Source organism: Mustela nivalis, assembly GCF_964662115.1.
Source record: "Mustela nivalis genome assembly, chromosome: 4".
Classification (NCBI taxonomy): Eukaryota; Metazoa; Chordata; class Mammalia; order Carnivora; family Mustelidae; genus Mustela; species Mustela nivalis.
In genome coordinates, this window is record NC_139023.1 from 94399161 (window position 1) to 94543339 (window position 144179).

General features: G+C 37.1%; 1 protein-coding gene and 1 long non-coding RNA gene across 7 annotated transcripts; both read left to right on the forward strand.

The window, feature by feature from the left end:
- Positions 1 to 16967: 16967 nt before the first annotated feature.
- ARSJ (arylsulfatase family member J) lies at positions 16968 to 104939 on the forward strand (the record flags this gene model as incomplete). 6 transcript variants are annotated; one of them, XM_082727753.1, is made up of 3 exons in its annotated part: positions 19079 to 19162; positions 99389 to 99469; positions 102536 to 104939. In XM_082727753.1, 2 exons carry the CDS (start codon positions 99444 to 99446, stop codon positions 103938 to 103940), a joined length of 1431 nt encoding a protein of 476 aa, XP_082583879.1. In that variant the 3' UTR covers positions 103941 to 104939. The 6 variants fall into 6 exon arrangements, with proteins under 6 accessions (XP_082583883.1, XP_082583878.1, XP_082583879.1 ...); XM_082727755.1 differs by lacking the exon at positions 19079 to 19162 and adding an exon at positions 23414 to 23431; XM_082727754.1 differs by lacking the exon at positions 19079 to 19162 and adding an exon at positions 26275 to 26386.
- Positions 104940 to 110471: 5532 nt separating this feature from the next.
- LOC309863232 lies at positions 110472 to 116653 on the forward strand. Its single transcript, XR_014310939.1, has 2 exons — positions 110472 to 112611; positions 115151 to 116653. It is a non-coding gene; the product is annotated as an uncharacterized lncRNA (long non-coding RNA).
- Positions 116654 to 144179: the final 27526 nt, after the last annotated feature.

Here is a 144179-nt window from a genome sequence, read left to right on the forward strand (position 1 = left end):
ATTGACTTAAAATCAAATGCTTCCTAAGAGTTGGGGGTGGGGAGGCTAAGCAGGGGAAAGGAGAGGTTCCCCTCAAGAACTCATCATAGGAATATATTCTTTGCCATCAAAATCCTTGAGGAGAACACAGGCAGCAACCTCTTTGACCTCAGCCGCAGCAATATCTTCCTAGGAACATCGCCAAAGGCAAGGGAAGCAAGGGCAAAAATGAACTATTGGGATTTTATCAAGATCAAAAGCTTTTGCACAGCAAAGGAAAGTTAACAAAACCAAAAGGCAACTGACAGAATGGGAGAAGATATTTGCAAACAACATATCAGATAAAGGGCTAGTGTCCAAAATCTATAAAGAACTTAGCAAACTCAATACCCAAAGAACAAATAATCCAATCAAGAAATGTGCAGAGGACGTGAACAGACATTTCTGCAAAGAAGACATCCAGATGGCCAACAGACACATGAAAAAGTGCTCCACATCACTCGGCATCAGGGAAATACAAATCAAAACCACAATGAGATACCACCTCACACCAGTCAGAATGGCTAAAATCAACAAGTCAGGAAATGACAGATGCTGGCGAGGATGTGGAGAAAGGGGAACCCTCCTACACTGTTGGTGGGAATGCAAGCTGGTGCAACCACTCTGGAAAACAGCATGGAGGTTCCTCAAAATGTTGAAAATAGAACTGCCCTATGACCCAGCAATTGCACTACTGGGTATTTACCCTAAAGATACAAACGTAGTGATCTGAAGGGGCACGTGCACCCCAATGTTTATAGCAGCAATGTCCACAATAGCCAAACTATGGAAAGAACCTAGATGTCCATCAACAGATGAATGGATAAAGAAGATGTGGTATATATACACAATGCAATACTATGCAGCCATCAAAAGAAATGAAATCTTGCCATTTCCGATGACATGGATGGAACTGGAGGGTATTATGCTTAGCGAAATAAGTCAAGCAGAGAAAGACAACTATCATATGATCTCCCTGATATGAGGAAGTGGAGATACAACATGGGGGGTTAAGAAGGTAGGAGAAGAATAAATGAAACAAGATGGGATTGGGAGGGAAACAAACCGTAAGTGACTCTTAATCTCACAAAACAAACTGAGGGTTGCTGGGGGGAGAGGGATTGGAAGAAGGGGGGTGGGGTTACGAACATTGGGGAGGGTATGTGCTATGGTGGGTGCTGTGAAGTGTGTAAACCTGGCGATTCACATACCTGTACCCCGGGGGGTTAAAAATATATTATATGTTTATAAAAAATCAAAAATTTTTTTTAAAAAGGGTTAATGAATAAATAAATGTGGTAAATGTAAAAAAAAAAGAATATATTCTTTGCCAAATCTACTTATTTTTTGAAAATTAAATTCTTTCTGAATAATTGTGCATAAGAACTGATCTTACTAATGATATACTTATGGAGTGTTGTATTTTAATTATTTTTTAATTAATATCTTCTGGCCTTTAATTATAAACAAGAAAGAAGACACCTACTTTAAAAAAGAATAATCAAGAACATGTAGTGAAAAAGGATAGCAGGAAAGAAGAGGCAAGAGGCCTGGACTTTCATTGACTCTTTAGTCACTGATTTGCTATGTGACCTTGAAAAGTTAAGGAATGACTTGAAGCCAGACTGTCTTTACTCATTTGTGAAGTGAATACATGGTAATGGTTACCAGCTGTTTCCAGGATTGATGAGTTTGGGTGTGATCCTCCCATGTTACAGAAATACACCCCAGCTAGGCCTGGCTAAGCCTATTACCAAAGGGACGGAGTATATCAGGAAGCATCAGGCCTGATATCCACCACACAGGATGCCACCCAGCTGGAGGCAGTCCAAGATGGTGACTAGGAGGATCCTGAGCCTGCCTCCTGCAGACATACCAAATCTACAGCTACACATGGAACAATCCCTCAGAAAAACACCTGAAAACTTACTAAACATTTCCTTTTCAGTGGCCAGTGAGAAAAGGGGAGGAGAGGCTGGGACGCAGTCTTGTCATAAACCCCAGCCCCAGCACAGCAACCCACAATCAGAAGAGAACTTACAAATCCAGAGCTTCTTTCTGAGGCAGGGAAAGGTTGGCATCTCACATCAGGACCTCAACTTTCACAATTTGCACCTGAGAGATAAGACCCCAAAATATCTCACTTTGAAGACCAATAGGGCTTTTGTCTACAAGACCCAAAGGGCTATAGCAAACTGAGAAACTGCCCTTAAAGGGATCATGTGCTGACCTACTCACCCCAGGACCCCAAGAGAAAGTTTGCAAGACACCCAGCCTATATGTGAAGGAGATCCATTTGCTAATCTTAGAGTGTCCACCAAATGGACAGTGGTCTCTTAGGATACTCTCTGGGGAACGAGGTGCATACAGGTGTAATTTTTGAGCTCTCTCTCTTCCTTGTTAAAGCCAGTAAGTGTCAGGCAACTTTTTTTTTTTTTTTTAAATCCTTGGGGGTGTTTTCTTCATGTTCTCCCTCTGCAATGCTCCACAATGCCAGTTTCTCTGGGGTGGGCGGGCAAAGGGGGCATTTATACACACAGCTGATGCCCTGGCTTTTATGTCTGATGTTTTTTGCAGCTGCAGCCCAGGGAGCACCCTTTGATTCCTGGCTCTCATGGTCAGGGGTACTTGCATTCCTGGATCCCATGAAACTCTAACAGTCAGACAGTTCTTCACAGACTCAGAGCACTGCACATGTAGCAACTAAAACACACCCCCCTGTTTTTCTGAGAGAGAGGCCTGTTTAGGTTGTCTGGGAGCTTTGGGCTGAAGGGCATGCTTCTGGTTGAGCTCACTTCATAGGAGCTTACAGAGGTGCTCTCAGGGAAGGAGTCAGCAGACTTGGGCTCTGTGCTTTCCCTCTGCCTTGCTCTTTCTCACTGGTATCTTCCAGGAAGGATCTTATAACTTTGTCTGATGCCCTGATTTTTGTAGCTGCTGCTAGAGGACACCTCTACACCACCTGGTTCTGGTGCCCAGCAGGGCTTATGCTCACAGGTCCTACAGGACTGTGTATATTTGCATACTTTAAAAGTTGTTGCCCGAGGCTTTGGCTTCCAATCAGTCTGATTCTAGGTGCAGAGATCTCCCCCTCTGGGACACTGACAGGTCTTGGGACACCCTCACAACTGGAAGCCATGAAAAATAAAATAGGCTAATTAGATAATTACAAAGATTCAAAAGACTACCAAGAACTAGGGCAAGGTTCAAATGATAATATTCATCTCTTCTACAGGAAGCTATTATTTCAAGACTGGAAGAGGTGGCTGTTACACCTAATACAGAGAAACATGGAGATTCAAGCAAAATGAGGAAATAGGGGAATAGGTTCTAAACAAAAGTACAAGACAAAACCTCCAGAAAGAAATGAAACAGAGATAAAGAAACAGAGAAGAGTTCAGAGTAATGGTCATAAAACTGCTCACCAAACTTGGAAGAAGAATGAATGAACACAGTAAGAAGTTTAAGAAAATGACAGAAAATAAAGAAAGTACTGAACAAAAGTCACAGAGCTGAAGAATATAATAACTGAACTGAAAATTACTGCTCAACAGCAGACTGGATGAAGACTGAATGAAGCAGAAGAAAGGCAGGTCGGGTGAGTGTGCAGAGGACGTTGGGCACACTGAAAGAAAAGCCCTCTCCTAGTCACTGCGGAACCAGGAACAGAGAGGACAATAGGAAAAGCAGGAAGAAAAAGAGAAAAAAGAGACAAAAATCTAGCACATTTTGATCACCACTATAAAATGCAGATAGACATAGTACTTCAGGGTAAAATTATGAGAAGTAAAGAACTTGACTCTTTTTGGAAAAACCTTAGCAAAATTCCTGAAATATGAAAGTGCTAAGAAAAAGGGGTTTTATGGAGGTGGCTTGGGATCCAGACTGACTTGGTTCAGATTCCTATTCCAGTATATGATTTATATAACTAATTAATTAATTTCCTTTTGTCTCAGTTTCCTTAGTTATAAAATGAAAGCAATGATACTACCCATTCACAGGGCTGATGCAAGGATAAATATGTTAATAACCACATAGAACAAAGAACGGTGCCTGGCACCACTAAGCCATTCAATAAATGTTACAGTTACAGTGAGCTTATCACTTCCCACCAGATTCTGTGCATGATGCTTTCACAAGATTATCTCATTTTCCATGTCTAATTAATGTTTTCTGGGGCAAAAAAAGCCTATATGGTAATTTATATTCTCTTTTAAAAAGATATCATGAGGATAATATTACATTTATGACTCAAAGAAATCTAATATAAAATAATTTTGAGGTAGATAGCACTGTACAGTATGCTATTTAAATACCATAATGAAAAAAATCCATGGATGTTTTATTTATTCCACAAATATTTACTGTTTTTTCACTATGTACCAGACATATGTCGAAACCCTCTATGCAGAATATTAACAGATTTCTTTTGAAAAGCTCTTCTTATTATCTTATTATCTGACAAAGGTTAAGGTCAGAATAAACTTTCTACCAAGTACATTATATTCATTAATTTTATTCCCATTATATTCGTAATTTTCCCCTCTAGTTTTGTACTTCCTTTCTAAGAAGACATTCAGCTTCCTGTTTTCTTCTCACTTTGGTCTCTGCAATCAGTCCTTGTTGGTCTTTCCATTCCCATCTCGAGATGCTTCTCCTTTAGGAAGGCTCCATCACTTCTAATTCTTTGTATCATGGCCTGAGCTCAGATAGCGCCAAATTAACTATCGCAGGAGGATTGTTGCCGTATAGCAAACCATATCCAAACTGAGTGGTCTGAAATAACAGTCACTTCGTTTGCTCCTGGTTCTGTGAATAAACTGGGCAATTACGGTCTGGGCCTGCTCAATGGATCTCTGGTAACGCAGCTGGGGCTCATGGTCCAGAATGGCCTTATTTAGCTAGGTGGTTCTAGTATGCCTCATCTCTGGAAGCAGGGATTACTTGTCTTTGCTTCATGTAATTTCCCATCCTCCAGTAGGCTATTACTGGTTTCTACCCACAAGTTCTGAAAAACAGAAAGAGAAAAGGCAAGTCCCCAGATACAAGCACTTTTTAAACCTCTGCTAATATCAAGTTCACTTGTGTCCTACTGACCAAAAGAAGTCATACAGTCAAACTCACATTCAAGGAGAGGAAAAAATGAATTCCTCCTCTTAACTGGAGGAGTTTTAAAGAAGACAGCATACAGTGATATGAAGAATTTATGGCTAGTGTGCACAAGAGGCTAAGCCTCAAAAAAAAAAAAAAAGCAAAGTATCATAAATATTGGATAAAAATAAAATTTTTGGTATTTGAAAATTCAAAAAAGCATTAAAGTGATTATAATGAAAAAAATCAGTACTACATTGGATTGCCTTACACTTATAATGATAGAAGATCTTGATGTTTTAAATTACATATGGAGCAAACATAGGCACCAATTTCTTTTCATGACTTAGTTTCTTAGTCTCTTTGGGCTGATAAAACAAAATAACACAGGCTGGATGGTTGGGGTCTGATCCCACACTGGGTTCGGACCTCTGTTTTAGACTCTCAGAGATGTACATCATCTTCACAGCACTCATTGCAATTGTAACTAATCACTGTTATCAGTTCACCCAGTAAACTGCAATTTTCATAAAGGGGTGGACCATGCCTATTTTATACCCTGTTGTATGTATCACCAATGACTGACTAATAGTGGACCCTTATGGTTGTTAATTGAATGAATGGCAAATCAGGAAAGAGAAAAGAACAAAGGGATAAGTATACAAACATATCGTTGAAATTGATTAAGAGTATGTGAGCTAGGTAATATAGCAGAGAGGCCTGCCTGCCAAAGTTAACAAAGGAAATGGTAATCCCCTCAGAGAATGATAACAAATAAAGATGTATTTTGTAGGAATTAAAGTAGAAGAAGGGTGTGAGCAAAGATTTACCATTTTGAGGATTAGAAGGCCCAAAGTGAAACTGAACCCAAGGGTGGACACAAGTGAACTTGATATTAGCAGAGGTTTAGTGGAGTTAAGTAGGACATTGGGCAATGAAAGTAGTTGATTAATCAAAAAACCAGAAATAGTACAGTAGGCCTTGGCAAGAGGGGCACCTGCCGTGGGTTCCCACCCTGTGAGAGACTATTGTCTGGCCATCCTCCAGTCATGCTCCTTCCCAAAAGGCAGGGATCCCACCCAGAATCCATATACCTCCTTCAAGATCATGTTTGGAATGTCTGGGACCTGGACATTCCATGCAAAGATCACTCTTCATGTCTGTCCTCCTGAGGGTGGGTCACACAGCTACAGTAGGCTCTCTGGATGAAGGGGAGAGCAAGACAGGACTGTTAAAGGGCAGTCTGGCCACATGGTCTGGAGAGGCTACATACTTTTAGAAGGGTCTTGTGGTATAGGAGCAGGAGCAGGGGAAGAAAGAAAGAAGAGTAAACAAGGACTGGGGACCAGAGGATCATGGAACTCTGACAAATCCAGGAATTCTAATCTTGAATCAGGTTTCCAGCTCTCAAATTGGTATCTTTGTTTCCAATATATATTCCTATGCTCTTCCTATAAAAAAAAGAGAATGCAAGCTTTCTAGGGCAAAAATAAGTTGGACAGAAGCTAAACTGATGAAGTCAGAGATTTCAAACTGAGTCTTGACTTATTAGCTTGACTTATAACTTTTAAATATTTAAATATATGGCATATAGACCTCCATTTTTAATCTTGACACCAGCCCTGCAATGTCAGGGGTGGGCCTACCCAGGATGTATACCTTATACTAGAAATCTATGATTCTAAAATGATCTTTCACTGTGGGTTGATCTTGGCTGGTTATGGACTTTTCAGTATCCATAACTCTTGTTTTTATGTGGAAAGTTAACTAGACTATTCCACAACCATTGGCTTAGGTTTAGAGTTCCACCTACTCTTTTCAGATGGACGCTGAGTCATGTATTTGCTCAGGAATCCCTAGAGGCTAGAGGTTTTCTGAACTCAGAGAAATGAATAAAATTAGGGAGAGAAGAAGAACGTACAGGCATATGGTATTGGATGACTTCAAAACACTTTCGTGTATATTGTCCTAATATGGTTCTTAGAACTACTCTGTAAAAATAGATAGGGAAGTTTTCTCAGTTGAGAAAACTGAAACTCCAAGAGCTTGTGCCATGGTGAATTTGAAACTAATCTTCAAATATCCTTTTCTTTTTCAAGTAAGGAAAGAGGTGATATATTACAAAATTTGAGGGTTTTTTTCCTTAACAAAATAAGATATGTAAACCTACAGTGAATACATATATGTATTCTCATCATGAGAAGATGGTGTAAGCACTTTTTGAAAAGATACAAATTCCTCTAAGCTGGTTTCTGTTTGAAATCTCTCTGACTTCATCAGTTTGGCAGGTGTCCAACTGGCTTATGCCCTAGAAATCCTGCACTTTCTTTTATTAATGAGAAAGAAAGGGAACCAAAAAAAAAAAAAAAAAGCGAATTTAAAGGATATAATTTTAGGGATATTTTTTATCCAATTCTTTATTTTTACTTGAGGTCACTGCAACTTAGAAAAGCTAAGTCAGTTGCCCTAAATCTCAGGGAGATAGAAGGAAGAGCTAGCATGAAACTACATCAGATCCAGATCTCGGAGTTTTCCTCCTCCTCTGTGTCCTATGTAATAGTCTTTACTTCCTCCAGTTATTTTTATTCTTTCTTTCTTGTTACTTTCTATTCTTTTTGACATGGTCTCTGCTACTAGTTTGAAATTATGTATAAGATATGCATACATATATCTTATATGTTAACATATATTTTTGTATATATATATTTCTGGTGTACAAAATATTTCACATTATTATTTTCACTATGCATTACTTTAGGTGCATATTTTATGTCCTTTATTATATTCATAATTATCATTTCTAATTGTCATTGCATTGCATCAGGTTGATGACTCATGATATATTTAATCCATTTTCTATCACTTAACACTAAGATTTATATTTGTAGATAGTGCTCCCATGACCAGTTTTATTAACTATTTCTTTATTCTACTACATTATTTTCTTAGGATAAAATGTCAAAGAATGATACTACTGCACTAATATGTAAAGATATTTGTGGTTTGTATGTTATACTGTTATATATACTGCCATGTTATTTTTTGAAAAATATTTATCAAACAAACACTCTCAGCAGAGTATCAGTTTCCATCCACTCTTACTGATACTACAATTCATATATCATTCTTTTTACTAGTTTAATAGGTATAGAAATTATAATTGTTTGCTTTACTTTATATTCCTTTCATTACAAATAAGACCAACATATTTACTCTTTTGATCCATTTCTATTTGCATTGGTTGTCCAAATTCTTTACGTATTTATTATTGGAGGTCAAGATATTTTTCTTAAAAATTTGAATGAACTCTTTTAGTGGAATACATTTGAACTCTTTTCTTGTTATGTTACTAGAGATACCTCCCCAGTTTATTTTCCTTTTTCACCTTAATTTTGTAACAAATTTTCATACAATCAACATTTCCTATCTGTTAAATTGAACAAGAAAAGCCAGTGGATACCTCAATTTGTTTTTATTTCTCAATGTCTCTAAATTCTGTGGGCCTACTTCCTCTTGCTCTTCAAACTTCTGGAGTCAATCCTAAAAGCAAATAGTCTTGTGATTTCTCTGCTTCACAAAATCTGACATTCAGATTTAGGATACATATATTGTTATGAAAACTATAAAGTTCATTTAAAGCATATCTTTTGTCCCTTCCTCAGATCAGCACTACTTCAGCCTGGAAACCTAGAGTACTTCTCTCGTTTACTCTTCCCTGCCTAGTACTCCACCCTTCCTTCCCTATCATGTTAACTTCAACTTCTCCTCCTCCAGGATGAATGTGCAAGGACAGAGAAAGGTGAGAGAGTCAAGTAAGTCCTTAAATGACCAGTATGATGCACTCAGGGCCTGGCAGTTGTTCAAGGGTAACTTTTTGTTGTATGTGCTCCCAACCAGCTTTTGACCATCTCCTATCTGCAGTATCTCTAGGCATAAAATGGAGAGTTAGCCCTCCAGACTGGTCACTTACCTTTTGACTTTTTTTTTTTTTTTTTTTTTTTTTTAAAGTCTGATTGAGTCTGTGGGAGACCTTTCTGAACAGGACCAAAGACAACTCAAGGCCCCCTTTATTCATACATGGCCCACAACTGGTTCCCAGGAAGGCTTCAAACATCCTTTGTCCTGACAAGCTGTGGGAGAGCTGGCTAGTCCCTGGGAGCCTCTCTCTTTCTCTGGCTCATTGGCAGTCAGTCCTGAAGAGGCTTCTTCAAGCAGCAGCCAGACATGAGACCACTTGAATCTCAGAAGGTTAGCACCTCCCTCCTCAGGCCCCTGTAGACAGGGTGAGGAGTTCTCAGGGCACACCAACAAGTTATTAAAATATCTCTTCACTCATACTCTCCAATCACCACATGCTCTGACCCTCTTACTACCTTTGCATGGGTAAGAATGTTAAGAGTTGTCAAACTGGTTTTTAATAACTCCTTTGAAAACTGGCATCTTGTTCTGGCACACCTCTTAGGAAAATCACAGCTTTGAATTTTGGTATCTTAGTTAAAATATCTGATTTAATACTCTGTTGTAAGTATTTTATAATTATCTGTCATTAAAATTTCTATATCACTTAAAAACCAAAAATAGAAGAGTTTCCCTACCTATATTTCATATAATCAATTAAATTTTCTGTTGGGCTTCCTTCAACTTTTTTTTTTTTTAACATATAGCTCTCTAATTTCAACTAGATGTTTTTCTCTTGGTATGTGCTATAAGATATGGGTTAATTAATCTTTTTTGATGTGGTTATATAATTATCTAATTATTATGTTCATCATTCTAAATGCTTAGTTTCTTTTATTTTGAGAAATTTATTTTCACATATTGTTTTCCTATAGTACCAGGTTTTGTTCTCTCCTTTCTTTCATCAATTAGTATTAAATTATTGTTGTAGAGTAATAAGTCCTAACTATGGTCAGGTAGGATCTTTATGTCATTTGGTAAGAGTTTATCATGCATTTAAGAATAGTTCACAAAGTGGGAGTTTTCAAATCAGCAGTGGAATGAGGCTCAGAGGTATATACTTATCAGATAGTTCATATAATGACAATACAGGGCCGTTTGTTCTATATGATGATTGGTTATGGCACTGGACTTTCCTTAGTGATAGGTTAAAAGTGATTACCTCGTGCCAATTTAGGGGAACAGCTTGTTTTAACTCTTATTCTTCTTACAAATATTATCATTTGTTGAGTTCTGAATTATCATCAGTCTGAGGTTTTATTGGAATGACATTACACTATAAATTAATTTAAGAATAATTATAATAGGAATAAAAATTAAAACAAGCCTTAATACTACTTGCAATGGCAAAGGCTATTCTATGTGCTTTCATGAATTAACTCATTTAAGTCTCAAAACAACTGTGGTCGACTTAATTTTTTGCTCCATTTCATCACCTCTTCTGGCATCAACAACTTTTTTATAGCCTCATCCAGGGAAGGACATATTTCCCACTCCTTGACTCTGAGCTTAGTTATAAGATTTGCACTGGTCAGTGAAATGTAAACAGGTAAACGGAGCCTTGATATGTGTTTGTTTGGTTCAGCTTGATCTCTTGTGCTTCACCTAGGCCCCAACAAGAATTTGTGTCCATCCCACTGATCCCAGGAGGAGATGGGAAACAGTTGGAGCAGATCTGGCCCAGCAAATCCTCAAATCCATAAGAACATATTATTGTTGCTTTAAGCCTTTGAATTTTAGGAGTAGTTTGTTACGCAGCATTGTTTGGTGATAGATAAGTAACATGACACACTATGAAATAGGTATTGTTATTATCCATATTTTGCAGATAAGAAAAATGAGGCAAAGAGAGGCTCAGTAACTTATCAGCTAGCAAGGGGGAAGTATGATTCTTTGGTGCATCTTTCTGATCAATTTTATAACACTGAGTCCTTAGTTTAGAAAACAGTTTATTCAAAACTGTGTATTCAAATATTTTCAACTACCAATATAAATATATACTTTTCCTTATAAAGGCTTTGCACGTCTTATCTGGCTCCTCTAACATTTATATGATTTGATGATTATCAATTTCTTTTAATAGATTTTGAGTTAAAATAAAACCCTGTTTTCTTTTCAAACCTACTTTGTTCATCAACACTTCAATACTATAGAGCTCTGTCATTGTCTGATAAGAAAAGAGCTTTAGTAAGTTCTTTGTAGAGAGCTTGTTCCAATGAATTAACACCTACTATGTTCCTCATCTCACTGTTCTCTTCACTCTTGACTTTATTGACCTTTCTCACTTCCTTGTGTGTTAGTTCTCTTCTTCTTAGCTATTTGATACTCTGTTCTCCTATGATGTCATTCTCTTGTTTTCTCTTGGTACAACCACCTGATGTAACTTAACCTAGGTTTTTTCACATGTAAAATGATAATAATAGCATCTATCTGCAGAGACTGTGAAGAGTACTGGGATAGTTCATGAGAAACCACTTAGCATAGTGCTGGCACCATGCCATTATTGAGTAATGTTCAATAAAACTTGCCATCTTTGCAGTTACATTTCTCTTGCTACTTCTTGGTTTCCCTGTGGACTCTATTTCATCTTCCCTATCCTAAATAGCTCTGTCCTAGGCTCCTTTCTCACTACGTATTCTCCAAATTCCCTTGGGAAATTTTACCTACCCTGTCTAGATGTGGATACAATTTTCTCTCCTCCCTTGTTCTCTGAGGTCCAGACCCATATATCCACCTATCAACTGCACTCCTCCATTGAGATGCTTCACATATCTCAAGTTCAACAACACCAGAGCAAGTTCTTCCATTTAGTCTTCAAACTGCTAGTCCTTTCAAGACTTCTACCATTATAAATGGTACTACCATTCAGGCAATTTCCCTAAACCTGAAACTAGGTATAATCACTTATTCCTCCCTCATTTTTATTCTCCAATCACCAACTTCTATTAGTTTCACCACTATATCTTATACATTCATATGATTTTTATTCTTAAGATTTACATGATTCATATAGTCTTTAAAACATATGATTTTTATAAATTCATGCAGTCCAAAATTGGGAACACGCTACTTTCTGGATGCCAGATTGGGCACTTAGTCTTACTGAGTAGCCTTGACTCTAGATTTCACTAGCCTCATTGAGACCAGAAACTAGCAACCTTGGGAGGTCAGTACCTTTGAACAGGACAGACCTTTGGCTCATGCCACAGGAAGAATACTACAGATCCTGCCAGAAGACATCACTATAGATGAGCTGGGTTTAGAATTCAGCCTTTCCTTCCAGTCTTTCCTTTCAGTGTATCTGAATCCAGCAGTGCCTGCACGGTCTATTGCCCCTGTCACTCACCCACTTAAGCTTTAATGCCTTTCCCTTCTTTTCTTGATCCTGGTGGCTTGGCTATATCCCAACTTTAATTCTTCCTACCATCTAACAGAAACTCATTGTTCAGCCCTCAGATGTTCTGACTCTAGATTTATCCACCCCTTTTTCAGCTGTGTTTCCCATATTGTATTGATAGATGGCACCAACATCATCCATTAAATAATCCTATCAAAACTTCAATGATTTGGCTTCTAAATCAGTGGTTTTTCAAAATTCTATACATACCACAATCACCTGGAGAGGTTTTCTTAACATAGATATCCCCAAGCTCTGGATATTTTTATTTCAGTCTTGGGTGGAATTTCCTATTTAAAATAAATAAATAAATAAATAAATAGCCCTAAAAGAATCTGATGGGCAGCCAGGTCTAGAAATTGAAATGCTACATTGCTATGCAAATAATAAAGAATTTTACTTAAAATTCCACTGTACAAACTCTGTTTAAAAGTCTGCTTTTGCACATTTGTTGAATGAAAGATCTTGTCTTTGACAGTTCAGATTTTCTGAGTTCCTAATGTCAAAAACCTTGTTACTTTTGGGTAGCTATGTTTATACCCTGTTGAAATTTTAGTGTCCCTCACATTATTCAAATTGTTACAGCTTATTTCAACAGAGACTTCCCAAGAAAGAGAAGTGATCTTTACTTAACAATTACTGAATCAGTTACTTAACCACCCTAATCAGAGAGCTCTTGTTTCTTGAGACAATGGCTCAAAGCAGCCTTCATTCTGGAGTCTAATGAAGAGTTAATAAAGATGAATAGGGAGTTGATTATATAGAAAGCATATCGAAATGGCCATATTAGGACAAATGTTTCTTTTAGACTGTGCATGAATTTAAACTTGGTGACTACTCCTTCATTTTTAAGTACTTACTGTGCTTATAAACCTAAACAAGCAGCAACCGACTTTTAAATCTTTTTAATAGTCTACAAATCTCTGGAGTGACTATTTTCACAACTTTTTAAGCCTACATTTAAACATCAGCTGTATCTTTTAAGCATCTAATTACATGTTTAGTTGAAAATAAGTGTGTATAGAAGAAAGGGAAATAGGGTAGCAGGCATGCTCTCTTACTAAGCAAAATAACAACAATGACTTATCTAGGTGTAACTAGAACAACTACTTATCAATAGTAAGCTAGGGCATTTCCGCTCATGCATACTGGGGGCTATGGGAAATGCCTTTATGGCAAGGATTAACATGAATGTTTCAAAGAAATTTGTGCAACTATCCATTTTAGTGTTTTTCTATGATTTTCTTAACTTCTCTCTTTACTGATAGGCTTTTCATATGCACTCCTGAATTCCACCCTGGCATCCACCACCCATGTGGTCCCCTAAAGAGCCCCAGGCCACTCTGTGTTGTCTTACTCTGATCTCCCCTCTGATGGTGACCTTTTTGACAATACCTTCTATTATTTTCCTTTTCCATCTTCCAGTCAAAGAAGGTCCTTTACTGGGTCCCTGATTCCTTTGCCACTTGTTTTTCTCTTAAGTGATTAATTACTTCTTTCTAAACTTTTCACAAATGCCCCTCTCCCAGAAAATGTGTAGTCATAGCATAGTTATTTAATTTAAAGAGTATATTGCTGTAGAAATTTCACACTGTGGCGGATGTGTGATTCTAGTCTTTGTTCCTTCAAATCATTCCCTAAAAATGTCCTGGGATATCTCTTCCTATATTTTTATCATGTCTTGCCCTAATCAAAAAAAACTTGGATAGACTTAGTGCTCTTAGGGTAAAATTCAATTCTTCAAATTTTTTAAACTGAAGCCCTTATTTGTTGCTTCTATGTCTATGTCTTCTGTGTCTATAAATCTATACCAGGAAGGACCTTAATACGACTTACTTAAGTACTTTCTCATGTTACGTCCTTCTCACAGGACCTCATCACCCTAATGCCCTCAAATCAAGTTCCAGTGTTTTATACCTTTTCAAATCTTCTCAATATCTGGTGTGATCTGAACTTCCTAACATCATATACCATACGACCCCAGTCAAAAAGTGTTTCGAGCAGTTGGTCTTCCCTTTCCTTTTACCTGAAATGTCCTTCCTTTAACTTCCTCTCTTCTTTCCCAAATTTTGATTGTCATTTAAGGCAGAGCTACAGTCCCATCTCCTGATTAAACCTCACCTGAATAATCAGTCTGCACTAATTTCATCTCGAGGCAATTCTATTTCCTCTCTCTCTCTTTACTGAATCAAATAGTACCTTTAACTTTTGTAATGTCATCCCATGACTGTGTAATATGACTATATCTAGGCTAAAATAAACCTATGGTGTTGTTCTGTAAGTGAAGCTAATTCCTGAACACCCAAAATGCTGGCTTTAAAGTCAGGAAAAAACAGTTAAATTATAGAGGGTCTTTAATCTGGGATTAAAGACTCTACTGCTTAGAGTGCATGAAACCCAATCTTGTTATGAGAAATGTGAAGTTTATGTGCTTATAATACCAGCGTATGTACAGTAAAGGATAGGGCACTCAACAGCCTCTGATTTCATTCTCAAGGTATTTCTTGTGGATGTGGGAATAACCATTATCCATTTCCCACTTTGGCTAGGGCACCCAACCAATGGATTTTCCCTTTGACTCACATCTCATTTGGCCTGCTGTAGCATGACTATTCTTGTTTCTTGGCTCTTACTGCTAATTGTAAATAGTTCTTAGTTTCCCTTAATACTTGTACTATTTACTCCAGAAATGGCATTTTTAGGGCCAAAGTTCTGCCCTTCTATCCTCAATGTGGAGAGGATGCATGCCTTGTGTGAAGATTAAAATTCTCTAACTCTGGCAGCTGTGTTCTCTCTGTGCTATGTGGCTAGAAAATAACTTAATACCCACTTGCGGGAAGATTATTTTTTTAAAAACATGGGTTTTGAAGACGAATTTGCAAGTCTAAGTTTCCTGTAAAAGGAGATAACAGCTTTTCCTCAGCGCCACTAAGGTGCTCTGTTCTGCAGAAGCTAAGGCCAGGGAGGGGTGAGGCCCTCATTTCATCCTGTGATTAGCACCTTGCCTGGTAGCATCCATTCAGCATTCACCTGCACCATGGCCTCCTTCTGGGAGCTTGTCTGCTTCTATTCAACCCTCATCCTGCACAACGATGAGGTCTGGGTCACAGAGGATAGAGCAGCTGGTGTAAATGTTGAGCCTTCCGTGGGTGTAAATGTTGAACCTTCCTAGCTGGACTTGTGTGCAAAGGCTCTGGCCAATGTGAGCATCAGAAGCCTTATCTGCAAAGTAGGGCCTGATGGACATGTCCCAGGAGCTGGTGCAGCACCAGCAGAAGGTCCTGCTCCTTCCACCACTGCTGCCCCAGCTGAGAAGAAAGTAGAAGCAAAGAAAGAAGAATCAGAAGAGTCTGAGCTTTGGACTTTTTGACAAAACTTCTGTAATCTGTTCAATAAAAAGCTAAACTGTTAAAAAAGAACGAGGGGTGGATACCAAACAAAACATTTCTCTCAGTTTAAAGGTTACTTCCCTGCACCACCTCACCCACTAACCACACCCAGTCTAAGTCAGATTTCTTTGTTTTAAAATTTCTCTTAAATTTGTTCCTTTGCTTCAGAATACTACAGAATAGTAGGTAATATTTGGAGTCTGGGGATGATTCATTGATCAGCTTATCTCTTCCCATCAATGTAAGTTCCACAAGAGCAGATGCTGTGCCTGATTTAGTTAAACATTACTTTCCCTTGCTACTTGCATTGGCCCAGCTCTTCAGATATTTGTTGAATGGAAAAGTATGTCATAAAATTGGTAGAGAAAGAAAAGTAATAAAGTATGTAAAGCACTGTATAAACACTGTAAGTCATATGTATGTATATATGTATATATGGTATATAATCGGTATATAGAACACTATGGTTATCACATGGTAAGTCATAAATGTTAACATTATTATTATTATCTACTCTTACTTGAAATCTGAACTGAAAAGTACACTCTTTCTTGCAGAGCAACACGGACACTTCTTGTGCTACGTCATTGACTAACCCCAACTAAAAGCAGTCAATCCATCTGAATACCTGTTGACACTCAAGAACCTTGTTGGGCCTACAAGGCTGGGAACCTTACCTCAGTGCAATATTCAGTTCAGTCATTAGATATTTGGTGATTTATTTTACAGAATTGTTAAGATCATATTTCCAAATAGGACTTCTAACACGGCTCATCTCTCCACAGACTAATCAGAATGGCCTCATGGAAGAAAATAAACTAGTAGAAGCCCACACACATTAGCAAAATTACCTATATGGAGCCCACGGCAAGTTTCACAGGTGCTAAGTTTCCATTTTACGAAGGTTTTGCCTAGAAACTAAACAGGAACTTTAGCAACAAAAAGGAATTAAAAACAAATGGCTAAGTGAAACGTAGATTTATGCTTAGGCAATTGGGAGAATCTGGCTTTTTATGTGCCAGCCCATAGTAGGTGTTCAATAAATAACTTGAACAAATTTTGGAAAAGAAAAACATGTCTCAATGGCTCTTGGCATTGATTGCCTCCTCTATAGGTACCACAAATCCCTTTCCTGATGGAGCAGGGCTTTAAAAACCTGTGATTCTAGTAAAAGCAAGGCATATCTTCCTAGTCAGGACAAGCTTTTAAAATACTTTCACTCCACATAGTTAAAAAAAAAAAAATGATGAAGTTCCTGGAACTATTATATGGGAAATGGTTTCCTTACTGCAGGAGTGCAGACTGGGCTCTCAGTTCCCGAGGGTGAAATGTGTAACTCCTCCTCGCCCCACATTCTTGGCTGGAGATGCCCTGTGGGTAAGTTTGGGGAGCCGTTAGAATAAGGGGACAATTTCAATATCTTCACGTAGGGAGAACCTCTTGAGGAAGTCAGGCTGTCAAGGCCAGCAAAAGGGAAAGGAAATTCAATTAAAAAACTTGTAGTCGCGACTGTTAAAAAAAAAAAAAAACAAAAAAAAACGGGGGGGGGGGGAGGCGGGGATAAAGGAGTAGGAAAAATGGGGGGGGGGGTGGAGGAAAGAGACTAGTCAAGGAAAACTAGAAGAGGAAGAAAGTATGCCACGCAGTTTGTTGTTTCTCCTGCTCTTCTCTCGCACTCCCTCCGAAGCTAGAAAAAGTTTGCAAGCGCAACGTTCGGGATGGGCGAGAGAGCTCTTCATTTATGGACCCACGAAAAGAAGCGCCCGCTTCACCCCAACCGATCCGCGCCGCCGCGGTCTGCCCCTTGTCCGGATGATGGAGGGCAGCCGGGGAAACCCAGAGAGGAGTTAGCCCTGGCGGACCCCCCTGGATCCCGCAGGGGCCGTGCAGAGGCGCGCGGCTTTCCCTCCGTCCCGCAAAGCCTCCCCTCCCTCCTCCTCCTCCCGGAAAGGAAAAAGGAGAGACCTAACCTCTACACCAACCTTACCCCTCCCCCTCTTCCTGGAGGCGCTAAAGCAGAAAGTACCGTTCCGTGATTCACTGGACAGAAAAGAGGGAGGAGGCGGCAAAGAACGCCTGGTGCCCAAACTAAGTAAGTTGGCTGACAAAACGCACCCATCTTTCCGCGCCTCGGCCGGGTGCACCAACTCCGCGGAGACTGGTGGGCTCGGCGTGGAACGGCCACCGGGGCGGGGACCCCGCTTCGCGCCCCCACGCGCTCCAGCGGCCCGGAGACTCGGTGCCCGACGTTCCTGGAGGAAAAGGGGGGTTAGGCGCGGAAAGAAATCAGGAAACTGGGCTTTATCCCCCCCTCGTTTCGCCGCCTAGTGTCGGGGAGATTGGCAAACGCTCTGGAGAGGACCGGGAGAAAGAGCCCTGGAAAAGTGGAGAGAGTGGTCAGGAAGTCAGTCCCCTTCAGGCTGTTTATCTGCTAGAGCCGGGGCGAGGCGTGGCGGCCCGACTTCCAGGGCTTTCCAGGTGCGGGGACGCCGGACGGCGGGTCCCAGCGACCCGCGCGCGCCCGCGAGAGCCTCGCCCCGCAGCGTCCAGGGCGCTCTGGCAGGGGAAGCCCCCACAGAAGGGGGCTCTCAATGCCTTACTAGACTTTTTCTCCCGACAGCTTTTGGGTGGAAGCATTAACTTTGTGCGGAAGCCGCTCGCTCGGGGGAGCGGGGAGGAGGAGAAAGTGAAAACTGGAGGAGAAGAGCGACTCCTTGTTTTTCCGACGTCTCACCACTTCTACAAGGTTGACGTTGTTGGATGTGCTGACAGCTGAGAGGGGCGCAGGACTTCTTTCCAAGTGGAGACGGTCCACCGCCTGCTCGGTCGACCCCTCCCGCGTGCATGTGGGCGGCGGCGGCGGCGCGCGGTGCGTGGTTCTGCGAGTGGACTCTCAGCCGGGACCCGAGTGAATGGCCCCCAGGAGCTGTGCGGGGCCTCCGCCTCCCCCGCCTCCTCGAGCCTGGGTCTGGCCGGGAAAGATGCTAGCCATGGGGGCGCTGGCAGGCTTCTGGGTGCTCAGCCTCCTGACCTACGGTTACCTATCCTGGGGCCAGGGCTTGGAGGAGAAGGAGGAAGCGACCTTTCGAGCTCAGTCTGGAGAGAGACCGGAGCCCAGTACGGCTGCCACCTCCCAACCCCATCTCATTTTCATCCTAGCGGATGATCAGGGATTCAGAGATGTGGGCTACCACGGCTCGGAGATCAAGACTCCCACTCTTGACAGGCTCGCTGCCGAAGGCGTTAAACTGGAGAACTACTATGTCCAGCCTATTTGCACACCGTCCAGGAGTCAGTTTATTACTGGAAAGTAAGTGTTACCACTTCGTATATTTATTCCTTGGAGAAATTTTATGCATTTAATTAAGACCGAGCTCCTAATTTTAAGGAGTGACAGGGAAAAAAAAAAAAAAACCACATAGCAAACGAGTGAATGAATGAAATGTGGTATTGAGTTACGGTGAGTATTAAATTGGATACCTTGTTAATGATCTTGAACGTCTCCTCTCTAGTTAGGCTCATTTTCTTACTCTCAGAGCCTGCTGGGAAGTGCCCTCCAAGTTTTTAAATGAGGTTAGTACTTGTGAAGTCTCACCTACCAACCACATGTCTCCAGAAGGGGTCTCCTTCTCCAAATCTATTTTGTTTTTTGAGCATGCTCAGATTTGTTTCAGGCTTCGCAACAGAATTCACCATCGCCATTACTGATAAGAAAGACAGATGAAAAATGTTCTGCAACTCAGTTTGTTCTTAAATCTAGAATTGAATACTCAAAGCTGTAAGTTCTCATGGACATAAAAGAGGTCAAGGAAACAGATGGAAAACAATGTAAAATCAGTGTACAAATGACTGTTTGGGTCTTTGGTAGGTAACTTTCTCTAACTGGGTCAATAACAAGGGCCATGTGTGATTACCAAGGTGATTCTCAAAATGCAAGGAAATTCAATGATGAATGTTCAACAGGAGTCAAATTTCATCTGAAGTTTTCTACTGCTCCTCACATGTCTTGGAATTTTCTGGTTAACTCTAAGAAAAATCAGATTATTTGGATGCTTAAGTAAAGCATTTTTAATTTGTTGCTTTCCTAAATCGCTAAACCTTCTGTTTAAGACAGTCATTCATTTTCAAAGTTTATTCTATCCTATTAGAAGGTAGGTTACTGTTACTGATTTGTATGTCTGAAGTCAGCCTGTGCCACAGAGATAGACTAGGAGGTCTGGAGGTCAAGCCATCACTGGACAGTGGTAGAAGAGAAGCCTAGTGGTTCAGTATATGTGTCCTGCACTTTCAGTGTCAGGGAACCCTGCTTCATGGAAGTTGTTCTTGGAATTGGATCCTCTCAAAGTAGCCAGTATCCATTGGGGGAAAAAAAAAAAAGATTATTTTGTAAGAATCTCTGTCTTGCAGAGACTTTTGCTTATAACATGATTTCCACTGCTTAGCAAACTGTCAGAATGTAGCATCACTGCCAGAAGAAAAAAAAGAAAAAAATTCCCATCCTTTCCTTTCCTGAGAATGAGAGATTTTAAAAAGTCTCACTGTTCTTCAGAGTCATTTTAAAGGTTATCTGTAGCATCAGAAAGTCAAGGGTGTTTGATATTTATAAAGGATCAGATTTTTGGCTGGAAAATAAGTCCATCTGGTGGCCTGGTCAAGTTCTTCATGTCTAATCCCAAACACTCTTACATTTGGCTTATGATATAAATGTGTCATAAAAGCTCGCTAAATCTCTTCAACGAATTTAGAGAATTTAGATTTACTGAGATAGCTGATAGTAGTTGAAAATATGTACATGAATCATGTGAATTTTATCTTTCACAATAGAGCATATGCTATAAGGCTTTTCACCAAGTAAGAACATTTAGCTCCTAAACATTTTCTTGCACGGATAAAATATCTGGCTTTATCTTTCAATCTTTATGTTTACTTAATGACATGAAACAGAAATGAAGCTAGAATAATTCCTAACTTTTTTCTCTTTTTTAAATTGAAGATAATATACAATGTTTCATTTATTTTGGCATACAACATATTGATTCAACAACTCTATATATTATGCTATGCTCACCAGACAGAGGATAGCTAATTTTCCTTTTGTCAAAGGTTGACTCTCTTGTTCTTTCAATGCAATCAAATAACTAATGAAAAGATTCATTCTCCTATTAAAATTTTCTATTCAGTGCAACCAATTGTGTAACTATAGACGAGAAGTTTAAATAGATACTGTACTTGATTTAAATTTTTGTTTGATTCAAACAGTTGAAGACATTTTCATTTGCAGTTCTCCTTTTAGACTGGAAGCTTCCTTGTAATGAACACAAATATAAGAAAGTAAGTAGTGACAGAAGCCTAGTTGTGGGCCTAATGTTAATAGTGCAGAACTCAGGGATTATGGTCATTTGTCCTTTCCATGAGCACATGTGTATACTCTCTGGATCTTCTAAAGTAAATCAAAATAAGAACGAAGAGCAATAAAAACCTGACTGTCCTGAATTAAAGTGAAAAATGTGTTATGCAAAATATGAGAGGATTCAAATCTTTCATAAAGAAAGTTAAGATGATTAAAACTGAGGCTACTTTTAATACTATTAACAAATCGAGCCTCCTTTTAGGTTTTGCTGAAGTTCAAAATGTAAAAATCTATTCCCCTATACTGCATAAATGTGCTGCAAATTCCAGATTGCTTTAATAATTTATATCATACCCATCTGGTAATATTAAATATCAGTTAGACTGTCAGCAAGCATTTACTGTGCACAGACAGATCCCTGTATTGGAGCTCTGAGGAATAAGTAAGAAATAAGCCTTAATCTCTGGATAGTGGTCTTCAAATTTAAATCTATGAAAAGAATCACTCAAAAATCTAGTTAAAATGCAGATTTCCAGGCCTAGCTAGCAATTTGGCTTCAGTAGGTCTGGGGTTGAGCCCAGAAATCTGTAGTTATTTAGCAAACACTTCAGGTTATTCTGATGTTAACAATATCAATACAAATTAAGAGTGTAATTATTAAGTACTAACATCCATTGTTCCAGGGTAATGCATTTTTGTCTCACTTAATCTCTATAACACCCTATGAGATAATTGCTGTTGTTATGTTCATTTTATTATAGTTATGGCAAAAAAAATTTCAAGAGACGTAGTAATGCAGGGGCTCTGTACATGGGACTTCCTGAAACAGCACTGTATGTGTTCACAGTTGGCCTGGTGATAAAAAAGTTGGATTGAGAAAGTGGCTGTCTATGTTTGATTTATTTCGAAGTAATTTTCTCACCTTTTGTTTTGTTTTTCACAGTTTTACAAATAAAGACATGGCTAAATGACATCATTTTTTCTTTTTTAAAAGATTTTATTTATTCATGTAAGAGAGAGAAAGCTCAAGAATGGAGGAGGGGTAGAGGGAGAGGGAGAAGCAGGTTTCTTGCAGAGCAGGCAGGCTGATGAGGGGCTCATTCCCAGGGCACTGAGATCATGACCTGAACCAAAGGCAGATGCTTAACCCACTGAGCCACCCAGGCACCCCGTGACATCATTTCTTCTTAAAAGAATATAATGAAGGCTTCATAAAGAGAATTAAAAGTTTTGCAAAATTTAGAGGTACCCGTGTGGCTCAGTCCATTAAGTGTCTGACTCTTGATTTTTGGCTCTGTGCAGAGTCTGCCTGAGGATTTTGTCTCTCCCTCTGCCTCTCCCCACCTCTGCTGTGTGCTGTCTCAATCTCTCTCTCTCTCTCTCTCTCTCAAATAAATGACTAAATCTTAAAAAAAGAAAAGTTCTGCAAAATTTAGACATGCATTTTATGCAGACTTTAGGAAAAATTGACAACCTGAACTAAATTTATATCTTTGGCAATAATTTTGTTTTTTTACTATTTTGTTGTTAATTTTTCTATTTGACGTGCCATGATGATGATTTTTATAAATTGCAAAGGTAACTCAAATGTGTATTTGTAATAGGATATTTGATAAATTCATTTTGTGCTAAAAAAAAGCTCCTTCTTCTTGCCAAGGGTAGTCATTCTCCTGACTTCTAACACCTCAGGTTAATTTTTGCCTTGTGTTTGAACTGTATCTTAATGGAATTATAGAAAATGTACTTTTCATGTCTGCCTTCTTTCTTTTAACATTACATTAGTAAAACTTTTCCATGTTGTTGCCCGTAGATGTAATTAATTCATTCATCCTCATTACTGAACAGTGTTCTTTTGTATAAATATATGACAATTTATTCATCCATTCTACTGCTGACAGACATTAAGGTGGTTTCCAGTGTTGGGGCATTATAAATAGTGCTGCCATAAATGTATTTGTATGTGTTTGTTGATGAACATATGTATATGATCTTTTTGGACATCTATCAAGAACTTAGATTACTGGGTTATGCGTGTATTCATTTTCTGTGGATAGTTTCGCAAAGTGTTTCCAGCAGTTTACACTCTTACCAGTTCACACTCCTAGCAATGTATGGAGAGTTCTAGTTATTTCGTATCTTTGTCAACATTTGATTTTTTTTTTTTTTCAATTTAGTCATTCTGGTTGTTACACACGGTATACCATTATGGCTTAAATTTGCATTTCTCAGGTGAGTAATGAATTTGGACATCCTTTTATATTTTTATGGACTATTTAAATACTCCCTTTTAAGAAGTATCTTTTAAAGTCTTTGTCTATTTTCTCATTAGGTGATTGTTCTTTCTTATTGATTTGTGATAGTTATTTATATATTCTGTTTCTTTGTCAGATATTTGTACTGCAGATGTCTTCCTCCACTCCATGGCTTACTTTTTCACTCTTAATAGTGTTTTTGATGAACAGAAGGTTTTAATTTTAATGTAGCCTAGTTAAGACTCTTTTTCTTTTTATATCCTATTTAAGGTATCTTTGGCTAAATCAAGATCTTTTTTTCTAAAAGTTTTATTGTTTTTTTTAATATTTAGATCTATAATTCATCTGAAATTAATTTTCTGTTATGGTATAAGTCAGGGTTCAAGACTATTTTTTCCCATGTGTATCTCCATTGGACCCACACTATTTATTAAAAAAGCCGTACTTTCTCCACTACACTGCAGTGGATTCTATTCTGTTCCAGTAGTTTCTTTGTCTATCCTTGTGCCAATACTACATTCTTAACTCTTATAGCTTTATAATACTGATATCTGGAATGTAAGTTATCTGACTTGCCTTAGCTCTTCTTTAACGGTTCATTCATTTTAATATGGGAGAAGGGAAAATATGAATGTACAAATGCAAATAGGTTGGGAGATTTGGTTTTGGAATAGGGAGTAGTTCTTTTCTCAATTATTCTACTCTCTAAGTGAAATAACAAATGAGGTCATTAGCTGAGAATAAAGATCTGGAGGTTTAAAGACAGAAATAGAAAAATATTCTTTTAAAAGAATGAGAAAGTGAATTAAGTAGAGAAATGCTATACAAATACAGGGCATTCAACTGAGCCCACTTGAGATTTGCGGTCATAAATTTAAACAGAGATCGGTCATCGTTTGTTTGTTTTTCCTGTGCCATGGCCCGGTGCTGATGTGCAGAAGAAGTGCCATTGAAAAGGTAGACTTAAGGGGCACCTGGGTGGCTTAGTGGGTTAAGCCTCTGCCTTTGGCTCCCGTCATGATCTCAGGGTCCTGGGATGGAGCCATGAATCTGGCTCTCTGATCAGCAGGGAGCCTGCTTCCCCCCAACTCCTGCCTATCTACTTGTGATCTCTCTCTCTCTGTCAAATAAATAAATAAAATTTAAAAAGATAGATTTAACTAGATTTGGGGCTTTGGCAGATAATGTGATCACGGACTCTAAATTGGCAAGGAAAAGAGGAAGACAATAAGGAGCTAATATTCTCTAAGAAATCACCAGGGTCGATGAATTGACTGTCTTGCTGCAATTGAAGTGAAGATACTGTAATAAACTTGGAAAGCTAGATAAATATTGTTAAATGGAGAAATTTGAGCTTGGGATCAAAATTGTGTGAGTAGTACAGTTTTGGGAAATGTCAGGGGCATGGATGCTAAGGTGAGGTGGAAGAAAACATCTTCAGACATGAGGAAGGCACAGTTTTAGAAGGGCAAGCTATTGGATAGATCACTTCAGCAGATATTGAAATCATTAACAACAGTGAGAGAAGCAACATTCAAGAGGATGGGGAACCAGGTGCTGGAATCATTTATGAGTGCAGGGCCTGGAACTGGGTAGGTGAAGGAGTCAAATAGGAAAGGTAGTCTATGACCTGTTGCCTTGCTTTTCAAATAAGTTGAGCTTTTAAATGAAGGAAGAGCCAAAATTGTCTGAAAGTGCCAGTGAGGAACTAGGAGGACATTTTGCTAATGTCAGACTTTCAGTAACAGAAGGCTTCTTGGCAAAAATTAGGGAGATAGCAGTGGAGAGGGATTGGTCGAATCAGAGTAGAGATGTATAGAGATATATAGAGATTAGAATCCGTGTGAAAGACAATACATTGGGAAAACTGGAGTTAGAGTGAAAACACAAATGGTGCCGAAAGGCATGGTAGGATTTTTTCTACACGATCTCCTAGGAAATGATAAGTGTTCAGTTTTAATTTTAGTCTCATTCTGGAGATTGAATGAGCTCCTGACCCTTCATCAACAACTACTGCAGCCATACTGTATATAGTCAGACACACAAGTCAGGAACTCTGGGCGCCTCATCTGGTCCAGGAAGATAGGATGCATGTAGGCCTCTTCTGTAGACTGCAATGGACTGTACTGGCAGGGAAACATGTCTCTTGGGAGTTTACAGAGTATTGTTTCTAGGTACGAGATTATCAGTCAACAATTATGCTAGTGTTGAAAACCCTGAAAAAGTAATTGAATTCTTTCAGCCACTCTCACAGGAGGAAGAGTCACAGAAGCTAAGGAGAGTAGGGTTTAGTGAATCCATTTTGTAGGTATGTGGGTCCACATACATTTCCCCTCTGCTTCTATTGTAAACATAACATCAAGAGTCATACATGCTTTCTCTTCCATCCACTTCTTTTATCCAAAGCCTAGTTTTAAGTAGTGTTCCACATACTGAGAATACACAATAAATATCAGTTGCTAAGAGTTTGCTTATTACATTTGTAAATATTTAGTTAATGCATAAACATCTAGAAAAATGTTTATGGTTAGAAGTTTAGAAGAAACAGAATTTTTCTTCCAAGCCTCACTTTGGCTTTGGAAAATGACTGTAACAACAAAGAAGAGGGTAGCTTTAAAGCCTCACATATCCATTTCAAAAAGAACAGCTCAACAGAGAAGGCCATTCAACAAATAGCTGCCTCTTCCTGTTTGACCTCATAGGTTTTTCTGACAGTAGAATCATGGTCAAGTAAGCTATTGGTACACTCTTGTGATCAAAGTCCCTAATTTTAAATGAGTCTCTTAAAAAAGGTTCCCTCTGAAATGAATTTCTATTCAGGTAATCCTGGGTGAGTTTCCTGAGTGGCTGTTCTGAAAGGTGGACATTTATCCAGGTGTGGAGAGTTGAGAACATTTCGTTTCATCCAGATGACTTCTCCCAGAGATCAAAGGTGAGAGAAGCGAAAGACTTAGAGCCCCTGATTCTAATATGAGCTCAGTATGAAAGCCTCTTTTATTTCAAAGTTTGGTTTCATTCAGATTTTTTTCCCACAGCAATATTCCAGAATTAATTTCACTACAATCTTTTTCTGTATTTTACTTTGATTTAATTAGAGTGTGTTGCAATGTTCTTTTATCATTCTAGATAGTAAATATTCCCAGTAGTGTTACCTCATTGAGACATTCATTCCCTCTGTGCTCTGTTGCAGAAAAGACTTTTTCCTCTAATCATTTACTCCCTCTCTCTTCTGATTCACTCAGCATATTTGCTTTATTCCACCATGACTCTCATTACATCACCAGCCTCAGCAAACTCCCTCCCTGGGTTGCCCTGACTACCACAGCATTGGACCAGAAATTAATTTTTACTGACCACCGTATTGTACCAGTCACTTTTCAAATATCCTGTCATTTGATCTTCACACCTACCCTGAAAGTAAACTATTTTTATTATTTTGAAAAAATAGTTCTGAAATATTTAACAGATGTCTTCCTTTCATGGATGATATATGAAAGTTATAGAGAAATTATGTAAGTTGATCACAGTCACACAGCTTCTAAACAACAGAGCCTGTATTTGAACCTAAACTTGGGTATCTTCAACAAGACCCTTGCTGTTTTCATAACCTCATTCTGCCTGATATGAAAATTGTTAGCATATTAGTCTAGTCTTTATAATAGTTTTTAGCCTTATTTTCCTCTCTCAAGCTTCACACTCCCCTCAAGCAAAAAGGATGATTCACTGTTTCTTGAGCACATTCCATACTTCACTTTCTTCCTTCTTTTGCACATACTGTTTCCACCCCTTGGAATTCATGCCCTATCTCTCTTTGCCTAAATGCCAGCCACTCAGACTCACCTAAAATACTACCTTTCCTGTATAGCTTTCCATGATTCCTTAGCCAGAAATAATTTATTCCAGTGATGACCTTTCATAATCCTTTCTATTACTGTCTTATTACACATGATTTCTACCTCATTCATAGCTGTCACTGGACCTCATACCTCTGGTTTATAAGCTCCATAAATCTCACAGTGCTTTGTACTAATAGGCACTAAGTGTATGTGTAAAGAATGAGTGAATGAACAAATGAATGAATAGATGAATAAATGATTATTTCCTTCTAGCAGGTAAATTGAGCAGAAATAGCATAGAATTTATAGTGAGGAAATCTGAATTACAGTGCTGATTTAATGAACAAATTCCTGACTGACCTTGAACAAGTAGTTTAATCTCTCTAGGATTCCGTGATTTCACCTGTGAAAAAAAAAAGGAATAATGTTATTATATATATTGCCAACCTTAAACTGATCAATTGAGTTAATATATGAAAACAGTGTGAGAACTTTTAAGTATGATATAGCTTTTAAGTAAAAATTATTTTAAATTTAGAGCTACAGCTCTATAATTTTTAAGCATATGCAAACTTTAAAGGAATAGTTTGTTTTTTTTTTAAGTTTTCTGTGATACAGTCATATCTCTTCCAATTTCAGTCTATCAGTGCAAAGAGTTAAAATGAAATCTCATATGCTTTAATTTCTATACAGGAGTTTTTTTGCATGATATTATTAGTTCTGAGATGTTCAGGAAGATGATTAGGGACATATACTTTTTCAATTTCTGCACTTGGAGATGGTGTGTGTTGTTGTCATCATGCTTGGCAGAATCTGATGGAACCCTGCTAAGCTTGTGACAACTGAAAGCAGATGCATATTTAAACAATGACATTAAGAGTACAACACTAAATGAGAAGAAATGGAAATAGGGTAATGGAAAGGCTGATGATTAGTTATTTCAAATTCCTTGGATCAAAAACAACTTTAAAATTTTACTGAATATCATTAACATATCTCATTCAGCTTTGAATACCAGTTCACCCAGGGTCTACAGCTCAGTAGGTCCTCAATAAGCTGTTTTGAATTAAGACATTGCTCTTGGCTTCATGGGAATTGAAATTTTTTATGCTCTGTGACCACTATTTCAGTCACCTTCTAAATGACTATATTCCCTGCAGCATCTGCCTCTAATATTAGGACCCGGGTAAAATTCAACACGATCAAAATCACACCACTCCCCTGGTTAAAATCTTCTAGAAACTTCCATTACCTATAGGCTAAAGCCTTATTCCTAAGATTTCTATATAAGGACCTTCAAAATATAGCTTCTGATAAAATTCTTGTACAATCTCCCAACACATTCCCATTTATACCTTCTCTGGATTATCATGGCCAAGGTACTTATACTTTCCCACAAGGGCTATGTCTCCCAGCCCCCCTGTTTCCATCTAAACAGGTTTCCCTTTGATAGACTATCCTTAATTCTTCAATTTGTTGCATCCCTCCAGATCCTCTACTACTTTCCTATCTTTTCCAATCCTTCTCTGATCATTTTCTTACCCTAGTCCAGGCAGAATCAAATGCATTCTTCTCTTTCCCTACAGCCTATCCTCTTTATAACTTTATAATATTTGTAATTATTTATGCACCTATTTCCTTCCAATTCCAAAATGCACAATACATTAAACTGTAAACTTCTGTCTCTTTAAAGATTTTATTTATTTATTTATTTATTTAAGCAGGGAGGGGCAAAGGGAGAGAAAAAGGCAGAGACTCTCAATCAGACTCTGCACTGAGCATGGAGCCCAGTGTGGGGCTTGATCTCACCACCCTGAGATCACAACCTGTGAAGTGAAACCGAGAGTCAGATGCTTAACCAACTGAGCCATCAAGGTGCCCCTGAACTCTAAACTTCTTACAACATAGTCTATTAAAACACACACACACACACACAAATTCCTACTGATTAAAAGGAAGGATTCTGTAAGATACCAGCCATGTAACTTAAGCTATATATGCCTCATTTTCTCATGGGAAAATGACCATGATAATTACAGTACCTACGTCAAAGGGTTTATTGTGAGGATTAAGTGGCATTCTGTACATAGAACATAGAGAATAGAAACCTATCACATACAAATAAATATATTTATTTATTTATATAAATCTTAATCATCTTGGTTATTATCTTCATGCTGGATAACTTTAAGCTATCCCACAGATAATGACTATTGATAAACAGACTCTCAATCAATATTTCTTCAATAATTTTACTGAATCACCATTGCTGATCAACTGAGATTTGATACTATATTTCATAGAGTTAGGTAGACACAAATATTCAGATTGGTAAGAACTTTAAGCAATTGCTCAACTATAATTTTAACTTTATCATGTTCAGAGAAAGCAACCATGTTAAGTAGAAGTTATTTGAGGAGCAGTGTGCTATCTGGGAAGGACAGTAGGCATAGGATTGAAGACCTGGGTCTAAACACCAGTTCCCTCCTACAGTGAAACCTTAGATAGGTTACCTCATGCCTGCTGAGTCTCATCAAATGAGAGGGATAGGAGCTAACAGACTATTACTTTCTGGTTTGGTTATCCTATTAAACAAGATCATGTTGGTGAAAATGTATAGAGGACATATAATACATAATATATACATTCTGGTTTTAGGTATAACTGAATTCTACAGGGCATTTATTTTGAACAGAAAAGCAAAAATCTTTCCAAAGTTTCAAGTACTTTTTTAAATTTTTTTTTTTTTCCAAATTGGGGATGTGTAGAGCCTTACCAAAAACTCTGACAATATTCATGAACCTTTTAGGTTTACCTTTTGTAGGCTTTATGCACCTTTTCTTGGGTATGATTATGACAGCCAACACAGTGCTAGAACTCTTAGAATTCAAAGGGATATCACATGTAATTTTTTCCAATCCCTTAATTTTATGACAATGGATAGGAATTCTTTCCACTGATCAAATAGAATCAATAATAATACATCGCTATCATAACACCAACACCAATCTACTAACCATCTGAGCCTCGTAGGGAAGACAAGCCAGAAATAATCACGAGGTCATTGTCCCCTTGCTGAGGATATAAATTGTGCTTTTCTCAATACTTGGTTGTTCTCTGACGTCATTGGAGAGGGTAAGGGAACCAGACCTAGATGAGAAAGATGCTGAGGAAACTAACTGGACCATATGGGATTACTGGATTCTTCTATGTACGGTATCCACACAGGCTTTGTGAGCATGGTTTGGCAGCATTCATTTTCTAATAAGGTCCAGCCAATAGATACATTGCATCAGGAAGATGAGTGGCAATCAATATTGGATTAAATTCATGACCACAAATCCAAAATAGGCACTCAAAAATGCCCAGTGATTTTTTTTAACTTCCTTTAGTATATGTTGCATTCTTTAGAACTACTATTTCAAAATTTCTCATCTCCTCAAACTGCCAATCATGGGCTCATTACCTTACTTCAAAATTCCATTGACAGAAATAATAATGAATAATCTATAGCACAATGTTAATGTATACTATAAATTATTGATAATTTTAACATTTTTAATAAATCTGTGATTTATTAGAAATTTATAAAAAGATTTGTCATAATCTTGGATCTGAAGACTTCTAGAATTTTTTAATTGTTTTATCAGACTTTAAAAAATTATCTTCAGGGTTGAATAGAATAAGATTAAAGACTGTATTATATACTTTGAACACACCATGTTTTTGGACAGAATAAGGCTGTAATAAAGGTATGTGAACTGAGTGTATTGAACTTATCAAATTTAAAATGTTTTAGTTTAGGGCACTTGGCTGGCTCAGCCGATTAAGTGTAAGACCTTTGATTTCAGTTCATGTCATAATCTCAGGGTCGTGAGATTGAGCCCCACTTCGCACTGCACACTGGGCATTGAGCATGCTTAAGATTCTGTCTTGCTCTGCCCCTCCCCTCACTATAGGGAAAAAAATAAAGAAAGTTTTGTTAGTTTAGATAATTTTTAACATATTTGAAAATATAATCCCAAATACTTGAAATCAGGTTGGGTTTCTTTTTTCTTTTTTTGCTTTGGTTCTAGTTTGGTTGTCTTTCAATGCTCTGAAGTATAATTTAATCATAAATTTTTCTAACTAAAAGGTTTAGTTGAAGATAAAATCTTGGGAATAGAGATGTAACATTTATTTGGCACTTAACAAGTGTTAAGAAATTATATATATGTGTGTGTGTGTATATATATACACACACATATATATCATTCTATAATATATATTCTCTAATATGTCTATGTATATATCTCTCTTTCTTCCAATATGTATATAGACCTCATAACTCAAGGGTAATTATTATTACCCACATTTTATATATGAAGAAATCAAGCTCACAGAAGTAAAATATCTTGGCCAAAATCCCATAGTAAGTAATGAGGCTAGAATTCCAACCCTAACACTGTGATTGTTCCATTACATTACTCAGATCGTTGACAAGATGGGTTTAGTATAGCTGCATAGCTACTCTTTTGAATGGAAATTAATAAACATTTTATTCAAGTAAAGCCACAATGGGCTAAAATAAATATAGCTATTCTAAAAAGCAGAAACTCATTTTCAAACTGGTTTTCTCATACAATTTGGAGAAATTGGAATAAGTTCTTATTATTCACTTGTTTCATATCTAAATTAAGGATGACGCTATTAGTTTGCCTTTCAAAATTAGTAATGCTTAAATTGTTAATCAAACTATACTTTCTCATAATGAGATGAAACAAAGAATTTAAATGGTCCAAAGGGATTTAAAATAATCCCAGCTCTGTTTTTGTTACTATGTTTTGAAGTAATAGAGACCTACCTCCTATAAAATGTTGTTTAAATTTGACTTTGGGAAGATGTAAGGATTTATTTCATGTGTATTATCGACCCTAACCTCTTAAATATTAACAATTATACATTTAGAACTGTAAGATGTACATAATAGTGCAATGCCTAATAATTACCTGGAGAGCTTATTAAAGCCATCATTCCTCTGTGCTCCACCCAGAAATTTTGTTTCAGAAGGTCCTGGATGGGGCCCGAGATTCCTCATTGCCAGTAAACAGTCTGGTGATAACAAAGTTGCTGGTCTGGAGACCACAATGAGTGCGGAGTTACAGTGCAATACAATTTTGGTCTCGAAGACTCCATGATTGTTTATTACCATCTTCTTTCTTTTTTCTTTTCCACCATTTAACAGCCACTATATGCATAAGACTGTTTAATTTAAATGCCATCCAAGTAGCAAGTGTAGTTAATTCGTGCAGTTTTCTTTATATCCTCTGTAGCTGAAGACTTGTTTCAGGTTATGTGGATCTGGCTCCTGGAAGAGACAGCTTCTCTATTAATGTGCTTTCAGCTCTCCCACAAAATGAATGATAAAAAAGATTCCTATTTTGGGCAAAGCAATTGGCTCAAGAGCAAAAGCAACCGAATTTCTGAGAACTAAATCGCGAAATTAAAGGTGCTAGGAGATATAGATATTTTAGCACATTGTTCTCTTTTAGAACCTTTCTATCACAATGCCAACTTGGAGAAAATGGACATTTATTTTGAGGTCTTGTTTAAATCAATACATTAAGAATTTGATCTAGTTTGCATCAGTTTCAGGATGAGTTCAGACATATCCTGATTTTTTTTTAAGTGTTCTAACTGGTTTGAATTAGTTGAGGAATTCATTGTCATCATTTACCTTTAAATGAAATTAGGTCACTTGGGTCAACAGTCTGAAATTTGCTAAAATAATTCAGTGATTTGTTTTTAACAATAGAACTTCTCAGATCTCTTTCCTGATGTAGCTCTGAGTGATCACAGATGCCAAAATAATAAAACAAAATAAATACATAATTTAAAATAGAGAGGTTTTTTTTTAATTTTATAAGACAAATGTTAAGCCTCACCACAAATCTATGAGGAAGGTGAACGTTAATATTTCTCAGTCTTACAAAGGAGTCTCCCAAGGTTAAATACATACCCTTAGAAGTTCTTATAAAGGAGAAAACTACACATTGACTAGTTTGTCACATTCATGTGTAAACCTTCATGAAGCTTTCCGTTACCAGTTAATGGTTCTGAAGGTAATCACCCTTGATGTAATCGGGCTTCTTGTTTTTATTTCACCAAGATTCATTTAGCATTCATTCATTCAATACTGAGTACCTACTCTTTGCCAGATACCATTCCAGGCACTGGGAGATGTATCAGTCAACACAAATCTACAAAAATCCCTGTTCTCATGACTTTTATATTTTAGTACAAGGAGATCGATACAAAGAAGCGAAATATATAGTGTGCTAGAGGACGCTATGCTCTGTGAAGGAAAACGCGACAGGAAAGGGGATGGAAGTTAAGAGGGCAGTGTTGTGGAGGTCATGGAAGGCCTCATTAAGAAAGTAAAAGAGGGGGGCGCCTGGGTGGCTCAGTGGGTTAAGCCACTGCCTTCGGCTCAGGTCATGATCCCAGAGTCCTGGGATCGAGTTCCGCATGGGGCTCTCTGCTTGTCAGGGAGCCTGCTTCCTCCTCTCTCTCTCTGCCTGCCTCTCTGCCTACTTGTGATCTCTCTCTCTGTCAAATAAATAAACAAAATCTTAAAAAAAAAAAAAAAAAGTAATAGAGGGAGTCTTGTTGTGTTGGTGCTCTGGGCAGACAGAAGGGCAGAGGCATAGGCATAGGCCCTGGGGTAGGAGCACCTTTGGTGCCATTAAGAAGCCCATCTAGCTAGACTGGTCAGAGGGAGGATAGGGGACAATTAGAGGAGGTGGGGCCCAGGTCCTTAAAGGAGCCAGATTCTGTAATGCAGCGCAGGCCTGGGCAGGATAGGGACTGTGAGCAAAATGGGAGCCATGGAAGGCTTGGAGCGGAGGCGTGACATGACCTAACTTAGTTTTAACTGAATTGCTTCAGTGCTTGTGTTGAGGATAGATTGTAGAAGTAAGTTTAAGGTTTGTAATAGGAAGCCCTGGTAAGCGATTATCCATTACCCTGTGTGGGGAAATGACAGGCTGTGGAGAGGGGTGATGGAAAGCAGTAGATTCGGAGTATACAGAATCTCCACAGGTAGAGCAGATAAAATATTTTCATGGAGTACAGATAGTTTGGGAGAAAAAAAGAGGAGTCGAGGACAACTGTAAGGTCGTTCATTTCGCTATTAGCAGAAAAAAAAAGGGGGGCTCACTCAAGCAGGTGAAGTTACTACCGATTACAAATTGCAGGAATGCCTTCAGCAGTTACATTTTACACTTCAAAGCCCACCAGTACATGAGAGCCTTTGTTCTCCCTTCTCCTTCGCCGGACTCTGAGTTTTCACATTATGAAGGCGTGCCGGAACATCCGCATTTTTTCACTTAGCAGTAGGTCTGCGGAAGGGCAGAGTAGGTGGAGTTAGAAGATCTGCATTTGAATTCCAGCTCAGCCACTTACTAACATTTCAAAGGAAAGATAAAGCAGTACAGGGGAATGTGGAGGAGGTGGCTCTGTTACGACAAGAACTACAACAGGACCTCCTTTGGCCCCAAAGTTGCCCAGAATGGCATTAACTAGGTGAAGCCGCCCTTCCCATCACTTTGCCACCTCAGATTTGAAGACACAAACCCTACCATTATTAGTACAGAACATATTACTAGTATGAGAGTTGCTCAGATGGTTGCTGAAGAAAGGAAACCAACAAGCACAGCCAATGTAAAAACTGGACGCTCCTCTCTATTGCTATTACACTGAAAATGCTGCTACTTCAGACAGATTAAATGTCAGGTGTATACACCACAAACACACACACGTGCGCACACTCATGATTCTCATTTTTTTCTCTTGGATTAATGTCAAGGCCAGAGTTGTCTGAGTGGCACTTGGTGGTTGAATCTTCACCTGCATTTATGGAGTTATGACTTTTAAGGATTTATTTCTGGTAAGAATTTTTTTTTTTTTTTTTAAATTTCAGGTGTGCTTCTTTTGTCTCCTAGTTTACAAATAGTTAAAAACAGAACAACTGTTTTATATTTAGAAAAGTCGTTTAAAAAATTTTTTCCATGTTGCTGATCTATTCTTTTTGTTCTCTGAGTTAATAAAATTGTTCTTTAAATAACTATGAACCACCCTGAGTAAGTTGTGTGCTGGCTTCTGTGTTGTTTTCTGGGGCAAAGAGTTAGAAGCTGTGCAGCTACAGAGATAATCTTTAGTGAGATAAATGTTTGTTTCAGTATGTCCATTCACCTCAGTTACCCCCTAGTATTAAGACTGAAAGGTCCAGGGGCATCTGGGTGGGTTAAAGCCTCTGCCCTTGGCTCAGGTCATGATCTCAGGGTCCTGGGATCCAGTGGCATAGGCATCAGGCTCTCTCTCATTATGGAGCCCGCTTCCTCTACTCTCTCTGCCTTCTTCTCTGCCTGCTTGTGATCTCTGTCAAATAAATAAATAAAATCTTAAAAAAAAAAAAAAAAAGACTGAGAGGTCCACCCTCCATCTGACCTAACAGTGAGCCCTCACTTTCCCTTTCTTGGATTTTGAAGGATAAGCACTGTAAAAAATTTAATACTGAGGCAAGAGAAATTTTAAAAATTATTTTATTTTATTTTATTTAAAGATTTTATTTATTTGACAGAGAGAGAGAAATCACAAGTAGGCAGAGAGGCAGGCAGAGAGAGAGAGGAGGAAGCAGGCTCCCTGCAGAGCAGAGAGCCAGACGTGGGGCTCGATCCCAGGACCCTGGGATCATGACCTGAGCTGAAGGCAGAAGCTTCAACCCACTGAGCCACCCAGGCGCCCCTTAAAATTATTTTTTAAAGAACACTGATCTCAAGAGTCTTTTACAATCTGAAATTTCTCCTCAAAAATCCCCTTATTTTAAATATTTATGGGAAACTTCAGTGAAGCCATGTTGTCCTGTCCTGTAGGAATTGCCTCACTTCCCATTGCTGAGGAATTTCTGGCCTTTCTGGGCCTGGAATCAGGGCTGTAGCCTCACGCCTCCAGTGGTCTACGTAGGATCCACATAGTCCCTGCTTTGTTCCAGGGCTTCCTTTTGACCTCAAGGAACTGGCCAATTCACAGGTTTATCAGCCACATGTAAATTGACTTATTTCCTTGTTGGACTTGAAACTTGTTCTGTGACTTACAAACTCTTTTTCTGTGGTGGAACTTTTTATTCAAGTGAGGCCTTTGATGGAAAAGCTCAGTATATAAAACAGATGAGAGTAGAGAGCCTGGTAGTTTCCTAGTCTCAACCCCTTCCTTCGAAGGCAGGCTCAGAGCCCCTCTGCCCAATCTCCAGGGTTCCTGGGTCATGGTTTGAGATATTCAGGCCTATTTTATCTACTCTGGGAGTTATTTCCCAAGAGGTCAAGAAAGATATGTGACTGACTTAGTGCTACAAATGAGTACTTTGTGGACAATTCAGTCATTCTCAAGAATAGAGAATAGGGACGCCTGGGTGGCTCAGTTGGTTAAGTGGCTGCCTTCAGCTCAGGTCATGATCCCAGCATCCTGGGTATCATGATGCTATAGTGCAGGGGCATGAAAGCCTTTCATATCCTACTAGGGAACATGGAAGTACAAGGAAAATAATAATGAAGCAACAATATCTGTAGGATAGAGAAGATTTTCCAAGTAATATCAGACTTTCAAGGTGTTTTTTTTTTCTTGTCTGCAAATGCCATTTTAGTAGCCCAATAAAGAGTACCAGGACGCTATTATTTAATTATTAAGTTATAGGTAAGCGTGTTGAAGAACTTTTATTGAGAACTAGTACTTAAAGTTTTTCCTCCTTCTATATAGTCTATGAAATGCCTACTATGACTCTACTGCCTCATTATTATGTCTGTAATTCTGTAGTAATGAAATCAGTGGGAAGTTGCAAAAATGAGAAATGAGAAGTTGGAAAGACATAGTAATAAGAATGGAAAAGAGAGCAAAACTTCAAGAGATAATCCGTATTAGAATGGATATTGCTGAATCCCCAAAAGAACATAGCTTGAAATGAAAGAAGAGAAGCTATAAGACTTCAGGAAAGGTCTGTTTGGGTGGCTGGTAGATCATATACCATTAATCAAAGTAGACATTAATCAAAATGGAAGGGGGCAAATATTCTGACTTTAAACTGTGCTGCTTGTCTTTATATTTGCATTCTGCTTCCAGAAACCAAATGCCTTTTGATAATATGCAACCATATAAACACATTCTGTGAAATAATTAATCCCACACATTGCCATCCCATTGTAGTTGCCAAGTGGTCTAAAAATATCATGGTAAATAAATATAAACTAAAACATAGCACATGTCTGTAAAATTTTTGTATAAATGCTACACATGATCACTGTAAATCCTATATAAAAAAAAAATATAGCAAACTGAGGTTCCTCTAGTAAATGTTGAAATTCAGAAAAACTAAGACATGAAAACAGTAAAATCTTACTTCCCTCTTACTCTGGTCTTTCATAAAAGCTAAAAATTCTGTCTCCTTTGAGACTGTGAAATTGTTCACAGGTTCACATATGTCCCTAACATTTTAATAGCTAACTGTCTCAAAAAGCTTTATAACTCTGACTCATGTTTGGCCAGAATGATTCAATATTAGGGAATCAATTCACTAGATCAGAACTAGTCTGTGCATTTGAAATATTAAACAGAAGGTTTTTTAAAGGAAATGTTATGTGTATTTAGAAGTAAAGCTGTTAACAGAACACTGGATTGAGGGTGAACAGAAATTATTTTCCCCCACAGTGAGCTGTTGGCTTATAAGGTTTATGTTCTGTGTGAACCACTCAGAAAGATGTCTACAGCAATTTCAGGCACATTACTTAATTTAACATTTGCCTGGAAAGAAATGTTCTTTTTAGACAGTTCTTGTTATTATTTTAAAAAATTTATAGTGCTTTTAAGTTGCTATTTTAAGAAGAAAAACATCATTTTTATCACACGCCCCCCCAAAAAAACTAAAACCATGAATGGCTTTGATTTTGGAGAGGTTACTAAAAGGGCTGGTAGAATAGGAATAAGAGAGTGGTGTAATTTGTGAGAGAAGTTTGACTTTGAAACAAAGGCAAGAGAGAAATACTCTGGTGATTTAAAAAGTAGCAGATTCAAAGAGAGGGTATTTTCAAGATAGTGAGACACGTGCTTGAGGATGTGGGTGAAGATATAGCAGAAAATAAAATGGGATTTAGGGGAAAGTAAATCTTTAAAAAATTGGAAGTGGTACATTTTTATCACAATTGCCCTCTTCTCTTGCCTATTTAAGTCTTATCCTTGAAGATCCAGATCAATGTCGGTCTGCCTTACTCCAAACCCTCCTCACCTTAAGCACTGTTATGCATGCATTTGTATATATGTTACAGCTACCAATGAGATATTCAGGTTAAAATCCATAGAGCAAAAATATATAAAATCTGTGACATAGGGGCCTGATATTTGTCAGAGTAAATGGTTTACAGACCATCTATAATTATCACAGGTGTTTGGTTTGGGGAAAATGGTACAAATGGAAAAATTACTAATGGATTTCTTAATTTCTGTACACATAGGGAAACCTTAGACCACATTTTATCTTTAGTCATAGCATTGATAATATTGTACTACCGGTTATGCATGTAATTTTTAATTTAACCCTAATTTTGGTGCTATAGCTCTCTCCCTAATTAGACTGGATTTTCATAGAGCAATGCTTTATGTACAGGGGCATTCAATAAGGTGGCTGATCTGTCATCTCTTTTTTCACTGAGCCACCTCACTGAGTCCAAGTTGCATCAGGAGTGCTGTTGTTCAGTTTCTTTTCCATGGTGTTTTGGAAGGAGCGAGTAAGAGGAAGTAGAGGCTCCAGGCAGTGGCAACAGCTGGAAGGCATCTCTAATTAGATTCCAGGCAGACTTGGGCCACATTTATAACTTTCCATATGCTGGCTTACAGTTCCTTTTAAAAAGGTTCCCAAAACAACATGCAAATTTTAAAAGATTTGCTGTCCTTGTATATTTCACTCAATAAGAAGTTGTTTTCCTTGAGCACCTTAGCATGGAACATAGAATGGTAATCACTGAATGCTAAGTTAGAAGATGTTATCCAGAAAGGATGTCTTAGGAGGTCTGTGTGCTTGACTGATTTGTTATTTATTCATAAAAGTTTTAAGACTTCCATTACCTCATAAAATTAAAAGATATAAGCCTAGCAGATGAAATTCTGACTTTTAAGTTTTTTCTCTCACGTATGTGATTTGAGGTCTCTCTTGTAAGTTACTGTTTTTTTTAAGAAACACAAAAGAAGCAAACCATTGTGTTCAATATACAAACAAATCGGTGGCCATGAACTATGAAACATGTGTTGTGGATTTGTGATTATAGTGTTGTGCTCAATGGTAGAGAGGTTTGGAGTGGTTGTGTTTTATTTTTTTAGCATTCTGTCCTGGAGAGATTGAGTTAAAATCTCCCTTCTCAAGGAAGTTAAAAGTTATATTTGTTGCAGAAGAACTTTAAAGACCCATTACTATTCTCAAATAAATGATGAATCCACTTAATTTTAGATTTTAAATTCTCTAGTAGAATTTATTGCTTATTAGTTTTTTACTTATGAAGGATTCGTTTTTGTATTTGCATTCTCCGGAGAGGTGTCTGAAATTAACTTAAAAAAAAAAAAGGATTATTTATTTATTTGAGGGCTGCTAGGAGCAAAGGGAGAGAAAAGTCTCAAGTGGACTCCACACAGAGTGCAGAGCCCAATCCTGGGCTCCATCTCACAATCCTGAGATCATGATTTGATCCCAAACCAAAGTCAGGCGCTTTGACTGCACTCCTTAAGATTTTTTTAAGATTTTGTTTATCCATCAGAGAGAGAGAGCACAAGCAGAGGGAGTGGCAGGCAGAGGGAGAAGCAGGCTCCCTGCAGGACAGAAGCATGATGTGGGATGCCGGGCTCCATGAGGTGCTGGATCCAAGGATATTGGAATGGGGACACCAAGGATACTGGGATCCAGACTGTATCAGTTCCCTACTCAGCAGGGAGTCTGCTCCCTCTCCTATGTCACTTTCCCCTGCTCATTTTCTCTCTCTCAAATAAAAAAATAAAATTTTAAAAAAATAAAACAAAACAAAAAATATAAAGTAAATGAAATGGTGGTAATACCTTTTGGAGAACTGAATATAAAAGAACTGTCACCATCCCAAGGCATCAGACGTCACACTGAAGACTTCATTGCTATTAACTTATTATGTAATGAATCTTCCTCAAGACCCTCCTCCCCAAACCTAGCCTTACCTCAAAACATTTCATATTTATGAGCTGCCCACAATTACTAAAATCAGTAATTGTTCTAAAGTAAAATGAATCTCTAATTTATGATAACATATATCATTATGTAGGGTCATCTTGCCCATACAACTACAATCGCCTATGAAATGGTCCACTGCCACCAGTCTCTTCTTCGCACCATTTTCCCTCCCATAAGCCCCTGGAATTGTCTTTGTAAATGACCAGATAGACTGATCATGTGAACTTTTCATTTTGTGAACTTCCCTCTTTTACATGCCTCTTTGTCTTTCCACAGGCTGTTCCTATTGAGGTGTTCTTTACTCTTTTCTCAGTTTGTATGTGATTTATCCTTCAGAACTCAAATCAAATTTTACTTCCTTCAGTTATTCCTATAGATGAGTTTCCCTTTTTTTAATTCATAGATTTTATTTCTACTTGCCAGGATTGTAGCACTCATTGCCATATTCTCCGTTGTACGCTGAGCTCTTCAAAGGCATAGGCCTTGTCTCAGATATTTAAATTCACCTTGTAGGATTACACGGCATCTATAGCAAACAGTTAATAAATATTTATTAAGTGAATGTGTGTTCCCACTGATTCTAGCATATTTATAGTATTTCTTAGTATTTTTTAATGTCCTAGATCCTTTTCTCTTTATTTTTTCTGTCAAATGACTAATAAGTATTTCTTTATGTTCTAAGGGAATAATGTATTAACCACACCCTGTAAGAAGAGGAGGTGCCTTAATTATTATGAATAATTTGGATCCTAATTTTTTATTCTAAATATATGTTTTCATAAAGAAGGCTTTGCTTCACTTTTTTTCAAAATCAGTACAAGCTGTATCCTCAATGCTATCCTCTTATTTTTAGACAAAGAAATTAAATACTATATTATAATTATTTTTCAGCTTGGGCATATTGCTTGAATGAATATTTAACTTCTCCAGTTCTGGTTTGAAAAATTATTATATTTCCATACAAGTTTTTTTGTTAAGTTTTTCCATCTACGAATTATCCAGTCTTGGTAAAGAGATGGAGTTCAATGAATACTTGGTTCTCATTTGCATTTTGGTTACAGCTAGTGAAAGTGTAGCTTATGTCAAGTCAACTGGAGATATAAAGACAAAGGGAAGAGAAAGGGAAAAAGAAATGATCCAACTGCAAATCAACCAGCTACCATTTGGGTACAGTTGTCAAAGAGGTATAAATATGTGCTGTATTTTTTTTAGACATTTTATATCTATTCAGGTTTGATCATTCATATATCCTGTTGAGAAAAGTTATCCTATACCTCTACCATAAATTTCAAAAAAAATCTTTTAAAGTTATAAAATTGTTTTGTCCTTCCTGAATGAAACCCATTAATCTTACTTATTATAAATTATTATTTAAATAGAAATTAAATAACATAAATTATTTGCTGTATTCCCCTAATATATTAATTTTCCAATTAAAATAGGATATAATAAGCAGAGGTTGGATTATCTTCTGTCTTATAAGTAAGATATGTTATTACCTCGAATAATTAGATAGTAAGTTTTATTTCCTTCTTTAGTAGTTTTGGATATAGTCCATTTGCTTATGATAGGCTAGAGTTACGTGATAGCTGAACAATCCCCACAAGGGAAAATTCTCATTAAAAAAAAAAAAAATTCTACAGAAGAAAATTCTAAAGCCTTCTTTAAAAAACTCATGGTTATTTTCAACCACACAGGCATATAAGTTTTCCTTTGTAACCAGTTGTGAATTCCAGTTAAGCTTCTTCTATCCTTCTTCATATTCAATGGAATTAGAATACTTGCAAGCTATTATTTTCAGGGTGCCTCAGTGGCTTAGTTGGTTAAGTCTCTGCCTTCAGCTCACAACATGATCCCAGGGTCCTGGTATTGAGCCCCATGTCGGGCTTCTTACTTTGCAGGGAGCCTGCTTCTCCCTCTCCCTCTGCCTGCTGTTCCGTCTGCTTGTGCTCTCTCTCTCTCTCCCTGTCAAATAAATAAACAAAATTTTAAGCTATCATTTTCAGAACTTATAAATGCCTTAATTCATTCCTTGGCCTTCATTTCCTTGACCTTTTGTTTTCGCAGAGTGTTTTCTGTGTCATCATGACTGGATCACACATGCAATGAGAGCCTGATGTGAAGTAAATGTTTACTAAGTACTTTAGTTTTCATAAATTATAAAATGGTGTATAAAGGTATATTTATATTATAGTTTATATGTGATACGCACACAAAAATTTTGTGACACTAGATAATCTCTCAACTTAAACAGGGTAGAATAGAAAAGACAAAATAGAACACACGAATCCAACCAGCATTGCATTCTTCTAGTAGAAGTGGATTTACATGAAATTTTTTCAGGTAGAGGAAAAATATACCAGTGAAAATAAACAGGTTATATGTATATCTACTAGATTAAGTTCCTGAATATTTGGGCCTATCTTAACCGATGAAAATGGTACTTTCGTACCTAATACATTACTAAAATGATGATACAATGCCAAGAAGTGTCAGATACTATGAAGAAAAATAAGGCAACTTAAGGAAAAAGAGAATAAAAGGAATTGCCCTATTTCTATAAGGCACCAAAGAAAAGTATCTGTGAGGAGGAAACATTTGCAGCCTTAATGAAATGAAGCAAAAGCAAAAAAAGCAAAAAAAAAAAAAAAATGTCCAAGTGGGCTGGCTAAGGAAGCAGCAGTGGCAAAGGTGTTGGGATTGAAGCTGCCTTGGCATGTTTGAGAAGTGTGCAAGGAATGAACAGAGCACGGACAGAAATGAGAACAGAGACAGATTCTGCCTTGCAGCCTGTGGTAAAGATTTTGAAACTTAACCTAAGGGTGAGGAGATGCTGCTGAAAGGTTTTGCACAGAAGTATGGCATGATTTAATTTATATTTCAGAATTATTTTTTGTAGCTCTCAGTACTTCAGTCAGGCTGTGACACAGAGGGCTATAGCCTCCCAGAATAAAGAATGGTGTATCTCCCAGGATAGAATGGAATTTGTTTTCCTTACTTAGAGCCACTTGGGATTTTGAGCTAGTTCGAGAGGAGCAAGTCCACAGAAGTAAATTTTGACCGTCAAACTCTACTGTAAAATGTGAACTCACACACCTGCACAAATGCAGTGTGACTCCCCATGCTTCCAAGGCAGGCTTCCCCACTCCTGGCTGGAGCCCAGCCCAAGTGTTCAGAAGCAGGGAGCACCACCGCGGGTCATCACAGGCTGCAGGAGCCTCCGTGGCTTATTCACCTTAACATTGGCCAGCTAGTGAGTGTGGGGCTTTGTCCCTGATGCCAGTGCCCTAGTGGAAGAATTTGGCAGTGTCGGAAAAAGGCAGCTATCTAGGTCATTTTTGGACCTTTCACGGAGGGAAACCACCAGGGGTTTGATGATGACTGAAGAGCACATTTATTTTGGCCTCTGGACAAGATCAAAATCTATAAAGAAACAGAATTGTTAATTGCATTCTTTGTTTCTCTTAAAATAACTGAATTTTCATTTGCAAATGTTTAAAGAATAGCATTCTTATTTTAGCTGCTCAGAACTTTATAAAACTATTCCTTATTTCAATTAAATATTTTTACATTTGGCCCCAAACTAGAGTGAATATATTTGCTTAAAATTTGAGATAATTGTCTTCAACTTTCCTGGAATGTTTATACTATAGAAACATTTCAGGGTTCTGTTTTTTTTTGTTTTGTTTTGTTTTGTTTTGTTTTTTAAGTGTGAGCTCAAACATGCTTAACATCAAACTCTATAGCAATTAACATTTTATAATTAAAGACATGGCTATCTATTCTTCCCTCTTCTGAGGGAATATATCCTTCATCTTTAGTCTAGAAACACTGATAAAAGGGACAGGAACTTTATCAAAGGTGATCAAATTTAGTGTGACTTGAAAATTTCTGTTCTTAGCACACTTTGTTTTAAATTGGTGCTCTTTCTTCGGAGGTATTACATTCTCCTAATTGTTGGCCCATTTGTGCAGAGCACATGTCAGTAACAATGAGGACCCCTCAGTGAGGTTCTAGGGCTTCTCTATGGCTGCAATCTACCCAAACTGCAAATTTCAATACATAGAAAAATATATATATTTGGTTACAAGTGGATCCAAATTAAAATATTAAAACACTTTCAGTAGTATTTCCCAATTTTCAGCTTAAAAATTCTGTTTCCATAGTACAAATGGCTCAGAAATATTATCTTCACAAATTTTATTAGTCCATAACCCCTACCATTAAAATATACTAAAAGACAACTTTTTCCAAAAGTAACATTAAAAAGTTTAATCACAACATTATTGTTCTTACAATGAAGAATTTGATAAAATGTTTTAGAGACAGGCAGCACACCACAGCAGAATTTAGGCTGGATTTAGAATTTAAAAAACAAACAAAAAAACAAAAAAACCAAACCTCATTTTGGAATCAAAAGTTATGGCTTAAACCATTGTCTTTTGCTATGTGATCATAATGGGCCTCATCTTAGCTTCTTAAGCCTTAGTTGCCTTACCTGTCAATGAGGATTCTAGTGCCAAAGCAACATACAGAACAGAAAGCATTATACAGATATTAGTCATTATTATTTTCTTGGTATTTATCAAGTTGTACCCATATGAATTTGGTGTTTGAAAACACCAAATGGACTGCATCCTTGTACTCTCTGTTATAATAAAAACTATGACGCAACTCCTGCACGGTGGCACAGAACCTGGGCTTCCAAGTAATTCTGTTGATTTTTTTTTTCCTGAGTTTTCTGTTTAATTATGTAATTGTTTAGATTACCATGAGTCCATGCAGATTTAGGACCTAAAAGAAGTTGTTAATTGGTTGAGTTAATGTGTAGAGAATTACCAGTCTGCCCACTTAGTTTGATGGACATTGATGAGAATTTGGGCGAGGGGGAGGGAAATATAGTATATCTTCCAATTGCTCAAGCTAGATGTATGCTGTGTCACTGCACACATCTGCCAAAACTTTGAGAGGTGATTTAGTGTGTTCCTGACAATGAGTGTCTCTGGTTTTCACTTCTATCCTTCCATTATCTCCTTCCTGTGTTAAGAGTACCTTGATCTCCCTTTCCTCAGATTTCTCCAATAATTAATTTCATCCATCTGGCATAGACTCAGAAGCAGATGCTGTGTGTTCACATATGCTAAAGAAAACAGTCAAGAAATTGAGAGGAGGAATAAAAAAGAACACAGCTCTGTTTGTAGGGGTAAAGAATGGGACCAAAATAACACAAAACAGATAAATGCACAGAGAATAGCAAAGGGGAAGCATTACTGCATTAGAACAAATTGAAAATCCTTTCTAAGAGGTTCCAGATATCTGGCTCCTGGGGCTTGGGGGTTGAAGATCCATAGACCTTTTCGGAAACAGTGCAAATGTAAAAGGCATGGCTCTATTTTCAGCAAGTGGGCCTTTGGTGGATCGCTGCCCAGTGTGATCTGGCTTCATCTGTCTCACTGCTATGAGATAAATTCCCACCTATTGGCAATAACCATACATCAAAAAATGCCTACAATGACTTTGGAAATCTTTGTCCTGGGGACAGTTTGTGCAGTGAGAGTTAAAGGAGATAGATGTGGACTTCTAAAGTACAATCTCTGTTTAACTTTAAATGAAATAAGGGAAGATATTTAATTTTTGGAAGCAGTGCTTCTTAGGTATTTTGTCTGAGGCAGAATTTGAAATAAACATTTCATTTATTTTCTTTTACAAGTATTTAAAAGCTGTATTTTCGTATAGAGTGAAAACATAAACAAGCACATAGCCCTAAAATTTTGTTCTATTTCACACTCCTTACAGATTATATATTTTAAGATCAGAGAAAGCTATTATGGAAACATTATTTATTACTTTCAGTGAAAATTCTGTGTTATTGCAAAGAATATTTTACATATACCGGGAAGGAGGGAGGCAAAGAGGAGATGGGCCATGGCTAATAGATTTCTATACATTCACATATGTAATGGGTATTTTCACATATATAATGAGATGTCAGTGACACCAAGAAACCAGAGGATATCCATCCCTTCAGAAAACCTAAAATAGATCTTGGTGATAATATATTATTTTAATTACTTCTTGTCTGAGAAAACCACTAGAAACCCAAAACAATAAAACTATAAAGATCACACTCACTACTTAGTTTTATACCTCATTCTAGAATATATTCTAATATACATAGAAATATTGCCTTTTGAATCTCACATTTCTTGAAACAATTTTATTTAAACTTATGTCATGCACCTTTGATATAAATGACTTTATCATTACTCCTGCTACTTTTTTTATCCTTTTTACCCCAGAGCACTTTATCTTTACTTCCATCTAAGTTATTTAACATTCAGCACTTCTAAAATTCTTTTCTTGTCCTACCACTGATTATTTCTTTTGATTTTTATAGATACTAAATTGAAAATCTTTTTTTATCCTTTAAAATATTTTCTCCTTTAATTAACGAGTTAGCATTTCCACTAGGTTGATCTGGTACCACATATGTAGAGTTGGTATTTGGGGTCAAAAGGTGCAGGTCCTATTTGAAATTAAAATTTTTATTGAGGATGCTCATTGCATTACATTTGTCTTAACTCCATTGTACTAAACCAAAGAGCCATATGTTGTCTTTATGAAAGTTTATGTTCATCTCAAGACTTTAAAGAAAATAGAATGTAATAAGAGAATGTGTTTTGTTTTACATCCTTTTTAAAAAGCAGAATGAACTTCAAACTGAGGGACTGATGAAGTACAATTACCAGCAAATAGTAGCATGAGACAAATGAGAGGTCTGTCTGCTCCCCAAAGATTCTAAGAGAGATGGCTGATTGTCACAGCTTCTACCATGCTGTCTTCCCAGAGCTCCAATTTCCTTAATCAGGAGACTGTACAGTCTTTCAGCATAGAGAACACAAGTTTCAGAGCTCAGCAGGCCTCACTCTAGATCCCATGTCTGATACTTCAGTTTGGTTAATCCCCGGAATCCTTTGTCTAAAGCTCGGATGCTGTTACTTTCCAAAGGTTGTTCCAAAAATGAGAGATGTTGTTGGTTATTGCTAGATGATATAGTGGTCAATAAATTGTAGGTATCATTGCTGAATCTGTACTATTTTGATCTTAGTTTTCAATACAGACTTCAACTGTGGCACCAAGATTCCTGGTGTCAAAGCTATTTTTTGACACTGGTATCAAACTTCCTAAAAATGTTGTCATTGCTGTGTCCTCCAACTGGTCATGTCCCAGTTCTAACCCAGTTCTTATGTGAGCCGTATCTAAACTGCAATTTTTGGATAGCCTAAAAGATTTACCTTTCCTACAGAGGGTGGGCCATCTCCAACCTGTAGGTCTCTTGGTCCTTTTAACCAAGTGTCAGGCACTGAGGTCCCTATTTCTCAGCTCTCTATTGCCCTCTAGTGATTGCTTTCAGCACTACCTCATTTGGTGGTTTATCCTCGTACTGACTCATTTTAACCTGGGTTCAGACTGTAAGAAAAGTCAGCTGATTTGAGAATCCACAGTGGATGAAATTACATTCCATATTTTAAACATTTACATATGTATGAAAAAATTGAAAAACAGCCACAGTCGACTCCTGAAAAGAGAAGGTATCAGAATACTGAAGATATGTAGGATCTCAGCGACAAAAAAGGTCTAGATTATAGAAACAAGACTGATTACTTGGTTATAGTGCCCTGACCAAAAAAAAAAAAATTCTACTTGACTAGGAAATGATTGTAATTGAGCAAGTTAGTAAAGAAATCAGTGATCAATAGAATCTATTTTAGATTCATTGAGGAAGAAATTATGTCCCCCGAATCATTTACTTTTACTTTTCTTTTGGCATGCATGTCAGTATCAGTGGAAACTATAGATATACTATATCTTAGTTTCAACAAAGCTTATTGAAAAGATGATCCTTTTAATTAAAAAAAAATTATATTGACAAGTAAAACTTTGAGCCATTCAAAGTGGATTGAGTAATAAAAAACCAAAGTTAACCTGAGGGCAGGTCTCCAGGTCTCCACTTTCTAAGGCTTTGATCTGAGTTAGTGTTGTCCCCTCAAAATCTTTAACATGTGATTCTCATGAAGACATATGTTGTCAAAACTAATTTGGGAGGAAGTACTGACGTATTGGACGACAAAATTAAGTATCTGCTGGGTCCCTAAATGGCAGGAAGAATGACAGAAAGTATCCAGAAATGGAAAATTCTCTGTAGACCCACAAATTAAACTGTTCTTCGACAAAACACAGGAAACCTGGCTTAAGGAAAGTACACATGAAAAAAAATCATCTTGGGCTTCAGCTGCCTGCATGCTCACCGTGCGCCAACACTGTGACAAGCTGCCAAATAAGCTAATGTGAGTCCTAATAAGTGTAGAGTTGAGATCAAGGAAAGTAATAGTCCCATTGAATTTTGCACTGTTCATAACACATCTGGAGTATTATGTTCAATTTAAAGTGCCAGATTTTAAGAGGGACACTGACAAACTGAACCTCGTGCCAAGGAGATCTGGCAAGTGCAGAGAGCATGGACTGGCTGAAATCACTGAGATGACTCAGAAACATGGTAGCTGTCTTCACGAATTAGAAGAACTGTAACGTAGAAGAGAGTCTGCATTTATTAAGATTCCAGACGAGTCGAACCTGGATCAATCCAAATAAGAACATTCTATTAGAAAACTCTTCAGAAACAAAATGAGCTGTCTGATGAGAAATTGAACTCTCCGCCACTGGAAGCGTTCTAGAAAAAGCCATAGGACTAAGAAACAAGTATGGCTCTTTAGAACTTTACTGTTCGGGGTAGTTAATGCCTTGCTTATAAACCTTTAACTTTTAGGATCTGTATTTCCTTTCCCTCTCTTTACATTTGTTTCTTCACACCCAGAAACCCTCATTTATTTTCTTTTACTCTCCAATCCCTCCTCCCAAACGTGCAGAGTTGGATAAGGCAGTGCCATAAACAGAATTACAGCATATCATGGCCAAGGCTGAATGCCAGTGCTTCAACTGTATGCTGATTTCTTTGAGAAATAAGATGCTGTCTCAGACCAGACTCCAGAGAAAATAATTTCCATTCCTACTCCCAGTTATGGTATAATCAGAAAAGCATAGCTTCTTAACGTGTAAGCCGTTATATTCGGTGGCCATGAAAATAAAGAGAACACAGTCACTTTAACATAAGCCTAAGGAGCTTATGTGCAGCATTTTGATATTCACATTACAGAACCAAGCAGAGTTTATATAACTTCAGAATTTGCAGGTCTTTCAAAATAAAATCAATTCTCTTTCTCTCCGTCATTCCTTCTTTCCATTCTTGCCTCTTTTCTCTCTCTTTCTCTTTCTCTCTTCCAAGATTTATCTCATAGCTGTTGCACAGGGTTTCTCAGCAGAATGATTGAGTGTCCCATTCCTTTGTTTCTCTTGAGCTGTTTCCTTATTACCAAACCAAATTGACTGCCCAGTCCAGGGCTCATCTGGCTACTGCCTCCTACATCCGTGGCGCTAGGAATAGCTTCCTCTTAAGCAGCTGGCAGTAAAGCAGCCATGAGGGTACACAGGGCAGCAGGTTTGGGAAGAGCATCAAAAGAATGGGGAGGGTGTAGAACAGAAATGTCCTTTCTTCTCTGTGATGGATTTCCTTCAGGGCAGCTCTAGGCAGCGGAAATCTCTTCAAGGGGAGGGAGACGGAGAAGCTATTCTTTCAGAAGCAGGTTTCTCCTATCAGATGGCCCAATATTTACTACCCCTATGTAATTACTTTTCAGTACATTTTATTAGAAGCTGTTTTTATTTCCTGAGAAACCAAGCTTCTTGCATCTGTATAGCATGCATTTCTGTGGACGCCTAGAATCCTGCATTTACAGTGTCTGACTCCATTCCTGGGTTAAAAGTTGGGAAAACCTAGGAAAGAAAATCTCCACACTTCTCTTTTCCCTCCAGAGTCTCTACTGTCAAGTGGAAGAGAGGCTGGGAACATTAATAACAAGGATCTCCTGCTGTACAGGGGCGCTGGGAGGTGTCAGGAGCTAATTCGACACTTAGGGAGCCGAGTACAGATTTCAAAAGCATATTATTAGTGATGAGGCCACCGTTTCATTTCTTTATGCCTTCATTTCTCCATGTTTAAAATGACACTAATATACCTATTCCATGGGGTAATTATGAGAAGAAAACAGGAAGGAGGTAAAACCCTTAGCATAGGGACTGGCACAGGGTAAATCCTCAATAACGCTCGGCTATTACATCATTCCTGTCTATTTTTAAGTTGGGTAGTGAGGGAACCATCAGTAAATACCCGAAGAATGAAGGCGGGGACCATGGAATACCAGTGTTAGTTCAGTATGTGCAGATCTTGAGCTGCATTCAGAAATGGCTTCTCGAGTGTGCTTCCTCAACTCCTGTTCATGTGCTTCCTTTTCCTCCTCTGATGAAAGTCAAACAGAAAGGGAAAAGGCTGTCTCTGGCATTCACTGTACCTTCAATTCTAACCAACAAAAGAAAGTGTCATTGGTGAGGTAGCACATATCTTAAAGGTGTTTTTTTTTCTATTTTCTTTTCTTTTATTTCTTTTCAGTATTCCAAAATTCATTGTTTATGCACCACACTCAGTTCTCCATACAATACGTGCCCTCCGTAATACCCAGCATCAGGCTCACTCAACCCACTACCCCGCTCCCCTCCAAAACCCTGTTTGTTTCTCAGAATCCACAGTACCTCGTGGTTTGTCTCCCCCTCCAATTTGCCCCATCTCACTTCTCTTCTCCATCTCCCAATGTCCTCTGTGTTATCCCTTATGCTCCATAAGTAAGTGAAACCATATGATAATTGACTCTCTCTGACTTATTTCATTCAGCATAATCTCTTCCAGTCCCATCCATGTTGTTACAAAAGTTGGGTATTCATCCTTTCTGATGGAGGTATAATATTCCATTGTATATATGGACCATATCTTCTTTATCCGTTCGTCTGTTGAAGGGTATCTTGGTTCTTTCCACAGTTTGGCAACTGTGACCACTGCTGCTATGAACAGTGAGGTACAGATGGCCTTTTTTTCCACTATGTCTATATCTTTGGGGTAAATACCCAGTAGTGCAATTGCAGGGTCATAAGGTTGCTCTATTTTTAATTTCTTTTTTTTTTTAAATTGCATTTTTTTTAAAGATTTTATTTATTCATTTGACAGATAGAGATCACAAGTAGGCAGAGAAGCAGGCAGAGAGAGGAAGCAGGCTCCCTGCTGAGCAGAGAGCCCAACACAGGGCTCCATCCCAAAAACCTGGGATCATGACCAGAGCCAAAGGCAGAGGCTCAACCCACTGAGCCACCCAGGGGCCCCTATTTTTAATTTCTTAAGGAATCTCCACCCTGTTTTCCAAAGCGGCTGCACCAAATGCCTTCCCACCAATAGTGTAAGAGGGCTCCCCTTTCTCCACAGTCTCTCCAACACTTGTTCTTTACTGTCTTGTTAATTTTGGCCATTCTAACTGGTGTAAGATGGTATCTCAATGTGGTTTTGATTTGAGTCTCCCTGATGGCTAATGATGTTAGCCATTTGTATGTCTTCTTTGGAGAAGTGTCGTCTTCTGCCCATTTTTTGACATGATTATCTGTTTTATGTGTGTTGAGTTTGAGGAGTTCTTTATAGATCTTGGATATCAGCCCTTTTTCTGTAGTGTCATTGGCAATTATCTTCTCCCATTCCATGGGTTACCTTTAAAGGTGGGTTTTAAGAAACTCTTTGAACATCTGTTGAGATAAAGAGATAGAAAAAATTCTAAGAGCAAGGCTGCCTGGCAGACGTAGTCGGTAGAACAGCATGTAACTCTTGATCTTGGGGCTGCAAGTTCAAGCTCTGTGCTGGGGGTAGTGAGTGCTTAAAAATAAAATCTTTTAAAAAACCCAAAACCCAGAAAGTAAATTCTAAGAGCAAAGCCAAATACCATCTAAGAAGCATAGAAGAGGATGTGGAATAGCTATATCCAGTCCGTTCGTGGCACAGGACTGCACCCTTCTCTTTGTGCTTCTGTAGTATAGAATTGTTATGTTTGCCAATATGTGCTTTATTTCTTTGTATGTGCTTTAGAATGTGGTTCTAAAATATGATTGTCTAGACATAGAAAAAAATCCATGAAGTGCAATAAAAATCAAAGCTATAAGGATAACATTAACAATATGCTTGGAAAAAAAATTCTAGAATTCGGCATGTTTGCAGATATTATCAGGAAATCATAAAGTATAAGAGTTTGTTTTTAAAATAAATAAAAATGCTTAGCTATTATAAAATATGACCTTTCGTATGGCTGTAAGGTTCCAGGGAATGTTCAAATCTTTGTTAACTGTAAGGAAGTTTCTGAAGAAAAGAGTAATAATTTTAAAGTTTTTCATGGTTTAAATTTCTTGGTAATTGTAAACTATTTGGTTTACTGATCTGTACTTACGAAAGAATATAAATTGTGAGAAGTAACCCCTTACCTGGGCTCGTAGATAAGACAGTAGAATGAAGCCATAAATAACTCACAAGCATATTACTTTTGTTAGAAACTTTCTTCTCCAGCCTCTTTGGGTCTCCAGCGGGGACAGGAGAAAAGCATGCAAATTGTATTGAATTTTTACATAGACGTGGAAGCTCCACAAGAGAATGAAGACCCAAAGAAGTAACCAGACCAGGAAGCTTTAAATACCTTTTAAAGAAAGACAGAATACATTTGGGAAGAATGGTAAAGAAATAACAAGGTTTATTTATACAGCCTTCTTGGCCCTAAATTCCTAGTGATTAGGATGCCTTTTTCCTTCTAGTACAGGGAGAGAGCCTTCCGCATGGGAGGTTTCTCTCCTGCTTTTTGAGAAGGGGTGTTAGTTAGAATGACCTTCCTACTGCTGCTGTTTTCTCAGACTCCTTCAGCTTAGGACATTCAGTATGTCAAGGTGTCATAATTTAGAGTAGTGTGTCCTAAATTCCATCACTTCATAATATAATAAAATACTATATTTTAAAATAGTTTCATTAGATAACAAAGTTTAAAGGCTTACTTTCCAAATGTTTTAGTTAAAGAAAATACTCTGTATTCAGATATGTTTGGTAATATGTTTTTGCCCTATTACACTTATCTAAAGAAAGCACAAAGTATCTCAAGCTAAATGATCAAAAGCAAAAAGCAAAATTAATTAAAAATGCAGTTTGTATAATTTCCTAATTTAATTGTCAAGGCAGTTTATTCTCTACTGGATAAAGAAAAAAGCCATTTTTTACTTATAAATCACAGTTAAAATACCTACATATCACAATTTGAAATTTTTGAATATACATCAACATGTCAAAATACCTTATTGAGAAAAAGAAAGTCAAATGTTTTCCATGTAGTTCATGGAATGGGTGAGAAGCGATATTCATCAATTTCTTTAGTTCATAGTCATCAAATGTTAAACACCACTCATTTTGCTGATGCCTCACTTCTAATAAATGAAAATTTAATTATGTTGCATTTTAAATTGCATAAATGACTTTTAACTGTTATTATAATATTCTTAAAATTTGTATAATTAAAAAAATTATAACTATGTTTAGGAAAAAACAGTAAGAACCTAGAATCAACTGTATAGGAAAACAAATCAGCTATAATTCAAATCACTAAAATAATTTTAATACTACATTTTTCTCCTTCTGGACTACTCACTGGACTCAATTGGAATAATGTATGTGAAAGTAAAATTATATTATTTATACAAAATACAAAATATTATAAATGGATTATTATTGCTATTATTAAGGTCAAGGAGAAATGCAAAAATTTATGTAAATTAAAATAGAAGTTGGAGAGTTTGACATATTTAATATATAAATCATATAAACTGGCATGTTTGAGTGTGCATGCATGTGTGTGGGGGTGTGTTTGTGTACAGTGTGTATATAATGCAACCTTTTTTTAAAAGATTTTATTTATTTATTTGTCAGAGAGAGAGAGAGCGCAAACAGAGGGAGAAGCAGGCTCCCCGCTGAGCAAGGAGCCCATTGAGGGACTTGATCCCAAGACCCTGAGATCATGACCTGAGCCAAAGGCAGATGCTTAACCAACTGAGCTACCCAGGTGTCCCTAATGTAAACTTTCTTTATTTCCTTTTTACTCTGAAATGTTTGTTGGAGCCCATGTGCAAAATCTGGAATGCTGATCCACTGTAAAATATATTTAAATTATCTTTAGAATATGAACATTCTTTTCTCTCAGGTACATTTTTTTAATGCTTCTAAAAATGCCACTTGAAATGCAAAAGAGTCTTCTCTATGTGAAACTTCCATGTGTGTCTGCATTATTATATTTATGCATAATGATTTGCAAGTCATTAAAAGATGGTGATTACATTAGGATTTGTTTTCACTTTAATTTTGGAGCATAGTCCTATTGTTTCCAGTTTGAAGAAAGTGTAAAGGAGACAGAAAAGAAATCTGTGAAAAAGACATCTAGAAGAGTGAAGGAGTAAGTTCTGGCTCACTATTTTATTTATTTCCTTTTAGTCAACCCAGGGAACACAGAAGTTACCTATACCTCCTTCATTTTAGGCTTAAAACTCTTCACAATAACAACAGGCACATTATTTTTATACCAAGGGGGAAAAGTGATTCTTATGGGAAAGAAATTTAAAGTGTGGAAGAGAAGTAGTTTGTGTGACATTGCTTTCCTAGATGACGCTGCCTGCAACCTATAAACAGATTGATATTTTGAAGCTACCAGTATCCTCTACCAACAATCAGGATTATGGGTTCAAATCAGAAAAGAAGGTATGTGGAAATTACTGGGAGAATTATTTTTCTTTTCATTAGGATGAGAGTAAGAAGAATCAAAGAGTGGGCAAAATGCAGGTATATAAGTTTCTTCTAAACAATAGTTCTTTCATCTATTTGTATCAATGTTAGATCCATAAAGGGAAACCGCATCAAGGATTTTTTTGTGAAAATGGAAAATTGCCTGGGTGGCTCAGTCGGTTAAGCATATGCCTCACTTAGGTCATTATCCCAGGGTCCTGGGATTGAGGCTCATGTCTGGCTCCCTGCTCAGCAGGGAGCTGCTTCTCTCTCCTTTTGCACACCACCGCCCCCTGCCTCCGCTCATCCTCTCTTTCACTATCTCTCTCCCTCAAATAAATAAATAAAATCTTTAAAAAAAAAAGTTACCTTCCTTTAAAAAAATACTATGAAATTGAAGAAATGGGATTTATAATGGCAATTAAACTGGTTTTCTCATAGTTGTTCGTAATAGCTTTTTGAGAGAATGAAAAAAAATCCTTTGGAATGTAAGTATCTTAGGAACAACTGTATATATATACACACACATATATAACAATAATAATATTTATTTTTATTAATTATTGATTTATAATTAATATTAACAATATTGATATAAATCACAACAATGATGTAATAAATAATAATATAACAATCACAATAAAGACATTACCCGCATCTCGACTGGTCAATTATAATTCCAACTATTCAAAGATTACTAATTTCTGTTATCTCCTCTTTAAATGTCAGAAGTGGACATTTTAGGAGAGACTACCAAAGAACTAATCACAGCAAATCACTTCTTATTCGGAATTCAAAAATGCCCCTTTGATTTTTTACTGCATTATTGTTACTCTTGTTAACATATAATTTCAAAAATTAAAAATACTACTGTCATTCAACTATAAAATAAACATGTCAAAGATTTATTTTATTAAATTCATTAAGGAGAAAGATTCGTTAAGGAGAACACTATTGAGATGTCAATATTAATTTAAATGAGAATTTGAAGAAGATAAATAAGCAATCGCGAATACTGAAATGAATTTGTTAGTAAGTACAAAACTTGTTAGTATTCATGGAGCAATAGTGTTTGGAGTCATCTTTTCTGTAGAGCAGACATCAGTTCTACCTCTATCAGACAAAATTCATTTGTGTTGCTAACACTGAGAATCATTTGTATTACCCTTGGTTTTTTGACACTTGACTTCTAACCCCTACAGAACTGTAAAATAGCCTAGCCAATAATCAGACTCACATTCTTAAAGAATTGATAATCCCCAGAGGATCTGGTAGAACACACTACCTCCCTGCATAACCCTGAAAGGACATTCGGAAACCTCTTTCCTGTTCTTGAGAAATAGTTCCTTCACTATATATAATTTTATTAAACATAATTGGTTTTGATCACTGTTTTTTGTTTTTGCTTTTGTTTTAGGTCATGGATCCCTTTTGGTGACTAGATAACTTTAAAATTATGAGACCATTTTATGAAGCCTCACCTACCTGATGAGGAGCGATGACATTAATATAATAGTGTGTTCCTTTCCTAATTTTCCTATTGTCCACAGTTATTTAATCCCAAATCCTAGGAATCTTTTTGACTTCTGCTTATCCATCTCCCTCATCTCAAATGCATAAAGCTACACAGATATATACATACAGAGCCTACATAAACATGTATCCTTTCTCTAGCCTTGTCGGACCTATGAGCAAATCATTCCCTTCCCTGAGTGTCAGTTCTCTGAGTCTCCTGGTTCTAAACCACAAACAGCACTTGCCTGGGCTAGTGCAGCAACCTTCATACTGTTTCCTCTTTTGTCACTAAAATTGCCTTTTCTATAAGTCAGCAGAGAGATTTTGAAAAACTTCAATTGGGTCATATTACTTTTCTGCTTAAAGCTTTCCAGTGGCTTTACCATTTCAGTTAGAATAAAATAAAAATTTTAGGACATGGCCTACAAGGCCCAACACATTCTGGTCCACATCCCTGGCCTCGTTACCTACTATCTTCTCTACTTCACTGAGTTCCAGCCTCACTGTCTTTCCCTCTATTCATGGACACATCTATCTGATTCCCAGCTCAGGACCCTTACTTTTATCACTCCATTTGCTTAAATGTCTTTCCCCCATATCCTTACTTGACTTCATCTTTTCATTCAGGTGTCAGTTCAAAAGCTACAGCCTCAAAGAAGACTTCCCTTGCTCCCTCTCTAATGTACCTTTCTTCAGTCACTCTACCAATTGCTTGTTTTAATTTTTTCCATAGCAGTTATTACTACCTGAATTTTCTTATTTTCTTTTGGCTTGTTTATTATCTGACTCCCCAGTGGGGAGAACAGAGCTGTGGTTCATATGCTCTAGTATACCTATAGTGGCGTTCAATTAATATTTGTTAAAGCATAGGTAAACCCTAGTAAAATACATTTGCAATATGTACTTGGGAATTTCTGCTTTGTTTAGGAATCTAAACTGCTACATGTGATGTGAGAGAACATCATGGAATGGGGCTCAGGACAGTAATAGTCTAGTCCTCCATGGTACCGTGGAACATAAGAGCAGCAAAGATTCCTGCATAGGGCATTTGTAGGTACTTTAGGACTGGGAGGTACAAGTCCTCAGATGTGAGCCAAGGAGTAAAGGAGAGATGCAGGGATCATGGGAGCCCCATGATAGGAAAAAGAGCAGGGATAGTTGAAATGGGAGTCTGTGGAAGATGCTGACTCCTCTCTGTCAACTTTTAAAAAGTAGCTGAGCAGCTCTGGGCTCACATGATAAATGTTGGCCAAAAGGAGGTCAGCGGCCCCCAGATAAATCCTGTTTGGGTTTCAAGACATGTGTTAGAATCAGCCAAAGAGATTCAAAGCCTACCTTTGTAAATAACTGTCTTGTGATGCTTTGTACTGCTATTATCACTATTATTATCATTATTATTATTATTATTATTATTATTATTATAGTATCTAGATACATTTCTGACTCATTAGGCAAGAACTTTTCTTCACATATATTTATTAGCTGCACCAGTTAATTATTTTAGGCTATGATTGAACATACGACTTGGGTGCTATTTAAGTAAACATGTGATGTATTTTTTTTCATATTTTTATGACGTTTCCATTTTAAGAAAAAGTTCCAAAATTCTAGCAGAATTGTGCATTGTGTATGTGCCAAATTAAAATGAAAATCTTAAAAGATCACTCATATCCACTGCTTGCCAAAATCTAAGAACATTCCCTAGTCATTGTTGATTGCGCTTGCTTTGTACCTTAGTGCGAGGAGGAAAGCTTCATGGCAGAAGTGGCATATGAAATGGGCCTTTAAATATGGAATTGGTTCCAAAACAAAGATTTATATCAAGTTAAATCTCAGGAGTAATGTTGTTTGTGTTTATTTAGAATAGTGAGGACGTGAGTGCTAGTTACCTGGGTCTGTGAAAATTTGCAGTCATAATTTTAAAGGCCACATACTGAGTTGTCTATACTATGTACTTTGCAGGTAACTGATTTTTAGCAGCAAGATTTTATTACTGTGATATATCTATAAAATACAGAATTGAAACTGTCTGAAAAATTAATTTGAGGATAAAGGGATAGGAGGCAAGAAGAAAAGGTGGAGATGTGAATTCATTAACTGCATCCATAGTTTGACTAGGTCTTCAAGTAATCCCGTGATCTGATGTTCCTTTGAGTTTCTTGCTCACTTCTCATCTTATCCATTCCAGCAAAACTTGACAGTTCTTGTGCTCTTGAAATTCAACACATTTACCTAACAAGTTTCCTTGTAACTGGTATTCAGTTTTCCTCCTTCAGTTTAGTCATACTTAAGGAAGGTCATTCCCTAACCTGCTCTCACCAGCATCCCTGCAACTCCCCTTTCGGAAACCATGACCTAAATACATTCCCTCCTTCTCTAAAACCCTAACATTTAATCTGTCATAACAATAGTATCCACCTCAAACTTGTGCCAAAGTAAATAATAAACGGTTTTGAGCATTCTTATTTTTAAATTTTGCAGTTCTAACTTGGCAATATTAATTTAACATTTTGTCTTGCTATATATATATATATTATATATAATAATTTATATACATGATTTATTGTTTCATCTAGGTTCTAATTTAATTGAAAGTAGAAATTGCATATTATTTTTGTTTTCACCAAGGTTTATTATGGTGCCTTATACATTGGATATTTGTGTTTTCAGCTTGAATTAAGTGACATTTTATAGTTGTTAAGAGCACACCAATATTGAGTTATGATTATTGGGGCTTCTGGACAATACATGCCAGTATCAGACACTTTAGTTTGTTGCAAGCCATTTGAAAGCCTATAGACCATGTCTTTTTATCTTTCTTTTAAAGATTTTATTTATTTGAGAGAAGGAGAGACTGAAAGAGAGAGCACAAGCAGGGGAAGGAGCAGAGGAAGAGAGAGAAAAAATCTCAAGTAGACTCCCCTCTGAGCACAGAGCTCAATGCAGAGTTCAGTCCCAGTGCCCTGAGATCATGACCCAAGCCAAAGTCAGATGCTTAACCAACTGAGCCACCCAGACATCCCCATGCCTTCTCAACTTTGCACTGTCCTATTACATTCCTAGTAGATTTTCTTCCTACCATTTAGAAGAAACCATATGGTAGAAACCAAGTAAATAGTCACTGAATCAAAACATGAACATAAAGGAAGTGACTCATATTCTTTAAATTCTCTGAGATGTCAAAAAGCAACCTACTATGACTTGCTTATTTATGTAATTGAGAAGTGGGTTTTTTTAAATGTTAAAGTCCCTAGAAACTCTTAACAAGTGTATCTTATTTTCAGAATATGGTCTGTTCACATGTTGCTGTGTATATCACATTTACATCGAGAAAGAAGTCATTCATTCTTTCTAGAAATATTTATGAGCCTCTACACTGTTTCTGGCTCTGTCAGGAGCTCTGAAGTTCAGATGTGGAACCAAATGGAAAGATTTATTAACTTTCTGTTGATAACCCCTCAAAAGCTACTTAGATGAAAAGGCTCTTTATCACTGTAACCTAGACGTTGAATTCAGAAAGGTATTGTAGAAACTGGAAGAGAACAAGGAAATCAGCTGTGTAAGGGACTCTTAAGAGCCTTGCTTTAAACATATATGCCAAGATTCAAGAAATATGCTTGCCATCTGTCAAAATATTTAGATCTAACATTAAAAATTTCTCATATTCAAATTTATAATCCATTTTGAATTTATTCTTTAACTCTTTCTTAGAGCCAATTTTAGGCCAAGTTTTAAAGTGGGTGGAATCTATCTTTGGTAACTCTACCTCCTTCTCTGCATCTTCTATCTTCATTCACATTTTCTAGGCATTCAGGATATTCCTGTTGCTTTTAATTCTCACTGAGTTTTTTTTTTTTTAAAGATTTTATTTATTTATTTGACAGAGAGATCACAGGTAGGTAGAGAGGCTGGCAGAGAGAGAGAGAGAGAGAGGGAAGCAGGCTCCCCGCTGAGCAGAGAGCCCGATCCCAGGACCGTGAGATCATGACCTGAGCCGAAGGCAGCGGCTTAACCCACTGAGCCACCCAGGCGCCCCATCTCACTGAGGTTTTAGTGACTTTTAGACTCACTAATTTTCTTGTGTTCATAGACTTCAATGCAATATAAATAAAAGTGCTGGCATGAACCAATGAATAGAAACATTAAAGATACGTTAATATTTATTTGAAATAATCAAATTCTTAGAAGTGTGTTTTTATTTATTTTGCTTCATTATTATTCTGCTTTTATGAACTACAAAATAAAAGTTTTGGTATTTGAGCTATAATAAAATATATTCTCCTCTATGATCAATGACAGTGCCTCTCTAATTATTTTTCGATTAAGGAAAGCCTACAGTGAAGGGGACCATAATAACTCAGTGAGTAAGATAATTTCAGATTATTCTAAACAGGAAATAAACAGGTTAATTTGAGGATACTATTTAACATTCAAGTTTTATTCACACATGTATTCATCCAATTCATTTACTTGTTATGTAACTAGTATATACACAAGAAATTACAAACTCAAGTGTCCGTGTGTGAAGTGTGTAAGGCAGCAACCCAATGGAAGCTGTAGATGTACTTTCAGATGTTCTTCCAATATGTTTGCTGGTTAAACCAGAATCCCCTTTTAGAATGCGTCTGGTCTACTGCTGTCTACTTCTAAATATCTTCTTTTAAGGCAAAAATATATTCTCTTTCTTTTGATTGCCAATCTGATTCATGAACATTCATTCATTTATTCATTCCCTCATTTATTCAATAACCTTTAAAGTGACACCTTTATTTCATTGTGCTTGTACAAAATGGGAAACCAGGATGATAAGACTCAGACTGTCCCTTCTAATAAATTATAAACCATGTGCAATTAAATACAAGAAACTGGGCTTTGGAAAAGAGATTATATCTGAAGACATACATGAAAGACATTAAAAGCTATGAGATTATATGGAATCCAGAGATGAACCCTAAGCACTCTAGAGTTAAGAGGTCAGTGGATGAGGGGGATTTCCAAAAGTATACTGAAAAGAGTCAGCCAGTGAGTTAGAGGGAAAACCAAGAGAGTGTATTCTTGAAGCCAAGTGAAGAAAATGTATAAAGGAGAGGGAAATGGTCAGCTTTGTCAAAAGCTACTCATGGGTCAAGTGAGAGGAAGGCTGAATATTGATCATTGGATTTAACAACACAGAGGTCAGTGGTGTTCTTGTAGTTGAATGGTAAATAGAAAAACTTACTAGAATATGTGCAAAAGAGGAGAAAACTAGATGGAGACAACAGGTATCAACAATTATTTCAAGGAATTTTGATATGAAAGTGAAGAGAAAAGAGAATAATCTCCTGGAAAAGTAAACAGAGTCAAGAGAAAGTTGAGTTGTGAGTTGGAATAAATAATGGTAATAGCATATGGTAGCTGATGGGAATGGTTCAACAGAGAGGCAAAATTTGCTGTTGCTGAATATAGAAAGATGTTCTTGAGCAGGTAAGAGAGAATGAGATCTATTGCACAAGGTGAAGGATTGGCATAAGCCATGAACATAGGAAGGAAGACAAGTGCGTTATGAATACAGAAGCAAGGAGGTGGTAGATTGGATTGAGTAATTTACGAAAGTTTAAATAGAATCTGAGTGACCCTGTTTCCTTTGGGAAATAATTAACTTTGCCAGTGATGGGGAGGTAGAGGGAGGAGCCGTTAGAGATCTGAGGTGAAGGGAATGGTATGAAATATGTATCTAGGAAAGTGAGAGGCAAGGAAGGAGGAAAATAAAGTAAGACGAGGGCCAGCATCAGGACCCACTTGAGATTAGTGAGCATGACTTTAACATTAGACCAGTACTCTCTATTTTAGGTTGTTCTCTGGAAATGGTTTAAGCAGAGCTGGATTTAATCAGAATTGGAGTTTTACCAATAGAGTATGATAAAGTTAGAGGGAAGGTACACGTGTGTAAGAAGGTAATTACAACGATGGCACGTGGAATTTAAACTAGGCAATTAGGTATAGGGGTAATAGAAAGGTAATATAATAAATGGGTTACTAGTCTCAAAGAGAACAATTTTTTATTAGGATATTAGAAGGAATGAACAGGAAAAAAATTGGAAACTGTGACTAGAGAATGAGATGCTTAAAATTGTGGTTAGAGTGGGGTTTCCATAAATGATAGTGAGATGATCACTGGAGTTGGTAGCTGGGTGAAAAGACCATGGGAGGAGAGGAAGTCAAGCAATCAAGAGTCCAAGGCATTGTAAGAAACATTTGTGTGGATACTGAAGTAGAATAAAGAATGTTTCACGGTATGATAAGAGCCAAAATTTTCAAGAACTTAAAGGGAAGAATGATATGGAGAGGGGGTGCTAGAAAAATGTGATTACAGTAGATTATACAGTCTGATAACACGGGATTCAAAGTTTAGGGTTTCAGGGAGAAGAAAGAGAATTATTTGGAAGTGGTAATGAAGTGCAAGTGGGGTATTTGCATTCCAGGGCACTTCCAGGCCCAGTGGTATGAGAGGTGTCAAAAAGAGAAGAGCCACCACTTGAGAAGGTTATAGGGGATAGAGTGTCTTCACAAGAGAGCCAATTTTCAGTGGAAACCAGAAGATAAAGGTCACATTCAAGAGGAGACTGAAGATAAAGGGGACTATGCTTATGACTGGTTGAGAGCTCCAGAGGGCACAGTGTCCTACGGGGGAGTCCGGGATGGGAACAGAAAGATGAATATACTGGGCCTTCTGAAAATTGGAGACTGAGACACTGAGAGGCCCAGGTTTTCCCTGGGGTGTGACAAATAGGACTGGTGCTGAGCAGGAGAGTAGAGGAGACCTGTCAGTGGTATGGGAGAGTGACTTGTATATGGCCTGCAGAACTAAGAATATACTATTGGGAAATAAACATGTTTAACAAATGATGTTTGATGTTCATAAGTGGAAAGGTAGAATGTGAATAAGAATAGGGTCTAACTACAAAAAAAGAAAAAAAAAGAATAGAGTCTAACTTTTTGCTAGGAAATTCTGCTTTAGATCATTTGCAAATTGATGATATTCTGTAGAAATTTAGCCTAAACTGGTCTTAGCTTATAAAAGAAAAGGCCTTTTAGGGATTGTCTTTTATGAGTTTTGTCAGATCTAGGCAGATAACTGTGGTTTCAAAAATTCACGTATGTTTTGACATTGACTTCATGGGAAAATCTGGAGTTTCACGTAATATGATTTCTTTCTCCATACTTTCCTTCAGTTCTCCAGAGTCTAAAAATATTTAGCTTTATTGTAGTAAAAGGAACTTTGTTCTCTGAGCAAACCAATTTTCTGGTCCATGCATCAGATTTAATTACTCTAAAAACACATATATACTATGGGGCACCTGGTGTCTCAGTTGGTGGAATGGGTGACTTTCAATCTCAGGGCTGTAGGTTTGAACCCCACATTGGGTATAGAGATCATTTAAACAATAAAATCTTAAAAAATACATTTATGCTTTTAAATTCTCTGCTTATGAATAAAAACCAGGAAATTGCCAACTAAATAATAGCAAACTGTTTAAGTCTTTGAACTATTTAACTTTTCTTTCATTTCTTGCATCCTTTTCTGACTTTTTAGTAGATTCTCTTCATTGCCATTTTTGAGGCTATGATGTTCAGTTTCTGTCTCTGTTGGTTTCTTATCACTTTTTCCTGATTGAGATTAATAATTTCATTGTTCTCTTGTTTGCATTTCAGTTTGTCTTGACATTAAAGTTCATTTGAATTTCTCTTGGATCAAGATATTTTTTTCTTCTCAGTTTAATTCTAATTTTTACTTTTCATTTGTTCTTATGATTATTACTTTTATTCTTACAAATCTTTTGAGCCTCTTGACATAAGTTCTTGCTTGCACGCAAAGCTTCTGCAAAGGGAAGACATTGGTAATTCCAAAATAGTCTAAAAATTCTTTTTAATCATGAGTAGGTAAAAATACTTTCTTGAAGACATTTACTTTAAACAAAGTTCACTAACATAATAAAATCAGGGATGCAGCTGGGGAGAGTACATCTGTTCTTTCTTGGGGGTTGTTGTCCTCTCTTCTAAACAGGTGGAAATAATAACCACTCCATTCTTCACTCAATTTGACCTCCTCCATTACCCTTTCTTGCTTTGGTTATCTCATTAATTCTTTTCTCCTCTTCACTTAATCTTGGATCATGGCAGGTCCAAAAGGAGTGTAAAGTTGTTAGTGAAGAGGAAAAATTCATACTTACTATTTTTCTTCTTGCTCAAAATGTTGAATTTGGGCCAAAGCAGAGAAAGCTGAGACATTAACAGTCTTTATTTTTATGCGTATTTATTTATACTTCTATTGGCTACAGTTAGCAGACTTAGAAACATGTGCGGACCATATTGAAAAATCAAATTAAAAAGCAGTACTTAATTGTTGATACTTAATTGGATGATATTTAACTTTTTAAGTTTCCTTGATCAGGTGTGGTATTTTTCAGCCGCTACATTGAAAATGAAACTTTTTCTGATATTATTAGATCATTATTAGAATCTTAATAACCAGGATCATAAGATAAAGTACTCATATTTTTGCTGTTGGGATAAACTTGTCTCAGGAACTGGACAGATTAAAGAGTCCAATAAATGAGGCATCCAAATGACAGAGCAGTCTCAAAGACACAAAAGTAAAGACTGCACCTTTGATTTATTTTTTTGGATGACTTGCAAATCATTGTTCCTCATTCTGAGTTACATATTCATTCTTTTGTGTATATGTGCTAAGGCCATTGGTAAAGTTAACAGTCCCCACCAAATGATTTACACATACCACAATTATTGCCTAACATGTTAATTTTGTAGTTTAGTTCTCCACCGGGTTCATTCCTTTTTTCCCCTTCTGAGTTTGTGAAGATGCTGTTTTCACACACCCCTTCACAGTAACCCACACTGTTGTAATTTTTTTTTAAGATTTTATTTATTTATTTGACAGAGATCACAAGTAGGCAGAGAGGCAGGCAGAGAGAGAGGAGGAAGCAGGCTCCCTGCAGAGAACCCTATGTGGGGCTCAATCCCAAGACCCTGGGATCATGACCTGAGCCGAAGGCAGAGGCTCTAATCCACTGAGCCACCCAGGTGCCCCCCAACACTGTTGTATTGTCTACAGTGATGCTAGTCCTCATTCTATGGAACTTTCTTTGATTAACCGGACATTGTGAAAAACGAGGTATATGAAGTTGGCTTCTAGAGCTCTCATTTTCTATTGCAGCATTTCCCTCCCTTGTAACTAAGATCCATTGCCTCATTGCACAGTTCTCTTCTGGTATACCTCGTTGCCTCATACTTCATTTTGTGGATAGCCTCATGGCTCCATACCTGTCTCTTCCAGATTCCATTTTTTTGAAACTTTATGGTTCTGCATTCCTTAGTAGATGTACTCTCTATTTGCTGTAACTTGAAAGCTAGAGCATCTTGAAGACTATAGAGTTCTACTGGCAAAGTCATAGCTGCAGACATCCTAGTTAGCTAGTTGTTTTTTTTTTTTTTTTTAAGATTTTATTTATTTGACACAGAGAAAGAGATCACAAGCAGGCAGAGAGAGAGAGAGAGAGAGAGAGGGAAGCAGGCTCCCTGCCAAGCAGAGATGTGGGGCTCGATCCCAGGACCCTGAGATCATGACCTGAGCCAAAGGCAGAAGCTTTAACCCACTGAGCCACCCAGGAGCTCCCTAGTAAGCTAGTTTTACCTAAGCTTTTGCCATGCAAGGCCCTTACCCCCATCCCCAGTCCTGGCACTTGTCTACCATATTGAACCACTTAAAATTCAGCCACTGCACTTATTCACATCATTTAGCCTCTGTTCTGAAAGGTTCTTTCCCACCCTTTTTCACCTTTCCATTCTACATTTGGTCTGTGCTTAAATATTCCCAGGGAACATTTCCTTAAACTTCCTTGATCTGCAAACATTTGAGTCCTCATATCACACTGTCATCACCCCCCCCCCTTTTTTTTTTTAAAGATTTTATTTATTTATTTGACAGAGAGAGATCACAAGTAGGCAGAGAGGCAGGCAGAGAGAGAGAGAGGAGGAAGCAGGCTCCCCGCTGAGCAGAGAGCCCGATGCGGGACTCGATCCCAGGACCCTGAGATCACGACCCGAGCCGAAGGCAGCGGCCCAACCCACTGAGCCACCCAGGCGCCCCTGTCATCACCCCTTTTTAAGCACCTAACACACTGGATTGTTTGGCTACAAACTTAAGATAAAGCGCTATGTCTTATTCACCTTTGTTTGAGCAGCATGCTTTTGGAGAAGGGAGGGAGGGGATAAGGAAAAGAGGGAAGGAAGAAGTTAGTTATACAACTAAAGAAGCCTAAAGAGCTATGGGTCTTTTCTTCTACCTTTAAACAGACAAAAGTAAATATTTGCTGGAAAACCTTCATAAGATAAAGGATAGGGACATAAATCTGAAGTTTTATAGTTATGGCATAAAATAAAACAAATTATCTTTGTTCTGAGCTATTCATCTCAATGTTTCTGCCTAATTTACTTCTTATGATTCTTTTAGAATTTTATATCACTTTGATATGCAAATGTTAGATCCATGTATTGCTCTGGGAATATATTTCATATTTTATTGATTATAGGATGCCATTAATAGTGGAGAACCCAATATATTATATAAAACCACATAAAATATTAAGCCAGTTATAAAATACTTCATAATTTGGGAGTTGTTAAGTTATGAAAAATGTGTATTTTAGGATTAAGGACTATAGTAATATAACCTCTTGCCCCTCCTCAATAACAGTAAAATCTAATAGATACTGAATGCTTACAAAATACCAAGTACTTCACATACATTATAATATTTAATTCTCAAAATAACCCCAGGTAGTAAATCTACTATTATTATCATATTACATACAAGGAAACTAAATGCACAGAGAGGGGTGTGTGGGAGGGGTATAGTGTGGGTACGTAGAGAAAGGAAGAGAGAGAGAGATTCATTGTAAAGAATTGGCTCATATGATTGGCAAGTCCAAAATCTGCAAAATAAGTCATCAGGCTTGAGACCCAGGGAATGGTTGATGTTACAGTAAGTCCAAAAGGAGAATTGTCTTCTCCTTTTCTTTTTTTTTTTTCTTTTTTATTGTGTTATGTTAGTCACCATACAGTAAGTACATCATTAGTTTTTGATGTAGTGTTCCAAGATTCATTGTTTACATATAATACCCAGTGGTCCATGCAATATGTACCCCCCTTAATACCCATCATGGGGACAACGTACCCTCCCAACCCTCTCCCTCTAAAACCCTCAGTTTGTTCTTCAGTGGAGATCAGTCTTCTTCTATCCAGACTTCAGCTGAAGGAGGGTAATCTGCTTCATTCAAATCTACTGATTTAAATGCTGACCTCATCTAACAAAAATATTTTCACAGAAACATCTAGAATAATGTTCGAACAAATATCTGGGTTCCAAGTTGACATATAAAATTAATATCTCAAAGTTCATTGAATACTTTTGTATGCAGTACAACAAATTACATTGTTCCATGGTGTACGCTGGAAAGGAATTTGACTAGTACTGAAGTAAGTTGCTTTTATATAATCAAACAAATTTGACATGTTTAATAAATCACCAGATAGAGCACTCTGAGTTAATGTTATATTGTCTCATGGTATTCTAAAACTCTTTGCTGCTGTCTTATTATTGCCAAATATGACTTTTTTGTTTTTTGTAATATATGAGTAAAATTATGAAGACTGCTTTAAATGTTATCATTTTCTTCATAGTGAAAATACAAGAGTGGTTGATGGGAGTTGAAACCACTGTTACTTCCATCAAATAACTAGAGAACATATCTAGAATAGTTCTATATTTGAAAAAAAAACTTAGCAATAAAGCTGATAGGATGATATTATGTTATGCATACTATAATTAAACACTGAACAATAGCTAATCATAAAAGAATAATTAGAATATTTATTAATAATCTTCCTGTTTATGTTTCAAATATGAAATTTAAGTGTTAAATTACATTTCTTCATTGATTACAAATTCCTAGTAATTGGAGCTATTTAAAATTTAATAGCAATATTTGATTTGGTCTGGTTTTTAATTTCACACCAAGGATTTCAGCTCATTACTTTCCTAACATAGCATCTTTTTTTAAAATTTATTTTTTATTTATTTTCAGCATAACAGTATTCATTATTTTTGCACCACACCCAGTGCTCCATGCAATCTGTGCCCTCTCTAATACCCACCACCTGGTTACCCCAACCTCTCACCCCCCTGCCACTTCACACCCCTCAGATTGTTTTTCAGAGTCCATAGTCTCTCATGGTTCACCTCCCCTTCCAATTTCCCCCAACTCCCTTCTCCTCTCCATCTCCCCATGTCCTCTGTGTTCTTAAGCTCCACAAATAAGCAAAACCATATGATAATTGACTCTCTCTGCTTGACTTATTTCACTCAGCATAATCTCTTCCAGTCCCGTCCATGTTGATACAAACAGTTGGGTATTCATCCTTTTTGATGGAGGCATAATACTCCATAGTGTATATGGACGACATCTTCCTTATCCATTCATCTGTTGAAGGGCATCTTGTTTCTTTCCACAGTTTGGTGACTGTGGCCATTGCTGCTATAAACATTGTGCTATAAACATGTGGTACACTACATCTGTATCTTTGGGGTAAATACCCAGAAGTGCAATTGCAGGGTCATAGGGAAGTTCTATTTTTAATTTCTTGAGTAATCTCCACACTGTTCTCCAAAGAGGCTGCACCAACTTGCATTCCTACCAACAGTGTAAGAGGGTTCCCCTTTCTCCACATCCCCTCCAACACATAGCATCTTTGACTAAGACATGTTATTTTACTTAAGCAGAGGATTGCCCTTGGAAACAGAAGTAGAGACAGAGCTATTTCCTGTATTTTAAAAAAAAAAAATTGTTTATGTGTTTGAGTAAGACAGAGAGGGAGAGAAAGAACATGAGAGCAAGATGGGGGACAAAAGGAGAGGGAGAAGCAGACTCTCCTCTGAGCAGAGAGCCCAACCCCTATGACCTCCAGCCCACAACCCTGGGATCATGACCTGAACTGAAGGCAGACACTTAGCTGAGAGAGCCACCCAAGAACCCCTATTTCTTATATTTTTAAGTGATTTTCTGTGTAGTTGACATTACTTTCCTCACAAATTGTGGTGTTGATATTGCTCTCTTTCCCACTAGAATAGGGAAGATAAATCACAATGAAAAAAATCTTTCCTGTTCATGTTGTACAAGCATGATGGCTGTTACTTGATTGATTCTTAGGACTATTTGAGAACTGATATTTATATTTTGATTGATATTGATATTTGCCTATTTGTTTAGACTCATTGTCCACCTATAGTTTTCACCAATTTACCCCATTCCTGGTGTAGTCCACTAGGTCTCTGCATGTAGCTGTTTGAAAGATGAACTCCTGTGCTGCATTTGGGTTAGAAAATACTGAGTTACAGCCTTTATTTTAGTAGTTTGCAAAATTCAAAGTGACTGTAGCTCTCTGACTAACAGGACAAGCTATGCCATTTGGCAAGTTTAATGAACACAAGACTGGTGAGATCATTCCTAGAATTATGGGTTAATAATTACTAAGATGGTGGCTTCATTTATATCCTGGATGAGCAAACCTGTTTAATCAGCTTTATGTTTAACCTAGCTCTTGGTAAAAAGCTGCATTCCTGGTAGATTAAACACATTTTGCAGTTTCAGGTGAATAATTCTGAGAGCCTCTTGCCCCTCCTCAACAAACATTAAACAGAAAAACTGTCATTCAAGATAAGAAGGAAAAGAGTATGTAAAAACCAAAAGAATCTTTCTTAAATCTTTTGCACACACCTCCCACCATCCAGTCTCCTAACAGCCTGGCTCTTTGTGTTCTTCCTTCTGTTGGTGGAATGAGTAATACTCCACACAGTTTATGGAAGTTGCAGAACATGTGTGTCAACAAGATTCTTTTCTCTCAAGACTTGTCATCAAATACCATGGTTTCCTATATAGTTTCTTTTCATTTTAAGCAAAGCTGACTCAAAGTTTAAAGCTTCTAATTTTTCTTTCCACACTGTGGTTTCCCACTGGTTTCACAGTTATGGTCATTTAAAATGTGTATCTGCATATCTATTTCAGAGAACTTGAAGCAACATTCTGTGCTCTTTGATGAATCTCATTCAACTCCATACAGTGCCTACACCATCCAGCCATCCTATTTCATTCCCAGTTAATAGCTCCAGTATGTCATTGTTGGTACCATTGCCCTTAATCTAGAACTTTCCAAACCTTGTTAGTTTCGCAGATTAAATCATTCAAGAATGTAAATGTGACTTCTGTAGTTATCATGAGCCTTTGGGTTATTTAAAAATTCTAAAATTTAAGGTGTGCCTGGGTGACTCAGTGGGTTAAAGCTTCTGCCTTTGGCTCAGGTCATGATCCCAGGGTCCTGGGATCCAGCCCCACATTGGGCTCTCCACTCAGCAGGGAGCCTGCTTCCTCCTCTCGCTTTGCCTCTCTTTCTGCCTGTCTCTCTGCCTACTTGTGATCTCTGTATGTCAAATAAATAAATAAAATCTTTTTAAAAAATCCTAAAACTTCAGTTTTATTCTAAAATGTGATAATGCATATTAAATACCCAATTGACTTTCCCATAGTAGGCAGTTAAAACAAGTAAATTGTCATAAGTCATGTCCCTCCATGGACTTTTTAAAAAATTTACATATAATGTATTATTTGCTTCAGGGGTACAGGTTGGTGAATCATCAGTTTTACACAATGCACAGCACTCACCATAGAACATACCCTCCCCAATATCCATAACCCAGCCACCCTATCTCACCCCCACCCCATACTCTAGCAACCCTCAGTTCGTTTTCTGAGATTAAGAGTCTCATGGTTTGTCTCCCTCCCAATCACATCTTGTTTCATTTTTTTATTTCTACCCCCCACGACCCTCCATGGACTTTTATTTAAGTATGAACCACTCTTTAGTCAGCCTCTAAAGAGACATATAGGTCTCTGGATTCTTTGTGATTTCTCTCTTTAAACAAGTGTTCATCTTAGGAGAATTTCATCCATCTTTCAGCTTTTAACTCCCATAAAAATTATTTATTCATAGAATGTTAGAACTGAAAGTCCTGGAGGCTCTCTAATTCTAGACCTTTTATATATGAAATTTTACAGTTTTTCCTGATATTGGTTAGTGTGCTTCTTTAAGTTTATTGCCAATTGTTATTCTGGTCTGTTCCTGCAAATGTATGAATAGTTCACGGTGTACAAAGATGTTGTGAGGTGATACTGGATGATTTTTGTTTGGTGCTTTGTGCTATGAAAGGGTGCTTTAAGCCTGTTCACCTGTACCTAATAGCTACTGAACACTTTTAGAGAATATTTTATGATACTTCAACATTCATGGAAACATATATATTCTGTAGAGCCTTTTTGTTTTCATTCACACTGAAACTAGCCTATTCCAAGAAATAGAGAGTAATTATGACCTTTGGCACAATGGTAGTATTAATTTTTCTCAGAAACTAGCTGTTGGCTTTACACAAAGGTTTTCAAGCTGCGTTCTCTTTTATTGAAAGTCAAAGGAATGTAGACCACTGTATTTGATACTCAAAAGGAAGTGCTTCATTTTAATAGAAACAGTGCATTTCTAGTTCCTACCAGAAATTGCTAATAAATCTTAACCCTACTCATTTTACAGAGCATGATTTCCTGTTAAATATGAAGCTATTTCAACAACCAGATTATCTCTATAGGAGAGACCTACAGGACTGTCTTGCTTCATGCTCTTGTTACTTAATAATGATAACTAAACTTCCATAATACTTCATTCTTTAAAGAGGTTATTTATATATTTTATCTTATTTAATTTTCACAATAATCTGAAGAGAAAGGCAAGTGTATGATTGTGACCACAGTAAGTGAAAGTTAGGTGTCACAGGAGGTAGAGATTGAACTATAGTCCACAGTTTACTTCCATAGTCAGAACAAGCAAAAGCCATTCCCATTGTTTTTCTTTGCCTTTTTCAGCCTGCACTCCTCCATTGCCCCATTATTCCAGATTCCTCTCTTTGTTACACTGAACCATAAATCTCAGCCTTTCTACTGTCTCCACAAGATCCCCAGTGCTTTTCTGAGGCATGCTTAACTTTTCTGAAAATGCAGGGTCATGTTGCATAGCAACAGGTTTCTGCCATTTCCCTGGCTCTTCACCTCACAAACTACTCCTTCCTAAAGTCCACAAGCCTCAGACATGTCCCTCCACCTCATACAGATGGGGAAAGTTAGGTTTAAGAAGCGTAAATGATGAATCCAAATGATGAAGCACGATGTGAAAGCCCTGTGTCTCATTACAGATTTAGGGCTCCAGTCATGACTTCAACAATATTAACAGTAACCATTTGTTCAGCCATTACAGTTTGCATAGACATTTAATTTGCATTGACATGTTTTAATCTGTTTAATAAACCTATGAGGGGAGTATTATTATTCCATTTTGCAGAAGCAGATATGGATACATGCAAAATTGTCTTACCTGCCTGTTTGTTATTATTTAACTTTATCCTTTCCTTTGAGATTTCACTTACATATAATTGATTTCAACTACTAACCTAGGAGTTGAAAGTAGTCTGGACTACTTTCTTTTTTTCTTTTTCTTTTTTTAAAGACCGTATTTATTTATTTACTTGGAAAGACCACAGGCTGGGTTGGGGAGGAGGGACAGAGGGAAAAGGAAAGAGAATCTTCCACAAGCTAAGCTCCATGCTAAGCATGGAGACCATTGTCACAGGGCTTAATCCCACAACAACCCTGAGATCCTGACCTGAGCAGAAATCAGGAGTAGGTGGCTCAACTGATTGAGCTACCCCAGAGACCCTTCCAAGGATTTCTGTTAATAACTAGGAATTCACAGTCTCATGGTCACTTCTTTCAATAGCCTTTGATGTCAGCTGAATCTCATATTCTAGTCTCATATTCATGTCTCTCAGCTTCATTGCAACCCAAATATGAAAAATAGTCCTTTTTATTTATTTGTTTTTAACTTTTTATAAAAACCAAACCCAACTACCCTGCTCAGTGGGGAATCTGCTTCTCCCTCTCCCTTTGCCCCTCCCCCAACTCATGCTCTCTCGCTCTCTCTCTCTCTTTCAAATAAATAAATAAATAATCTTTAAAAAATCAAATACTCTAAGAGCAATTTAATAAATATTATAGAACATTAAAAAGGGGGGGGTGCCTGGGTGGCTCAGTTTTTAAGCATCTAGAAGCTAAAGGAAGTGATACGGAAAATATTCACAACTAATGTACATTTTGCCAATCAGCTTACTAAAAAAATATTTTTTTCATTTTGCTACAGAGTTAATGATGGATTCAGTACTGGAAATTTTAGTTATTCTTTTTATTATAAAATGCTGCTTCATAAAATTATTGCTTATTTAGCTTTGATAATGACTGATGATGTATCTATTCAAAAAGTTTTAACCATAGAATAATTTAGAGAATTTTATGATATCAGTGTTCCTCACTTTTGGCCTCTGGGCCTGCTTGCATTCTTAAAAATCACTGAGGATCTCAAAGAACTTTTGTTTATATTAATTGACTTTTTTTTTTACTGTAATAGAATTTAAAACTGATAATTTAAAAAAATTTGCTTATTAACTCATTAAAAATTATAAGCCAATTATATGTTAACATAAATAAGATTGTTTTATGAGTACAATAGTCCTCCCTCATCCACAGAGACTATATTCCAAGACCTCCTAGTCGATGCTTAAAACTGCAGAAAGTACCAAAACCTATATATATTCTATTTTTCCTATATAAAGTTTAAAAATTAAACTCTCTAAGAGATTAACAATAACTAATAATAAAATAAAATAATTATAACAATATGTTATAAAAATGTTACGTGAATATGGTTTCTCTCCCTCAAAATATCTTATTATACTGGATTTGTCCTCTTGTGATAATGTAAGATGATAAAATACCTATGGGACAACATGAAGAGAGGTGAATGACACAGGTGTTCTGATGCAGTGTCAGGCTACTGCTGACCTGACAATACTTCAAGAAGATCATCAGCTTCTGGACCATGGTGGACTTTGACTAAATGAAACCACAGAAAGTGCAACTACAATCAAAGGGAGACTGCTCTATAACTGTAGTCTTCCAAAAAATAATAATGAGAAGATTAGCACTATTTTTTTACTTTTGCCAATCTCTTTAACAGCTAGTTTAATAGAAGAAAATTGGATTCTCGTTGCTATCTCTTATTATTATTGAAGCATATGAAGAAAATTCAACTTCATGGAGGCATATAGTTGGAAAAGGAGAGGTATTTGAGCCATGTTTTCAGATAAATGCGGATATTCTTCTTTGATACCACATCAAAAATTTGACAAATGCTAGTTTCTTAGAGAGTCTTACTGCGTTAGGTGAGATCAGACAACCGATAGGTTGGAAAATGTGTTAAGTCTGCCAAAATTCTAGTAACCTCATTGCACTCTATAATATTTTTCTATTGTGTTTCAATTTGTTAGAAATTGTTCTAAGCACTTTAGATCTACTAATTCATTTAATTGTCTTGGTAACTCAATGACAAAAGTTTATTAACCTCATTTTATACAAATAAGGAAACTGATGCCTCTGAATTTCTGAAATGAAATTTCCATGTTTCTGCTCAGTTCTGTTGTTTTCACAGGATAGTAAATTCAAAGTAAAATAAATTTAATGATAAGGATAATTAATAGAATTTCAAAGTTTCTGAAAAGCGTATGACATATGGAACACTAATAATACATTGGTAAATTACAAAGGGAGATAACATAACCCTCCTTTAGCAGAGCAAAATCCCTTACTATTCCCTTAATATGTTTCCAATTATATTATCTATTGAAGTAGAATGATCTATTTTTGATAACTTTTTTCTAATACATTATTTTCCTGAGTATGACATCTAAGAACTACATTAATAGAACTTTTGAATATAATCTAGCACATTGCACTTTTGTGTGCACTTTCCCTTATATTGCTATAGAAACACCTTCATCTAATTTTAAGAATCTGTGTTTGGGATTCTAGTAAGAAGACAGCTAAAACAACATAGGTTTTCAGGATTTACATAGCTCTCTAGGATTGCAAAATCTCAAGAACATAGAGATAACAGTTTGGGATCTTATAATACAAGTTTTTAGAGGAGTTGTCAGGAAAAGTATAGCATGAGGACATATAATTCCTCTCAATGGCACAGGAAAGGAGCAATGAGCACTAGCAGAAGCAGTACCATAAGGAACAGTTTTTACTGCAACAAATCTTAATGGTACCTTCTGGGAGATTTCCAGAACAGAGTCAACTGAGAAACCTATGCTCAATAATGAGTGTGCTTTCCCAAGGTCATAAATGGAGATTTGTATAATATGTTGGAAGCCTATTTGTTATGGTGTGAATAAAGAATAAGAAAAAATTTGGATAGTGTATCCCACCTTAGATTTATCTATCAAATCTTCCTTCAGATAGATAAAATAAACATTAATTATTATTAAAGTACTCAAATGGAATTTGGGGGAATAAGTTTATCTCTTCTTCTGAAATATGTCAAGATGTATATATTAAATTAATAGTGGAAATTATGACTCAGACAACTGATAGATAAGTTGGTTTTTGTTTATAAGTCATTATAACTCAGCATATTGTAAATATTCCTATAGACTCAATACCCATTCTTTTCACAAACTATTTCCATTCAGAATATTTATTTCATAAAAATAAGGCTAAGTAATTGGCAAGAACTTGGGTCTCACTATAGAGCAATGTGAATTGTATTTTTTGAAGTCCTCATAAACATTTAGAGAAATTGACACATTTGTCAAGTAAAAGGAAAGGAAAGAAACTCTGTGGGGAAAACAACTGACAATTGGAAATTCCAGTCCAAATGCTGGGAAGAAAGAGAATGGGAAAGATACTAGTTCACTAGTTCCAAGCAATGGAATCACGTGTTTGCTTTGGTTTGGTTTTGGTTTGATCACTTTCATACAATAGGGCAGTGGAGGAGGAGAACATGGAGTTGAAAAGATGATGGGCAGGAAGGGCACAAGAAAAGACAAGATGCAGTAATAATTAGTATAATGAGCATTTGTATAAAATTTTACAGTTTACAGTATGTTTTAAGCATTTTATTTAATCCTAACCAAAAAGGGAGTGGACTATCCTGTGGAGTTGACACATTGCTAGTATTAATATCTCTGTTAAAAAAGAAGAGACTGAGGTTCAGGTTAAGTGGCTGTCCCAAGGCTACATAGCCAGTAAGGAGGAGGATTCAAATCCAGACACTGGGATTCCTAAGACTGTGCGTTTTTCTCAGTACTACCACATAGGCTGGATTGTTTCCACAATACATCCTGGAATACATCTTTGATGTCAGGTCATTGGGCACCACATCCAGAGATAATATATGGCCTCTACTAAGCCCTCCACCAACTTGATTTCTAACAAATAGAAAGGTATACATTTTCCCACTTACTATTCAGGAAATGGCTGGCTGTTGTCCTATGAGACACCTGGCTGCAGACCCAACCCTGACCACCAGGGCAATCCCTTTGGAGAAAATAAAGAGGATTGTTGCCAGAGCACATGTGAAATAAACACTGTGAACTTTACCATTAGTGCCCTTTTAAGTCTATAAGCAGTGAGCCCTCTCCTGAGGAAAATAATATGCCTGTATAATGATTACTTTCCACTTTACTTGTAATGTTTGGATAAGTTTCCTGGGGTGGGGGTGGGGGGAATAGAGGGCTGACTAGCAACTGCAGCAAGAAGGATGAAGATTAACTGTGATAACGTTGTTCTGATGGTAAGCCAGAGTGGGGAGAATCTCCTCCCCTGGTGTATGTTTCAAGGCAATAGGTTTTAATCTATTAGAGATCTTCAGCGTGTATTTATTTTTCCTTTTTATTTCTAGTTTTAAACATTATTTTTATTATCACTGTATAACATTTCAAACATATCAAAGATTTTTGAGAATACTATGACAAATACTCTGGTCATTTTTCTACTTTTTTTTTAAGATTTTATTTATTTATTTGACAGAGAGAGAGATCACAAGTAGGCAGAGAGGCAGGCAGAGAGAGAGAGGGAAGCAGGCTCCCTGCTGAGCAGAGAGCCCGATGTGGGGCTTGATCCCAGGACCCTGAGATCATGAGCTAAGCAGAAGGCAGAAGCTTAACCCATTGACCCTCCCAGGCACCCCTCATTTTCCTACTTAAAGAAGAAAGTTGAGGCACACCTGGGTGGATCAGTCAAACATCTGCCTTTGGCCCAGATGGTGATCCCAAGGTCCTGGGATCGAGCCCCACATTCCACATTGGGCTTCCTGTTCAGCAGGGAGCCTGCTTCTCCCTCTGCCTCTTCTCCTCTCCCACTTGTGCTCACTCACTCTCTCCCTCTTTCTCAGATAAATAAATAAAATCTTTTTTTTAAAAGTTGAATGAAAAGAATTATTATATAAAATTAACACAGCTATAGCCATCTGTTATATATATAGTTGATTAAGAGTAGTTATAATAATTATTAGGTCGAGGGGTCCATTCTAATTTGCTAATTTTCCTACACTCATTTAAAGCTATGTATAAAGCTCAACACTTCAGAATATAAAATATCAGTTCCACATTCTTATCTGCCAGGACTAATTGCTTATTAATGCTGCCATTTTAATAATAAATCCTAAGCTATTCAAAATAATTAAATATCTGTATTCAAGATAAAATCAATAGTCATCACTGTTAGAATTTAGAGAGAAACCAATAAAATGGCCAAGTCACAGACAGAAGTCCATGAATTCAGCTTTTAGGAAAAAAATTATCTAATACATACCATTTGGCACCTAAGTGCTAAATCTAATGATGCCTGTGTGAAAATGCATGACTCTAGCCTTGAGAATTTGGTCATTACCAATTAATGGAGTTTTTATTCAACAGTTCTCTTTTTCTTTAGTTGAAACTACTATGTAGGATAGAATTATAAGCATCTCTTAAAAAATAACGCTAATCAACTGAAAGTGTTAGTAAATCTAGTGGCTTTGAAGAATGTAAGTTCACAACTCTCTCTATAGATTTCCTGGTATAATCTGAAACCTGTCCTCATTCACAGACAGCAGGGAGAGACCCAAAAAATCAGCCACTCCATGTTGGTAGGTGACATTTTTGGGGGCTGGGGTGACATTTTTAATAGTAGCAACAGGAATTTACATAAAAGGCTTGTCTTGGGTGGCAGCAAGTTGAATGGATCCCTACACCCTCCCCCCAAATCTTAAAAGCTTATAAAGAGGCCGTAACTGGACTCAGTCACCTATAAGGTACAGGTTCTTTCAATATCACATCACCATCTCCAGGCTCTGTCATTGGAGCAGCCTCTGGGAACAGGGAAGACAAGTGGAACCCACATTCCCAGGACCAGGGAGAGAGTGAGGAGCCTCCTAGTGCCCATGTCCAGCTCAAGGGTCAATTGGCAGGCATGTCTTTTTTGTCACATTCCCCAACAATTATATAATGATTACATATTCCCTGCTAAACCATCTTTACTTTGAGTTTATTTTCACCTAACTTGCAGCTAAGACACTAATGAGTTCCACATGAGCTTGACATTAAATACTTTCATGTAGGGTATGAAATTACCCACTATGTGTGGGTAATTTCAGTGCAAAGATACTCAGTTATTTGAAAAGTAATTCCTAACCATGGCTAAGAGGAAGTAATTCTGTTCAAGACTGCAAGAATGTTACCACTTTTTGTGGAGCTAATTCCTAGAGAAGCCACATGGTGAACATAAATGTCAAACTCTTCATAATTTTTTGTCTTCAAAGTTAAAACTATAAATAAAATGGTGGACTTAAATATGGCAGCCCTGGGGCACCTGGGTGGCTTAGCATCTGACCTCAAGTCATGATCTCAGGGTACTGGGATCAAGCCCCATATCAGGCTACATGCTGAGCAAGGAGACTGCTTCTCCCTCTCTGTCACGAATATTTTCTTTAACCCATCCTGTCTCTAGAGCAAAGTTGATAATGTAAAATGTGGTTTAACATTTATGTATTCTCTGGTCCATACCTTCAACTGAATTTTCTGTTTAGAATGGAGGACATTAGAACTTGCACATTTAAAAAATGATTTAATAATACTCTGTGGTAGTAAAGAGAATAGCAAAAAAAAAAAAAAAATAGAAAATTTTATTTTGACAGTATGGTTACATTTTGTTTTATGAAATATATATGGTCTTAAAATAGTCTCTATAAATTTAATAATTATAAATATACCTCTGGAGTTCAATTTTACTCTGTAAATAATTTTACAGAAAAGGAACATGCTAACTATATAAGTGATTATTCATTTAGACAAGTGTTTGGTAATCTTTTATTTATGTCTTGGCTATTTTTTTTTAGTGAAGTAGAAAGTATCAGTCTTCAAAAGGAATAATTTCAGAAGAAAAGAAAACGGGAAAAAAAGGGAGAAGACCGTCTAGCTGGGAAGTAAATTTGCCTTTTGATGGACACTACCAAGAATTCACACACACACTATAGATAAGACTGTAACCAAACCAAATAAAAGTTTGATCCACCTGATGTGCAGCAAGCCGGTAAAAACTGACACTCAGCTTTTGCAGTAAAGAAAGACAGGCTATTTATTGGTATGGTTCCACCCAGGAGAATTGGAGCTAAAACTCTGAAGTTCCAAATTCCTTGATGACTTGCAAATGAAGGATTTTAAGGGCAAAATTTGGGGTGGGGTTCTCCTGAAAAGGGGGACACCGTTGATTAGGCCCATGAAGTCATGCTAGCAGGTGCTCTGGTGCCACTATGTCCGATTTCCTGGAGGTCTTTTCCATCTCAAGAGACTTGGAATCTGTATGCTAGAGAGTTACGAGGGGAATCTGGTGATTATATCTTTAAGGTAGTGCTGATTAATACCTTAAGGTGAGTAGAGATGCATTCCCACAGTTTCCTTGGTCAGTCCAGCCCTGCCTGGAGCAATATGATCTCTCATATTCATTCTTTCATCTGAATTGACAAAATGAATACTGGCTTTAAGATTAAAAGGAAAATTTCCCGAAAGAAATCACTTAACATGTTATTTGCAGCCATGTTTCTAATGAGACCAGGAAAACTGTATTCAGTGTAGCAAAAGCTTTGCTATTGTAAATGTTAACATACTGTACATGAGCAAGGCAATTTCAGGGATGAACAGCAGGTGCTGCTGACGAGGAAAGACCATTCAAAGCCAGGAATTTTTAAGTTACTTGACAAGTTAATTTTTTTTTTTTTTTTTTTTTTTTTTTTTTTTTTTTTTTTTTTGGTTAAATGGATCATCTTCTCTGGCTTCTAAGGGATAATTATAGAATTCATTTAGCTCATTCCATCTCCTTTCTTCTGGTCTAAAGGTGGTCTCCTGAGTAGATGTCTCTAATAGGAAGAATATTCCTTGATGAGAGGAACATTTTCATTCATTTAGAATTTAATTTCTTTTTTAATTTTAAATTAAAAATTAGTCCCATATGTAATTATGTAATTTTAACACCCATTCACCTAAGTTTCACTTACATATAAATTATATACAAATTTATATATCAGGAAGTGAAAGCTACCTCTTCTTATTAATATCTCCCTGGAAATAATCATGTTTAACTATTTGGAGAATACCTTTACATTTTTCTCTTTCTATGAATATACACTCACTCTCATTCATTTACTCATTCAATAAATATTTATCAATGTCCTGTTAAATTCAGGTGATGCAGAACAAGTGTATAGTCCCTGCCCTCATGGAATGTACACATTTTTCATTACAAAAATGTAATAATACAATAGAAATTCTGTCTTAGCCAGATGTTCTTTTAGTCAACAATACATCATAAGCATTGCACCACATTAGCACTTGGAACCCCACTGTATTCCTTTTTTTTTTTTCTCTTCTCTTCCTGTTTATACATCTTGAAATTAAGTTTATACTCACCATCTATATACATTTTGTCAACCAACAAAAAAAAAAAAAAGCCAATTGGGGCACCTGGGTGGCTCAGTGGGTTAAGCCTCTGCCATCAGCTCAGGTCATGATCTCAGGGTCCTGGGATCGAGCCCCGCATTGGGCTCTCGGTTCAGCAAGGAGCCTGCTTCCCCCTCTCTTTCTGCCTGCCTCCTCTCTGCTTACTTGTGATTTCTCTCTCTGTCAAATAAATAAATAAAATCTTTTTTAAAAAGCCAATTATTTTATTGGCAAAATGAGTTTATTCAAGAATAGTTAAGAATTACAATTCAAGAACTGCAAGCTACAGCAAAACCACAGATAGGCAACTCCAACAGACAAAGAAGAGGAAGATTACTTTATAGAGAAGAAGGTGAAAGTTGGGAAAGTTTGCTCTGAACTAAGGTCCACCAGAGAAAAGTAAGAGTTCAGGGTGATGATGGTTTCTCATTGGCTGAGAAACCAGGGTATTTGATTTCTTTTAGAAGATGCAGTGTACATGTTTTCTTGGTAGGGCCTATAACTGATCATTCTTTCCTGTTGAAGATTCTTTTGTTGTGGTCTATAATTGACAATTCTTCCTCTAACTGGTGTTGAGTGGTATAGCTCCTTCTAGCTTCCCAAATCCACTTTCATGGAAAATTAATAATTTCACAGTTTCTACTTTCCATTCAGGTCTCAAGTCACTAAAATCTGGACTTCTACTAAAATATGGTTTACTATGTTGTCAGGAAGAAAGAATTTCCTCTTCCCTTCAAGGTCCTTCTAGCTGAACTAAGAATCAAATTGACAGATTAACAGGAGAAAATCAAATTTAGTTTCATACAAGACATGAACTTCCAGAGACAGGCAACATGAGGTTTATTTGACTTCCTGAGCTAAGGAGAGGGGTAACAGTTTGGGGGTACAAAGAGACGGAAGTCTATTAGCAGGAAGGTGAGGGGAGATGTTTAGAAAATAAAAGTTGCCCTTTATATGTTAAAGTTTCTTAGATAAAAAGGAAATTATGATACTATCTCTCTTGCTGGTACATCCAGGAAGTTGTGGGGGAGGTAAAGAGCTTTTTCTGAATTTGCTGTACTTAACTCAAAATAAATTTCACCTGGGAGGAATAGCAGGCTGAGATGACATCAGGTAGCAGGAGATCAGCTAGATAGTTTATCAAACCATTCCAAACCCCTACAAATCCAACAGGGGATCAAAGAGAAGAAGAGCAGCAATTCTAGAAACAGAAAGTTGACCACTTTCTGAAAGGTAGGACGTGTGGAGAAGTGAATCCAAAGTGACGGGAAGATAGATGACAGGGGGAGTGGCCAGCTCCCAGCAAGCGGTGGAGCATGGGAGCACAAAATCTGAACTTTTAAAAGTCTGCTCCACTGAGGGACATTACTCCAGAGGCTAAGCGGAGGTGGAACCCTCAAGGGGACAGTGTGGTCTCAGGTCCTGCGGAATCACCGAAGGATCAGGGGTTTCTGATTATCACAGAAGTCGCAGGTATTAGAGCAGGGAAGCTAGTCACAGAGATGGAGCCGAGGAGTAAGCTCTCAGCTCAGCGTTACCTTCAGCTGTGATGTGTGGCACAGTCAGACCACTGCTCTTTGAGCAGGGACCACACAAGTGGCAGAACCAAGGAGATCCCCCGGAAGAGCGGCCGGGATATGCAGGGTTTGGTGACTCCATGTGGGGCTGTGTGCCAGAGACAGAGGTGCTTGGTCACAGGCCGGGTGAGCTCGATGTGCAGCCCGAGGCCAGGGAGATGGGAGTGATTGAGTGCTTTTCTCCGAAGGGGCACTGAGGAGTGGGGCCCTGAGCTCTCTGCTCCTCTGGGCAGGAGATTGGGAGGCTGCCATTTTCATTCCCATCCACCAGAACTCTACAGAAAGTGATCAGAGAACAAAAGCTCCTGAGAGCTAACCAGAGCAGATTACTTAGCCCTGGCAAGGGCAGTGCAATTCCACCTTGGGGCAAAGTCACTTCAGAATCACTACAACATGCCCCTCCCCCAGAAGATCAGCAAGAAATCCAGCCAAGACCAAGCTCACTTATCAAGGAAACAGCCAAATTCCAGGGAAGGAGAAAGCAAAGCATGGAATTCATGGCTTTCTCCCCATGATTTCTTTAGTCTTGCAAAGGTAATTAATTTTTTTTCTTATTCTAGTTTTTGTAACGTTTACTCTTTCCTCTTTTAATCTTTTTAAACTAGTATATCTTAACAATACCTTTCATTAAAAAATCTTTTTGAAACTTCATTATTATAGTCATATTTTATCATTCATTGTATCTAACTTTACTTTTTGTATACACATGGGTTTTTTTCTTCTAAAAAATTTTGGGATACAACTTCTTCTAATAAATCAAAATATACCCTAAATCTAGCATAGGACTTTGTTCTAGTCTGAGCAAATTCTCTCCACTTTCTTTTTCTTTCTTTTCCCAACCAACTTATCTTATCAACTCCTTTTTTAGAATTTTTAAAAACTTTTCATCTTTACAGTCATATTCCATCTCTTCATCATGTTTACTTTTACTTTTATATTTATATATATACACATATTTGTATATATACATATATATTTTTTTCTGTATGTGTGTTTGTGTATGTATGTGTGTGTATGTGTGTGTATGTATGTATGTATATAATCTTTCTTTCTTTAAAGTTTTGGGAGGTAGTTTCTTCTAAGAGACAAAAAGTACTCCCAAAATTAAATGGGTGGCTCTATTCTATTCACCAGTCTAATATCTATATTTCCTTTTTTCTTTTCTTTTTTTTTTTTTTAACTTCTTTTTACCCCCTTTCTCTCCCCATGATTTGGGCTCTTCTGATTTGGTTCACACACATTTTTCCGGGGTCTTTGCCACCCTTTTAGTACTTTATTTTCTCCTTCATATACAGTTTTTTAAAAAAATATTTTATTTATTAATTTGACAGAGATATAGAGAACACAAGTAAGCAGAGTGGCAGGCAGAGGGAGAGAGAGAAGCAGGCTCCCTGCTCAGCAGGGACCCCCCCCTCCAATGTGGGGCTTGATCCCAAGACCCTGGAATCATGACCTGAGCCGAAGGCAGCTGCTTAACCCACTGAGCCACCCAGGCACCCTTCTTCATATATTCTTATCTGGATAAAATGACAAGGCAGAAAAACTCACCACAAAAAAAAAGAACAAGAGGCAGTACCAAAGGCTAGAGACCTAATCAATACGGGCATTGGTAATATGTCACATCTAGAGTTCAGAATGATGATCTCAAGGTGCCAGCTGGGCTCAAAAAAGGCATGGAAGATATTAGAGAAACACTGTCTTGAGAAATAAAAGCCCTTTCTGGAGAAATAAAAGAACTAAAATCTAACCAAGTTGAAATTTAAAAAGCTATTAATGAGGTGCAATAAAAAATGGAGGCTCTTGCCACTCTGTCTGCCTGTGCTTGATCTCTGTCTCTTTCTCTCTCTCCAACAAATAAATAAAATCTTTAAAAAAAAAAATGGAGGCTCTTACAGCTAGGATAAATGAGGCAGAAGAGAAAATTAGTGATATAGAAGACCAAATGATGGAGAATAAAGAAGCTGAGTAAAAGAGAGACAAACAATTACTGGACCACGAGGTGAAAATTCAAAAGATAAGTGATACCATAAGACAAAACAACATTAAAATAATTGGGATTCCTGAAGAAGAAGAAAGAGAGAGTGGAGCAGAAGGTATATTGGAGAGAATTATTGTAAAGAATTTCCCTAATATGGCAAAGGGAACAAGCATCAAAATCCAGGAGGTACAGAGAACCCCCCTCAAAATCAATAAGAATAGGTCCACACCCAATCACCTAATAGTAAAACTTACAAGTCTTAATGACAGAGAGAAAATCCTGAAAGCAGCCTGGGACAAGAAATCTGTAACAAACAATGGTAAAAATATTAGATTGGCAGTGGACTTATCCAGAGACCTGGCAGGGTAGAAAGAACTGACATGATATATTCAGAGCACTAAATGAGAAAAACATTCAGCCAAGAATCCTATATCAAGGTAGGCTATCAGGAAAAGAGAAGGAGAGATAAAAAGCTTCCAGGACAAACAAAAACTAAAAGAATTTGTAAACACCAAACCAGCTCTACCGGAAATATTGAAAGGGGTTTTCTAAGCAAAGAGAGAGCCTAAAAGTAGTAGATCAGAAAGGAACAGAGACAATATACAGTAACAGTCAGCTTATGGGCAATACAATGGCACTAAAGTCATATCTCTCAATAGTTATCCTGAATGTAAATGGGCTAAATGCCCCAATCAAAAGACACAGGGTATCATAATGGATAAAAAAAACAAAACCCATCAATATGCTGTCTGTAAGAAACTCATTTTAGACCCAAAGATACCTCCAGATTTAAAGTGAGGGGGTGGAAAACAAATTATCATGCTAAATGACATCAAAAGAAAGCTGGGGTGGCAATCCTTATATCAGATAAATTAGATTTTAAGCCAAAGACTATAATCAGAGGTAAGGAAGGACACTATATCATACTCAAAGGGTCTGTCCAACAAGAAGATCTAACAATATTAAGTATCTATGCCCCTAACGTGGGAGCAACCAACTATATAAGCCAATTAAATAACAAAATCAAAGAAACACATTGACAATAATTCAATATTAGTGGGGGACTTTAACACCCCCCTCACTGAAATGGACAGATCATCCAAGCAAAAGATCAACAAGGAAATAAAGGCCTTAAATGACACACTGGACCAGATGGACATCACAGATATATTCAGAACATACCATCCTAGAGCAACAGAATACACATTCGTCTCTAGTGCACATAGAACATTCTCCAGAATAGATCACAGCCTCGGTCCTAAATCAGGTCTCAACCGGCACCAAAAGATTGGGATCATTCCCTGCATATTTTCAGACCAAAATGCTCTGAAGCTAGAACTCAATCACAAGAGGAAATTTGGAAAAAACCCAAATACATGGAGACTAAACAGCATCCCTCTAAAGAATGAATAGGCCAACCAAGAAATTAAAGAAGAATTGAAAAAATTCATGGAAACAAATGATAATGAAAACACAACTGTACAAAATATGTGGGACACAGCAAAAGTGGTTCTGAGGGAAAATGTATAGCCATACAAGGCTTTCTCAAGAAACATAAAAGTTCTCAAATATACAACCTAACCCTACACCTAAAGGAGCTGGACAAACAACAACAAAGAAAGCCTAAACCCAGCAGAAGAAGAGAAATAATAAAGATCAGAGCAGAAATCATTGAAATAGAAACCAAAAAAAAAAAAAAAGTAGAACAAATCAATGAAACCAGGAGCTGGTTCTTTGAAAGAATTAATAAGATTGATAACCCCTGGCCAGAGTTATCAAAAAGAAAAGAGAAAGGACCCAAATAAATAAAATCATGAATGAAAGAGGAGAGATCACAACTAACACCAAAGAAATACAGACAATTATAAGAACATACTATGAGCAACTCTACGCCAACAAATTTGACAATCTGGAAGAAATGGATGCATTCTTAGAGACATATAAACTGCCACAACTGAACCAGAAGAAATAGAAAACCTGAACAGACCCATAACCAGTAAAGAGATTGAAGCAGTCATCAAAAATCTCCCAACAAACAAGAACCCAGGGCCTGATGGCTTCTCAGGGGAATTATACCAAACGTTTAAAGAAGAATTAATTCCTAATCTCCTGAAATTGTTCCAAAAAATAGAAATAGAAGGATAGCTTCCAACTTATTTTATGAAGCCAGCATTACCTTGATCCCAAAACCAGACAAAAATCCCATCAAAAAAGAGAATTACAGACCAATATCCTTGATGAACACAGATGCAAAAATTCTCACCAAAATACTGGCCAATAGGATTGACCCAACAGTATATTAAAAGGATTATTCACCATGACCAAGTGGGATTTATTCCAGGGCTGCAAAATTGGTTCAACATCTGCAAACCAATCAATGTGATACAATACATTAATAAAAGAAAGAACAAGAACCATATGATACACTCAGTAGCTGCTGAAAAGGCATTTGACAAAGAACAGCATCCTTTCTTGATAAAAGCTCTTCAAAGTGAAGGGATAGAGGTTACATACTTCAATATCATCAAAGCCATCTATGAAAAACCCACAGGGAATATCATTCTCAATGGAGAAAAACTGAGAGCTTTTCCACTAAGGTCAGGAACACAGCAGGGATGTCCATTATCACCACTGCTATTCAACATAGTACTAGAAGTTCTAGCCTCAGCAATCAGACAACAATAAGAAATTAAAGGCACCCAAATCAGCAATGACGAAATCAAACTATCACTCTCTGCAGATGATTTGATACTTTATGTGGAAAACCCAAAAGATCCACTCCAAATCCACTAGAACTTGTTCAGGAATTCAGTAAGGTGTCAGAATATAAAATCAGTGCACAAAAGTCAGTTGCATTTCTATACACCAGAACAAGACAGAAGAAATAGAAATTAAGGAGTCAATCCCATTTACAATTGCACCCAAAACCATAAGATACCTAGAAACAAACCTAACCGAAGAGGCAAAGAATCTGTATTCAGAAAACTATAAAGTATTCATGAAAGAAATGGAGGAAGACACAAAGAAATGGAAAAATGTTCCATGCTCATGGATTGGAAGAACAAATATTGTGAAAATGTCTATGCTACCTAAAGCAAGGTACATATTTAATGCAATCCCTATTAAAATACCATCCATTTTTTTTTCAAAGAAATGGAACAAATAACCCTAAAATTTATATGGAACAAGAAAAGACCTCGAATAGCCAGAGGAGTGTTGAAAAAGAAACCAAAGTTGGTGGCATCATAATTCCAGACTTCAAGCTCTATTACAAAGCTGTCATCATTAAGACAGTATGGTACTGGCACAAAAACAGACACATAGATCAGTGGAACAGAATAGACAGCCAAGTAATAGACCCTCAACTCTATGGTCAGCTAATCTTCAACAAAGCAGGAAAGAATGTCCAATGGAAAAAAGACAGACATCCAGATGGCCAACAGACAAATGAAAAAGTGCTTCACATCACTAGGCATCAGGGAAATACAAATCAAAAGCACAATGAGATACCACCTCACACCAGTGAGAATGGCTAAAATTGACAGTCAGGGAATAACAGATGCTGGTGAGGATGTGGAGAAAGGGGAGCCCTCCTATACTGTTGGTGGGAATACAAGCTGGTGCAACCGCTCTGGAAAACAGCATGGATGTTCCTCAAAAAGTTGAAAATAGAGCTACCCTATGACCCAGCAATTGCACTTCGGGGTATTTACCCCAAAGATACAAATGTAGTGATCCAAAGGGGCATGTGCCCCCGAATATTTATAGCAGCAATGTCCACAATAGCCAAAGTATGGAAAGAACCTAGATGTCCATCAACAGATGAATGGATAAAGAAGATGTGGGGTATACACACACACACACACACACACACACACACACTGGAATACTATGCAACCATCAAAAGAAATGAAATCTTGCCATTTGCGATGATGTGGATGGAACTAGAGGGTATTATGCTTAGCGAAAAGAGTCAATCAGAGAAAGACAATCATCATATGATCTCCAATATGAGGAAGTTGAGAGGCAATGTGGGGGACTTGGGGGGTAGGAAAGAATAAATGAAATAAGATAGGATTGGGAGGTAGACAAACCACAAGAGACACTTAATCTCACGAAACAAACTGAGGGTTGCGGAGGGGGGCGGAGAGAGAGAGTAGTTGGGTTATGGACATTGGGGAAGGTATGTGCTGTGTTGAGTGCTGTGAAGTGTGAACCTGGCGATTCACAGGCCTGTACCCGTGGGGGGCTAATAGTACACTATATGTTAATCAAAAAATTTTAAAAATAAAAATAAATAAATAATTCAAACATAATAAATAAATAAATAAATAAATAAATAAATAAATAAATAAATTTCCAAAGTAGCCTGTCTTGTGGCAGCCTCCTCTTGTCCCCTACAAGGTCATACATGCTTATTGCCAAGTCAGTTGTTGTCTTTTAATTCTCACCTTTCTTGGCTTCTCTACCGTATGTGATGCAGTCAGCTCTAAAACTGCCCTTTACTACTCTAATTCAGGCAGCAGCTATTTCATCTCAAACTCTTTCACTGGTGCTTTTGCTTTTCTTCTGAGTGATTATATTTCCTGGGCTCCATCTTTAGCGTTTAGTCTCCTTCTTGTCTTTAGATGGTCTCATGTACTCACATGAATTCACCTGCCACCTTTGTGTTAATGAGTCTCAAATCTAGGAGTTATTTCATCTTTTCCATCTCCAGCTGGGTATCTTACAGGTGCATCCAACCAAACACAGAGCAGGATTCATCATCTTCTTATTCATTCCTGTTCTTCTTCCTACTTTTCTTAACTTAATGCAAGAAAACTCCTTTTACCCCACCCCCCAACCCAGACACTTGGGACTCATTTTTAACATCCACTGTCCCATGTTCCACACAGCTTGTAGCACTCTCAGACGTGCCTCGTTAGAGTCCTCTCTTCATTCTTATTGTCACAGGCCTATGTTTCAACTGTAAGTGTTTCAAGCACTAGGGCAAACACCCCTGCCTTTGTCTTATTCCACTACAATCTACCCTTCACACTACAGATTGTTTTTTCTAATGCAAACTTTTGTTATGTATTAGTCTTTTCAAAAGTTTTTCAGTGGTTTTCTGTGATCATCACATTAAGTACAAAAACCTTTGTACAGCTGTATGCTATAATACAACTCTATGTAACTTGGCACTTACTTGTCTCTGTAGTCTCATCTTGCATCAAGATATGTCCAAATCTCCGTTCTCATATTTGGAACTGTTGACCCACAGAGGGCCAAATTCTCTCCCTTGGTGCATTTGAATGTTCTGTTCCTCTCATTGAAATAATCTGCCTTCCCTTCAGCTCTTCACCTGGTTGACCCCTCCTTCCTCAAGAATCACCTCAGATTCATGTTCCCTTGTGACTTCATGCTTTTGTCCATATTGTTCCAGGTGTTTCAAATATCTGCCTTTTCCCCATTCACCTAGATACTATATCTGCCTTTTCCCCATATTCACCTAGATACTACTACAGATCAAACATGGCCCCTTTTGAGAGAATTTCTCAACCCTCTATGAGTACTCAGAGAATGCTATGGTTGTCTTTCTTGCAGTATTTACTCCTGTTATGATGATCCTCTAATTGTTGTCTGTCCCTAGACGTGTCCCTAGACTTGTCCCTAGACTGTCTGTCACTAGACTTGTTACCTAACTATCCATCATAGCCCGGATTCAGGAAATGAGGGGAAGCCCTGTTGTGTTGCCATGCCAACTGCTCCATCCCGAGGAATCCCAACAAATCAAAAGCATAGCTCCTGGCTGGGTTTGCCAACAGTGTTGCCCAACAAACTCAGATAAACTTGTCACAAGAGAAGCCAATAATTCAAGAAAGGGGGTTTTGGAAAAGAGAGAGAAATTTATTTTGGGTGCAGACCGCTTCATTAATGCCTCAAGGAGGTCTGATAAGAAATAAGCACAATGGATTTTAGTTAAAGCATGAGTTAAGCTATCTTTTCTATTTCTGATTTTAACTGGTGGAGTCTATGGTTGAGCAAAAGGGCTTGCTAACTGAGTGTCTTGTGAGCAGGAATCATCTCCTTCAAATTTATGACCCCCAAAGTAAGCAGTGTCTGGCTAAAGGTAGGTGAACGAGTTTTAAATAAGTAACTCATTCCAAACTATGACTCGTTTTTCATCTCATGAATGAGATAAAAATCTAGACATTGAGTTGTTATGGTACCTATTTCACACTTATACCCTTTGTCAGAAGATATAATTAACTGAAAGATAAAATTAAGGCCCTTATCTTCATGAAGTCCCAAATGTTCATTTTTACTTTTGTTTCCGTTGCTTTGGAGATGTGTCTTGAAAGAAGTTGCTGTGGCCAATGTTGAAGAGGTTACTGCCTATGTTCTCCTCTAGGATTTTGATGGGTTCCTGTCTCACATTGAGGTCTTTTATCCATTTAGTTTATCTTTGTGTCTGGTGTAAGGGAATGGTCAAGTTTTATTCTTCTCTATATAGCTGTCCAATTTTCCCAGCACCATTTATTGAAGAGACTGTCTTTTTTTTTCCATCGGATATTTTTTCCTGCTTTGTCAAAGATCATTTTATCATAGAGTTGAGGGTCCATATGTGGGCTCTCTACTCTCTTCCATTGGTCTATGTGTCAGTTTTTGTGCCAGTACCATACTGTCTTGGTGATTGTGGCTTTGTAATATAGCTTGAAATTAGGCAATGTAATGCACCCAGCTTTGATTTTCTTTTTTCAACATTTCCTTGGTGATTCAGGGTCTTTCCTGGTTCCATACAAATTTTAAGATTGTTTTTTCCAACATTTTGAAAAATGCTATTGATATTTTGATTGGGATGGTGTTGAAAAGTATAGATTGCTCTGGGCAGAATAGACATTTTAATAATGTTTGTTCTTCTGATCCATGAGAATGGAATGTTTTTCCATCTTTTTGTGTCTTCAATTTCTTTCATGAGTGTTTTGTAATTCCTAGAGTATAGATCCTTTACCTCGATCTTATGGGTTTTGGTGCTATTATACATGGAATCGATTCTCTAATTTGTTTCTACAGTTTCATTTTTAGTGTATAAGAAAGCAACTGATTTCTCTGCATTGATTTTTTATCCTGCTACATTACTGAATTGCCGTATGAGTTCTAGTAATTTGGGAGTGGAGACATTTGGATTTTCCACATAGAGTATCATGTCATCTGTGAAGAGAGAATTTAACTTCTTTGCCAATTTGAGTATTTTTTATTTCTTTTGTTGTCTGATTGCTGTTGCTAGGACTTCTAGTACTATGTTGAACAATAGTGGCAAGAGTGGGCATCCTTGTCACGTGATCTCAGTTGGAAGGCTCTCAGCTTTTCACCATTGAGAATGATATTTGCTGTGGGTTTTTCGTAGATGGATTTTATGAAGTTGAGGAATGTTCTCCGTATCCCTATTCTCTGAAGAGTTTTTCTCAGGAAAGGATGCTGTATTTTGTCAAATGATTTTTCTTCATCAATTGAGAGGACCATGTGGCTCTTGTCTCTTCTCTTATTTATGTGTTCTATCACACTGATTTGCAAATGTTGAACTGTGCTTGCACCTCAGGGATGAATCCCATCTGGTTGCGATGGATAATCCTTTTAATGCACTGTTGAATCCTATTAGCTAGGATCTTGTTGAGAATTTTGGCATCTGTATTCATCAGGGATAATGGTCTGAAATTCTCCTTTTTAATGATGTCCTTGCCTAGTTTTGGGATCAGGGTAATGCTGGCCTCATAGAAAGCTTCTGTGTAGCAAAGGAAACAGTCAACAAAACAAAAAGGCAACCCACAGAATGGGAGAGGATATTTGCAAATGACACTACAGACAAAGGGCTGATATCCAAGATCTATAAAGAACTTCTCAAACTCAACACCCAGAAAACAGATAATCAAATAAAAAATGGGCAGAAGACATTAACCTACAAAGGCTATAAGACCTACAAAAGGCTAACAGACAGATGAAAAAGTGTTCATCATCATTAGCTGTCAGGGAAATTCAAATCAAAACCACACTGAGATGCTACCTTCTACCAGTAAGAATGGCAAAATTTGACAAGGCAAGAAACAACAAATGTTGGAGAAGTTGTGGAGAAAGAGGAACCCTTTTACACTGTTAGTGGGAATGCAAATTGATGCAGCCACATCGGAAAACAGTGTGGAAGTTCCTCAAAAAATTAAAAATAGAGCTATTGCATAACCCAGCAATTGCACTACTGGGTATTTACTCCAAAGATACAAATGTAGTGTAAAGAAGAGACATAGGCACCCCACTGTTCATAGAAGCAATGTCCACGTAGACAAACTGCGAAAGAGCTGAGATGCCCTTCAACAGATGAATGGGTAAAGAAGTTGTGGTCCATATACACAATGGAATTTTCAGAAAGGCTGAATGCCCAACTTTTGCATCAACATGGATGGGACTGGAGGAGATTATGCTAAGTGAAATAAGTCAAACAGAGAAGGTCAATTATCATATGGTTGTGCTTATTTGTGGAACATAAGGAATAGTATGGAGGACGTTATGAAGGGGGAGAAATCAGGGCGGGAGATGAACCATGAGAGACTATTATTTCCCGGAAACAAACTGAGGGTTTTAGAAGGGTGGGGGTCAGGGGATGGGTGAATCTGGTGAGAGGTATTAAGAAGGGCACAGATTGCGTGCAGCAATGGGTGTTATATGCAAACAATGAATCATGGAACACTACATCAAAAACTAATGATGTACTCTATTGTGACTAACATAACACAATAAAAAAAAAAAAAGAAATTAAGGCCTATAAATAGAATAACAGTCTTCAAGATAAAAGAGTCCTTTGGAAGGAAGTGATAAAGAACATCTTTCAGAATATGGAAAATTAGTTTTATTTTTCTAATTTATAAATATCTGAGTGACATTTAATTCATACGCTATAGTCTCTTATACCTGGTTCCTTCCCTTCAAATACCAATTTCTCCCGCACTATTGGCTGATTTTGTATTCTACAAAAATACTAGACATTGGAGTCTGCATGGGACCATGAGGATTCATATTTTATCTTTATATGTATCTTGTATTTGTAAGGGTACATTAACTATGTAATTGGATTAAAACAATATTGTATTAGACATTCCTAGAAAAAAGAGAATTCAAAACTACTGCCGCTACCAGAACCTAGTGATATAAATTAATATTTAAAAAGATTACAAAAGTCTTTATACATTCTAATGCCAAGCTGAAAGTCCCACTTAGCTTTTGTCTTTTAATTTAGCAGGGAAGTGAGAATGATTGCCATTGATTTTAACAGTTTTGGCATCAAATCTAGATTTACTATTGTTCATATGGAATTTTCTTCACATGGTACCCAGATGGTAATAAAAAAAAAGTAGACTAAATTTCAAAATTAGTTCATTTTTTTAGTCATGATTACTGCATTCAGGAATATTTTGTGAAAAACCTATTTTTAAAGCTTACATTATATTATTCAAAGAAAGAACTTAAATATATACAGATCCATTGTGGAAACTTCTTTATCAAATACCTGTATGTAATATTATAAACTTGTTTATGTAAAGCTGCTCTGAAGTTGCACAGCATTCTTTAAGGAAACATTGACCCGTCATCCTTGATTCATGAATTTTTAGAGTTAGAAGGCACCTTAGAGGTAACCTAACACTCCTTTCCCAATTCAGATGCATCTTTTTTATTTTTTAAAATTTTAAATTAAAAAAAATTTTTTTAAGATTTTATTTATTTGACAGACAGATATCACAAGTAGGTAGAGAGGCAGGCACGGAGAGAGAAGGAAGCAGGCTCCCCACTGAGCAGAGAGCCTGATGCGGGGCTCCATCCCAGGACCCCAGGATCATGACCTGATCATGACAGAGGCTTTAACCCACCGAGCCACCCAGGGCACCCCTCAGATACATCTTTTACAGACTCCCTGGCAGATGATCATATAGTTTATTTTGTTGTTGTTGTTTTTTTCTTTTCTTTTCTTTTTTTAGTTGTGGGGTTTTTTTAGTTGTTGTTTGTGTTGTCGTCTTGCCATGTACCATTTTGTAATGTTATCCATTAGTCGGAGTTGTATACTCTGGAACAGAAAAGAGATCAGCTGGTCCATCCACTGTTCACCAAAATATGAAAGCCACAAATTCAGAAGTCCTTGATTTTTTTCCTTTTCCTTTCCCACTACACTCCCTTCACTGATTTTGTCCTATCAGTTCTAAATTCAAATTTTACATCTGATTTATCCACTTCCATTTTTACTGCCACTAGGTGGTAGTCCAAGCCACCCCTTTGACCTACACTACTGTAATAGCCTTCTCATTAATCCCTGTGTTTCAGTTGTTATTTCTTCACAGTCAACTTTCTGTACCAGCTCTCTCCATATTGGAATACATACACCGCAGGGCAATGCAGGATCATTCATTAGGATACAAGAACAAATACCAGTATTTATATTTATTTTTATCCCATTCTTTTTCATTTCTGTTTTGTGTATCCTTATAATGTTCATAAATTAGTACAGTAGTCCATGTGTGCCATTTATAAATAAATAAGTGTACATTTATTTGGGGGACCATGTTTAAATATTGAGTACTCTATTCCAGATATATTCTGATTAGCAGAGAGTAGGATTATTACTTCTTAGAATTTGCACACTGCCCTTATATAATGTAAGATCTTATTAGCATTTTAGCTCTTTTCTGTTTTGCTTTTTTTCAAATTCATAGTCTGATATATCCAACTTCCCAGATCCATAAGAAACATGTAAATCATTGCTTTTTACCATGCAGTGCCTTCCATTTATTCCCAATTAGATTTTCTTACACTTTTTAAAAAATTTTTTAAACAATCTCATATTCCAGAGAAAGTCAAGTACCATACATGTACAACACAAATAACATTTTTTCCTGGACCTTTTGAGAGTTCACTGCCAACCTGATGCCCCATCATCTCTAATACTTTTGTTTATATTCCCTACAAACAAAATTTCTTTCTATGCTGGATCCCGAGACTATGAAAACCAGGAAATTAGCATTGTTAATCCCATTTAATCCTTAGACCCTACTTAAATTTTGCCAGTATTCAAAGTATGTCCTTTATCATAACTATTCCAATTCAGAATTACATGTTATACTTATTTGTCGTGTTTCCTTATTCTTCTTTGAACTGGAAAAATTAATCATTCTTTCTTTGATTTACATCACCTTGACACTTCTGAATATTTTAGACCAGTTATTTTGTAGAATATCCTTCAATTCGGGTTTGCCTCTTGTCTTCTCAGGTTATGCACATCGATTCAGGTTCTGCATCTTGGGCTGGCACACCACGTTGTGTTCTTCTCATTGCATCCTATCGACAGGCACATGACAGTTGGTCCCAGTTATTGGGGATGTTAACTTTGATCACTAGATTAATATGGTGCTTATCAGGTGCTTTCACTTTACAGCTACTCTTTTAAAGATTTTATTTATCTACTTGTCAGAGAAAGAGAGTACAAGCAGAGGGAGCAGCAGACAGAGAGAGAAGCCATCTCCCCACTGAACAAGGAGCCCGATGTGGGATTCGATCCCAGGACCTTGGGATCATGACCTGAGCCAAAGGCAGATGCTTAACTGACGAAGCCCTGCACAGTTACTCTCTTATCACATGTTTTGTGGGAGGTATTGTGAGACTATACCATTATCCTATTCCATAGCAAATTTTTATTATTTGCCAATTTATTTATAATAGTATGGACTCAGGGTTTCCCTATTTTATTCAGTGTGTAAAATTTTTTACTATCGCTATTTATTTTGATACTCACATTGTCCCATATTCAGCCAGTGAGATCCCCTTCATTCAGGCTTCTACATCTTTTTGATGTATTCCCTTCACTCTTTGAGCACCTCCTTAATTTTTGATCTATATTTCACTTTCTTTGTTTTGACATTTCAGGCCATTTTTATTACTTTGAGTCTTGATTAGGCCACTTATAATATCAACTCTTCCTCCTATATGATATAGATCAATACACTATTTTGTATTTTGAAGAATTATTGATCATCAAGCTAGTTGCTGCTGCCTAGTTTAAGTCACTATCAAGCCAAAGATTCTTCCCTGGATTTCAATCATCTCCTTCTTCTTCTTTTTTGTTTTTTTTTTTTTTTTAAGATTTATTTATTCATTTATTTGACAGAGAGAGATCATAAGTAGGCAGAGAGGCAGGCAGAGAGAGAGGGGAAAAACAGGCTCCCTGCTGAGCAGAGAGCCTGATGTGGGGCTTGATCCCAAGACTGGAGATCATGACCTGAGCGGAAGGTAGAGGCTTAACCCACTGAGCCACCCATGCACCCTCTCCTTGAAAGAAAATAATTTGCTAACATTCAGTGCTCTTCTCCATGACTAAAAGCACTGACTCCATCCCAACCTGATCCCAAGGTTCAGAGAACTCATACATAAAAGTCACTGCCATTACTGATCTTGACTTAGAGCTCACTTAAGGATATCAAAGCTTTGGGTACCAGGAGGTAGTGGACAAAAACAAACAACAACTTTGTACTTGGCACGCATTTTTTTTAATTTTTAAATAAATTTTTAAAATTTATTTTATTTCTTTTCAGTGTTTGAGAATTCATTGTTTATGTACCTCACCCAGTGCTCCATGTAATATGTGCCCTCCATAATACCCACCTCGGTATACTGCTTAATTGAGCAAATGAATAAATGCAAATAAACTAACCCAAATTTTAAATGGGTCTAACTGTTCAATAATCTGTGAGTATTCATGGAAAAGCCTTTAAAGCCAAAAATCTGGATTCCAGATTTTTTTTTCAAGGCTTACAGCTGTAAAACTTGACAAACCACTAAATTACTCTGAGTTTCAGTGTTTTTTGCTTTTGTTGTTACTAGATGAAAATAATAAATGGAACACTCCTGCCTCATCCACAGACTTGTACAATTTTCATGTAAATGAAAATTATCTGTATGCCTTAATTGGTATTAAAGTATAACATTATCATTCTTTTGGTAAATATACAATGTTACCATATGGGTTTTTTTTCATTATTTTTTAAGAAAATGATCAGATTTTTGAAATGCCCATCATTTTCCTAAACTGTTTACCTAATGCTGATATTTTTTTTAATAGAAAATGGAGCTTAAAATTTTTTTAATTAATAAAGTAACATAGAGAAGAAAAAAAATGAAGCTAATTTAGCTTTTTGAAATACTCACAAATCATCTACTCAAAAATTGTTCTCAAATTTCTCTGGGATCAATATAAATCTCACTATTTGATTTACAAAAATCCTTCCTTTCTTTAATTAGAAAGTTAGAACAGATTTGCTTCTCAAAACTGATTACATTTTTTCCCCTGCTCTTTGATTTTTCAAAAAGTACTCATTTTTTTAAGATTTTAGTTATTTATTTGTCATAGAGAGAGAGAGCACAAGCAGGAGGAGAGGCAGACAGAGGGAGAAGCAGGCTCCCTGCTGAGCAAGGAGCCTGAAGTGGAACTTGATCCCTGGACCCCAGGATTACGACCCAAGCCCAAGGCAGATGTTCAACTAACTGAGCCACCCAGGCATCCAAGAAGTACTGATTTTAACTCTTAAAAAGAATAGAGAGAGAATCAGATTTAACTCCTGTCATTCAGGAATCAATTTCACAGGTTGGTGGGGCAGGCTGGAGGAGTTGTGGGTCATCTCTATATCTCTATTCTATCTATAAAATTAACATAAAAGTGTCCTACTTCTCACTGTTACAGTGAGAACTAAACATAATAATGCATGTGAAAGAATGCCTATAAATAATAAAACTTTGTACAAATATGTAAGGAACATATGACTCAGAACTTGGAGGTAATAATAGCAAAACCTGTCATCTATTGATGTACTCTCCTTATCAGATTCTATGTTCTCTTTCAATGTTACAACAACCCAATATGTATTATTATCCCTATTTTACAGATGAAGAAACTGAGGATCAGAGAGGTTAAGTACTGCCCAAAGTCACACAGCTAATATGCAGTGGAGCAAATTCAATCCCAGGTCTGTCTGACCCCCAAACTCTACCATTAACCCATGACCCAAATTCTACCCTAAACTCCACCAGTTTGGCCCCAAAGTCTTGAATCCATTTAATGAGTCTGTCCTGAAAAGTTCTCTTCTGTTTATGAGCTGCTGCCAAACCTTAATGTTGTTGGTTCTAAATTTTCCAATATGAAGACTGTTCTAGGTTGTGGAAACCATACAGTTAATAGTTCTAATGTCTCTTATTTATCTTTTAACACTGTACTCTCTCCTGAAAGAATCAGATCTCTTCTTTCCTACTCTTTTTTATGTGAGCGTTTTCTGTATTTCATGCTTTTCAAAAGGCTCAATTACTTTTGCCTTTAGTACTAGCTGAGAAAATGCCTAGTTTGATTAAAAACGCATTGGTTAGCCATTCAATGAATTGAATAGATACTCTCACCAAGTACATTTTCCGCATAGAATTATTTAGTTCATAATTCATTAAAATTCTTACCCATACAGATTTTTCCATTTTTAAATTTACTCAGCGCTTATACTGATAGGCGTTACCAATTTGTCATGTACTCATACAAAATCGATGGTTTCACAAGTAAATGTTTTGGATCCTGAACTGGATCATCAAAAATTATCAAGGATAATAACAATATTTTCTGAATTTGGTGTTAAATAATGCTTGTGAAATGCTTATTTCTTTGAGAGTTTTTATATTTTAAATCCCAATTGTGATCATTGTGAAACTTTGACAGATTAATGATCAGCAGAGTAGACAAGTCCATGTGGAATGCTGCTTTGCATTAGTGATCACATTTCCCTATGGGGCCTACCAAACCATCAATGTTACTGCAATTGATATTTCAAAAGAATTCACAGTTACATTATCCCATCATATGAAAATTTAAATAAATTGCACTATTCACCCAAGGTATGTATGACATGATGACCTTTCAGGTTCAATCAGTTTTTAAAATTTTTAATTTTGATCTCAATATTACTCTCTGTAACCTGATTCCAAGAATATTTTTACATCTACCTTAAAACCTTCTGCAATCTTCATTTTCTCAGAATTTTTGTATTTTCTACTTTAAAAGTCCTTTTGAACTTATATAATGACTATAGAATCAATTGCTTTTATTTATTTATTTATTTTTTTAACAATGAAGCAGGTTCCTTAATGAGGTCATTTCTGCAGCATGGTTTTCATGATTGGTTTTGGAAGATTAGTGTAGAGTCTGTTTGTCTAGCCCTTTACTGCAAACCAGGAAAGCTTTTGTACATGTCAAAAAATATGACTAATTTGGTGCCTTCACAGAGGCTGACTTTATCCAAACAGTAGCTTTGTGAGAGACATTGAAGGTTAATATTGGAAGGGGACTGTCATGAAATGGCTCCTGACCTCCAAACCATCCCAGACCTGTAAGAGTTAATTTTCTGAATCTGTGTGTCACTTAGAAAAAGTCAACCTAGTGTGTAAGGTCTCTCTCTCTCTCTCAAGACTTGTCATTTGTTTTCAGCTTAGCAGCTGAGTCATAAAGGAAGGAAATATTTCTGAGGGTTTAAAGAAGTTGGTCTTTCTTATAATTAGCAAGCACCTGCTCTCATAAGTGAAGATGGTGTGGAAAGGGCTAAATAGAGCAAAGTCTGAAACAAAACATCCCAAAAATCATTTAAAATGCAAATCCTAAGTTCCATGATTCTGGAGTTTTCAATCAGAACCCTAGAGAAAATATTCATGAGATCAAATTTAAAATATCTCCATGTAAGCCTATGTAAAGCCAAATTAGTAAAACTCCCCCAATACATGTCTAGGATCTTTTTTCATTGTGTTATGTTAGTCACCATATAGTACATCATTAGTTTTTGAAGTATTATTTCATGATTCATTGTTTATAACACCCAGTGCTCCATGCAATACATGCCCTCCTTAATACCCATCACCAGACTCACCCATCTCCCCATACCCTCCTCTCTAAAACCCTCTATACAGTTTCACTTGTATATGGAGGATATTAGGAGAATCAATTGCTTTTAAGTTGTTGTAAACTAATAGGCACATCTTGACCCAAATGAAATTTCATACACTTATGTGATGATAACCCTTCTCTGAGGAAAAGTCCTTGGCAAAATATTTTTGGGACAAGAGCAATGCTGGAAACTAACATTCACTTAATTTTAACGTATAGAAGGTGTTGCCTTATTTTCTTAGACTATAAGTAAATCTAATTTTTTCTTAAATTGAGACACTGGAAAAAATATGAAAAGACTCTTTTCCTTCTGTTTTGGGGAAAATGTAATCCTTCTTTAGCATTAGCTAATACCCTTACCCTAAAATGTTTTTTCAGAATAATGTACTGTGAACCAGAAAAATTCCCTTTCTCTTTACAGAGATCTAACAGGTTGGGGACTAATTATAAAATATATTTTGACAATCAAACAGCAGACTTTTATATAATTTTTGCTTGTATTTTTAGTGCTTCAGAATTAGCTTGAAATAGATCTCAGGAAATGATTCGGGAGCTAATGTGAGATCCCCAGACTAAAAACTAATAATACTCCTCTAACATTTGTATCCTTTCCCTCATCACATTTGCTTTCTATGTCATATAATTAATTAAGAGTTTAAAGTTTATTCAGATTAATTCCATTAGAAGAACTTTAAAAACACTTGAGATAAGGGTGCCTGGGTGGCTCAATCGGTTAAGCATCCAGCTCTTGATTTTGGCTTAGGTTATGATCTGGGTCATGAGATTGAGCCCTAAGTAGAGCTCCGTGCTCCAAGTTCAAGATTCTCCTTCTGCCCCTCCCCTGTCCCACTCACACTCTCTCTCAAAACAAAACAAAACAAAAGTGCTTTGAGATAAGTGGTGAAATCTTAGTTTCAAAAGTACTGATTTAGAGTCAAATGTATTTCGAATGTTAAATATGAAGCTAATTAGGATAAAACTTCTGAGTCAACCATATAAATGCTGAACTGGTCATATTTTACTTGAGGCAAAGTTTCTCTTCATAGAAACATTGTTTAATTTCAGAATGATTGTAATATCTCTTTTATCCTGCACTGACAAAATTTTTACTCTTGTCAAGGTATCAGATACACACCGGACTTCAACATTCTATCATAAGACCTACCCAACCCAACTGTTTACCTCTGGACAATGCGACCCTACCTCAGAAGCTGAAGGAGGTTGGCTATTCAACACATATGGTTGGAAAATGGCACTTGGGTTTTTATAGAAAAGAATGTATGCCCACCAAGAGAGGATTTGATACCTTTTTTGGTTCCCTCTTGGGAAGTGGTGATTACTACACACACTACAAATGTGACAGTCCTGGAATGTGTGGCTATGACTTGTATGAAAATGACAATGCTGCCTGGGACTATGACAATGGCATCTACTCCACACAGATGTACACTCAAAGAGTTCAGCAAATCCTGGCTTCCCATGACCCTAGAAAGCCTATATTTTTATATATTGCCTACCAAGCTGTTCACTCACCACTGCAAGCCCCTGGAAGGTATTTTGAACACTATAGATCCATTATCAACATAAATAGGCGGAGGTATGCTGCCATGCTTTCCTGCTTAGATGAAGCAATCAACAATGTGACCCTGGCTCTGAAGACATACGGTTTCTATAACAACAGCATTCTCGTATACTCTTCAGATAATGGCGGTCAGCCCACAGCAGGAGGAAGTAACTGGCCTCTCAGAGGTAGCAAAGGAACATACTGGGAAGGGGGCATTCGGGCTGTTGGCTTTGTGCATAGTCCACTTCTGAAAAACAAGGGCACAGTGTGTAAGGAGCTTGTGCACATCACTGACTGGTATCCCACTCTGATTTCACTGGCTGAAGGACAAATTGATGAGGACATTCAACTGGATGGCTATGATGTCTGGGAAACCATAAGTGAAGGCCTTCGTTCGCCCCGGGTCGATATTTTGCATAACATTGACCCCATTTATACCAAAGCGAAAAATGGATCCTGGGCAGCAGGCTACGGGATCTGGAACACCGCCATCCAGTCGGCCATCAGGGTGCAGCACTGGAAACTGCTTACAGGAAACCCTGGCTACAGTGACTGGGTTCCCCCCCAGTCTTTCAGCAACCTGGGGCCCAACCGGTGGCATAACGAACGAATTACCTTGTCGACTGGCAAAAGCGTATGGCTCTTCAACATCACAGCTGACCCATATGAGAGAGTGGACCTGTCTCACAGGTATCCCGGAATTGTGAAGCAGCTCCTACGGAGGCTGTCACAATTCAACAAAACCGCAGTGCCTGTCAGGTACCCCCCCAAAGACCCAAGAAGTAACCCTCGGCTCAATGGAGGAGTCTGGGGACCGTGGTATAAAGAGGAATACAAGAAAAAGAAGCCAAGCAAAAAGAAGGCTGAGAAAAAGCAGAAGAAAAGCAAGACAAAGAAGAAACAGCAGAAAGCAGGTTCATTTCCAAATTGCCATTCAGGTGTTTGCCATTATCGTGGATAAGTACACATTTTTTTCCAAAATTGGTTAAATTTAAGTCAGTCTTAGTCTTTTAGCTGTTTTCTAGGTAAACTAGCAAATCTGGCTCAATAATATCACTGCCATTAGCACCAGACTTATTTTCATGTCATGGTCACAAGGAAAACAGGTCTATTTGGTGCCAAAGGTGCTACCATTGCATGCCACACTTGGAGGTGGATAGAAACGTTTATTCCTTTTGCTCCTTTATAAAGTGCTCATTAAGGATTTCAGCTGTTGTGCTTCAGTCAAGGGACCAAACCCTTGCTTTCAACTGCAATCAGTGAGTATGTTAATTTGATGGAAGTTACAGGGTAGCGTGATGAAACTACTTTTGAGTAGTTTTGAGGTTGCCTTGCCTCAAAAGGCCTTGAAAAATATTTTTTCTTAGTGAATTATTGTATCTCTATCTTATGATACTTGGTTTTTCTAAATTAATTCCATTTCATGTATCATTTCCTTTCCTGTGAAAATAAGCTGTTTCCTCCCGTGTAAACAGCTTGCACCTCATTTTATCACGCATGAGGGAATGGCAAATAAGAATGTTTGAGCACACTGCCAAAACGTGAATGTAACTATTTTCTAAACACTTTAACAGAATGACATTTCAACATAAAGTACATAATTTATTTTACAGAAAAAAATATTGTTTTCTTATTAAAGTTATACAAATGACTTTTATTTTTATTTTCTATATACTGTCAGAAGTTTATTTCATGCCTTTAAGATTACCAAGCACTGTAATACTATAAATTACTGTAATACTGTGTGAATTCATAGAATAGAAAAAAAAATTAGTCAGAAAAAATGATAATCATCATTGTTCAACCATTATTTTGAATGTAAAAAGATGAATATATTCCTTACAAATTACTTGGAAATTCAGTGTTGTATGGGGTTGAGAGACACCTTTATTGTTCTTATCATAAATATTTTATTTATGTGTCTTTATTATTAAATGATTTATTTCACAGCACTAACAAATTTAGTGTGGTTTTCCTGATCCAATTTCTAGACAAAATTATATTATTCATCTTAGCAAGAAAAATCTTTACAAAAACACAATTGAAGCTATGATTTTCTAACAACCATAGTAAATAATACAGATTTTGCAAATAAGAGGTGTTTCCACTTGGCTATTTCAGAGACAAAAATATTATTTTTGTTAATCTATAACATTTATAATGATCCCCCTCTTACATAAAGTAGATATGATGGGATGTGATTTTAAGCTCTCTATTAATGACCACAACTTTTGTAAAAAATATTTTATTTATTTGTCAGAAAGGGCGAGAGAGAGCACACAAGCATGGGGAGCTGCAGACAGAGGGAGAAGCAGACTTCGCATTGAGCCAGGAGCCCAGTCTGGAACTCAATCCCAGAACCCTGAGATCATGACCTGAGCCAAAGGCAGATGCTTAACCGACTGAGCCACCCAAGCATCCCCTTCCATATCTTTTTTCAATCGGAATAAATTAGCTCACAGTCTTCTATCTGGAAATGGCTTCACAGATGTTATTAGCTATTTGTAAGAATACCTGCCACCTGCACATGATGCTAGGTAGACTGATTTAAGAGAAGTCTGTCTCCGTTGGTTAAGCAGCTGCCTTTGGCTCAGGTCATGATCCTGGGCTCCCTGCTCAGCAGGGACTCAGCATGCTTCTGCCCCTCCCCCCACTCAGGTGCTGGGCGCTCTCTCTCTCTCTCTCTCACAAATAAATAAATAAAATCTTTTTTTAAAAAGTCTGCCTTGCCCTTAAGAAACTAAAGTCTAATATAATAATCCTGTAAAAATATTGAACAAAAATATTTTCAAAATACTGTCAGCAAATCTCTAGGTATTTCAAGATGTCCAGGAAGGAAAATACTATACAGTTGACTTTCACGTCCTAATTATTAAAACTGTGTTAATACTGGGCATTTAGTCTCGGGTGTCATTTTCCTGAACTGTGATTCTCAGGCTTCATTTCCAGAGCTGTCTGTGGCTCTTTCAAGTGTAAACTGCAATTCTTTAAAACCTCTCATCCTTTTACTAGGAGACTGAAAGAAAGTCCTGGACTGAAAAATGAGTTTTCCACTAGTTTTGTCAGAAAGCAGTTTGTGGATATAGCTATGTGTCTTGGGTGAGAAAGGATATAAAATAGTTAATTCAAATAAAAAAGCAACAAAGCAACAAATAGCAAGGCAGCAACCACTTTTGGTGCCTTTCCAGTGAAAACAACCACCCCAGGTCTGTCAAGTCTACCAAAGGAGTTGTTTCATCTATAGTTACATAATCTAACCTCACTTTTCAAAAAATTGAGTGACTGTTAGTTTGCTTGACTGGGCCGTTTTTGAAAATCTTAAGGATAGAGAAAACACTGTGCCACTGACAGTTGAATAAGTAAGTATACAGTAAATACACTTTAGCATTTGCTAAAGGTCCATGAATTTGGCAACAGGATTAGCTTCTTAAGCATTTTATTCATAGGATTCATGAGCACCCAAATCGTGAATTTGTCAGTAGCCATCAGAATATGCTGGTAGAGGGCACCTGGGTGGCTCAGTCGGTTAAGCCTCTGCCTTTGGCTCAGGTCATGAATCTCAGGGTCCTGGGATTGAGTCCCACATCAGGCTCTCTGCTCAGCAGAGAGCCTGCTTCCCTCTCTCTGCCTGCCTCTCTGTCTACTTGTGATCTCTCTCTGTCAAATAAATAAATAAAATCTTAAAAAAAAAAAAAAGAATATGCTGGTAGAAATAAGCTGGCTTGCCAAAAGCAGCACACAAAATTGTATGTCATAAGCGAATAAATCCATTGTTCCCCCTTAGGGAAAATTACTTCTCAAAATGTATACATTCATTCAACAAATATTTATTAAATCCTACTATCTGTCAGATAAAATTCTAGGTGCTTGGGACGGATCAATGAACAAATGGATTAAAAATGTTTACCTTTGTGCTTTTGCCAAGTTAGGCAGACAATAAATAATGAACATAAATAATAAGCAAATTATATACATAGTCCCCCACCTTAGGCACAGTTTTGCTCTCTGTGGTTTCAGTTACTCTAAGTCCACTGTAGCCCCGAAGTAGATGATCCTCCTTATTCTGTATCTAAGGTCAATAGTAGCCGTCCCTATGCCTGTCATTCACCTTGCTTCATTTCAACACTTTGGGATTTTTTTTCATCTCACATCATCACAAGAAGGCTGAGTTCAGTACAATAAGATATTTGAGAGAGAGAGAGAGCGAGAGACCACATTCGAGCAACTTTTATTACAGCACGTTGTTATAATTATTATTTTGTATTAGTTATTGCTGCTAATCTCTTAATGTACTTAATTTATAGATTAAGCCGTATCATAGGTATGTATGTATAAGAAAAAACATAGTATATATATAATATATATATAGTTAACCCTGCAAGTTAGGTATTACTCGCAGTTTCAGGCATCTCATGGAGGTCTTGGGACCACCGTATATAGGTACTATATAAAGTAATACGAAAAGGAAAAAGTAGATCAGGAAAAGGGGAGGATTCATTCACCGCCAACTTTATCCACCTGTTCGTTCAACGTTTGTAAAGTGCCATATGCAATGATATCTGCTAGGGTCTGGTGACAAGTATCATCAGACAAAGTTCCTGCCTTCAGGTCTTGTACATTCTCCTGGGAGACATACACGAACTGAATAATTGAACCGCCTCATCTCCCCCACACTTCTTCCCTAATTGATTTCTCTCTGCAGCACTTCTTACCCTTTAATATATTTCATGTTTTACTTACATATTTTTTTTTATCCTCTGACTCTTTCCTCTAGAGTACAAGCTTCTTTTTTTTTTATAGATTTTATTTATTTATTTGACAGACAGAGATCACAAGTAGACAGAGAGGAAGGCAGAGAGAGAGAAGGGGAAGCAGGCTCCCCGCTGAGCAGAGAGCCTGTTGTGAGGCTCCATCCCAGGGCCCCAGGATCATGACCTGAGCTGAAGGCAGACGTTTTTAACCCACTGAGCCACCAAAGCGCCCCTAGGGTATAAGCTTCTTAAAAGTGGTTTATGTCTGCTCTGTTTACATCTGTATCACCAGTATATAAAGCAATACCTGCCTCAAAGTCAGCATTCAATATATAATTTTGAATGAATAATCACATATATCCATATGTTCAGCTATATTTGCTTCAGTTTCCATTTTCCATTTTTTTTTTTTGCTTTTCTCTTCTTATATAGGGATTTTACTTTTGAAAATAGAACTCATCATCCCTAATACTTTCCCTCATAATAATAGCAATAATGTGAAATACAGACATTTCTAGCACTATAAAAAAAGTAACTATGATAATGTGTGTTGTAAAAAGAGTGTTATAGCAAAAGCCAAGCAAAATTCACACAAAATTGAGAGCCAATTTTATCTATATAATCTTTATTACCTAACAGGGCAGAATACTATTATTCTAACACTACACTGAATATCACAGAATTCATTAACTGAAATGAGGGTTTCCAGAAAGGAGAGGTGGGGGCTTTTATTGGGAATAATTTTTTGTAGCAAGTGATAGAAGGAAAAAAACATAAATAGCAAATAAACCTCTATGTCTTCATAGAATTATGAAGCCACATGGACTATTACTCCTATCTTTGGGTGTTCTGTTACAAACCTCTCCAATCTGGCAGAGCAGAATTCTTCTTGGAAGATAGGTTTTTCCCTAAGCTGGCTGTAGTATCTCTATGAAGTCTGTTGACTTATTGGCTAGCTATGGCATTATTAAACCCAGGACACTAAAATGTCCTTGTGAGTTAGGCAGTCACATTACTTAACCTTCCATTTCATATCAATGACTTGACAGAAATTTCCTTTCTCTCAAATTTTTCTACAATCTTATATTCTTGGTTGATTAGCTTATGCAATTTTGTGTAAAATTAATCCCTACAACCACAAAGGAGCAAGAACACAACAGAGGCTCATGAGAAATGCCTCATAGTCACTCTTTGCAGAAATTCTTTAGCTGAAAATTTTAAGTGAGGAGCATCTTATGAATCAAGTAAAATTTGTCTTTCAGAATAAAAATCCAAAAACAATTTTCAAGAGGACATATTAATCTCTCTGGAAACCATACTTTAAAGAATTAATGTTCCTTCAGCCTTGAGAGTTGTGAATGCCTGGTGGATACTTTCAACTGAACTTCTAAATCATAAACAACTATGAGAAAAAAAAATTTATAACTAAGGTTAACAAAAACAAAACCTTGATTTTTTATGTAGCATCTGAAACTGTATTTTCTCATGTCACCATCACAGACCTTCCAGAGGCTCTTTTTCAGCAAAAAAAAAAAAAAAAAAAAAAAGATAGCATAATTCATCAGTCATGAAGATAGATGCATTCTAATGGCCCACTAACATTTCTCTATTTGTAGCTTTTTGTGATTGGCGTATCAATGCCCTCTAGCACCTGGGACATAGGGAATTACAAGCATATAGCATCCACATTATCTCTACTTTGCAGTCACACTTAATTTAGCAACAAAATATAAGGGTTCAGAGTCTATCACCCCAAAATATGCTGCCTTGGCATATTGGTTACTTTGAGTGAGTTAAAGGTAAGTTAAAAATGTCAGATGCAAAAAGGGACCTCTGACCTTTCTTTTTTTCTGGAAGGAGGAGATAAAACTCCCATGAAAAGTGCCCTCCCTATACAAGAGGAAAGAAGACACGCTTGTCACCAGAGAAGGGTACTGAGAGAAATCTGTACAAACTTGTTCAACTGATCTACATCTCTCTAGTCACTTTTCTACACTTAACTACCCTACCCCAAACCCCTTTGTTTTGTCATGTTGTCACAATTTGCTACCTTTGTCTAACCTAGTACATAGAGTTCACCTCTAGCTACTTCTTTGTGTCTTCATTTTCTAGTGAAGGTGCCCATGTACATGTAAAAATAAAATATACAGTCTTTTTATTAAACTTGTCTTTCTTGTCTTTAGGTTTTGCTCAAAGACCTAAGAGTTAACTTAGCCTTTCAAAGATTACAGTGACAGTTGCTAAGATAAGCTATTATTTCCCAGCTGGGAGAAGTGGCTGCAGTGACAGTCAGACTAGGTAAGCGGGTAAGTGGAGAGGTTTTTCCCCTGTTTTTTTTCTTTGGCTCCATGCCTGTGTACTTCCTAGCTTCTGGGCTATGGTTGAGCTGTTTCTTTCTGTCCTCTATGGCTCCACATTTTACATTTTTAGTACCTTCATTATCCATCCCTGAGTCTCACACCACTTCCTGCCACAGAACTAGGCACAAAGACACCTGTGTCCAACAGATTATGGAATCTAACAGATTCCTCCCCTTTTATTTTTTTTTTTAAGATTTTATTTATTTATTTGACAGAGAGAGATCACAAGTAGGCAGAGAGGCAGGCAGAGAGAGAGAGAGGAGAAAGCAGGCTCCCTGCCGAGCAGAGAGCCCGATGCGGGACTCGATCCCAGGACCCTGAGATCATGACCTGAGCCGAAGGCAGCAGCTTAACCCACTGAGCCACCCAGGCGCCCAGATTCCTCCCCTTTTAAATGAGTGTGTAGAGCTGCCCTCATCCCCACTGGTGACAGGAAGTCCTAAGCCCCACACTTAACCTTTAGCAGCAGAGATTATGGTAGAAGGGGAGTTGGGGGGAGGAAGAAGGTTTCCACAGGAATAAGGTGAGATACATCTCCCTTCAGGTTTGAACAGCTTAGCAGCTGCTGTTAGGGTACGGAGTCGACCACCCCTCAATAGACAGAGAACACTCTCAATAATGCAAGTCACACCGCAAGGTTTTTTTCCAGCTAGTTGGGGTCCAAGTATCCACCCGGCACAGCGGGTTTCAACAAGGACCCTGAGCACTCAAAGCCAAGGGTTTATATAGCATTTTCAAGGTACTTTCCCATAGCTACATACATATCTTGTGCCCCACTTTGACAGTTTAACTTGGTTTAACCTTTTGCCACCCCAGCATCGCCCTGGCGCCATCCTGGCGGTTAAGTGAGATTTAGGTTTAGAAGAAATTTAACTTTATTTACATTTCCTTCTGCCTCAGCCTCCCTTCGTTTTATGGTGGGGAGGGCGACCTTAGACCTTGAGGAACTGAGCCATTTGTCTCTGGAAATCAGGCCATTGAAGAGATAGCCCTTTTTGTTGTAAATCACCAGGACATTTGCAAACCAAGGGAGATTCCTGTCTTGCAGGATTGTGATCTCTGCAAGTTAACTATTTGTTTTTCTTTAACATTTGGTCCCCGTGGCGTGGCGCCATCGCCTAACCGCCTTGGTGGTACATGATTAAGTTGTTTTTTAGGTTTTAGCTACTTTCTCTTATCTCAAGTTACATGCGCCCCGTGGGCTGGTTAGGGACGCTCAGTAAAATGGCTTCCCAGCCTTCAGGATGGCCGTTCTTATGCTAACCCACTCTTACAGTGCAAGGTGCCTGCTTTTGCCTTGCCAAGATGGCTGTACTTATGTCAGGGCTAGACTCGAGGTGGGTACAGCCTTGTTTTTCTTGGCCTCCACACCTGGAGCTGGTTTTCTGGGACTTGGTTTTAAGTCCCCTGAGGAAAGGGGAGCAGGGACAGTTCAAGGGTTAAACAACAAAGTTATTGCTTAACTTCAGTGGAAGCCTTTGGCTAAAATAGAAATATAAAATAGGTCCTTCCACTGCAATGCCCAAAGCCTTACTTCACTTTTGGTAACTAATTAGCGCTTTCATCTCCTGTCTGCAGTAGACAGCAATAAACAACGTATTTTCTACTGCTTTGGGTCTACCCAAAGCCCATCTTTAGGAATTCCTGTGCTTTCTCATCTAGCCTGGAGGAGAAAGCAATGGAGACTTCTAACCTGGTCTACCTACCCACAGCCCAATTTGGAGAATTCCTGAGCCTTTTCTTCCCTTGCCTGGAAGAGAAAACAAAAACCAAAAGCACTATTTGGGTGCTTGTTCTAGTCCTACCTCCTGGTCCTCAGCCATCCTTTCAACATGACAGCTTCTAGTTTCTGTTAACATCTTTCAAATCCTATTAGTCAGCCTGTGTCTCTTCCAGCAAACCAGGTTTCAAAAAGGTTCCCATCCTTCTCAGCAAAGCCGATACCTTTTTACTATTTATATTTCTTCATAGTTATCCTGCAAGAAACCCTGACCTTGCTGTGTTAGAGATCAGAGTCATTATTATTATTTACCCATGATGACATCATCAGTTTCCCAGAGGTGACCTCATAACAGCCCATGGTTAGGACTCCATGTCCAGGAATTGTATCACAAGAAAGGAACCCAGAGATTAGGAATTGTGGTTTTATATAGGAGCAGGATACCTTCCCCCAACCCTCCTGAGAAAAAAAGAGAAATTTCTGCTCTGCAGGCTTTCACAATCCTTTGGAATGTAAATGAATTCTCTCAAGAAGAGAGGAGGAAGTCTTCGCCACAGAATGCAAAGCATTTGGCTGTGGAGGAGGTAAGTTTCATGACCCTTTGAATGAGAGCAGATGGTTCAAGGTCTACCTAACCATTTACCTGCACCATTTAACTTCCAAGGCTTGTCCTTTCACCCAGGTGCCAGTAATGTTTTCTCTGAAAGTCCTAACTCTGCAGAACCATGAAAATATCCACTTCTTGACACAGATCAGTGGGTGCCTGTGGCTGAATGTTGGAGCAGGATTGACAGTAAACAGGTAGGAGAAAACCTTCTGGGATGAGGGAAGAATTTTAAGACTGAACCATGGGGTCTCGGGATCAAAACGGTGAACGGCCTGCTGTTGCAGCATTAAGCGGGGAGCTGGAGGGTATTCGGAAATGGTATCACAGCGCTGCAGTTCAAGAAACTAGTGTTAGTGTGAGGTGATACAGTATGTGAGAGTGATGACGTGAAGGAGGCCATGAGGCTTCCTGAGAACCAGGAGGAAACAGATTTCGCCTAATGAGCAGCGGACGCAATACGAGGAGGGTAAATTCTACCTTGAACCCCATCCGAAAGAAGTTCTTTGGGAAACAGAACAGAGAGAAGAATGGGCAAGGAGAAATCATGGAGTGAGTGGAAATCCATGGTTGCAGCTGCCCTCAGATATTTGTAAGAAGTTGGGTAAATCTGAAGTGTACAACTGAGAACTATTTGGGCTGCAAACGTACCACTTTAAATAAATGTCTATCGTAATTTAAAAAATTAAATTTAAAATAATGTTAATAAAAAGCTGAATTGTGGAAATGATTTCACAACTGCACACTGTACTAAAACTTGCTGAACTGTACACTTGAGGTAGGAAATTGAAGGGACCCCATGAAGGACTGCTTTTTTGCTGCCCCTGTTCTTACAAGGGCCTACACCTCTACCTTACACATGCCTTAATGTATGTCCTCCTCGTGAAGGTCAAGGAGTTACTGATTTCTTTGCAGTCTTCCACCATGATAGATAACATCTAAGGAGTAACTGGATGAGGTCACCACTGACTCCAGACACCTTGATGCTAAGACTCTTGGCTTCAGGGCTAAGTGAGTTACGGAGGGCACCTGAGCACTTGTTCTTGTTTTGACCAGTTCCTGGATGCTTGGGAGGACACGTACACCAGATGGCCATCCTCAATAAAACCCCCAGACACTAAGCAAAGATGACAGTCTCTCTCTTTCCAAGTCTCCTGGGCGATCGGTCTGAATCTGCACTCTATATTTTCAATAAACTCTCCTCTTATGTTCTCTTGGCTTCCGTTCGATTTCTATACTACAAGAAGCCAAGGACCCTCTTGGCTGGTCCTGTGGGATGCCCTCTGCGTCCTTGGACCGGACCTGCCTACATCACACTTACAATGGGCAAATTGTGTAGTATGTAAATTATTCCTCAATAAAGCTTTTAAATATAAGCCATAGATTGGGAAGATTATTTATAACAACTATAACTTAACAAAAGATCAGTTTCCAGGTTATATAAGGAACTCCTACAAATCAATAAGAAAAAAGAAATAAAGTTCCCTCACAAAAGATGACACACCCAAATGGCCAATAAATATTTGAAAATGTGCTCAAAATCTTTAGACATTAGGGAAATGCAAATTATAGTCATAATACTATACCATTACACCCCCACCAGAAAGGCTAAAATGAAAAAGACAAAACCAAGTGTTGACAATTATCTCGAACAACTTGGTGAGATTGTTCATAGGTGTGTAAATTGGTGTAACTGTGTTAGAAACTTTGGTCTATCAGTGAAAGTTAAACATATATATATCCCTATGACCCAGAAATATCACTCCTGGGTATATACCCAAGAGAATGTGAGTGTGTGTGTGTGTGTTTCACCAGAAGTCATACAAAAGGATATAGCATGATTCATACTAGGTCAACACTGAAAAACACCCAAATGGGTCCATCAACAGTAGAATGAATAAATAAATTATGGTATACTCACAAAAAGAAAACACTTCTGTTCTACTCTCACCAACACTTCTGACACCACATATGTGGGATTTTCCACACCAAGAAGTATCCCAATTCTTGGTGGACGCCAACTAGGTATCCTCCAATTTAACTCAGTTCTGACACAAACTGCCTGGAGTTAGCACAGACCCCACAGGTTAAGTGCTCAGTCCAACAAGTCTGCCCTTTCCCTGCTTCTGACTCCATTCAGAAGTCTATGCCTCCCATACTTCTGACTGGTGGCAAACAATAAATCAGGAATTCCCAAGACTCCCTCTTAAGGTTTGATCATTTACTAGACTAGCTCACAGAACTCAGAAAAAGGGTTTACTTACTAGAGTATTGGTTTACTATAGAAGGAAACAATTCAGGAACAGCCTGACAGAAAAGATACATAGGACAAAGTGCGGGGAAGAGCACAAAGCTTGCAAGCTCTCCCCGGGTGTGCCGTATCTCCAAACACCTTCATGTGTTCAGCATCTCAGAAGCTCTCTGAATCCCTTAGGTTAGGTTTCTTTCTTTTTTTTTTTTTTTTTTTTTTTTTAAATATAGGCTTTATTACATAAACATGGTGGATTAAATCATTGGCCATTAGTGATTAACTAACTTCGAGTCCCTCACTTCTCCCCAGAGGTCAGGAGATGGGGCTGAAAGTTCCACTAATAATGTTGGTGCCCTGGCAAAAAGCCCTAATCCCTAGGGACTTTCCAAACGTTACCTCATTAACATATTAACTTAAATTTAGGTGTGGTTGAAAGGAACCTATTATGAACAAAAAATGATGCTCTTTTCACCTTATGGTTCTAGGACTATTTCAGAAGCCAGGAACAAGAATCGATATTATAACAATGTTCCTACGGCTCTTATCACTTTGGAAAACATAATGGTTTGAGGAACTTCGTTCAGAAGCTTGGAGGAAGACGAAAACACCCTTCTCATTATATCACAGTATCACATCCATACTGTGGAACGTTATTTCATAGAGGGAGAAGAGTGTGCGGGAATCGGCACAAGTGGAGCTTTGGGGTTCTATTAATTATCTCGGTGCTGCTTATGGGAGTACATTCATTTTTTACAAATTTACTAAGCTACTCATTTTTGGTTTGTGTACTTTATTTTTGTTATGCTTCACACCAACCGCACCACTACCAGAGTTCATTGTATATGTAGAGTCTATAATATATGTCTACTCTGAGTGTGTGTGTGTATCATATATATATATAATATGTGTATAAAATAGGCATGTCTACTGTGTACCTACCCTATGACACAGCAGTATCAACTCCCAGATATTTGCCCAAACCTGGTGATAAAACTAATAGGTAACCAGAAGAATATTTTACACACTATGGTATACAATTAACATGGAACACAGAACAAAAAAGGCCTAAAAGAGTCACCTAGTATTTTAATTATGTTTTTACCATGTTAACCAGCATGCAGAAATCAGTGGGAACTAAATAAATATCACCCCCATTACATTATAGATGACTGCCACCAGGTATCATGCTAACAGGTTTCTTTCAACTGATTGAAGCTGTAACTTCAAATCCAAATCCTTTAAAATTAAATCATAAAACTAGGGCAATGTGAATAATCATATTAAATGGTAAGTGCAATTTTATCTGTATATGCATTTCATTCACAACTGATTCATCTTTAATAATCACAGTTCAAACTCAATTCTAATCAAAAGTACTAACAAATGTAAATTTGAAATAAAGAACCATACCTATATGCATTTATAGCTTTCTGGTTATATGATACTCTACTGAGAAAATATGAATGCCCTGCTTCCTTGGGGCACCTGGGTGGCTCAGTCAGATAAGTGTCTACCTTGGCCTCAGGTCAATGATCTCAGGGTTCCAGGATCAAGCCCCACATTGGGTTCCCTACTCAGCAGGGAGTCTGCTTCTTCCTCTCTCTCTGCCCCTACCCCCACTCATGCTCCCTTTCTCTCTCTACCAAATAAATAAAATAAAATAAAAATTCCCTCCCTCTTCCTCTGCCCCTCACCTGCCTTTCTCTCTCTCTTTCTAAAAAAAAAAAGAACTTTATTTACTATTATCAGATTCTCAAATATCGTTGTGAATATATTTGTATGTTTAATTATAATCATATGTTTGCTTGAATTAAGGTTCTCAGAAGTAATTACAGCTGTTATTGGCTATTAAATAAGAAAATGTATTTGTAGCTCAAAACTTTGTCTTATTATATTTCCTGGTGGAAAAAGGCATGTATGCTGACAGGATGTTAATTAATTTTAATGGATTCACATTATTACCCAGCACAATAAAACAATAAACAAGGCTCTACTTTGTGGATTGTGAATTATTAGTATTTGTATTATTTTCTGTTTGCATGTCAATATTTTTATACATTTGATCTTTTCTAAATAAAATTGATGTAAGATTTAATTTTAAATACTTGTGAACAAAGAATGTCTCACCATATTCTATTAAACTGCATTAATCCATTCAAGCAAGAAAGTTTAAATTAGATTCTACTAACATTCAGCATTTATGCACTTGTCAAATTACCTAACTCATGCTTATTGTAGGGTAATTTTAGTAAAATGTATTTTGAATTATTCTAAATTGTGTTAAATAAGTTGACTGATACATTTACAAAACAATAGTGTTTTATGAGGTACATAATTCAATCTCTAAATTTGATTTATTTCAATTCAAAACAAAGGGATAGTTATGATAAACTTCAGGTTATTAACACATTATATTCCTCCTTTTCCCTCTAACCATCATTTGACCATTTTTTTCTACTGAGTTATTCTGTTTCATTTATAATTCTTAAGTAAATCTTGGGGGGGGGTTGTCAGTATGAAAATGCTGTAATTTCCTTATAACTTGTTATTAATGCTAATTTACTCCATAATTTATTTGCCCTTTAAAGTGTCTTTCTCTTTGACATTTATCTTAAAATTTCTTTGTAGGAAGCCAGTTACTGAGCTGAAGCATTTCATTAGCTGATTTGGATGCTGTACACGCTCATGAAATACGGCCAAGTAGATCTTTGAACATTTTGCCTGTCAGGGTTTGTCTTTTCTCTTACACTAAAAAGTATTATGTACATTATTTACATACAAAATACACATTTCTGAAATCTGACTTCCAAAGTCCATTTTTTTTAATCTCACCCTTGAGAAGTGAAGGAACTTAAACACATAGATTTCAACTGTTGTTCAAATGTACTAACATCTCTTTATCTTAGGAAAGATACTAAAGAAAAATATATTATTAATATTGTTATTATTATTATTTAATATCTCTTTGAGAACCTTGAAGTATCATTTACCTCATATATGTCACTTATAAATAATGAGTAATAGAGTCCCATTAGCCAGGTTAAATTCATTCTCTCAAGTCTTACCTCACATGTGTCATTTTTAAAATCCTCCAGGAGTCAAAAATTAAACCAGTGTTGATGAGTGAACTTCCTATAGCTGTGTATGAAAAGAGAGAATTCTTGTTTTATAAAAACATCACTAACTTCATTCCATTTCTTTTTTACCCTCTTTCTCTGGATCAGACTACCAGTGTTGATAAATAAGTGGAAGAGAACTAGGTAGTGAGAGGCTTCACATTGCTGGCTATATATCCTCTACAGAGAAACCAAGAATTCTACCACTTAAATTCAGATCTTTTATTTACTTCTTGCTCCCAAGACGAGAACCATGAGAAAGTTGTAGGAAAACTGCATTCTCTTCAACCAGCTATTTGTATTTATTTTTCTATAAAAAAGGAAGCTGGGGGCGCCTGGGTGGCTCAGTGGGTTAAGCCGCTGCCTTCGGCTCAGGTCATGATCTCAGGGTCCTGGGATCGAGTCCCACATCAGGCTCTCTGCTCGGCGGGGAGCCTGCTTCCTCCTCTCTCTCTCTGCTTGCCTCTCTGCCTACTTGTGATCTCTCTCTGTCAAATAAATAAATAAAATCTTTAAAAATAAAAAAAAAAGGAAGCTGGGCTAAATCAAAGCAAGACAACAAAAGGCAAAATTGATTTTTCACAAATCGTAATGTTTAAAAATAGATGGCACTGATTCCCTTGAGCTTGACACATTACTTGTGGGTCTCACCTGAGCCTCACATCATCCTTTGGCTAGAGGTGGTTAACAGAGCAACAAATAATCAAAAGCCTGAAATCAATCAAATGATGAGTTCAGCCAATCTTCTCTCAGTACCTCACACTCACTTTTCAGCCCAGAGAGACTCACAGCCAGGGAAAGTAGCTGTTCCTATTTGTTTATAAGAATAAAAAGTAGTGTGTACCTAATTGCACATAATAATACAATAATATTATTATTGCTAGTAATAGACATATGTTATTATTTATTATGGCTACTAATAGAGTTACAGTTACTAAGGGGCATATTTAAACATATATCATTACTAAATTCATTATAAGAGGCATTAGCTTAAGTTAATTAAAGCTCAGAAGTAGATTAAAATGTTTTTTTTAAACTGTCTTCGGTGGCTCTCTAAAGCAAACTTAGGATGAACAGACAAAATTAGAGAGGTAAATTTTAGGTCATTATAAACAGAATGTTCTAACAATTAACGTTGCCTTCACTGGAATATGGTAGACCCAGAAGTCTACCTGTCTTTCCTATTATTGAAGGAAATAAACAGAAGTGGAATCACTAAATGGGAGGGACATATCCAGACTCTGTGTTAGTAAGAGCCAGGAGACTTGTCCACAGCCCAGACTGCTACAATAGTTGGGGTCCAAAACCACCTTCCACAGGCACCCTGAGAAATGGCTCCCATAGCTTCTCTAGCCCAGTGTTCCTTCCCAGGGGTGATTCTAACTAATATATAGTAATTGATGTGAATATATATGTATATAATTTATTTGTTTTCCCTGACTTAACTGAAATCAGTAGAACAACAGATTTGTGCCATATTCAGAAGCTTGTGAGCACGCAGGCTCAACTTCTTTAGAATGTCACTCGAGGGGCACCTGGGTGGCACAGTGGGTTAAAGCCTCTGCCTTCGACTCAGGTCATGATTCTAGGGCCCTGGGATTGAGCCCCATATCAGGCTCTCTGTACAGCGGGGAGCCTGCTTCCTCTCTCTCTGTCTGCCTCTCTGCCTACTTGTGACGTCTGTCTGTTAAATAAATAAATAAAATCTTTAAAAAAAAAAATTTAAAAAAAAAAAAAAAGAATGTCACTCGAATTTTCTCGCTCATGACTTCATCTTTTGTCAACGGCATAAACCTGTCCCAAATTCTTTTCCAAACCTATCTCTAAGGAAAATAGGGCCACTCTAATTATGATTTACTTCACATTCACGTGGTTTTCTCATTATAATGTTTAAGCATAATATGACACTCTTGTTGCCAGGGTAACCTAAAAGCACAATTGTTTCCTTAAAACCTACACCTACCTTGTCAAACTCCCTCTGTATTCCTGTCTGGTCTCACTTTTGTGTCATTAAGATGTAAGCATTCTGCAGTTTCCCTCTTCTCATTTTGGCATTTTCCACAAGGTCTTGTTGGTCTATACACTTTTTCCTTTGATTCACTGACATTTTATTTTTATTAACTAATTCAAATACATTTTGCCACATTAAAAACAAGATGGGTTGAGAGAAGGGGGGTGGGGTTGTGGACATTGGGGAGGGTGTGTGCTTTGGTGAGTGCTGTGAAGTGTGTAAACCTGGCGATTCACAGACCTGTACCCCTGGGGATAAAAATATATGTTTATAAAAAATAAAAAATTATATATAAAAAAAAAACAAGATTTTGTTTGCATCTTTTACATGTTTCTCTCAAATTTTTCATCTCCATTAGGCAAAATAAAAAGAAGTCAGCTTACGTATTTAAAAAAACCCTATATTTTAGGGGTGCCTGGGTGACTCAGTCATTAAGTATCTGCCTTCAGTTCAGGTCATGATCCCGGGGTCCTGGGTTTGTGCCTCACATTGGGCTTCCTGCTCAGCAGGAAGCCTGCTTCTTCCTCTCCCACTCCCCCTGCTTGTGCTCCCTTTCTCACCATCTTTCTGTGTCAAATAAATAAATAAAATCTTATAATAATAAGTCAAATAAAAAATAATAATTCAAATAAATAATAAGTCAAAAAATAAAATAATATATAATAAAAATAAAATAAAATAATAACCACTTTTTTTAAGTGATACTTTTTTAAAAATTTTTTTATTATTTATTTGACAGAGAGATCACAAGCAGGCAGAGAGGCAGGCAGAGAGAGAGGAAAGGAAGCAGGCCCCCTGCTGAGCAGAGAGCCTGATGAATGCGGGGCTTGATCCCAGGACCCTGAGAGGCCTGAGCCGAAGGCAGAGGCTTTAACCCACTGAGCCACCCAGGTGCCCCATTACAACCACTTTTTAACTTGTGCATTTTTAGTTGCACCATAAAGTCATATCTTCTTTAAGATACTCAAAAAAAAGTTTAAATTGACTTTTTTTCCCCCTTTTGGTGCTAAAATTGATATATTCGGCCTCTGGAACCCCTCTGACAAACTAGACACTTTATCTCTTTTTCATACTACCTCAGGTATTCCTGAGAGCGTCCTTGTTTTTTATAACATCAAGATATTTCAAGTCTATTCTTACTTTCCTAATTTTAAGTGGAGTCAGCTCTACTCCCAGCTGCGCTCATTACTTTTAGGGGAGAAGAATAGTAGAAGCCATATGTTGGCATTAGATCATACATTAGACTATTCCATGTGATTACAAGAGGTAGGAAAAGTGACACCAGAGAACCAACCCAAGAAGTTCCTGTTTGTGTTATTACACACACTGAATACTGGAATAGAAAAGTCTATTCACGAATAACAAAGGTATAATATTGTAGCCTTTTCAAAATTATGGAAATTTAAAAGGGCAAAAGTAGTTCACAAAAGTGAAATTTTGTGACTGGTTTTTCTTAGCATAATGTAAAAAGTTATATGCAGCTACTAGAATTTGCTGGAAGAGAATGGACCATCAGTAATAATAGTGTTTGCTATTAATTAATTAATAGCAATTAATTAATTAATAATTAATAAATAGTGTTTGCTATAATAGTGTAGAATATAAAGAATTCTGCTTTATCCTCTTACATATTCAGAACTGAAGAATGCAACTTGAGGAAACTAAACTGGAGTTAGTTTCTTTCTATGAATGATAGGGCTTTCAAATAGATGACCTGGGAAAGAGGTCAGAAGGCCTATACCTTCTGATGTTAATCATTTCATTACTTTCAATAAAACAGCATTTGTTTTGTTTTGTTCATTTGTAAATGAAAGAATCAAGACCTCAGATGACAATTTGGTGTTTCATGGCTGTAATTCATATGTCGCAACAAGGACACATAAGCTCTTGTGTTTTTACCACCTCTTAAAGGTTAAAATCTAGACACCCCATCACATCAATTATCTGGCCAAATATCCAGTGGAAACAGGAAAACTTAAAGTAACTTGAAATGATTTTCATGTATGCTTGTACTTTAATAGTATATAAAGTAACAGACATTTTCAAAATGAAGTTCTGGAAATACATTCTGAAGATACATTCCATAAAGTAAAACTTCAAAAATTATTTCTTTTTTTTAGGATGTGGCTTTGTGGATTTGTGAAAAGTATTGCCCTTTGTTTTAACGTTATTTGGAACCTTTAGGGACAGACTAATTATTGCCAAATTTCCTGCAGCTGGCAGCCATTCTTATGATGCACATGTTTGCGATCAAATCTCCCTCAAGAGCTTAAGGTGTTGCATCAGATAAGAGTTGTTTCATAAAGCTTAGCTGTGTTTCCAAGAGCTGTTGTTTTTCTTAATTACATCAACTACAAGCTTGCTGAATACATTCATAGATATATGCTGAGCATTACTTCGAGGTTGATCTTCATTTATTATAACTGCTCTTTGCTTATTGAAGGACAAAACCTAAAATTAACTGTTACTATGAAATCAGTAAGAGTTCATAAAGAACTAAACATTAAATAAAAACAAATCCTACTAATACTTGGCCAACAGATGAGAATGCAAGGACTTGAACTGGATTTTTCACTAATTTATACTTTTGGCTGAATGTTTTATGTGACAAGAACTGTCTTTTTTCTTGTACTAATTTGTAAAAGACTAACAGTCATAGTCACTCAAAATTTTTTAATTATTTTACTAATATGACTGCGAAATGGAATAGAAACGAGAATAGAACATGAATTTTGCTTCCAAGTACAGTATAGTTTAGGATTCAGAATTAGTCTCAAAATTATGAAATTGAATTTGTCTAGGAAATTAGCACCCTAAAGTTCTCAGGTTGAGTGGCTCTGTGTACTATTCATTCTGGACAATTACACAAACCAGAGTGCTTTCTTACCTATATTTTACATATTTTACCTTCATTGTTTATTTCCAATCTATTTATAGTTTGATGTTATCTCCAACAGCCACAGTTGTCCATATTTTAAAACACGATTGTTTTATTACAAACACAATTTTTTAAATATAGACCAGGGAATTCAATGATCTTCAATGATGTCTGCATACTATTTATGTACTGGGCAACTTGTGTCTTCAATAAGTTATGCTATTATAACACAATGTTGTGAAGTACCAATGAAAAACTTTCATACTGTCCCAGAATTAATGCCTAAAGGTCCATAGTCTGACACCAAGTAGTGCCAGTGTGTTCTTGTTTTCCCAGAAGTAATGCCCAGAATCCACATTCTAATATCAAATTCTAAAATCAAAAACTACCAGCAGTAGGGCCAACCACTTTGAAAAGATCTCTGAAAGGCACAATTTCAGCACAGCTGGAACCATCCATTACAGCAACTCTCCATTTCTCCACTTCCCCTGAACTATACACAAAGAAGGAAGTCTAGAAGTCATCCTTAAAGGGAATGAGAGTTTGTGGAGCAGCTTTCCATACTCCTCCCATAGGCGAGGAGGAGCATTTAAAATATTCGTTCTGAATAAATAAATAAATAAATAAATAAATAATAAAATATTCTTTCTGATCCTACATGGGTGAGGACGTCAGAAACACTGCCCTTTTCACTATGTTGTGACTGCTGATCATCTTCATGTGAAATTTTCTAATCTGCAGAACAGCAGGGCACTTGCTGCCCTAAACTTAAAGCTACTGATGAGAGAAGAGAGGGGCAAGAGAGAGGAGGAGAGACAACTACCAGGGGGAATTGCCTGGATCCCCACCGTGGGATGTGGCAAGATTTCCTGTTTCCCACAAGCACAATGGGCATAGGTTAGAAATTGAGTAATTTGGCTCGTACTCTCCAAGAGAGCTATCAGCTAGAACAAGAATCCCCAACTACAAGAGGTAATGAAGTGAAATCCCCGTGACAGAAATGGGGAGAGAAAGTGGTTAAGTCTCCGCTGATTCTCCCAAGCCATGGCTGTAAAGGGTAAGAATCCATTAAGGCTTTCCACAGAACCAGGGAACCTCTGCCCAACAGAAAACAAGCATTTGGATGCCTACCACAGAGAAGTAGCTGGAACTGACAGAACAAATTGCCACGGTGGAGTTAAGTAATGGAAGAGCATTTCAACTAACAAAGGGAACATTGGCCAATTATCCATAGGCAGCTGTACATGGAAACACATTTTGACTCTTCTCCCTCTCTGTCTCCACACCAGAGGACTAAGAGGTTGAAAAACGACAAGATTGTAAGAGCGTTTGCTCCACTTCCACCAACACAAGTCCCGAACCACTAGGCTGGACTTAGAAAAGAAAGGAGAGCTCAAACTGGTTATAAGATTTACATTCTAAAATAGACTATCTATTAATAACCACAGTAACTTGTATTCTTTTTCTTATGGGAAATGCCTGTGTACATCTCATTCGTGAAAGAAAGACCTGTTTAATCTGTAATTCCATGGTAACAATTATTTCCTGTCAGTACTTAGAATATATTATTCTACTGTTTTCTGCTTCCGTTTCTGCTATTGAGGAATCTAATTTTAATCTAATTGTTCTTCCTTTGTGGTTAATCAATTTTACTCCCTGATGCTTTAAGGAACTCTTCTTTTTTCATTAATGTTTTAATTTCACCATGCATAGGTGTATATTTGTTTTAATTCATCTCCTTGGAATTCATTGAGTTTTCTCAGTTTGATACTGGTACATTGGTACTTTTATAGCATCTGAAATGGCAATGATCTCTTCAAATATGTCCTTTTCACCACCCTTTCTATTTTATTATTCTGGAACTATCATTGGGGTATCTGAAATTCTTCCCTCAAGCCTCTCTTTCACATTTTCATGTCTTTCTCTCTCTTTGGTGATCCTGGATAATTTCTTTGCATCAATTTTCCACTGAGTTATTCTTTCTTCAATTGTGTAATGTGTTATTTTATCTATTGATCAGTTTAAATCTAATTTTATATCTTAATTTTTAGAACTTCTGTTTGGTTCTTTATTAATAGTAATTTGGTCCTTGTTTATATTTTTTATTCACTCTTAAAGATTTAAAAAATTCTCATTTTTCTGATTATTACATCTACAGGCTTTGCAGGTAGGTTCATCATGTTTTATTTCTGTTACCTTTGCTTATGGCTTATTTCTTCATGTTTTTAATGACATCTTATTGGGAGATGATATTGACTGGAATTCTGAGAAATGTTTGAAAGTTGTTTCTGAAGTTTTTTTTTTCCATAACACATCTATGTTTTCTTTTGTCAGGTTCTTGGGGCCACTACCAACCCAGAATCATTTTAACCTAATTATTGGCTTGGTTTTAAAGTCACACAGTAGTGTGAATTCATGCCACATTTCCATTTATGTTAAAATATTCTGGTTGGAGAGCTGCCTTGGTGGCTTGGCCGGTTAAGTATCCAACTCATGGTCTCAGCTCAGGTCTTGATCTCAGGGTTGTGAGTTCAAGCCTCACACTGGGCTCCATGCTAGGTTTGGAGCCTTGTTAGGAAAAATTCTGATTAGAAACTCTTTTTTTTTTTTTTAAAGATTTTATTTGTTTATTTGACAGACAGAGATCACAATTAGGCAGAGAGGCAGGCAGAGAGAGAGAGGAGGAAGCAGACTCCCTGCTGAGTAGAGAGCCTGATGCGGGGCTCGATTCCAGGACCCTGGGACCATGACCTGAGCCAAAGGCAGAGGCTTCAACCCACTGAGCCACCCAGGCGCCCCTGGTTAGAAACTCTTAAAAGATTTTTGTTCTTCTTGTATTTGTTTTTAATTTTATACTCTGTTCTACCCAAAGCAAATGTGTTTTAATGTGTGCTTGGAGTTTGTTTTAATCAAGTATGGTAAAATGACAGATATGGAAGCAATTTGCTTCCGTTTCTTACTCACGATTTCCCAGAGAATGGGCCATGCACGCCTTGCAAAGTCATGTGGGGAATCACCAAGGTTGGTCAGAAGGCAGAAGGAGCAAGAGAAAAATATGGACAGAGGTTTTATCATGATTTTTGTAAGAAGGGAGGGGTGGGCAAGCTGAGCAAGCTTAGTATTGTATAGTTTGAATAACTGTGGGGGAGGGCTCTGGACTATGAAGTGGTCCCTAATTATTGGGTACTTGGTGTTGAAGTGATTTAAAGCAAAGAGAATCTCAGCTTGTGTGAGAGTTACACAAAAGAGGCAGCTGAGTTTAAGGACTCAGGATTACTTGGTTTGCGTATGAGGGTATGCTCACAGGCGAGTCCTTAGCTAGCTCTAGGAATTAAATAGCCCTGGGAAGGGTAGTCTTCCAAAGATCAGCAAGGCACCAAGATAACCAAGTATTACACAATTTTAAAATAAACTAATAAACAAATACAATACCCAAGGTAGATGTGCAAGTATTCTCCATATCTTCTTCTGTAAGGGGGTTTCCCCCTCAAGTTCAGTCACTGAGGGTATTGGTCTCTGGGAACCAGGCTCTCAGATTTTTAAAGTTATCACTGACTCAGACTTCTATGAAATTCAGGCCCGTGGGTTGCCTCCAGCCCCTGTGGGTACATGGGCTTCAAAAATCCAGGCTCAAAGTTAGTAAGAATTAGCAGGGGCTCTCTGGCAAACACTGACTCTACTAATCACAATCTGGTATGTGGGGTTTGTTGTTGTTAGTTCTGCCTTCTGATGATTTTTCTGAATTTACTACCACATCAGCGATGATTTTTAAAATATTACCACATTTAATTCATTATTTCAGGCATTCTCTGCTTTACTAGTCAAATATTTTGCTAAAATTAAGGTCTTTGGGGTGCCTGGGTTGCTCAGTTTGTTTAGGCTCAGGTCGTGATTCCTGATCTCACTTTTGGGCTCTGAGGGCAGAGTCTGCTTCAGATTCTTTTTCTTCACTCAATGTTTCTCCCCTCCAATCACTCTCTCTCTCTCTTTCTCCAACATAAATAAATAAATAATAAAATATTTTTTAAAAAATTATTTGATTTGCCCTTTAATGTCTCTTTGCTTGTTAAAGGTTATTCTTAAATTCTATTAAAAGCAAGAAAAAAAATTCTAAAATAGTAACTGATTAAATTTCAATTTGGATTTTTTTTAGGCTTTCAAATGGTTTTGTACATTTTGAGCAATTGCCATGAAAGTGAAGCCATTTGAATTTTTGGCTAAATGTTTTGTAATTTTTATTTTCTCTAAAAAATTGAAAACCTTTCCGGTGACTTCATATCTCGCAATCTGAAATTTAATTTTAAAATCTGAAAACATCTGTCTTCCTTTTTCAATATTGAAACTATTTTTGTAAAAGACATCAATAATTCTTAACATACAGATCAAATTTTCCTATTTGCTCACCTTAGAACATAGAAGCCATAGATCTTATCTTCTGAATATCCAATATCCTCTAAAATGGGCAGTAAAAAAGCATTTCAAAAGCCAACCAAATTAGACTCTGTACATATTAGATAATATTAATGTGTAGTACATAAATTATTATCAGGAAATAAAATTTGAATTACATAGGATGTTATTTAAATGCTGCAATTTAAATACCAAATTAATTTTCTCAATTCATTTTCAAGTTCTGATACTACTAAAAAATAAAAAGTTGACACTACAACTCTATTATCATGAAACAACTATGCTTGATTGTTCAACACAACAGTTTTAGTTTAATTTATTGTTTCATTATTTTATTTTAATTAAAATAACCTGAAACTTCCTAAGAGTCATTTCAGCACTTTTATGTTACTATATTGGGAATTCAAGCAACTATTGTCATTAATTAATCATCATTTCCATTTTCTTAGGAGTCATGCCAGATCTGACAGCTAACTAGCAAGCAGGAAGTTTAGAAAGGCTGGTTTAACAAAAGGGATGTGAACAAACATGTTCTGTATCTCATGTCTATTCCAAAGTCATTTGCCAATTAAGTTATCTGACTTGTGAGAATTAAATTATTTAGTCTATTTATGTCAAGATTAGCAGACAGAGGAAAGAGGAAGAGTACTGAATAAATGAATTTTCCTTCCATAAGAATTTGGGTCAATCTCAGTAACCATCAAAGATGCACAATTTAACACAGGATATTTTTCAAAGCCTTTCAGATTAGAGAGGAAAACAGTGTGAAAATACCAAGGTTAGACAAAGTAGAAGTAAAAAAGATTTTTTTTTTTTTTTTGCCCTGTTTATATAAGAATTGCTATTAGCCACAGGAAGAATTGACATCATATATCATTAAAAACTTTTTGGGGTGCCTGGATGGCTCAGTGGGTCCTCTGCCTTCAGCTCAGGTCATGGTCCCAGGGTCCCAGGGTCCTGGGATCGAGCCCCCCATGGGGCTCTCTGCTCAGCAGGGAGCCTGCTTCCTCCTTTCTCTCTGCCAGCCTCTCTGCCTACTTGTGATCTCTGTCTGTCAAATAAATGGGTGGAATCTTAATCACACACAACAAACTGAGGGTTGCTGGGAGGAGGAGGGTTGGAAGAGGGGGGTGGGGTTATGGACATTGGGGAGGGTATGTGCTATAGTGAGTGCTGTGAAGTGATTCACAGACCTGTACCCCTGGGGATAAAAATACATAATATGTTTATTAATAAATAAATAAATAAATAAATTTATTTATTTTAAAAAAACTTTAAAAAATGTGTATATTCTTAATTCAACTCAACTTTCAGAACTTTTTCCTAAACAAAACAGAAGTAGTAAAGATGTAGATAACAAATGTTTGTAATTGTGAAAGTGTCCAACAGGAGTGAGGTCCTTTACTAAAATCAAATGAAGGAATCTGCATAACTCTGCTCTTTGAGGAAAAACATGCCTACTCTTGAGTTGACTTTTAAGTCACCTGCAATGAAAACCTTTCCTTATGAGGGATTTCTCCCATCATCCTGCCTTTTGTCTGGTTGTTTCCTGCCTTTACTAAAATTTATTTCTGTAGTTCATCACCTCAATTTTCACCTAAAATTTGTTATTAATAACTTATATTCTGTCCTTAATTTTTATTCTATTTTATTTTATAGCTTAGATTTTTCTGGCTCTTATTTTCTTATAACTTAAAATTTTATTTCTATAGTTTTAATACAAAAACTTTATATTCTTAAAAACTACTTTTAGTATTAATAACCTCTTTCTTAACTTTTTACTTTTGAGACCTTACTTCTTATGCTGAATCTATTTATTTTCAAGTCTATTTAATTTTCTCAAGTCAGTTGCTTTTTCTGTATTTTAAAATTAATATTTTTTCTTTGGGATAAATTCTCTTACCTTAAAATTATACTTGATTCCTGCTTCTTTTGTTTTTAGACTTCATCTATTTTAAATGTCTGTTTTTCCATTTATTATTATATTTTAATTTTTTTTTCCTGTTATGTTGAACAACCTCATTTCTTGGCTCATGTTCAAGAGGAGAATCCTGGCCATGCCCACCCTTCTTCCCATCTGCATGATGAGGTCAGGTGACTGTTCTGGCAAAGTCCTTATTAAGCTCTGCTTTCACAGGAGAATGTGGGTTCTGCTTGCCAGCTCCATTGAAACTTAACTGGCAATTAACTTGAAATGTAACTGGCAACATGTTGCAATTGCAACCCAGTTCTTAACAAAGGCTTATTTGAAAGAAACATGACTGACTGAAGACTGGGAAAGAGTTGTGCAATCCTTCTATGTCTAAGTGCTTCACTGTGAATCCCTGGATGAAGTCAGATCATCAGAAAGCCTGCATCTGAGTTTATAGTATTCTGGTACTATCTGGATTGATCATACTAGACTTGGTGTTCTCTCATTGGTCTATTTGAATAATTTTTAAGAAATTGCCCTATGAAAGTGTTAATATATCTATGGTAGAGAAGTTCCCAGGAGCATAGTGTCCTGGGAACAACTGTTTTGTTTTTTGTTTTATATGACTATTGATATGGTCAATTCTGTCTTATTGACTCTCTGAATTGTGTAACCCATTTTTTTTTTTTTTCCCTTTTTGTTGGCTGCTAGAGAGCACAGAGTCAAAATCATGGCTCTTGTCCAACAAGCACATAGTATCTCTTGGCAAATATTTTACTACTCCTAGTTTCATTATATTTCTCTCATTTCAGTATTTCCTCTGCAGTGATTTTCTTAGTTACATATTTTTATTTTATCCATATATATTACATGCATTGTTATACTTCACCTTAAAGAATTTTGAAATCTGAAATACTCTGAAAGAGAGAGAAGCAGAAAAGATCACCATTATAACCCCATTTTACACATTAAAAAACCAGGACAATGTGATAATAATAGGAAGCCAGGCAGTAGCAGAACTGAAATTGGAACAGCCACCACCAAGTTATGAAATGACTTAAAATTCAAGAATCCAAAGCCATCAGACTCTTCCTGTTAAAATTGCCAGCTTTCCATCAACACCGGGGATCAACCACCAGTCAGAAATAATCAAATTCTTTGTGCTGTTTTCTCTACTTTATTTTGAGTAATATTAAAGTTCCAGAAATATCAGCCCAGGCAAATCCAGCGAGTATAAGTAACTAAAAGTGTTAGCTCCCACCTCTTTGCCATATGTTCAGAAAAATCTCAGACAAGTTCAACTTCATGTTTTGTGAACCACCCATCTAGAAACATTGCAAGCTTTACTTGGGGGGTGGGAGAAGGAGTTATGGTTAAACTATACCAGTATGGTCAAGGATATGTAGAAGAACATAAAAGAAAGATTCATTTTGCCATAAAGATTCAATTTTGCCATTTAATATTAAACAAAATACTTAAATAATACTTGCAAATATTTCAGGTATTAGACAAAATGACTATACCAGACCCAATTTCTAAACCACAAAACTTGGAAACTCAACTTCTGCTCTATAGAACTTTATATTTGTTTTGGAGCTTTATACTGTATAAGTACCATGCAGAGATTTTCCTTCAAGACTATCTTTGCTTTGTTTTGTTCTCTGACTATAAAAGTAGCTATTCTTATTGTAGAAAATTAGAGAAGCGTAAAGCATAAAAACAAAAATGAAAACTTCATAGAAATCATTTTAGCTAACATATTTTCAGCACCTACTTAGTAAAAGCAGAAATCTAAGCATCTTACATACATTTTCTCTACCTCCCAACAATGCTATAAAATAGATATACTGCTTAGCTTTATTTTATGGTTGAAGAAAACAACACTAATGATTTCCATTAAGTGATTAAGTGAATAAGCCACTAATTATAAAAGTTGTAAGTGGCATTTGATGTATTACATTCCAATTTTTATTCATTTGCAATAAATAATGGATGGATAGGTATAGACAAAGATAAAGACAGATGGATAGATAGGTAGGTGGATAAGTAAATAGAGAGATGATAGATAGATGGATAGGCAGATTCAGATACTTTTCTTATTGTTAGGACAATCATGTTTGAAACCTGATTCTGCCACATACAATTATCTCATAAGCAATTTTTGTGTGTGTGTGTCAATTTGAAAGCCTGCTGAGTCCGTTTAGATTACATTCAGTTGGAAGGGACAGCAAACCTAACAGATAAACTTAGCATTTAAAACATGTAAGTGCTTATCTACCTACAAGAATTCTGAGGGTAGGTAGATGTGAAGCAGGGCAGTAGTTCCAGGATGCCATGAGCAATAGAGCTCTTTCCTTCTTTCCCCACGCTGTTCTTAGTGTATAGAAGTGCATCCTCCTACTGTCACCTCACTGTCATATAGTAGCTGCCACATCTGTAGCTGTTTCAGAAAAGAGAAAAAGAAAGAGGGACATGACCAAAGGTGGTGTGCCTCAGAAGCCCATCTCACCACTACCCATATCTGGTTCATACAGTATTTCAGTTAGCTTACTACTGCTTAACAAACCATCCCAATACATAAAGGCTAGAACATCAACAAAATGGCTGACAACTGCCAAATGGATAGGTTTTCCTAAAGAGAGCTAGTCCCTGCTCTGAGTAACATGAGCTGGGGCAACTCCACTGGGTCTGGAGAATCCAAGATGGCTTCTCCCAGAAATCTGGCAGTCAGCTGGTGTGGCTAGAATGACTGGGGGTTGTATGGACCTCTTTTCTCTTTATAATTCCTCCAGGATCCTTCTCTCTTCCCATAAACTTTTTCTAGTTAGACAGTTGGAATTCTTTATATGATGGCTGGCTTCCAAGAGCATGAAAAAACAGAAGCTGCAAAGTTTATTGAGACCTAAGACCAGAAGTCAACCAACATCACTTTCACACAGTCTACTGGCCAAAGTAAATCAATGACTAGTCCATATTTAAGGGTAGAAGACTTTCACCTCTTGATGGAAAGACAGGCATATATATAGAGGGTAGAAGGAATTGTTGGTGGCCATTTTTGGAAATAGTCCACCACACGTAGATACTCCTATTCCAGTTACTGTTTGAAAACAAAACAAAACAAAACAAAACAAAACAAAAACTGAAGTAGGGGTGCCTTGCTGGCTCAGTTGGAAGAGCATGTGACTCTTGATCTCAGGTTTGTGAGTTCAAACCCTACATTGGTTGTAGAGATTACTTAAATAAACAAACTTAAACAAATCTGCAGTAGATCAAAAAGGATTCATTAATAATGAGTCTGCCTTAGTTAAAATCTTTTTTTTAAAGGAATTCCCATTCTTTCTCTCACTCTCTGGCCCAGTGCACCCTCTCTTTCGAGTTTTCTTATTCTCTCTAGCTCTCAATCTTGCTTTCTCTGCAACACACACACATAAACATAATCACCTAGGATAAAATGATTTTTAAAAATTGATTAAAAATTAAATATACAGCCCGGCACCTGTGTGGCTCAGTCAGTTAAGTACCCAACTCTTGGTTTCAGCTCAGGTCATGATCTCAGGTCTTGAGATCAAGCCCTGAGTTGGGCTCTGAACTGGGTATGGAGCCTGCTTAAGATTCTCTCTCCCATTGGATGCTGGGTGGCTCAGTTAAGCATTTGCCTTCAGGTTAGGTCATGATCCCAGGGTTCTGGGATCAACTCCTGCATTGGGCTTCTTGCTCAGGGGAACCCTGCTTTTCCTTCTGCTTGCTGCTCTCCTTGCTTGTGCTGTCTCTCTCTCTCTGATAAATAAGTAAATGAAAATCTTTTTAAGAAATTTTTAAAAGAATCTCTCTCTCTCTTTGTCCCTCACTTCTCTAAAAAATTAAATATACAGTTTAATCTTAACTAAAATTAGAAAAAAAATCACACACAAAGTTTTCTGTGTGTAGGTGGGCTATAGGTAATCTTTTTGTTTGTTATTTTTTCAGTATTTTCTGATTTTCCATAATAATATGAAACTTCTGTATCAGAAAATAGTAATAAATGCTCTTTTCTGAAGTCTGATTTCTTACTAATGGTTAATATTCCATTATATAGATGCAAAAAGGTGATATACACATTCCCTTATGACTAGATATTTAGGGTGTTTATATTTTCCCCATTAAATCATGCAAAGAAAAGTGTATTTGAATAAATATAAATTTCTTTTCCTAGAAACTATTTTCCAAGAAATGTTATTTCCATTTAGACTTTGACCAGCTGTATATAAATCAGTCTAAGCATATCTTCAGCATCATTGGGCATTTCAGCATTTTAAAAACTTATGGCAACTTATTTTTTACTTGCATTTTTTGTTATTAGTGAGTTTGACATTTTTTTAAAATTTTTAATTAATTTTTTATTTTTTATAAACATATATTTTTATCCCCAGGGGTACAGGTCTGTGAATCACCAGGTTTATATACTTCACAGCACTCACCAAAGCACATACCCTCCCCAATGTCCATAATCCCACCCCCTTCTCCCAAATCCCCTCCCCCCAGCAACCCTCAGTTTGTTTTGTGAGATTAAGAGTCACTTATGGTTTGTCTCCCTCCCAATCCCATCTTGCTTCATTTATTCTTCTCCTACCCATTTAAGCCTCCATGTTGCATCACCACTTCCGACATTTTATAGTGTATATTTATTGGCCATTTGTTTATTTTCAGGTCTGAATTGTCTGCATCCTTTCCAGTTTTTCTCTTGGAACTAAAATGTTTTTAATTTATCATTAAAAGTCTTTCTACAACAAAGCATATTATGTATAGTAGTTTTCATATATATATATATATATATATGTAGTTTTTAATATGTATACAATACATATGACAACTGTAGTTATCAATTTGTATATAAAGTAATCTGGGGAGAGGAAAAAAATGGATCCTTAGTCTATACCACTGGTTTTCAAATCAGGTGTGTGTGTGTTCAGGTCAGGAGGAGAGGGCTTAAATGAACTGGGCTTTGAAAATCCCATAAAAATTATTGCTGTAGATTAATTTTATAACAAATATGAATAAAAATTCCAGATTTGTGCTTGGTATTGCTCATTTTACTCAAGCTGAAAGAAGGATTATATTGGAGGTATTTTCTTTAAAGAATCTTTTGCAAGGTTGGTAAAGGGGAGGCAGGAATAAAACATCATTTTCTAAAAATAGTGACATTTACTTATGAAATTGTGGAATTCTAAACAACTATACTCTGGGTAACTTAAGGGCTCAGATCCAATAGTTTAGTTTTTTAAAATCTGCTTTATTTAACACTAAGAATTGTGTTAAACATAAAAGCCAGGTCATTCCTCTTGGCTAGTACTAATGGCTAAACGTTGTATAATTTCCAAAGCATTCTTCATATACTTAAAAATAATGAGATGATACAATCAAACTAATTGCATCATTTTATTCCTTACAGTGGAACAAATATTCCTATGTATTCATAAAGAAAGATTCTGGGGGTACCTGGGTGGCTCAGTGGTTAAGCATCTCCCTTCGGCTCAGGTCATGATCCCAGAGTCCTGGGGTCAAGCCCCGTCTTGGGCTCCCTGGTCGGCAGGAAACCTGCTTCCCTCTCTCCAATTCCTGCCTCTTGTGTTCCCTCTCTCACTGTCTCTTTGTCTAATTAAAAAAAAATAATTTTTTTAAAGATTTTATTTATTTATTTGACAGAGAGAGATCACAAGTAGGCAGAGAGGCAGAGAGGAGGAAGCAGGCTCCCTGCTGAGCAGAGAACCTGATGCGGGACTAGATACCAGGACCCTGAGATCATGAGCTAGGCCGAAGGCAGCGGCTCAACCCACTGAGCCACTCAGGCACCCCCAAAATAAAATATTTTTTTAAAAAAAGAAAGAAAGAAAGATTCTGGCATGCCCATGACATGTATATTGTCTCATGAGCATTAAAAACTTTTTGTTATTGTCATTAATATGGACAATTAATACATGGTTAAATGGGTTACATTTGTTTCGCTTTCGAAAATTACATGGGGGAAATTCTATACTGATGTAGTACTATATAATAAAAGGAACATGATAGAATATATCACCCAGATGTAGAGTTTTAGATTAGAGGGGTACAGTATTACTATATTGGCTACACAGGGCCTAGAGGAGAAAAAAGGGGAAATAAATGAAAAATTTTCTTATGTAATATTATCCACCAGAGGGAGCACAGATAGTCAAAAAGAATATAAATAATAACTAAGGTTGACCATTAAACTAAGTAGATTTTCCTCTAGGCTTCAGTATTAAAAAGAAAAAGATTTCCTAAATGACACCAGGCCTCTTTTAGGGAAGCAGAATGTCATAAAAAATCAGATATCATTTTTGAACAGTGGCTTTGTGGCTATATTTGTATTTTGAACCAGGCCTTTCATCACAACAAATTATAAATAAAATATGAAACCTTTGCTTCACACATTAATAATCAAATGCTTATATAATGCATGCTTAAATTATTTTTCACTTTACACAGTGAATCCAAACCAGATAAGAAGAAAGCACCTATTTTTAAAGTCTATAGCCTCATTTAATCTAGGCAAATGTGAATAGGAGAGAAGTAGTTGCTAAGAGATGACAAAGTTCACCCAAACCAACGAAATTTTAGAACATCTCAAAGAGAACAAAGCCAGAGGCTCCATCAGCTGATGCAGCCTTCTGAGCCTACCTGCATATTAAGTGATTCCAGTGACTATAGAACTCCCTTTCTGAAATGCTACTGTTTTGAAAAGAATGTAAACCATACTGTGGTTTTACAAGGCCAATACTGAAAGTATTTCTGAGCACATTTCAATTTTATCTTTTTCTTATGCATTATCTCAATGTTTCTGGTTTCCATCCTTTTTGATCACGTGGTAAACGCTGCTATTGTATTCAGCGACCATTCTATAACTAAAAAGCATCACTAAACATAATTATTACAGTGTTACCACAGTTGTGGTCTCCCTTTATATATGTTCACGGAGCTGCCCATGGTTGCACAGATGGTAGAGTTGAAGCCTGGGTTCGCATTCTGTAGGATAACTGGATGTACCTAATCATACGTGTGATCGCCCCAAGCAGTCCTCCATCTGGGCTTTTCCAGTTAAGATCTGAATCTCTGCAACCAGTAACTATTTTGGCTTTGTGCTTCGCAGGGGTCAAGAGCTCACATTCTTTGCTACATTAGAGAGTTGTGAAGGATTATATTTTGTTAAAGAAGTTTTCTTGAATTTGTGAACATTCTGGAGAAAATTCTTCCAATACAGAAAGTACTAACTTTTGTGGTACTACTTGTTCTGTAGATTATATGTATATAATATTATGTCTACATGTGTCTGCAGTCTCGTATCTGATTCTGCTAGAATTCACTGTAGCTATTAGTAGCGTTTTATACTGAGAATCAGCATGAGATTGGTTGTGTACTTTTGTAAATAACCAAGAGATATTTAATTAACACTTGACAGGTGAGTGAATTAATACATGATATTGAAGTTTTGGCCTCAAACCTACTTTGATTATGAGATGATTTATTACTGGGTCAATAACTAATGAATTGTCTGTTATAAAAGATAGGGGTTTTTTTTTATTTTACTTTATTAGAACACTACTAAAACGTAACTAAATTCTGACCAATGGTATTAACCATTTCACAATTTATTTTATCGGCTCCAAAACATACAGCTAAACATACTAATGGAACTATTTCAAAACCACATTTAGGAATAATTCAAAAAGCTAAAACAAAAAGGAATTCACTACTATGAAAAAAACAAGTAAAAGGTGTTTTTAGCATGTTAAATCGAATTTTTCTGCTTTTTATCAGATTACTAACTAAAGTATATAAGTTTCAGGGCACTGAATTTTGAAAATGCTCTGAAACTTAGGGTGTATTCTAAAACCAGAAAGTAATGAAAAACATGTAAAATAGTGGTTTATTTGTTATAACAGGCATTTGAATGTGAAATTTTTTTTAATGTAATGTTATTTCTTCTCATTATTTTATAGCCAGCAGCCTGAGCTTCAGTACCAGCTGACCCTGAGGCAAGAAAGACAGTACGGCACAGTAATTTGTAAAGTAAAGCTAATTTTTGGTGAATCATTCAAGGAATTCATTGCTTCTCAACATTTCAAATTAACCTTTTCAGGTCACACATTATTAGAAATAAATCCAATTAAATTACATAGCTTCTGTGAAATGATTTCCTCTCAAGATGCCATTTCAATCTCCAGGGAAAAATGACATTTAAAAAAACTAAAACTAGAGAAATTGTAATTTTAAACTTTGTGCAAAGCAAATATATGTGTTGCATTTAACACTATTACTTTCTCATATGTCTGTCATATGAATAGCTCATCCAATCAAAAATACTGAAGAATGTGGCTTCCCACAGACCTGATTTCCTCATATGAAGGAGACACCAGAGACACTGAGGTAAGAAGCATCAGAAGAAATTTTACATCTTGCATTCTCTCTCTTTTTTTTTTTTTTTTTAACATTAATGTTCTCTTTCCTTTTGGAACTAAGACCAAAAATAATCAAGGAAAGTAGGCAAAACAAGATGATGAATAAAAGGAATTTTTAATTTTTAACCCTACATTTTAACCCTACTAAATGCATTTTTTTTTTTTTTAAGTATTCAAAACAATGATTGTAAGGGCACTGTTGGCCCACAGACACTTTCCCTATGTTCCTTTACTGAGGCCTGTTAGACTCTCTTGAAATGTAACTGATCTCACATTCCAACAGTTGGGATCTGGAGAAACATTTATTTTTTAACAGTCACTCACAGCTATAAATGTCCTTGAACTTTAGTAATTGTGTCCTTGTTTTCAAATCAATGGACATTTTTGAGCACCAGCTATTGCTAGGTGCTATGTCTTGTGGGCAGAAAATGTGTTCTACTTATAGTTAACCACCTGAATTTGAGCTCAGGCTTGACACTTGCTAGCCTGCCATCTAGGACCCTTCCTTTAAATGCTCTAAGTTTTACTTACTTACCTCATCTGCAAAATGGGGCTAATATCTACCTTGGCAATGTGAAGTAATGAAGCTTAGATGCATAAAATAGCTTGTCCATTGGAAAACACCAAGCAAGTAAATATTATTATTGTACCTTTAGTACCATAAAAAATGTCTTATTTATTGTTTTTAACTGCTTACGTTAAATGTAAATGTGAGTTAAACTGGTTAAGTTTAACTGGTCAGTATAATGTGAATCATGTAAACAGTGCTTGACAAATAGCGGATAAACTAATACATTTGTGAATAGCTCATAGCAGTGAAAAACTACCTCACTAGAGAGAACAGTGTGAGGTAGAACTATAGTTCTACAGTGGGATTCCAGTCCCCATTTGCTGCTAATCCCTGGACCTTCTCTGGAGACTGTGTTCCCTAGTGGTCCCAGAGACCTGGTTTGGAGATGGGCTGTGCTCTCCGAGGGCAACAGGGTAAGTAGAACAAGATAGTAGCTAACGAGGAGACTTAGCTCCTGCACGTAGACTTATTTCAACACCGGTGTTGGATTTCTGGGATTTTGTTCCACTCTGGTAGATAGAATAGAGAATAAAATGGAATGTCTTCCCTTCACCTTCATTCACTCACATTCATCTATTGAATAAAATTTTTTACTGTTACCTACATCAGCTGTTAGTAAACCTTGACATCTAAGGAGTAGTTGATTCCATTTTTTAGGCAATCAGATTCTATTTAATGTTACCATTTATAGTCTATAGCCATTAATGAACACATTAAGTATTCTCATTTCCTTTCGTAAATCTGCCTTTTTTGCCTCCTACCACACGATTCTTTTAGCAGAATAATAGCAATCAAAAAACACTTTTTTTTCCAACTATTGCTATTTGCCTTAATATCTTCATGATCAAATGTACACATCCTTTACTTATAAGCTGTAAAACGGATTTAAGAGATATCCTCCGGCTGTTTTTAATCTGAGACTTTAAACAATAGCACACCAACTTGAAAGGCATGTCAGTGAGAGATGAGAAAATATTAACCAGTGTAGCTCAAATAAATATAGATTTGAGTTCCTACTGTGTGTCGGGCTCTATGCCAGGCATTTAGGATTAAAAATACAAGTAATAAGTGTTCTTTGTTTATGAAGAATTTATAGATAAATGTGTATTATTACTTAGTTAACTATATATAAGATGGAAATCAGTGAAAGGGACAGAATGAATCTCAACAAAACCCAGAAGCCAGAAAACTCAAGACCTAGGGTAAAAGCTGAAAGGCTTCAATTCCATGTAAGACAGAAGCAGGAGGGTGGTAAGAGCTTGTAGTCTCATCCCATCTCTGGGACTGTTTCCTCATTTAGAAAAGTAAGAAAATGGCTCAGAAAGCTTTGATGATGCTATGAATTTAGTAGTTTTAAAATATGTCCACAGGTTCTTAGATTCTCCCTTCAAAGAGTGGAGCTTCATTCTCTTCCCTTTGAGTGTGGGCTGGTCTTCCTGACTACTGAGAACAGACTACGGTGCAAGAGACCCGGAGTAAGTCATGAATGGCATTGCCTACGTGTCCCTTGCTCTCTTTTAAAAAAAATTATTATTAATAGGTTATTTCTTTTATTTAAGAGGATAGAGTATTGCTCTTCAGTTGACAGAAAGTAAGTTCTTCTTGCTCTCTTCTGGATTGCTAATTCTGGGAGAAGCTAGATACCATGTAAGCAACCCTACAGAGAGGCCTACATGGTAAGGACCTGGGGCCTCTGGCCAAAAGTCACATGTCTGAGCCATCTTGGAAACAGACCCTCTGGCCTGGTCAAACCTTCAGGTGGCCACAGCCCTGGCTGGCACTTTTACTGTAATCTCAAAAAACCCTGAGCCACAACCACCTACCTAAGTCATTTCTGTCTCCAAACTTTCAGAAACTTTATGAGATAATAAACATTTGTTGTTTTACGCTATTAGGGTTTGAGAGTAATTTGGTACAAAGCAATAGATAACTTGTACAATGACACTGGTGTATAAATTAGTAATGTTATATAATTTAAAAAATACTATAAATAAATAATGAGTAATAATTTTATATTTTGGCATGGAGAATTTGGGTTTACTTACAAAATAGAAGACTAAAAGGAAAAGATATAATTCTGTTAGAATTGGGCCATATAACTTGATAACTTGGCTTTGACCCTACACACAACAAGAATGCAAGCCCACTGGGGTAGTTCATTATCATACAACTTTTTATGAGCCTGACTGGCACTCAGTAAATATTTGTTGGACAAGGGAGCAATGAAAAATGACAAGGAAATGTGTTAGTCTGAGGATAATATGAACACTAATGTTAGAGAATAACCATTTTGTGCGAGACACCATGATAAAGAGTTCAAATGAATAAACAAAGAAGTACTTATATTATTCAAGATGATCGATATGCAAGTATCCATTGCTTAAAACTAATTTGGAAAGAGGGAAGATATAGAAAAGGAAACTGATAGAAATAGAATCCTTTCAGGCAGAGCAGAAACAGTGATTATATGAACCCAAGATAATCCTAGAAATTGTGCCTTATCAGTGTCTCAAATAGAAGATTTTTTTTCCCCTAGACTATGTGATTTTCCACAAAGAAAAAAATTTAGTAAAAGAATGTGAATCCATAAAATGCAGGGTTTTTTTAAATTTTTTTTTATTTATTTGACAGAGAGAGAGGAATCACAAATAGGTAGAGAGGTAGGCAGAGAGAGAGGGGAGGAAGCAGGCTTCCCGCGGAGCAGAGAGCCCGACGCGGGGCTTGATCCCAGGACCCTAGGATCATGACCTGAGCCAAAGGCAGAGGCTTTAACCCACTGAGCCACCCAGGTGCCCCCATGAAATGCAGTTTTAACCAGTGTTTATTTAAAACTACTTAATGCCCAAACAATTACATGAATAAGGCCAGCTTGCTTACCATTATCTTTAATGTTGCCAATATAATCATGTATTATTTTTCAAAGGTTTGTCCTTTATCTCAGCATATTGAGCTAAAGCTACAAATAAAGACACAATAATGGTGATGATAAATTAAAATTTAAAGGTGTTGCAATATTTATTGGTTATATACAAAAATGTTTTACTTAAACTGTGTACTTTAAAAATTTATAAATGTAGATTCCATTAAATGTCACCTCGATTAGGGTCTGGATACATCATTAGAGTTTGACAGAAGAGATTTGGGCTTCAAAACAGACCCAATTATGTACTCTCATACCCTTTCTTTTTTACGTTTAATTGGAGTAACAGCCATCTCTCCTGCTTCTTATTAGGACTAAATGTTCACACAACAAATGACTTGAGGTAGAAGAGAATATTTTATTTTTTGCACCTCACATTTCTTCAAATACTAGAACCTATACACCTTTAACTAACTTGAATTACGCCTTTTTACCTAAACAATATCATCAATTAAAAACAAATAAATTGAGGGACACCTAAACAGTTTCGTAGATAGAGAATGACTCTTTATCTTGGAGTTGTGAGTTCAAGCCCCACGTTGGGTATACAGATAATTTAGAAATGAAATCCAAAAGACAAACAAACAAATAAATTGAACTATAATCTCTTTAAAAATCCTGAGCACACATATCTCATAACACACTCCAGCTCACTTACAGGCTATGCCTAAAAGATATATGAGGCACACATGGGGCATTTACCGAGTGACTTTCAGAACTGCCCCCTCGCACCTTGCTACTTTTCTTTGTTCTTCTGTGCCGAACCTTCACCTGTTCCCTCATGTGCTGCCTGACACAATGATTGGCTGCATTCCCACTTGGAGAGTTTGGGCTCCGTGTCCTACCGCTCCAAATCACAGTTCTTCCGCACATCATCTCAAATTACACACTGATAAGGAGCTCTTGTGGAAATGCCTCCAACCCTTCTACATACCTATGACCCTCCTCACAGCTGGTATTTGGCCAGGCCTGGCCCACAGGGTAGGCACAACGCATCACAGGTTTGGCACACATATGCAAAGGATTATCCTCACATGGTGTGCACGCTATCATCTGACCTTCCCAGGAAAACCGGCCTTCTGCCACCTCCAGTCCTCCCTATGTAACTCTTTTTAAAGTGATCCTGTTCCTGAAAGTGCTTTCTTCAATATTTCTTTCATGTGCTAGACTATTCACTCTGCGTCAAACCCCCAGAGCAAGAGAATAAGAGCCATTGTACATGCAAGTATACACGCACCTTATTCGTGACGGGAGCTTCCACGACTCAAAAATAATTAAAACAAAAACAAAAAAGCAGAAGTTGGAAACTTGGTACCCAATATTAATGGTTTGCCCACCTCTGATATGCACAAACACACAAACAATCCAAAGTGCGTTGAACTCAAGCTGTGACTGATAGGAGCTCATAACAAAACCCTTGGGCTTTCAATTTCAAAAACCTGACACAAACTACTTGGAAGGGTAAAAACAAGAAAAAATGACTCTGAGGTCAATATTTTCCATGGGTGGAAAGAGCTTGTAAGAAACCATAGAGGAGGAAAACAAAAACAAAAAAACCTTGCCCTTGGCCTGTGAGTGTTTTGTCTTTACAAGGTCACATGCCAGTGCATTCCCAGGACCTTGAAGGTTGTGTGGTGTAATAGAGAAGTAGAGCAACAATTATATTTTGAGCTCCCTCCCTATGTTGGGAGCATCAATGCTCTGCCTTCAAAGAACTTACTTTCTCATGGAATGACAGAGAAAACCAAAATAAATAAGGAAGTTTAGAACACATGACAGGCAGCGCCAATGGTTTTAAAAAGAAAAAAGAAAAAGAAAAAAAATTGGACAGGTCGGGAAGGAGTATGGCAAGTCCTGTAGGTGAAACAGGGGTCCATTTTCTTTGGAAGTGACATTTTAACGGAGGCCAGAATGAGACGAAGAAGAGTGAGCTGTGTAGAACTGTGGGGAGAATTTCAGGTGGCAGGAATAATGAATGGAAAAGTCCGGATTCAAGAACATGTGTGGAGGGTTCAATGAATAAAAAAGAACCAAAGCATCTACAACAAAGAAAAAGGAGAAACGAGATAGAAAATTACTTCTTAAAAATCATCAAAGGCCAGATTGCATAGGTCCTTGTAAACTGTGGTAAGGGCAGTAGAACTGTTTTCCCCAAGTGCCCTTGGAAACCATTCTGGGGAGCTTTGATGATTGGTCCCATTTTTTTCGCTTTCTTGTGATAGGATGATACATTTACACACACCCTTGGCCATAGTCCTGCACAGTCCCCTCCCACGTATGTAACGTGTATTTCCTTACACCAGTGACACACACGCCTTGCTTTGGTCAATGCAATGCTCTCTAATGTGACACAGACAGGCTTATGTGTGCTCACACGTACATGGGTTGTCTTGGCTTTTGGAGCTCCCTTGATCACCATTGGAAGAGTAGGCTCTAGGCTGTCACTGCGCCATCAGCAAGGGTCCCAGAATAAGACTCGTGGAGTACACTGGAACCCATCCTGAAGTCAGAGGCAGAGTCACCCCAGCTGACCTGTGGGCAAATAATGTTATAAGCTACTGAGAGTCAGAGTGGTTTGTTTAGCAGCTTTATTGAAGCAAGAGCTGACGAATACACAACTGGAGGGTTTAAGTCAAAGGAAGACAGTAATCTGATGTATTTTAAGAGGACAGCTCTGACAGCTGTTTAGAGAATAGAAGGAAGAAATATATGAGTGGAAATAGAGCAATTCGGAGGCCACTGCAAGAATCCAGCTGAGCAAAGACAGTGGCTAGATGCCGTGGGGGCGGGGGTGGGGGGTGGATAGTGGAGCTGATGGGATTTGGGGATGACTGGGAGGAAGTGTGGTGTGAGATAAAGAAAGAGCGTGACAACACTATTGAACAGCAATTTTATCATCCGGCTTGTTATTTTATCCAGCCCACCAGCCCAGTCTATGTTGCTAAGCATAAAAATCAGCATATAAAGAGTGTTTTTGTCAACTGCCATGCATTCAGGGAATACAGTTGCTATAGCAGCCAAGCAATTCTCTTTGGGCAGCCAGGTGGAAACCAAATTGTCTTGAAGAATCCTAGAGCTGGATAGGGAGATTTTCTCTAATACCACATGACAAACTTCATCATTGCCTTTTTATTTTTTTAACAAGAATATCTAAATCAGAATGCTATCTATGGTTTAGTACATAATTCTCTTTTTCTAAAACCAACTCTGTTTTTCCATTTTGCAGTTCATAGTTTGTGC